Here is a 143,579-nt window from a genome sequence, read left to right as displayed (position 1 = left end):
GAGGAGGAGGAGACCGCAACGAACTCATCATCACCTGGACGGTCAGTGTGTGTGTGTGTGTGTGTGTGTGTGTGTGTGTGTGTGTGTGTGTGTGTGTGTGTGTGTGTGTGTGTGTGTGTGTGTGTGTGTGTGTGTGTGTGTGTGTGTGTGTGGGGGGGGGGGAGAGAGAGAGTTTTGTCATTGTGAAAATTGACATAAAATTTTGTTTGAATCTGATCCCAGCCCATGGCCAGAGAGTACCAGAACGGAGATGGCTTCGGCTACATCCTGGCATTCCGGAAGCAGAACTCGCCGACGTGGGTGGTGGAGCGTGTTTCCAACGTGGAGTCGTCTCGCTACGTTTATTCCAACCAGAGCCTGTCTCCCTACTGCCTCTTTGAGGTGAAGATCAAAGCCTACAACCGTAAAGGAGAGGGTCCCTTCAGCCAGATCGCTGTGGTGCACTCTGCAGAAGAGGGTGAGCAACCCAAACTCTAACTCTAACCCTAACCTCAACCCTAGCCTTAACCCTTCAGTCAGATCATCCTGGTGCACTCTGCAGAGGAGGCTGAGTCAGAACAGGCCTGGGGCATGCAGGAAGGATTAGGAGCATTATGCTGGATTGCCACAAGAGGGCGAACAAAAACACAAAAAAGCAGATGTTTACCAACCACATTATGTCAATTCATTGTGTTTATCGTACTTATGTGTGTTAGATATGATCCAACTCCCCAACCCTTATTTTACCCATGACCCTCCATGCAGAGCCCACGGTGGCGCCCTCGAGGATCAATGCCACGGCTCTGACAGCGTTCGAGATGCAGGTATCGTGGGACCCCATCCAACATCTCAGCACCAACGGTATCCTGCAAGGATACGAGGTCAGGACCTGCACAACACCAGCATATAACACATATGTGACAAGCTATTCTATGGGCCCTGGTCAAAAGTAGTTCACTATGAATGGAATAGGATGACATTTGGGACCCATCTCTGGACTTTTGCTCAAAACCAGTCAGTACCAGCTATGGTGCCATCAGTCCCCTGACGCCAGTGAGAGACCGTCCTGGAGTTGACCTCACCTCATCTTATCTTCTCAGCCTTGATCTGTTACCCCCACACTAATAAAGATGGTACTAATTTATTAGCTGGGCTGTGTGTGGTTGGGATCAGCATGTTCAGTCTGTCGAACAGGCAGATTAGGTCTGATGGTTGGTTACCATGATGGCCCTGTGGGGAAACAATGGCAGAGTCATTAATATTATCACGGTTCAACAGGTGTCACACTTTCATCTTACATATGTTTATTGGACATATTTGAAAGGAAACATAGTTTAAGAGAAGAAAAAATACAGAATACACAGTGCCTTCAGGTGAAGCATGAAACAACAAAGGGCTTAGATGTAAGGCTCACCAGAAAATATGCTCATATTTATAGTACCACACAGTATATTGTGAGGAAGAGTACAGGTATCTAACATTCCTAATGATTTGACAAAGTTTGTGGGGTTTTTTCAGTAGAAGAAACAATTCCAGTATTAGGCATCTCTTTCCTTTAAGAGATGTACCCACGGTCACATAACAAATTGTTTGACAATGCTGTGTATGTGTGTGTTTACAGATCCGGTACTGGCGTCAGCATGAGCGGGAGGCGTCTGCAGACCGTGTGCGTACAGCTGGGCTTGAGACCACGGCTCGCGTGGTGGGACTGAGACCCAGCACCCGGTACCATGTTACCGTAATGGCCTACAACAGCGCTGGCACTGGACCAGCCTCACCCAGAACCACTGTCACTACCAGGAGACCACGTATGTAGGATACCTAACATGTGCACACACACACACACACACACACACACACACACACACAGTATTGCCACCATCAAGACACCATTCCGTATATATGACATAACACACACTCAAATATGATTTTAATCTCTGGCCCAAAACCTCCTTCAGGAGCAGATGTGAGCCGTGGGTTGACATTATTGCATTAGTGTAAGTATGAGTTCTCCCCTGTGGGCTGAGATGGATTGTCCCTACCAGCTGAGATCACCCCAGGGGGTCAAACACAATGGGGCCATACTTGCAAACAGAAAAAGTATAAGTTCAAGCATCAGCCAATTTAAATCGCTGACGTAGGGTCACGTGATAAAACACTACATTGTAGCTGTCCAATCAGATAATCTGGCACACGTTAGCCTTATGCTAACTTTACCAAGTGGCACTGACTATTTCCTGTAACAACTTCCTCATCAGCATATCAAATATGTTCAAATATGTTTTCTCCACAAACCAACAGCATTTCAATGAAAGAGGTCAACTTGGCCTCCAGATGGATTTGGTAAACATCCTAAGTCAAGGTTTACTTTTGTTCCACTTGGTCTGTCACAAAGATCAATGTGTAGCATGATGCATCCTTGACTAGGCTACTAGCTACTAAAGTTAGACAACGTTTTTCGTACATAGTAAAAAAAAAAAAAGACGAAGAGCCTTGTGGCCTTGTCAGAAAGCTGTCATTCACCACAATTTATATCCCTGCCAGATGGCATATAGCACTAAGGGTATAACGTGTCATCTCTGGGGCACAGTAATTGTGGGTTTGAGTCCCTGTGAAGTCAAGCTTTTTTGTTGAGAAAATAACTGTTCACTGCTTGTCCTCGATGCTCAATTCAAATAAGGCTTAAATGACGAAGTGGATGATTCTAACAATGCATACAAAACGTTGTACATGTAAGTGTAGCCTACATCAGAAATTAAAGGACGTTTTTGGTCTAACAGTACAGTTATACTATGCTATTATATTCTATGCTTGGCCTATGTAGATTACAAATTCATCATTAAGTGGTCTTGCAAGACATTGATTCAGCTTTGATATAAACTGTATTAAACATGCACCATTCTGAGAAGTGGTGGAGCGTCGCTCCAGCAGCACTAACGTTACACGCCTGCATAGTAGCAGTAGCCTATTTGTAATCTTCATTTCCAAGGTTTTGCCCTGCAATTCCCTGCAACACACTAACACTATGGTGTTTGCAACGCCAGCATGGTGTGTGCAACGCCAGGGTTGTGGGTTCGATTCCCACAGGGGGCCAGTACAAAAAAATGCATGAAATGGTATGAAATGTATGCATTCACTACTGTAAGTCGCTCTGGATAAGAGCGTCTGCTAAATGACTAAAATGTAAAATGTAAATAAATGTCATTCTATATTTTAAAGGAAAAAAAATCTATCTTACCTGGGATTCCAACTTGCCGCACACCGTGAAAAGTACCAGGTGCCAGGATCGCTACACTGTGATCTAAACATCCAGTTTAAATCAGAAGCTTTTTACTAACTTCAAAAGCAGGTTGTGCCGTTTTACTTTTGTCGCCCACAAGTTTAACGTCTCTGATAGGTTGATGAGGAAGTTGTTAAAGGAAATAATCCCTGCCACCTGGTGAACTTAGCATAGGGCTAACGTGTGCCATGTTATCTGATGGGACCAGCTGCAATGCAGCATTCTATCACGTGACAATGCGCCAACAATTTTTATTGGCTGATGCTTAAACTTGAATTGAAACTTTGTCTGAAGTTCGTAAGTATGGCCCCAGTGTTTTTGGGAGGGTGGATATGCACCTGGCTACCAGTATCTACTGGGCTTAAGGGTGTAAAGGGGTTCTTGTGGAGGATTTATAGAGTGAGACGGAGTCATGTCTGTGCTGATCCTGATACAGATCTCCTCTCCTTAAGCTACTGATACTGATACCTTAACCCACTGTCAACATTAGGCAAAAATATGCCTATATTAATATATTTTATATGATATCATGCCTTTTGGTTTGCATTTCGGTTACAGTTTGGATCGTCATGTTTCTGTGTCCGTAAAATGTGTGTGAGACCATTGTATTATCAAGTACATGTATCTAAGTTGAATTCATGTCTTGGTCATCTGACTCCCGGAAGGTGAGACAGGTCAATAAGTTGTTGTCTCTTGTTGTTTTCCTTCGTTTACCTTTACAGCTCCTAATCGTCCCCCTGGCAACGTGTCCTGGAAGACTGATGGCTCATGGGTAACTGTTAGATGGGATCACGTCAAGACCCTAGACAACGAATCAGCCGTACTGGGTTACAAGGTGAGTGGTGTCTGTTTGTAGGAGGGGTGTGTGCAGGTAGGTACGTTATTGTCATATTGTGAATGCACTGTCAAAATATATTAAATCATGTTAAGATGTGTGAAGTGAAAGGGGATATGCGGTCAAAATGAATAAAGTTGTTCGCATAAGCTACTTGTAAACCCTTCTGTAAATAATCAGATATGTAGTGCAATAAATAGGTAATGTAAAAGAATCAAAGAGCATTTGATAAGGCTCAGCCTGGCAATAGAAAAACATTCAAGATATAGCATGTCATCAATAGATAACATGAACCATCCTATACTGGTTTTATAGTGTGATGCTGTGCAGAGAGAAAACAGAAAAGTCATGAAAACATTAGCTTAATAAAACAAATAATAGTTAGCAAAGGGGGAAAGGACACACACAATAACCCAACAAATGTATTTCCTCTGTACAGTTTGTGTGAATAGGTTCCCTCCCTCTATCTTCTCTCAGGTCCTGTACAAGCACGAGGGCCAGTCTGCTCTGAAGGTTCTGGACAAGGGGAAGACGTCTGTGACCCTGCCCCTACCCAAAGACAATGGCTACGTGGTCCTGGAGATACGCTCCTGGGGGGAGGGTGGCGACGGAGCCGCACAAGAGACCATCGTCTCCCGAGACTCAGGTGAGACTTGGACTGACTGGGTGTGTCCCAATAATATCTTTTTTCTCATAAAGTGTACACTCGTTCACTACTTCCCCTAAATCTATAAGCATTGGATTGGTGAAAGGATGGGCTATAGATTGTTTCTACCATATTTCTTATACCACTCATTTCCTTTCATATCAGTGAAGGGAAGTGAACAAGTGCACACTAACATAATTGTTGTAACTTTCAAGGATTTTGTGGAATTTTATCAGATTGCATCTAGGGCCTTTTTGGGTACTTCAGATTATCACAGGTGTCTAATTATCTCTGTCCCTCTGTGGCCTTATCACATGTATAATATGTTAAATAATCAAATAATACCATTGGTGTTTCTACTGAGGGTTTCAGCATGAAATAGCCTGTCTTTTTTTTACTGACTTTTATTTATTTTACGGTGTCAGTTGTGATAAAAGACAAATTGTTGGAAGAGTTGCAGAGGTGCCATTGTTGATTAGATACTTTTTTCATGAATTAGTCTATATTATCTTGAACACTTATGGTCTATCCAATAGAAACTCATGGACAATATGGACACAGATATAAAAAAAAAAAAATCATGTTAAATATGAATACATTTAAAAGTTATACAAGTATAAATTACCAATGTTGCCATAGATTACCTGTTCATGACCAACATTCCAGTAACCTTGGTAAATTACCAGTAGCCCCAGAGCCCCAGAGCTTCTTCAGGCAAGGTTTTGTGCCAAGTTTAAGTTACAACCCCACCTAGGACTAGTCTAACAGCTACACCACTCCTGCTGTGATCAGAACTCACTACAGGAAGATATAAAATAACCAAATCCCATCTCCTGTTCTGCATGAGTCCGCCCCAACAGCTAGTGTAGCCCACGGCTAACAGGATTAGCTAGCTGTCACACACAGAAGGTTACAAGAGCTTAAGTGGTAATTGGAACCACACGGCTATTCACGGCAGCCCAGTCATAATTAGCTGGGAGGATGAGGTCAAACTGTTCTATGAAATCCATGTCAAATCAAAAATCATATTTTATTGGTCACATACACATAGTTAGCAGATGTTAATGCGAGTGTAGTGAAATGCTTGTGCTTCTAGTTCCGACCGTGCAGTAATATCTAACAAGTAATGTAACAATTCCTAACAATTTCACAACTACCTTATACACACAAGTGTAAAGGAATGAATAAGAATATGTACATATAAATATATGGATGAGTGATGGCCGAACGGCATAGGCAAGATGCAGTAGATGGTATAGAGTACAGTATATACATATGAGATGAGTAATGTAGGGTATGTAAACATTATATAAAGTGGCATTGTTTAAAGTGACTAGTGATACATTTATTACATCAAATGTTTAATTATTAAAGTGGCTAGTGTCACGGTTGTCGTCGGAAATGGAGGACCAAAACGCAGCAGGAATGTGGATGCTCATCTTATATTTAATAGGCGAAAGAAGGAAAACCAAACAAACACGTATACAAAATAACAACAATGATGACCGACGAAAAGACAGTCTTGTCAGGCAGAGACAGCTAAACAAGAAACAACCTCCCACAAATCACAAACACAAACACACCCTAATATATAGGACTCTCAATCAAAGGCAACTAGACAACCCCTGCCTTCAATTGAGAGTCCACACCCCAATTAACTACACATAGACACAGACTAACTAGAAAGAACATAGACATAGACTAACATAGAGCAGTGACCACAAAACCCGGAAATAATAAATCAACTACCCTACTACATAAACCATCACCCCGAAACACATAAACAAAATACCCTCTGCCACGTCCTGACCAAACTACAATAACAAATAATCTTATTACTGGTCAGGACGTGACAGCTAGAGATTTGAGTCAGTATGTTGGCAGCAGCCACTCAACGTTAGTGATGGCTGTTTAACAGTCTGATGGCCTTGAGATAGAAGCTGTTTTTCAGTCTCTCGGTCCCTGCTTTGATGCACCTGTACTGACCTCGCCTTCTGGATGATAGCGAGGTGAACAGGCAGTGGCTCGGGTGGTTGTTGTCCTTGTTGATCTTTTTGGCCTTCCTGTTTCTGATAGCCTATCATTTCTCAGGTGGGAATTGGAATATTGGAACTGGGTAGCTTTCTGGAGTCCTGTTGCTGCCTATGAGGTTGCTAGGCTGCTGTGGGAAGTTGAGGTTCGTCAGTGAGTGACAGAGTTTAATGAGAGGTAGAGAGGGTTAATGGGGGTTTACCTCACTGGATTCTGTATTAGTGCCTGTCTATCACACACATGCAGGAATGCACACATACTGAACACATATGCGCGCACACACACACACACACACACACACACACACACACACACACACACACACACACACACACACACACACACACACACACACACACACACACACACACACACACACATTGCTCTTTGGAGTATGCTTAAGACTGCTTAAGACTAGCTGTGTTCCAGTCCCAATCTCTAGAGCCGGGAGGGCTGTGTGAGCCAGTCAGAGAGACAGTGGTTGTTAGTCAGTGTCTGTCAATTAGCTTTTGCTTACTGAGCTCAGTATTAGAACTGTGACTCCTCCAATAAGCAAAGGAGACAAGAAGGCAACTGTTATGATTATACTGTACCAGAGCATGTCCCCAATTTTCTCTCTGTCTCTGTCTCTGTCTCTGTCTCTCTGTCTCTCTCTCTCTCGCTTTCTATCTCACTCTCTTTCTCAAACAGGAACTGGAATGATGGTGCAGAACCAGGCGGGATCCCCATGGTCCAATCATGCTCCTCTCCTGCTCACCGCCACACTCTCCATCACTCTCATTGGCTTACTGGACCTGTGATCTACAACAATCCCTGGACATTATGTTTCATGGTCTAAGCCAATTGGTCAAATTCACCTATCTGGAGTTTTGTTGGGGTGGGGTTAAGGGATGAATTCAAATAGGTGGGGAGGGATGTGTGGGGTAATATTTTGAAGCAAGGGGGATGGTGGGAGTTGTCAAAATGACTAATGGTTATTTTATTCTTCTTTTTATAAAAAAAATCAAAGAGGGTAATTTTTTTATGTGTGGGTCTGTGGGGTTTCAAGTGGGTCAGACTACCTGATTGTCAGTTACATTGGTGTCGTTAGAACCATGCCTTATGGGGATAAGAGAGGCCTTTGTGCTTCACAGCAATCGGTCACTCTCTCCGTGTCTCCTGGCTTTCCCTACTCTGCTATAGGCTCACTGGCGTATGTCACCCAAATCAGCCTGTGTATGTAGAGCATCATGTGTACATACCATAGAGAATGAAAGAGGACTCTAGTGCCCAAAAGCACGTTTTAGCATGCGCTGCGCAATTGAGGACTTTCACCATTCTGAAGTTGTCAAATGGGTGGGACATCCTATGGGTTAAGGAAGGATCACATAATTCCATCCAGGTCCTCAGGAGGGATCAGCCAATGAATTATACTTGTGATCAAACATTCCGTAACTGCAGGTGGCAGTAAATCGCCAACCTTCACTTTATACCTGTTTAAACAACACACTACCAGGTGGCAGTATGCACCCTTTCAGTTTTTTTACCAACTCATAGAAGTAGTAGTAGAAGAAAATGTACTACTTCAAAATGGAGATGGTCTCAATGGCGCTGCCCGTGCGCTCACAGACGCCATAATGGGACAGGTACAATGATGAGTCCTCTATAATTATCTATGGTACATACATACAGAACAGTAGATAACATCTCTGGTTCCCTCAGACACTGACCAACTCAAATGTTTGTATCTAGAATAAGATGAAGGGGGATAAAACAGTGATGTCATAAACCTCATGATTTTTGAGAAAGTCTTCTTCAAATGGAACTCACTGTAAATAGAACGCTAACTTAGCCTACTGGTCTTTCTTATGACACAGTCTCTGTTTAAAATGGTCCTTTTTCTCTTTGGATTTTCTGCCTGTGTATTTGTTTGGTTGCTTTATTATTTGTTTGCTATGGCAGCATCAAGATGAATAACTTCAATGGTCCAAATGAATGTTTAACTTTTTTATTGTTTATGTTTAGATGAGAGAACTGAACTTGATAAAGAGCTTCATCAGTTCTTTCAACAGCAAAAAAACGATGAAAGTGTGATCACCAAAGTACAGAGTTATCGTTAGTATTATTATTAATGCCACCATTATTCTATCACCCTCTATCTATTAACTTTTATGTAACATGTCCTGTTGTTCATTAACTGTTAATCATGCAACACACCTGCCATAAATACTGTTTGTCTGAGAAGGGTTCACAGCAAGGATACGACATCTAAGGAACATACCTTATATGCTAGTTAATCATGAAGCCCCTGTGATATTGATTTGGGTGTAAAGCAAAGAGAACTCCCGCAAGCTGTTTAAATGTTCCCGATGTTTCCAGAGTTACAATAGCAACATGTCAACCACTGTCTTTGTCAAGTGTTATGCCACTGTACATTAAAACCGTGGCAGCTTTTGAACAGTGGGTCTTCTCCTATATTTTCCCATCTGATAACTCCTGCACCTAGAAAGTCTGTGGAATGTATGTTCAGTACAATACCTTGAACTATTGATTTTGGGCGTAGCCAAGAAGTCAATGGTAAACTGCTGTATCAACACAGTGTATCTGTTCTCAATATAACTACTGTTAGACACATCTTAACGTGAAACAAGTTGGCAACTACTGTATGTTGTCTGTTGTTGTTTTATTCCATTTCTGTTGGTCTGAACCATCTAAAGGCAGGTTGGCCAGTAGCAGTACATTTGTGCTGCTACATGTTGTTCTATGCAGTAGAACAGTTCTATGTACCTAGAAGCTCTGTGACACTCCAGGGTTTGTTAGTCATCACTCATTGTAATTGTAATTCTATGATTTCAAAACATCTCAGGAGTGTAGGAATCAAACAATACCTTATGGTTTGCAAGGGGTCTTTTTTTGTTATTTGTAAAAGTTTGGGAGTTGAAAACGGTTTGTTGAGCAAGTGATTGGATGATGGACCACTTGTTTTTTCCAGTGCTGTTTGCTAGCTACATCTCACATTTTAGGGCCAAAGCTATATAGAAGTTATTGTTTGTTTGAAACAGACATCGACTGATTGTCAACATTAGAATGAGCGAGATACAAACACACTGGATATGAAACATTTTGATGACAATCTGTTAGTACAGCAACAACGCCACTATACCCAGAGTTCCCAGTTTTGACAGTCATGTTGTTTTCATAATACATTGATGTATTCAACACCTGTCAGTTTTGATGTTGCAGACTCATAGTGTTATTTTGATTCCAGTGTGTGAAGCCACCCAATCCTGTGCCTGACAGTGTTCAGGTCATTTTCTATTGGATCGGGAGTGTTGCGTTTTATAAACTGTTTTGGTATGTTGATCACTGTACCTTAAAATAAAGAGGGCAGCTAAAAAAGAAAAGACGGGAATGTCCATACGTCTTATAGTAATGACTTATTGAGGAAACACAAACTCTCAGTTTGAAGTTGAAGACAATGAATGCATGGTAATACTGTCGTTAAAACTGCAGAACAAGGGCATCAACTTGACTCTCTTTCAACATGCCGGTCAAGCTATAGTCAAACATGTTGTTGATGATATATCTCATTTAGCAGCTTCTGCAGGGTCAAACAGTTACTAAGGCCTGATATGCTGAAAGCCACTGGACCACTCAGCTCTGTACACTGTATCACATCTAGCTGTTCAATAATGTTTAAGATAAACTGATACAGCCACCAACTGGGAAAGCAGCCTGTGTTCCCGTAAGCACAGGACAGAAGTCATGGTAAAGACATAGACTGATTATACAAAACATTAGGAACACCTTCCTAATATTGAGTTTTACCCTCTTTTGCCCTCAGAATATCCTCAAGTCGTTGGGGCATGGACTCTACAAGGTGTTGAAAGCGTTCCACAGGGATGCATGCTGACCCATGTTGATTCCAATGCTTCCCACAGTTGTGTCTAGTTGGCTGGGTACTCTTTAGGTGGTGGACCATTCTTGATACACACGGGAAACTGTTGAGTGTGAAAAGCCCAGCAGTGTTTCAGTTCTTGACACACTCAAACCTGTGCGCCTGGCACCTACTACTATACCCCGTTCAAAGGCACTTAAATCTTTGGTCTTTCCCATTCACCATCTGAATGGCACACATACACAATCCATTGTCTCAAGGCTTAAACATCCTTGTTTAACCTGTCTCCTTCCCCTTCATCTACACTGATGGAAGTGGATTTAACAAGTGACATCAATAAGGGATCATAGCTTTCACATGGATTCACCCGGTCAGTCTGGAAAGAGCAGATATTCCTAATGTTTTGTACACTCAGTGTATTTGTACACTGGATCTCACTTATCATCGGTCTGTAGATACTGTACTGTACTGTACTGTGCTGTACTGCTAGAGTACAGTTGTTAGCACACACTTAGCTCACAACTCAGAGCCTACTGTTTGGTGGGTAGTGTTGTTCCTTCTTCACCCAGCACTGGAATAGGTCTGAGAAGACGCACAAGTACACGTGATCTGCCCTTGCTTATTCTAACCCAATGGGGAAGGTTGCCTCAGCCATGGAATGTTGTTGCCCTTTTGGTTATGTACTTAATGCTAGCTTATTAATTTGTGTATGTGTGTGTGTGTGTGTAAATGTTTTTGTTAACGCAACGCTTTTCTTATTTAAAGTTACCATCAGATATCTCTATAATACTAAGGTGACGTCATGTCCAAAAACTATTCTCGGAATGTTGTGTCAACTTCAGGAAGTCTGATTGGGCGGTTCATCTCACACTTCGTGGTGGAAGCTATGATGGTGCTCGAAGTAGATGTTGCCCATAACCACAGATCTAGGATCAGTTACTCTCCCCCTAATACTAACCTGAAGCATTCGGGGGGTGAAAACACTGTCCCTGTATCAGTGGTTAAAAGGGCAACCTCTCTGCTAGGATGTGTTTGTCTGTCAGCTGGCTGGGCTGAAATGTTGATATGTTATGATACCGTTTGGCCAATCTAAATCTGTGATTGAATGGGAATGTGAAGGGGGGATGTCACTTGTAAATATGACTAAATAAACACCTTGGGGTTGTATTTAAAACGTTTCTGTTCCACTGGGTTTTTTATTTCCTTACCACTGTTGAATTTGCATGGATGATATAGCATGATCAAAGACTGCTTTATTTATCAGTTGTGACATATCAGGATGAACAGCCCCTAAATACTTGTCGTTTTACCTAGTGTGCGTCATTTCATCTATTAGGGAGCGGGGACCTGGGTTGATTGTCTCAAGGGTTGGTTGTCACAGTCCTTATTATTCCCAATATAGAGATTGCTGTGTAATATTAAAATATGTAAATTATTTGAAAGAACTCATCCATCTGGTCAATTCACGTCAGCATGACAGGTTTCACATTTTTATTAGTCGTATGTACAGGATATACACGTGGTATACACCGTCCAATGAAATGCACACACACGTACACGTGTATGCAAAGACATGCATACACAAACACATTTACTCAAAATGTCATATGTTGCTCTCAAGGCATAAAATGCTGAATTTTGTTGGGAATATTTTTTGATCAAAGAAAGGCTTGGCTATTTCTAAGACTCTGTATGCTATAGTTCCTGTTACAAAAGGAATAAGCAACTAGCAAACATTGTGACAACTAACCCCATACTGTGTGACAACCAACCCCAGAATGGAGTGTGTGTTTGATGGCTTTTAGCTCAATGTTGGAATACGATATGAGGATAGATAGGGTCCCTACTGTATGTCAACCCAAGGCCTTGGTATTTCTAATAAGGCTAAAACGAGTCTTGTAAGATATACTGGCGCTGAGAAATACACGAGAGTAAAAAGTGTGAAAGCCAACTCCGGTCTCCCCTAATCAGTCAATCTCCCACTACCCAGAATAGCCGGGGAACTTATCACTTGCACTTTGATACCAATTATTATTAGGGAAAGTGAAAAGTATAAATCAGCAAGAACAAAGCACAGCTAGAAACTCGCCCTCTGTCACTGGTGGAGAAAGGTAATACGATCACATCCATATTCATGTTTTGTATGTAATATGTAATGTTATATTAATGTATGTAACATAGCTTGTAATTTCATATGTAATATCACCGCTATATTGCAACTTACTTATCATGCATGACATGGTGATAACAGGGTGTTTATTAATTAACGTGTGAATAGCATTTGAAAAGATTTATGTTTGTTAACAGTGGATATAAGTGTGTGTATGCTTATATCAGACTCGGTTCAAATACATTATTGAATACACTGCAGGGAGGGTGGAGTTTACCCTTTTGGTTATGGTGGCCAGGGCGTAAATAAAGGTTACATTTAAAACATTTAAAAATGTTTCAAAAACAAACATTTTTGGGGACTTTTTAATTGGTTCCATTATACCAGTCAAGGTACAGTATGTGAAGTGCACTTCAAGTATTTGAAAGTGTTTCTACATTTGACCTAGGTCTGGGTATACATGAAGGTGGTTTTGTTTGATATCCAGCTAATCAAGAACAATAGTTACATGGGTTACTAAATGTTAGAGATTGTGAAATACGAACACTATCCAATACTTTGGGATATCTAATATTTACAAACTTGGTTGATCTGAATTAACAACATAACAACAGAATTGGACTCTGCTTTTAAAAAGTATTCCATGTATGAAATGTTATAATTACATAATTATACGATTTTTGTTATATATTTATATTTAAGAATGTATTTATTAAGTCATTTGTTTGTTTATATGTATTCATTTATTTTAATAATCTATCCTTTCTTTTAGGTACATTGTTTCTAAGGAAAACATACTTACATTTTTACAAGACAATGGCCAGACTTACTGTGCTTGCAGGTACATGCCTATGCCTTCTTCAGTCATTACCATCACTATCATCATCCTCATCCTCCTTTTCATTATCATCATCCTCATCTTATTCTTCAACATGACCCTCTGGCAAACGAGTCCCTAGTGTCTACTCTGTTAACTCAGTAATCTTTCCTCAGGTCTGGGCCTTCTGCTGATGTTGCAGATTGGTAAGCGTTTCCCTCATCATCTTTTTTACATTTCTCAATTGACATGTTTAGACCATAGAGATAAAGATTGTGCTCAATTTAATGATGTGGTTTAGATCTCCTTATCTGAGCCCCAATTACACCTCTGAGGCTCGGTAATCCTACTCAAATTCATACATCCTACATAAGCATTTAAAATTAGGAATCCCATAACGCACAATAATCCAACCCACTATTTTAGAGCACCCCAAAGGGTCAATGTGAAATTCAGCCTTTGGATAGATTTCCTCTTCTACCTTCAGCCGCCTCCACCAAACTGGTGTGTCACATGACCAACTGGTCCCAGTACCGCCCCACCACTGGGAAGTTCACCCCTGAGAACATCGACCCGTTCCTCTGCACCCACGTGATCTACGCCCTGGCCACCATCAACAGCTTCAACCAGGTCGCCCCCATTGAGTGGAATGACGAAACGTTATACAGCAGCCTCAATAACCTGAAGAATGTGTAAGTGACTCTGGGTTGACTTCAGTGAGAGTTGGGCCTTAGTTAATTACTCCATGGTGAACACTAGGTTTGACTCCTCATCTTACCTCTCTGATCTGCAGGAACCCAATGATGAAGACTCTGCTGTCTGTCGGAGGCACAGTCAACGGACTCAGCCCGTAAGTCTCTTATTGGTTCTTCACAGTATTTTATTGCGATTTCACAGCTCTCCAAAAGCATGGTTTGTGATAAGATAAAACTTAACTTTCACATCTTTCCACTAATCCACATTAAACAGATTTGTGTTTTTGTACCCAGCATCTAAAAAAGTTAATTTCAATGGTGCAGGTTTTTATTGTTTCCCAGTCTACTCCTTTTTTATCAGGTTTAATCATTGTGTTTTATCATAGTGTTAAATCATAGTGGTTTAGCATAGTGTTTAATCATAGTGTTTTATCATAGTGTTAAATCATAGTGGTTTATCATAGTGTTTAATCATAGTGTTTTATCATAGTGTTTTCCATTTCCCTACTTCTGCACATCAATAGGCTCAGGACCAGAGTAACGGTTTACATTGTCTCCCTCCACCCCTCCAGATTCATCGGCATGGTGTCCAAGCCTGAGGGCCGCCAGGCCTTCATCAAGTCAGCCATCAGCTACCTGCGCTCCCATGGCTTTGACGGTCTCAACCTGGCCTGGGAGTTCCCCACTCAAAACGGCAGCCCCAGTGGAGACAGGGAGAGGTTCACCGAGCTCGTCAGAGTAAGCTTGCACATAAACTTTTTTACTGACAGTTATAACATGAGTGAGGATTTGCACCTTTATCTTTCAATGTGTTTCTGTCATTTTCTGTGACTTGTTATTGTTGTAGCGCTGTCTATCCAGCTCAGCTTGAAGGGCCGTATAGTTTTGACTATTTTCTGTACCTAATGTCTCTGTATGGCTTAACAGGAGCTGCAGAAGGCCTTTGAGAACGACGCTAAAGACACCAGGCTGACCCAGCTGCTCCTGTCTGCCAACGTGGCTGCTCTTCAGCCCACTATCATCTCCAGTTACGAGGTGGCCCAGATCGCCAGGTACTGTAGACAGCATGGGTCTGGGAGAAACCCACTCAGCTGATGTAAGTCTCTGATATAAATTGAAGTCTCTGTTTTCTCTCTTTCTCTTTTTTATCTCTCTCCCTCTCTCTCTTTTTCAAACAAACACACTTTATATACTTCATTCCCCTGTCTATTCATGTCTCTGCAGCTCTCTGGACTTCATCAACGTGATGACCTATGACTTCCACGGACACTGGGAGAGAGCCACAGGACACAATAGCCCACTGTTCCGCAGCAGCCATGACTCGGGGACACACTACCACTTCAATGTCGTAAGACACACATTCTTTTTTAACATCTACACCACGTTTTTCACCAGGAAACTTGTGAAGAAATTATGTAAATATAGAAAATATTGGTATAGATGTCCTCCATTGTAGCTCCCTTGTCTTAACCACCTGTCCCTGTGTGTTAGGACTCTGCCATCACCTACTGGCTGGACAACGGTGCTCCCGCTGAGAAGCTGCTGATGGGTTTCCCCACCTACGGCCGTACCTACCGTCTCACCACCTCCAACACTGGCCTGGGAGCCCCCACCAATGGCCCGGCTGACGCTGGCCCCTACACCCGTGACGCAGGATACTGGTCCTACTACGAGGTGCGCTAAAACTTTAATAACTATGTTCATGATCATACATCTGATCTATATATATATATTTTTTTTTACTCAAAGCACACAGGCCACGAATCTCAAAACACTATACGTAATTTTGTGTAGTTTGTTTGTTTATCTGTTTGTTTGTCATTATCTAACAGAATGTTTCGCTTCTCCCAGGTCTGCTCCTTCACCTCCGGTGCCACTATCGAATGGGTTGATGAGCAGAAGGTCCCCTACGCCGTCAAAGGCAGTTCCTGGGTGGGCTACGACAGCAAGGAGAGCTACGCTGCCAAGGTACATGTCAGGAACATCTGAGTCAATATCAATCAATCATGCAATCAACTGATTTATCTCTAAAGCCATGTCCATGTTAGCACATCTGTCTGTGTCTTCTTTGCTTCATCAGGTCCAGTGGCTGAAGACCAAGAACCTGGGAGGAGCCTCTGTGTGGACCCTAGACATGGATGACTTCAGTGGTGCTTTCTGTGCTGATGGCCCCTTCCCTCTCGTCAACCACCTCCGCAACTCTCTGGGTAAATGAACTTCCATTCAGTTCAATTGAATTCAATTCAATTGACTTTACAAACCTCTAAGTCAAGTACAGTAAAGGTATACAGTATGTAGGTATATATATATAATCTCAAACTCTCCTGCCTTTCTCCATACCTCCTTCTCTCCCTCTCCCAGGCTTCGCCCCCAAGCCCACCACCACTCGGGCACCCACCACCACCCCTGACCCCATCCTCAGCTTCTGCTCCGGACGCCCAGACGGCCTGTATGTCAACATCTTCGACAACACCACCTACTTCCAGTGTTTCCGTGGCAACACCTACCTGCACAAATGCCAGCCCGGCCTGGTCTATGTTGATGCCTGCAAGTGCTGTAACTGGCCCTGAATTACCGCTAGCTATGTACTGTAGGACCAATTAGTTAGAATGCCATAACAACCTTCAATGACAACATGCTGTTACGGCAATAACCTACCTTAGCAACTTAGTCATGAAAATAAATGTTTTAATTTTGTCCTTTCCTGTTTGCCTGGCTACAATCTTCCTGAATAAAAAAATAATAACATATAATGTGAATGTTTCATTTTGCTTGGTGTTTGACATAGAAACACAGGATTTTCTGAGTTTTTTTCCAATCCTGTATATTAATTATGAAATTAAAAAAAAATAATTAACAACGTTCCACCCATGAGGCCACTAGAAGGCAATCTGGTCGTTTTAAATGTGTTAACATTTGTTTAAATGTAACCTTTATTTAACTAGGCAAGTCGGTTAAGAACAAATTCTTATTTACAATGACGGCCTACACCGGCCAAACCCGGACGACGCTGGGCCAATTTTGCACCGCACTATGGGACTCCCAATCACGGCCGGTTGTGATACAGCCTGGATTCGTTTGACTGCAGGAAAGAGCTACACTGCATATATCAAGAATTTAGTCAACGGTCTCTCTCCTCCCTGCAAATATAACCACATATAAGAATGCGTCTTAATCAATTACATTACTATAGTTTAGCAATAGTTTCCCAAAGTTAGGTTACGTCATCTCACATAAGATTATGCATAACCAAGATTATGCATTTACCAAGTCATTTCTAAGTTAATATCGGGGACTGAAAAATAAAGCAACATTTTATATTTTCATTCCTACAAACCACTCCCATGGTGGTTTATCATGTTTTTTGGTAAACATCCAGGTAGAGCAGTCTATAACCATGGGAGTGGTTTATCATGTTTTCTGGTAAACATCCAGGTAGAGCAGTCTATAACCATGGGAGTGGTTTATCATGTTTTCTGGTAAACATCCAGGTAGAGCAGTCTATAACCATGGGAGTGGTTTATCATGTTTTCTGGTAAACATCCAGGTAGAGCAGTCTATAACCATGGGAGTGGTTTATCATGTTTTCTGGTAAACATCCAGGTAGAGCAGTCCCACCATAGTGTATGGGTTAGATTGGCAACACTTAACCTCAGATAATGGCCATCAGGACAGTAATAAACTCCAGGCTGTTGTCCAAAGTGTTGCATTATAATTAGGCTTAGCTCTGGGCTGAGAATTCTCTGTTGTCTCCACACATATAGCACCATTCCTGTTTACAGGATTCAAGTGGTCTTAGAAACAATTTATGGTAGCTAACTAATGCTTTATGTTACAGACCAGTTTCAACTGGAATATAGAAGGCTGAAGGATTTTTAATTTTTATTGGCAAGTCAGTTAAGAACAAATTCTTATTTACAATAACAGCCTACCCGATGAACAGTGGGTTAACTGCCTTGTTCAGGGACAGAACAACAGATTTTTACCTTGTCAGCTCGGGGATTCAATCCAGCAACCTTTCGGTTACTGGCCCAACGCTCTAACCACTAGGCTACCTGTCGCCCCATTTACAGTGAAAAAAAAACAACATTTTGTCACTTGTTGAAATAATGAAATAGAATAATTATTATTATTACATTTAACCAGGGACCTATATTATTATTACATGTAACCAGGGACCTAATTTTTTCAGTTACTTGTTGGTATAGTCTTGCTTGGTCAATTGAAGTAAATAAACAGCTGTCTCTAGTAATAGCGCCTTCAGAAATAAAATCAAATCACATTTTATTGGTCACATACACATGGTTAGCAGATGTTAATGCAAGTGTAGCGAAATGCTTGTGCTTCTAGTTCTGACAATGCCGTAATATCTAACAAGTAATCTATCAAATTCACAACAACTATCTTATTCACAAATATAAAGGGATGAATAAGAATATGTACATATAAATATATGGATGAGCGATGGCCGTGCGGCATAGGAGAGATACAGTAGATGGTATAGAATACAGTATATACATATGAGATGAGTAATATAATATGTAAACATTATTAAAGTGCTGTTATTTAAAGTGACTAGTGATACCTTTATTAAGTCCATTTATTAAAGTGGCCAGAGATTTGAGTCAGTATGTTGGCAGCAGCCACTCAGTGTTAGTGATGGCTGTTTAACAGTCTGAGGCCTTGAGATAGAAGCTGTTTTTCAGTCTCTCGGTCCCAGCTTTGTTGCACCTGTACCCAGCTTTGTTGCACCCTCGCCTTCTGGATGATAACGGGGTGAACAGGCATTGGCTCGGGTGGTTGTTGTCCTTGATGATCTTTTTGGCCTTCCTGTGACATTGGGTGCTGTAGGTGTCCTGGAGGGCAGGTAGTTTGACCCCGGTGATGCATTGTGCAGACTGCACTACCCTCTGGAGAGCCTTGCGGTTGAGGGCAGTGCAGTTCCGTACCAGGCGGTGATACAGCCCGACAGGATGCTCTCGATTGTGTATCTGTAAAAGTTTGTGAGTGTTTTAGGTGACAAGCCAAATTTATTCAGCCTCCTGAGGTTGAAGAGGCACTGTTGCACCTTCTTCACCATGCTGTCTGTGGGTGGTCCATTTCAGTTTGTCAGTGATGTGTATACGCCGAGGAACTTAAAACTTTCCACCTTCTCCACTACTGTCCCGTCGATGTGGACGAGGGGGACGGGGGACGGGGGGACGGGGGGGACGGGGGGACGGGGGGGACGGGGGCTCGCTCTGCTGTTTCCTGAAGTCCACGATCATCTCCTTTGTTTTGTTGACGTTGAGTGAGAAGTTATTTTCCTGACACCACACTCCGAGGGCCCTCCCTCCTTCCTGTAGGCCGTCTCGTCATTGTTGGTAATCAGTGTCCTCTGCAAACTTGATGATTGAGTGGGAAGCGTGCATGGCCACACAGTCATGGGTGAACAGGGAGTACAGGAGAGGGCTGAGAACGCACCCTTGGGTGGCCCCAGTGTTGAGGATCAGTTGGGTGGAGATGTTGTTTCCTACCTTCACCACCTGGGGGCGGCCTGTCAGAAAGTCCAGGACCCAATTGCACAGGGCGGGGTTGAGACCCACTCAATCTTAATGACGAGTTTGAAGGGACTATGGTATTATATGCTGAGCTGTAGTCAATGAACAGCATTCTTACATAGGTATTCCTCTTGTCCAGATGGGATAGGGCAGTGTGCAGTGTGATGGCGATTGTATCGACAGTGGACCTATTGGGGCGGTCTAGGGCATCATCGGAGTGGGTCTAGGGTATCAGGTAGGATGGAGGTGATATGATCCTTGATTAGTCTCTCAAAGCACTTCATGATGACAGAAGTGAGTGCAACGGCGATAGTCATTTAGTTCAGTTACCTTAGCTTTCTTGGGAACAGGATCAATGGTGGCCATCTTGAAGCATGTGGGGACAGCAGACTGGGATGGGGATTGATTGAATATGTCCGTAAACACACCAGCCAGCTGGTCTGGGCATGCTCTGAGGACACGGCTAAGGATGCCGTCTGGGCCGGCAGCCTTGCGAGGGTTAACAAGTTTAAATGTTTTACTCACGTTGGCCATGGAGAAGGAGAGCCCACAGACTTTGGTAGCGGGCTGTGTCAGTGGCACTGTATTGTCCTCAAAGCGAGCAAAGAAGTTTAATTTACAAAGTGGGAAGAAATTGATTTAATTGTCATTTTTTGTCAACGATCTACACAAAATACACTGTAATGCCAAAGTGGAAGAAAAATGTGAACATTTGTAAAATAATAAATGTAAAAAATAAAACGCTAACATATCTTAATAAGTATTTTGAATCACCTTTGGCAGCGATTACAGCTGTGAGTCTTTCTGGGTAAGTCTCTAAGAGCTTTGCACACCTGGATTGTACAATATTTGCATATTATTCTTTAAAAAATTATTCAATTTTGTCAAGTTTGTCGTTGATCATAGATAGACAGTCATTTTCAAGTCTTTCCATAGATTTTCAAGCTGACTTAAGTCAAAACTGTAACTAGGCCACTCAGGGATATTCAATTATGTCTTGGTAAGCAACTCCAGTGTATATTTGTCCTTGTGTTTTATCCTGCTAAAAGGTGAATTTGTCTCCCAGTGTGTTGAAAAGCAGACTGACCTAGGTTTCCCTCTAGGATTTTGCCTGTGCTTAGTGCTATTCCATTTATTTTATCATTAAAAAACTCCCTAGTCCTTGCCAATGACAAGCACACCCAAACATGAGTGGTACTCAGTGATATGATGTATTTGCCTAAAACATTACAAGTTGTATTTAGGACATAAAGTTCATTTATTTTCCACATTTTTTGCAGTTTTACTTTAGTGTCTTATTGCAAACAGGATGCATGTTTTGGAATATGTTTTACTCTGTACAGGCTTTCTTCTTGTCACGTCCTGACCATAGTAAGATGTTATTTTCTATGGTAGAGTAGGTCAGGGCGTGACAGGGGGTGTTTTTCTATGTTTTCTATTTCTATGTTCATGTTCTAGTTTTGTATTTCTATGTTGGTTTTGTTTGGGATGATCTCCAATTAGAGGCAGCTGGTCTTCGTTGTCTCTAATTGGAGATCATACTTAAGTAGGGTTTTTTTCCAACTGGGTTTGTGGGAGAATGTTTCTGAGTTAGTGTATGTTTCTACTCTGCGTCACGGTTTGTTTTTGTTCGTTAAGTTTATTCTGTATGTATTGCAAAGTTTCACAGTGAAAATAAAAATGTGGAACGACACACACGCTGCACTTTGGTCCGCTTCTCCTTCCTACGACAACCGTGACACTTCTTTTCACTCTGTCAGTTGGGTTAGTATTGTGTAGTCATTACAATGTCATTGATCCATCCTCAGTTTTCTCCTAACACAGCCAATAAACTCTGTAACTGTTTTAAAGTCACTATTGGTCTCATGGTGAAATCCATGGGCGGTTTCCTTCCTCTCCGGCAACTGAGTAAGTAAGGACACATGTGTCTTTGTGGTGACTGGGTATATTGATACACCATCCAAAGTGTAATTAATAACTTTACCATGCTCAAATGGATATTCAATGTCTGCTTTTTTCATTTTTACCAATCTACCGAAAGGTGCCCTTTGTGAGGTATTGGAAAGCCTATTTGGTCTTTGTGGTTGAATCTGTGTTTGGAATTAACGGCTCGACTGCGGGACCTTACAGATAATTGTATGGTGGGGTACCGAGATGGGGTAGCCATTCAACAATCATGTTGAACAGTTTTGAATTTAATTAATTTGTAAAAAATGTGTAAAACATAATTACACTTTGACATTATTGGGCATTTGTGTAGGCCAGTGACTAACATTTTTTTTTATTCAGGCAGTAACAAAGCAAAATGTGGAAAAAGTAAAAGGGTATGATTACTTTCTGAAGGCACTGTAACTACTTACCCACTTGTGCTGTGGTTGGTGTTGACAGTCTGACTTGAATACATTTCAGGGCAATTGGTGTAGCAATCTTTGGTTAATAGTGGTGTGTCATTGAGCTCCCATGCCCTAGTCCTGTTGTGCGCCATCTATAGCTGGGAAGGAGCATCTACTGTTTCTACAAGAAAAGCTGAGTATAATTTTGTTTCAATAACTTGTTGTTGGTATAGTCTTGCTTGGTCAATTGAAGTAAAGTGCCATCTCTCTAATAACCTAGTTAATTACTGCTGTCTGAACTGGTAATTGCTCACCACTTGTGCTGTGGTTGGTGTTGACAGTCTGACTTAAATACATTTCAGAGCAATTGGTGTAGTAATCTCTGGTTATCAGTGCCTGTATTGGAGGGTGAGTGGTTTCACCTCTCCTAGGCAATCAGCAATTAGTGCCAGGAGGTGTGTTCTTCACCACCGCTAGGCAATCAGCAATTAGTGTTAGTACCTCAGTCTCCCATGTTTCTCAGCAGCAGCTGTAAGCGACGGTCGTGTCGCCGAAATGAAGATGTTTTTGTCAAGTTGTTAGAGGAAGGAAAGAGAGGAAGGCTCACACCCCTCTCTCACTTGAGTACCGTACCTATTTATTTTCATTTGATCTCATTTTGCTCTTTCGTAGCTTTGCCAACTATGTGTGTGTTTTCTAGCCTTGTTCTCTCCTCTCCCTGTAGACTTTACAGACGTTCCCCACCCCTTGGCTGCAACCCTTCTAATTTAGTATACTCTGCATGTACAACCCATTCCAGCAGTGTTTGGGACTGCTAATCTGCAGTCAAGAAGGCTGAGTTAATCTCAGCCTATGTTGCCCTTAAATCCCTACACTTTTTGGCCCTGACCAAGACTTAGATTACTTTAGAGAGCACTACTACTCTAGCTGCTTTCTAGTCATCTGACTATGTGTTCTCTCATAGTCCAGGAGCACCTGGTGGTCGCAGTGGTGGCACAGGGCTACTACTTTCTCCTAAATGGATATTTTCTCTTCCCCCCCCCCCTCGCACACATTTGAATTCCTTGCTGTCACTGTCACTCAATGAGCTTGACACCTTGATAAACTCAATTCCTGATGATGACTCACCACTCATCATACTGGGTGACATCAACTTCCCAACGCCTGACTTCGATTAATTTCTTTCCACTCATTTCCTCTTTTGACCACACTCTTTCCCAGTGCCCTCTCACTCACAAGGCAGGCGATGCACTTGACCTAATCTTTACGAGACTGTTCGGTTACTAATCTCACTACAACCCACGTCCTTGTCTCTGACTACTATTTTGTTTCCTTTTCTCTCTCCTCAACCCTAACCACTCAACTCCTACCCATTTGATCATTAATGTCACAATCTTCACTCGCTCTCTCTCTCTCTCCCTCCCTCCCATTACTCTCTTCTATCTATAATTTTTACCTTCTGCTAAATACTGCTTTCTCCAGTCTTCTGATTCTGCCTCTTTGACCATACTCTCCTTCCTTTCCTTTCCTTTCCTTCCGGCTGGCTTGCCCTCCACTCCTGCCCCGTGGCTGGGTGACTCATTGCGAGCCCACAGAATAGGGCTGGAGGAAATGGAGGAAAATGAAACTTTGGGAGGACCTACCATCCTTCTACTCCCTTCTCTATACCTTCCTCTTTATCTGATGCTAAAGCCGCTCTTTAGCACTGTAAATTTCAAGCTTCTGCCTCCAACCCTAGGAAACGTTTTTCCATCTCCTTTGCTGAAGACTTTTTAACCACTTTGAAAAGGTTGACGATATCCGCTCCTCATTCACTCAGCCTATTGAGTCCACTGGTCCCACTCTCACATAACTACTCTACACCTTTAGCTCTTTTGTCCTCTCTCTTTACAGATGAAATCCAGTGACTAGGGATGTCATCCCTGACAACTGGCTGCATTCCCTCTGACCTCAAGATGCCCAAAGTAGTTCCCCTCATCAACAAATCTACACTGGACTACTCTGACGTCGAAAATGACTGACTGCTATCCCTTTTTTTCTTCTTTTTTTTACACTTGAATGTGCTGTCTATGACCAACTCTCTCGTAACCTCTTAGAAAAAAAGAATTGACCCTAACCAGTCAAGCTTTAAGATGATTCACTCATCTGAGACCACATTCCTCTGTGTGAAGAAGACTCTCCTCTCTGCCAAAGCTCACTCTCTCTCCTCTTGTCTCTTTCTCCTAGATCTATCCGGTACCTTCAACACTGTGAACACTATGAACTGCTCCCATTAAGACTGCTGTACATCCAAATTGTAAATATTAAGGCTATACGGTGCATTTTGAAAGTATTCAGACCCCTTGACTTTTTCCACATTTTGTTACATTACAGGTTTAGACATTTTTGCAAATGTATTAAAGATAAAAAATATTTACATAAGTATTCAGACCCTTTACTCAGTACTTTGTTGAAGCACCGTTGGCAGCGATTACAGCCTTGAGTCTTCTTTGATATGACGCTACATGCTTGTCAAACCTGTATTTGGGGAGTTTCTCCATCCTTCTCTTGCAGATCCCCTCAAGCTCTGTCAGGTTGGATGGGGAGCGTCGTGCGCAGAAGACTTGTGGCTGTAATCGCTGCCAAAGGTACTTTTCAGGTCTCTCCAGAGATGTTCGATGAGGTTGAAGTCCGATCTATGGCTGGGCCACTCAAGGACATTCAGAGACTTGTCCCGAAGCCACTTCTGCATTGTCTTGGCTGTGTGCTTAGGGTTGTTGTCCTGTTGGAAGATGAACCTTCGCCCCAGTCTGAGGTCCTGAATGCTCAGGAGCATGATTTCATCAAGGATCTCTCTGTACTTTGCTCTGTTCATCTTTCCCTCGATCCTGACTAGTTTCCCAGTCCCTGCCACTGAAAGACATCCCCACAGCATGATGCTGCCACCACCACACTTCGCCGTAGGGATGGTGCCAGGTTTCCTCCAGATGTGACACTTGGCATTTAGGCCAAAGAGTTCAATCTTGGTTTCATCGGACCAGTCCTTTAGGTGCCTTTTGGCAAACTCCAAGTGGGCTGTCATGTGCCTTTTGTCGAGGAGTGGCTTCCGTCTGGCCACAATACCATAAAGGCCTGATTCGTGGAGTCGTGCAGAGATGGTTGTCCTTCTGGAAGGTTCTTCCATCTCCACAGAGGAATTCAGGGGCTCTGTCCAAGTGACCATCTCCCTGACCAAGGCCCTTCTCCCCTGATTGCTCAGTTTGGCCCGGCGGCCAGCTCTAGGAAGAGTCTTGGTGGTTCCAAAATTCTTCCATTTAAGAATGATGGAGGCCACTGTGTTTTTGGGGACCTTCAATGCTGCAGAAATGATTTGGTACCCTTCACCAGAGCTGTGCCTCGACACAATCCTGTCTCGGAGCTCTATGGACAATTCCTTCAACCTCATGGTTTGGTTTTTGCTCTGACATGCACTGTCAACTGTGGGACCTTTATATAGACAGGTGTGTGCCTTGCCAAATCATGTCCAATCAATTGAATTTATCACAGATGAACTCCAATCAAGTTGTAGAAACATCTCAAGGATGATTAATGGAAACAGGATGCACCTGAGCTACATTTTGAGTCTCAAAGCAAAGGGTCTGAATTCTTATGAATGTAAGGTATTTCCGTTAAAAAAAATTATAAATTTGCTAAAAATTCTAAAACCTATTTTTGCTGTGTTATTATGGGGTATTGTGTGTAGATTAATGAGTAAAACATTTTATTTAATCAATTTTAAAATAATGCTGTAACATAACAAAATGTGGGAAAAGTCAAGTGGTTCGAATGCACTGTATTGGGCTTCTTGCCGTCAATTTGCAGTCTACAAATTATACTGAACTAAAATAGAAATACAACATGTAAAGTGTTGGTCCCATATTTAATGAGCTGAAGTAAAATATCCCAAACCTTTTCCATACACACAAAAAGGTTATTTATCAAAAAAGTTGGCCACAAATTTGTTTACATCCCTGTTAGTATGCATTACTTCTTTGCCAAGATAATCCGCCTACCTGACAGGTGTGGCATATTAAACAGTATGATCATTACACAGGTGCACCTTTGTTCTGGGCACAATAGAAGGCCACTAAAATGTGCAGTTTTGTCACACAACACAATGCCACAAATGTCTCAAGTTTTGAGGGAGCGTGCAATTGGCATGCTGACTGCAGGAATGTCCACCAGAGCTGTTGCCATGGAATTTAATGTTAATTTCTCTACCATAAGCCACATCAAATGTCATTTTAGAGAATTTGGCTGTACGTCCAACCATCCTTACCACCACAGACCACGTGTACACACTCCAGCCCAGGACCTCCCCATCTAGCTTCTTCACCTGTGGGATCGTCTGAGACCAGCCACCCGGACAGCTGATGAAACTGTGGGTTTGCAGAAGTGAAGAATTTCTGCACAAACTGTCAGAAACCGTCTCAGGGAAGCTCATCTATGTGCTTGTCATCCTCACCAGGGTCTTGACCTCATTGCAGTTTGGCGCCGTAACAGACTTCAGTGGGCAAATGCACACCTTCGATAGCCACTGGCATGCTGGAGAAGTGGCTCTTCACAGATAAATCCCGGTTTAAACTGTACCAGGCAGATGGCAGACAGCATGCATGGTGTTGAGCGGTTTGCTGATGTCAACGTTGTGAACAGAGTGCCCCATGGTGGCAGTGGGGTTATGTTATGGGCAGACATAATCTACGGACAACGAACACAATTGCATTTTATCGATGGCAATTTGAATGCAAAGAGATACCATGATACCAGGTTTTCTGATCCACACCCCTACCATTTTGTAACCTCACTAGTGTACGTGGGACGATAGCATCCCACCTGGCCAACATCCAGGGAAATTGCAGAGTGCCAAATTCAAAAACAGAAATACTCATTGTAAAAATTCTGAAAACATACAAGTGTTATACATAGGTTTAAAGATGAACTTCTTGTGAATCCAACCACGGTGTCAGATTTCAAAAAGGCTTTACGGCGAAAGCATACCATGCGATTATTTGAGAACATCACCCAGTAGACAAATCATTCCAAACAGTAACCAGCCAAGTAGAAGAGTTACACAAGTCAGAAATAGAGATACAATTAATCACTTACCTTTGACGATCTTCATATGGTTGCACTCAGACATTCATTTACTCAATAAATGTTTGTTTTGTTCAATAAAGTCTCTCTTTATATCCAAAAACCTCTGTTTTGTTAGCGCGTTTTCTTCAGTAATCCACAGGCTCAAACGTAGTCACAACAGGCAGACAGAAAATCCAAATTGTATCCGTAAAGTTCATAGAAACATGTCTGTTGACATCTGTTGACATCTATTGGAAGGCATAGGAACTGCAATTTGAGTCCTAAATCAATGGATATTGTAATGGCATTGAATAGAGAACTACAAAAATAAAAAATATCGTACTTCCTAGATGGATGTTTCTCAGGTTTTCACCTGCCAAATCAGTTCTGTTATACTCACATACATTATTTTAACAGTTTTGGAAACTTTAGAGTGTTTTCTATCTAAATCTATCAATTATATGCATATCCTCGCTTCTGGGCCTGAGTAGCAGGCAGTTTAATTTGGGCACGCTTTTCATCCAAAATTCCGAATGCTGCCCCCTACCCTAGTGAAGTTTTAAGGTATCTGTTACCAACAGATGCATATCTGTATTCCTAGTCATGTGAAATCTATAGATTAGGGCCTAATGACTTTATTTCAATTGACTGATTTCCTTATATAAACTGTAACTCAGTAAAATCTTTGAAATTGTTGCATGTTGCGTTTATACAGTATTTTTGTTCAGTAAAGATTTTAAGAAAAAATGTGACATGATTGATATGAACTGCCATTGCTGTCACTGAACCCTAAAAGTGAAGGTTTGAAAAAAAGAAACAAATGCATAGCTGCAAGCTGTACTGTATTTCATGAGGACAGTTTAGATAATGCTTTATTACTTACAGATAGACAGTTTATTAAAGGTTGTTGAAGACATTGCACCACTAGTATCTATTACTGTAATCAGTAGACTCAGAAGTACCCAGATAGCAACACGCAGGCAGCAGGAAGGCGGCCCTCCAAAGTGATTGCGCCTGGCGAGATAGCCGAGATGCTCGGTGGCCTCACCGGTGAAGTGCTTGCGATTGGCCGCTTTAGTCACATGGCAGCTGTGCTCCTGCTGCTGACATGCCGTTTTCCTCACACCCCCCAACAGCCCTTTTCCTGACCTGTGACACTACAGCTGCCAGTCAAAGGGCAAGCTGATTGTTTTTCAGTGTCAAATCAGCAGCATGCCTGCTCCCTGGTCCCATTTATTTTCAAATACACTTAACTGACAAAATAATGGAAACATGAGTAAAGGAGGGATACAAAGTATATTGAAAGCAGGTTCTTCCACACAGGTCTGGTTCCTGAGTTATTTAATCAATTACCATCCCATCATGTTCAGGGTCATGTATAAAAATGCTGGGCAGGCAATTATTTTGGCTACCATGGCTATTCCCCCATAGGATGACAATATCCCCATCCACATGGCACGAGTTGTCAGATCTCATCCCAATTGAACATTAATGGGAGATTATGGAGCGGCGCCTGAGACAGCGTTTTTCACCACCATCAACAAAACAACAAATGCTGGAATTTCTTGTAGAAGAATGATGTTGCATCCCTCCAATAGAGTTCCAGACACTTGTAGAATTGAGCCAGCTGTTCTGGCTCGTGGTGGCCAAATGCCCTATTAAGTAGTAATGTGCAGTTTGCGAACAATTCATAATTTTTCAAGCACTCATTTTTCTGACTGCAGAGTCATGATCGAGTGACTTGTTCACTTTAGTCGTTAGTTTGACCTGCTGGGCGCAATGATTTCTACAGCAGGGTTAATACACGCTCCTCTGGCTCAGCTGCTCCGGAGACATCTATCATGTGTGTGCAGAAACAATAGATCATGCATAGAGAAGAAAAATACATGTACATTGTTTGAAGCACATTTTAATAAGTCTCAGTCACAGATAACATCTCCAATAAGCCCCCTATGGTGAATGAGAAGCTTGCAGAATTATGATTTATTCTAGTTTTTAGTTCATCGTTTGCCGGTGGGTCCTGTGTGCTCTGGGCATTACTGAATCAAATTAGTCGAAAGATGCATTCCTCTTACTGAATGAGTTGAAAAGTCAATAAAAGAGTCCAACTTCCCATCACTACTATTAAGACACTTTATTTTGGCAGTTACCTGTATGTATTATATATTTATTGATTTTTAGTTTAGCGGTCCTCTGAGTAGGGGCTACCTACCAGAGATGCAAATCACATCATAAGCGGTTCGTCAAAGGCTTGTAGCGGTCCTCTGAGTAGGGGCTACCTGCCAGAGATGCAAATCAATGTCTTAAGGCCTTTTCGCACTGTACATCAGACTCAGTCATTTGCTATTATCACGTCACACCTTGCGATGTTTATATAATTATAGTTGATAAAAGTATTGCAGAACTGGAAGTTAGGACAGCATGAATATGTGAAAGTTGGTTTGGTGTCTTTAGCTTGAGCGGTTCAAGAGTTACTGTTGGTGAGTTAATTTATGCAAATGTATAAAGTTATAAATGATAAAGATCTTTAAGAATTTGAACTTAGCATAGCGTGATTGTTTTTCAAGTTGGTTTTATAGCTTATTTGGCCAAGGATTAGGACAATTTTAAATAGCTACCATTGTATTACTGTGGTTCTATTTCAAACCCATGTTAATGTATGCAAATTGAAAATGGTTATAATTCAAAAATGTTAAATATTATAAAACATCTGAATGCAGGCTATCTAAGTTGGATAAGACTGAACATCTCAATATTAGTCTTGCATTGATAGCTTAAACTGTGTAAGAGCAGTGGAGAATCCAAATACTTCCCATTAAAGCCTGTGCACCTTTTATTAACATTTAAAATGTTGGGTCAGTCTGTACATTTGGAAGATGTTTAAGCACTAGAGCGAGCAATTATTGATAATAATAATATGAGTAAGAAATCTAGAATTGTGCATGCACACCTAATACAGACTGAAATAGCTTGGTTGGATGAGTGTCCACCCCCCTTGTAATAGCAATCCTAAATTAGCTCAGGTGTAATCCCCTTCAAAATCACACACCAAGTAAATTGGCCTCCGCCTGTGTTAAATTGTAGTGATTCGCATAATTTCAGGATACAATTGTTTAAAAAAAAAGATCCCCCTTTATTTAACCAGGTAGGCTAGTTGAGAACAAGTTCTCATTAACAACTGCAACCTGGAAACAATTCCTGTTGGTTCCCTTTTCTGGGTAGTGAATTGCAAAGCAAACACTCAACCATGAGCTCCAAGGAGCTTGTAAAATAATTCCGGGACAAAGTTGTGGAAAGGTACGCACAGTAGCCTGAGTACCAATCTCTTTAGCTAACATTCCACTCCTTGTCATTGTCAAAGAGACTAGCCTTTCGGCAAGCTCAACGTTCAATATGCAGCTGGATTTACGGCGCAGTTGCTAATTGGTAGTTGGAAACAACATTCATATTTTCCATGTCAACGTTACGGAACATCACAAATGTGGCGCAATATAGAATTTTAAGAACAACTATACAATACCGTCACGACCTGCTGCAGTAATTCCCTTGTGAGAAGAAAGCGTCAATGCAAGATCATGTTGTTCAAAGTGATTAGAGAGGACTCCGTAATGAGAGAGAAATAATGATATGGCAAATATTCGCCCACAAGATTCAATCGAGCTGCGTTTTCTTCAGTTGCATCACATTAATGAGAGGAAAGAAACGCAAAACTGGCACCTGTCATCATTCCTCGCATCATGACTTGCTTACACATTTTTAAAAGACAGGCCACTTTAGGAAACTTTCTGAATGGACATAGAGAGAATTAGTGAACACACACACACACACACAAACACACACACACACACACACACACACACACACACACACACACACACACACACACACACACACACACACACACACACACACACACACACACTCACACACTAAAAGGAACCATCAATCAAAGCCACCAACGCACCTCAGACACACACAAATCATTTCTTCTTTCCTAAAAATGTATTCGGACTCACCTTCAATTCTTGGCTGAGGTCCATCACAAAGTAAGCCTAGACTGCGGTATAGCATAATGTTAAAATAATTTTGCCTATCAAATTAATTGACAAGGAACGTTTAAAGGGTGAGAGAGAGACAGCTATAGTATTACTAGAGAAGTTGGTTACTATGTAATTATTATCCCAGCTTCTGCCTTATTCCAGAAGGAAGATTTCCATGGGATTCGCTTTTTCCAAACTGCCTCCCATAATTCTTTATTTGTTCATTAAATTGAGTCTATGCCGGAAGCCTGGTGGTTTTATTCGGTAGGCGTGAAGGTATTTCAACATCATGTCCACATGATAAAAGGCTACAATGATCACTTGCGCCTGGCTGCCAATATAGGTGTCCCCATAGGTCTAATATGTGATCAAAATCATTCATTTCGAGATCCACGTTAGACATCCCTCCTAATGAAAGGCCCCCCATCCTGCTGATGTGAGCTGCTGGAAAGTGCACTTGATATTTGTTTATGGATGAGAAAGTGAACTTCCCATTTCCAAAAGGAGCTCAGTTGGGAATTGGAAATTCTGTTTTGTGATCTGTTTGTCCATGTCAACAGCCGAGGTTTCATAAAATAGGCCTAGGCACTAAATATTTTGGAATTGCACAATTATTTCAATGGACGCGTTTGGCGATGTTCAGCTTCAATTCATTGGCACAAAACATGCGTCAGACAAAAAACATTTTTGTCTCTGGGTTGCATAGCACAGGTGGTCACCTAAATTCACTGTAGTAGGCTAGGCCTAATATACAGTTGAAGTCAGATGTTTACATACACTTAGGTTGGAGTCAATTAAAACTAGTTTTTCAACCACTCCACAAATGTCTTGTTAACAAACTATAGTTTTGGCAAGTCGGTTAGGACTTGTGCATGACACAAGTAATTTTTCCAACAATTGTTTACAGACAGATTATTTCACTTATAATTCACTGTATCACAATTCCAGTGGGTGAGAAGTTTACAGACACTAAGTTGACTGTGCCTTTAAACAGCATGGAAAATTCCAGAAAATTATGTCATGGCTTTAGAAGCTTCTGATAGGTTAACTAACAACATTTGAGTCAATTGGAGGTGTACCTGTGGATGTATTTCAAGGCCTACCTTCAAACTCAGTGCATCTTTGCTTGACATCATGGGAAAATCAAAAGAAATCAGCCAAGACATCAGAAAGAAAATTGTAGACCTCCACAAGTCTGGTTCATCCTTGGGAGCAATTTCCAAATGCCTGAAGGTACAACGTTCATCTGTACAAACAATAGTACGCAAGTATAAACACCATGGGACCACGCAGCCGTCATACCGCTCAGGAAGGAGACGCGTTCTGTCTTCTAGAGATGAATGTACTTTGGTGAGAAAAGTGAAAAGTGCAAATCAATCCCAGAACAACAGCAAAGGACCTTGTGAAGATGCTGGAGGAAACAGGTACAAAAGTATCTATATCCACAGCAAAAGGAGTCCTATATTGACATAACCTGAAAGGCCGCTCAGCAATGAAGTAGCCACTGCTCCAAAACCGCCATACAAAGCCAGACTATGGTTTGCATCTTCACATGGGGCCATAATGACCATAATGATGGCCATAATGACCATCGTTATGTTTGGAGGAAAAAGGGGGACGCTTGCAAGCCGAAGAACACCAACCCAACCGTGAAGCACGGGGGTGGCAGCATCATGTTGTGGGGGTGCTTTGCTGCAGGAGGGCCTGGTGCACTTCACAAAATAGATGGCATCATGAGGTAGGAAAGTTATGTGGATATATTGAAGCAACATCTCAAGACATCAGTCAGGAAGTTAAAGCTTGGAAGCAAATGGGTCTTCCAAATGGACAATGACCCCAAGCATACTTCCAAAGTTGTGGCAAAATGGCTTGTGGACAACAAAGTCAAGGTGTTGGAGTGGCCATCACAAAGCCCTGACCTCAATCCTATAGAAAATTTGTGGACAGAACTGAAAAAGCGTGTGGAAGCAAGGAGGCCTACAAACCTGACTCAGTTACACCAGCTCTGTCAGGAGGAATGGGCCAAAATTCACCCAACTTATTGTGGGAAGCTTGTGGAAGGCTACCCGAAACATTTTACCCAAGTTAAACTATTTAAAGGCAATGCTACCAAATACTAATTGAGTGTATGTAAACTTCTGACCCACTGGGAATGTGATGAAAGAAACAAAAGCTGAAATAAATCATTCTCTCTACTATTATTCTGACATTTCTCATTCTTAAAATAAAGTGGTGATCCTAAATGACCTAAGACAGGGAATTTTTACTCTAATTAAATGTCAGGAATTGTGAATAACTGAGTTTAGATGTATTTGGCTAAGGTGTATGTAAACATCCGACTTCAACTGTAGGCTAGCATATGAAAGGTGGATTAATAGCCCAGCCTATGAATTAACTTCTAATTTACACATCTCTGTCTTCAATGTTCCCTTCTTGCACAATTCATGCATCTCCGCTGGCATCTCCACTGGCCTCTCTCTCTTCCATCCACTCTTCCACTCTTCCTTCCATATCTCTTGAACCAGCAGCCTCCCGAACAGGCAGGTCAGTATTTGACGTCCGTCCATGTCTGAGGGTGTCGGGAGAGGATGTGGAAACTGGCCACTAGGGGCAACAGTGAGTGCTTTTACCTTCAAGTAGGTTTCGGTTTTGTTGGGTGTTGTGGACAGGGATGGCGGATAGGCGGTAGCATCTGGCTCTGGTTCAAAAGGTTGCATGTTCAAATCAAGTGATAGAAAAGTATCTGCCTCTGGTTCTGAAGATTGCATGTTCGAACCAAGCAATATCATGTATTTGGGGATACATTTTTTTAAAAGCCTATCCCTATCTCAGGGCTAGTATAGTTTAATATTAAAACGAAAACATTTTTAATGTTTCATAATTTTTTTTTATGAGGATGATCCTGCCCTTCCTCCTCTGAGGATCATCCTCATAAAAAAATAAAAATAATTAAACATTAAAAATGTTTTTGTTTTTAGATTAAACTATACTAAATCTTTTCATGTCACCAAAAAATGTATTAAATACAGGATTTTGCAATGGTCTACAGTATTCTCAGCAGCACTTTGTAGGGTAGCACCATGGTGAGTAGTTGACACAAAGAGAAAGACTATAGTTTGACAGTTCTGAACAAATACATTTCTTCAAAATTAAGGAGAAGCAAGAGAGAGCGGGACAGAGAGAGAGAGATATTTGGTTATTTTATTTTTTTAGAAAATGCAGCTACCTAGTTTAGCCTACTAAAACACCCTGCTCAAACAGAGAGGGATGGTATGTTAGCTAGCTGGCTATGGCTATCCAATACTGGAACACTTCCAAGTCAAGGTAAGCTTTTGGTTTTATTCATGTATTGCCAATGGAGCCTGCCGGTGTAATTGCTAAACTGCTTATGCAGCTAGCTAGTTTAGCCTTCTCAAACAGCCAAGGATGCTATGTTAGCTAGCTGACAGTGGTGTAAAGTACCACTTACTACTTATTTTGGGGGTATCTGTACTTTACTTTACTATTTATATTTTTGTCAACTTTTACTTTCACTACATTCCTAAATAAAATAATTATTTTTTACTCCATACATTTTCCCTGACACCGAAAAGTATTCGATACATTTTGAATGCTTAGCAGGATAGGAAAATGGTTTAATTCACACACTTATCAAGAGAACATCCCTGGTCATATTGCCTTTGATCTGGTGGACTCACTAAATGTAAATGCTTAGTTAGTAAATTACGTCGGAGTGTTGGAGTGTGCCACTGGCGATCCATAAAAAAATATCAAAAAAAAATACAGTTTTGTATTTTTATTATATACATTTTTTTTTCACTATAAATTTTGAAAATATTTTTCCCTTAAAAGTGTGCAGTATGGTATGTAGATAAGTAGGAGAAAAATCCTTTAAATTTAAATGCATGAATCTCTGACTTACTGATCATATATTTTTACATGCACACCAATATCCCGTTATTATTCGGGATACTCAAGTATTCTGTTTTTGAGTTGATGCATATAAACATAATTTCCTGTTTATAATAACCCGAAAACCTTGTATCCCGGCTATGAGAAACCTGGATAAGGTGCCTGGGATATACTGATCTTAGAGTTCAAAAAGTAGACTTCCTGCACAGTTCAATCCACCATAATAATTCAATAATCATTTATTTTGCTGATAGTCCGTACTGGACCGTATAGCCTATTGGCTTAGGCTACTTTCACAACAAATGTAGATATTTTTCTGATTACAGTTTTAAACATTTGGCATGGCATATTATAACTTCTGACATATGGAAGGCCATTTGTTTGTCAACTATAGTTAGATACATGCAGATTCTCTTCTTTCATAACATGTTGCCCTTGAACACAAAAAAAGTAGAATAAGGTCTTACATTGATATAATGAATGCATTAGTAAAATAGTTAACATTGGTAAATTTGTCTGTTTCGTTTAGGGACCGGGGAGTAAACGCAATGACTTCAAAACAGTAGAAAGAAGCCTACACGTTTCTGATAAGACTTCAGTTTGCATTGGGTGCATATTTCATGTGGTTGAAATACTGTCTGCTTGCGTAGCAGTGTCAAAGATAACTGTTACACACATATTAAAATGTTCTCAAGAGATGCTTAAAGAAAGTAATCATATTTCTGTTCCAGAGACAAAATGAACATGTGTTATATCATTTTACTGCAACAAATGCATAATTCTACAGTAATTAATATTTTATTAGGCTACATGTGAGAGGTTACAGGACTACAGTCAGTGTCCAGATTTCAGTTACCATTCCATTTAAGCCATATAAACTTAAATTAGGAATATTTTGTTTATTCATGGTTACAGGAATACTTGTAAGAGTATGCGCTACTATCCGGAATACTGTGCACGTGTAAACGTGGCCAATGACACAGCAACATTTGAAAACAAGTTCAAGGCGGTGTACTTTCTATAGGCACTGTGTCTTATCTGTCTTGTTTTGCATTTCTCAGCTGAGTACTGTGCATTACCTGGCATGCGCCTGTCATAAATACATCTCCACCCAGTCCAGACCATTCTGTAGTTATCTTATCTGATTGTATTGCAATCATTTTATCAACCCCCCCTCCCATTTGGCCACATAAACTATATAAAAGGACAGACTAAATTTCTCATCATTGGATCTTTCATCATTGAAATTCCCAAGGTAAGCTTGGAAGGAAACTCTGAGAGCTGACCGTTTATTCTGTCATATATTGACCAATGATTCATTGTGTAATTGAATGAAAAAACCTTTGATGTTAGTTGCTATTTTGTTTTAGTTGCTAGACACTGTTGCTTTTAATGCTATTGCTAAATTAGTTTACTAAACATTCTAAGTATCTAAATGTATTAAGGAGAGTCAGTGAATGAACACATGTAATGCTATAATTTCAATAATGTAGGACATGTTGTTTAGGTCAGTACCATGCACAGTACAGTTGGTCAGGTTTATTTATTTAATGGGGAGATAGATATGGGTAGTTTATTGTTGTGATGTAGTGAGCAGGTAAATGTTTGACACCTTGCATCAGTTCCATGCTGGCATAACCCACTGTAAATACCAACTGTAATCATTAATATCAGATTCAAGATTAATTAATGAATCTCTCTCCTCTCTCTCTCTCTCTCTCTCTCGAATCAAACAGAAGTCAAGATGTCTACACTGACAATCTTAGCAGGTGAAAACATACAACTCATCCACTACGACTCCATAGTTTACATCAAGCACAATCACTGCCCTTTGTTGTCTAATAAAAGGATATGCTTTGACAAATGTTTTTTGGGCTATTTACACAGGCATTTGCTTTGCCTTTCAAAACTGCACTATCACATCAGTGCACATAAAAGTTATTCTCATGAGTTACTCATGTATTGACCTCAGATTTTTCTCTCTCTCTCTCTCTAGGCTTGTGCCTGGTGCTGTGCCAGTTGGGCGCTTCCACCTCAGTGTCCACCACAGCTGCAGCCTCTCCCAAGATGGTGTGCTACTTCACCAATTGGTCTCAGTACAGACCAGACAAAGGGAAGTACAAGCCCGAGAACGTGGACCCCCACCTGTGCACTCACCTGATCTACGCTTTCTCCATCATCAACAGCCGCAATGAGCTGGTCACCTACGAGTGGAACGATGATGTCCTCTACAAGTCTTTCAACGCCTTGAAGACCAAGTAAGTGGCTCGCTTCACAACTTATTAGTGTTGGTGTTGAATGAGGAACTTAGTTTCCCAATTGTCCAGGATATTTCATTGGTGTTGTTATTCATTTCTCTGAACTGGGGCTAGTTTTTAGCAGCCACTTAGATTTTTCTATCTACTTATATCCAAAATTGCTGACTAATCTCAAACCCGCCTTTTTTTGCCGTCTCTCTGCAGGAACCCTCATCTTAAGACTCTGCTGGCTGTCGGAGGATGGAATTTCGGTTCTTCCCAGTAAGTACCTTCCTTAGTCATGCCACAGGGCTATGAAACACACCATACATTTGGCTTAAACAACCATGCTTAGGTTTAGAGTACATCTTCAACTGTGCCTACAGTATCGTAGTGATTGGCGGAAAGGGCGGCAAACCGAAGGGTTGCTAGTTGGAATCCCTGAGCCAATAAGATCCAATATCTCTCGATGTGCCCTTGGGCAAGGCACTTATCTCTAATCGCACCAGGGTTGCTGTTAATAATAGCAGACCCTGGCTGTGACCCCACTCCCTGAGGTTGTTTCAAGAAGAGTTGGGATATGCAAAAAATACATTTCCAATTCACACATACATATTAATACACACGTGTACATGTGTGAAATAGCTGAATTTAGATTGTCTGGATGTATGTTAACTATACTAGGGGACCTGAAATTACACAACGATCATGTTTTACAAGCAAAGTGAAGATAAGATGCTGTTCAAAGTGCTTTTGATGAAGGACAATGCCACACGTTTGTGTTGTCAAGATAACTTTCATCATGACTATCAGTACTATATGACTACTGATATCTGTACTAATTTACTTTTAGCACACTTTAGCAACCATAGTGTATTATATTAATGCATTGTGATAAAACCTTGATCTTCTCTCAGGTGTTCCATCATGGTGTTCTAGTAGTAAACTGAGTTAACCCAGAACGAAAATCTCACCTAGTTCTGTCAGATGCTCGATTTATGTTTACGTAGTTGGTCCATGAGAGATTAGCTAGTAGTATATCTGTGGAAGTGGAACAGTAGTAGGTAGTATTTAGAAACCATATGGTGTATTGTAATACAGCCTTATGATAAAACTTTCTTCCTCACCTCAGGTTTTCCATCATGGTGAGCAATGCTGCCAACCGTAATACATTCATCCAGTCATCCATCAGCTTCCTGAGGACTTATGGCTTTGACGGGCTGGACCTGGACTGGGAGTACCCTGGAGCCCGAGGGAGCCCCCCAGAGGACAAGAAGAGGTTCACTCTGTTGTGCCAGGTCGGTGTGGCACCTCCACTACAGTTATTAGTCAATGGAAACAATGTAGATAATGGTTTGGATTTATTAGTGCTTTTCCAATCATCCAAAGAGCTTTACGAAACTGGGTGCATCCTATTCATATATTTTCCCAAGCTCGTATGGTTTCCCATAATACATCTTTACCGTGTATCTCCAACCCTTTCTGACCCATGATGCTTTGTGTATGTTCCTTTTACAGGAGCTCGTGGCTGCCTACGCAGCTGAGGCCAAGTCCACCAGCAATTCACAGCTCATGCTGACTGCTGCCGTGTCCGCTGGAAAGGGAACCATCGACGCTGGATATGAGATTGCTGAGATCGCCAAGTGAGTCTAGAGGCCATTTTGAATATGAATGTTTCCAGCAGTGTTCCAACAGTTTTTATAGTGAGCTCTGGAGCTTTAGAAACAGCTTCCAGGTGCCATTTCTGATCTCAATAGTTATAGTTTATGTGTCTGCTTGTGTGTGTATCTCCAGGTCTCTAGACTTCATCAACGTGATGACCTATGACTTCCATGGAACTTGGGAGCAATTCACTGGACACAACAGCCCACTCTACCGTGGTGCTCATGACACGGGAGACCTTATCTTCTTCAACACTGTAAGGAAAGATTCCACACAAACTGACAGAATGCTTAGCAGTGTGTATAATGATACTTTTGTAGTGACTAAACCTGTAGAAGGAAGAAAGTAGTAAGTTTAAACCCTTCTCATTCCAACCATCTTCATGAAGGCAAATAGATTTCATACATCATACAGCTTTACCGATGATATTTACTTATCGTGGTATAATTATGACATTTGCTACGATGATAAAGAAACACCATAGTGCCGCTTTACTTTTGAGGGTTATTCTACAACAGGGATGGGACTCAGTCGGCACCCATTATTTATTTATTTTTTGGGGGGGGGGACTCAGTCAGGGTCTTAGAATACAAGAGGTGCAATTTTGATGTTTGGTTGTGCATCAGCAATCCCTTAATTAGCCCATGTCAGCTGCATTTGTTATAGATTGGTAAGTTAGTCTAGCGGCCAGCTATCTAAACTTGTAGTAATCATGGTCGAATTACCGACCGGGGTAATCATCTGTTATCACATTAAACACATTAAACATTTGCCTCCACCTTTTTTGGAAAATGTGTAGAATTGCAGTAAATTAGCTGTAAAACTTCAAATTTTTATCTCCACCCCATGGCAAGATGAGTAGAATTGCAGGAAATGTTTTCTCTTTGTTGTCACGAGGGGGGCCGCTAAAATGTTTTGCTCACAAGGTGGTGGGGTATGGATGTGAGTACGCAGACCCACGAGCCACTGCGGCCCCTAATGATGAGTTCCGTTTTTTTGTGGCCCCATCCCCATCAAAGTTGCCCATCCCTGTTCTACAACAATAAATGCCCTAGCACTGCTGAGGTACTTGCTATATTTCTCACCTCTCTCCCCATCCCCCCCTCCATCTCTCTCTTTCTCTCTCAGGACTACGCCATGAAGTACTGGAGAGATAATGGCACCCCAGTGGAGAAGCTGAACATGGGCTTCGCCTCCTATGGTCGTACCTTCCGCCTGACATCATCTGACACCGGTGTTGGAGCACCAGCTAGTGGCCCCGCCTCCGCTGGGCCCTACACCCGCGAGGCCGGCTTCTGGGCCTACTATGAGGTGAGAGCTGGGGGCCAAAACATTCAAACACTCAGGACCAAAATGTTAAGCAAAGTTATATATTTGTTTTTCATTGTTATTTCAAGAATGCAGTACAAAAGGGTGATTTCATTTGCATGATGATTTCACAAAACAATCTCCCGTTTCATGTGTTTTGTTCAGATCTGCACCTTTGTGAAGGGCACAACAGTTGAGATGATTGCAGACCAGATGGTTCCTTATGCCTACAAGGGCAATGAGTGGGTTGGATTTGACAACAGGCAGAGCTACGAGACCAAGGTCATTTTCAACTCAACATTTACCATAATACTAATTTAGAAAAGAAGACATTCTTGCTCAGTCATTAAAGTGGTAAACAAAATATCTGGTACGATACTTAAGGTTTGTGAAAACTTGGGTGACATAGCCTCTAAATATATACCCTTTCTCTCTCTGTCTTTGTCTCTACCTTTCTCTGTCCTCATTCAATCCCACAGGTCCGCTACATGAAAGACAACAAGTTTGGCGGTGCCTTCGTGTGGGCCCTGGATCTTGATGACTTCGCCAACCAGTTCTGCGCCGAGGGTAACCACCCTCTGCTGGGACATCTGCGCAACCTTCTTGACATTGGTAAGTCTGACGTTTCAGTGAAGGAACAAACTTGATAATCCAAAACTCAACTAAAGTGTAATCTGAAGTGAACCAACTACTGGACCAGATTATCCCACTCTGGAGGGGGTCACTATGATAAATGCAGTCAGATTAAATAATGTCCAGACATTTCATCACTGTTTCATCATCTCAGCTCTGTTCCTCATGGTAAAACCCTCTCTTCTTTTCTCTTTCCTTCCATCCAGAGCTGCCCCCTCTGCCCCCTACCACCACCCCCAAACCTGGCTCAGTCACCACCACACGCCCCACCACCACACGCCCCACCACCCATGCCCCTGGGACCGGCTTCTGCAACGGCAAGCCTGATGGCATCTACGCCAACCCAGAGGACAACAGCTCCTTCTACATGTGCGCTGGTGGCATCACTAACCTCAGCAAATGCGGCAGCGGCACCGTCTTCAATGATAGCTGCAAGTGCTGTGTGTGGCCTTGAGCGTGTTGTGAGGGAGTGAATTTATGATTTGTGATTTTAATTTCAGATCCCCATTAGCTGTTGAAGAAAAAACAGCTATTCTTCCTGGGGTCCATTAATATCGTTAATGCTAAAGCTAACACCAACTTTGTATTTACCAACTTCAAGTGTTACTGTGCTGAAAAAAAGGTTTTGTGGAAGAATGATTTCTGTAGACAATAGTTGAGATGGATTCAGTTGAGTCTTGCACTTAGTTTAGTAGTAGTGGAAATTGGTTGTTTTGAATGTGCATTTTACTTTAGATTAGAAGCATATGAATAAAACATTTTTTTCCTGCTTTATCTTCTTGTATTTTCCCTGTGTTTGACATGGTTTTAAAAACTTTTCATTCTTACCCCTACAACATATATTACCTTGAGGCTACCTTTTTTAACATTGGACCTTTGTGTTGCGATACTTCTACAAACCCAAAGCCATTTAACTATACTGCTCAACACTAAAATAACACATCCTAGATCTGAATGAATGAAAGAATCTTATTAAATACTTTTTTCTTTACATAGTTGAATGTGCTGACAACAAAATCACACAAAAATAATCAATGGAAATCCAATTTATCAACCCATGGAGGTCTGGATTTGGAGTCACACTCAAAATTAAAGTGGAAAACCACACTACAGGCTGATCCAACTTTGATGTAATGTCCTTAAAACAAGTCAAAATGAGGCTCAGTAGTGTGTGGCCTCCACGTGCCTGTATGACCTCCCTACAACGCCTGAGCATGCTCCTGATAAGGTGGCGGATGGTCTCCTGAGGGATCTCCTCCCAGACCTGGACTAAAGCATCCGCCAACTCCTGGACAGTCTGTGGTGCAACGTGGCGTTGGTGGATGGAGCGAGACATGATGTCCCAGATGTGCTCAATTGGATTCAGGTCTGGGGAACGGGCGGGCCAGTCCATAGCATCAATGCCTTCCTCTTGCAGGAACTGCTGACACACTCCAGCCACATGAGGTCTAGCATTGTCTTGCATTAGGAGGAACCCAGGGCCAACCGCACCAGCATATGGTCTCACAAGGGGCCTGAGGATCTCATCTCGGTACCTAATGGCAGTCAGGCTACCTCTGGCGAGCACATGGAGGGCTGTGCGGCCCCCCAAAGAAATGCCACCCCACACCATGACTGACCCACCGCCAAACAGGTCATGCTGGAGGATGTTGCAGGCAGCAGAACGTTCTCCACGGCGTCTCCAGACTCTGTCACGTCTGTCACATGCTCAGTGTGAACCTGCTTTCATCTGTGAAGAGCACAGGGCGCCAGTGGCGAATTTGCCAATCTTGGTGTTCTCTGGCAAATGCCAAACGTCCTGCACGGTGTTGGGCTGTAAGCACAACCCCCACCTGTGGACGTCGGACCCTCATACCAACCTCATGGAGTCTGTTTCTGACCGTTTGAGCAGACACATGCATATTTGTGGCCTGCTGGAGGTCATTTTGCAGGGCTCTGGCAGTGCTCCTCCTTGCACAAAGGCGGAGGTAGCGGTCCTGCTGCTGGGTTGTTGCCCTCCTACGGTCTCCTCCACGTGTCCTGATGTACTGGCCTGTCTCCTGGTAGCGCCTCCATGCTCTGGACACTACGCTGACAGACACAGCAAACCTTCTTGCCACAGCTCGCATTGATGTGCCATCCTGGATGAGCTGCACTACCTGAGCCACTTGTGTGGGTTGTAGACTCCGTCTCATACTACCACTAGAGTGAAAGCACCGCCAGCATTCAAAAGTGACCAAAACATCAGCCAGGAAGCATAGGAACTGAGAAGTGGTCTGTGGTCCCCACCTGCAGAACCACTCCTTTATTGGGGGTGTCTTGCTAATTGCCTATAATTTCCACCTGTTGTCTATTCCATTTGCACAACAGCATGTGACATGTATTGTCAATCAGTGTTGCTTCCTAAGTGGACAGTTTGATTTCACAGAAGTGTGATTGACTTGGAGTTACATTGTGTTGTTTAAGTGTTCCCTTTATTTTTTTGAGCAGTGTATATTTTCTCTATTCTATTTGACTATCCACATATTTTCCCCTTTATTTACTGACTCCTCATCAAATGGCAGGTGAAAATATACCAGTAATACAATAATGTATTATTACTACTGGGGCTTAGTAATACAAAATAAACATATAAAAATCAAAACAACATATAGAATTCACAATACAAGAGTCTATATTGCTACTGGCACAATACAATGTGAAAAGGGAGTGAAAACATGTGGAAAACACATTTAAGTTAAATATAAGGGTGTTTAAATACACATCCACTATCTTTGGGAATGGGGCTGCAAATTAGATATAGTACAAAACAAATGTTGAAATTCCTCATATAACCAAAAGATTCATGAAAAACATCCCACAGAGATTATTTTTAAAACCACTCCTGTCTCTCAAACATACATATACACAGCAATTTAGCACAAAACACAAAAGAAAACCTTAAGAAATAAATAAATGGCAGCGTAATATTCCTCAGTTCACAGAAAATGTTGGACTGACAGACATCATGACATTGTAGTAGGTCAGGTTTCTCTGTATAGGACAGTATAGGAACACCAGCCAGTAGCTAGGTGAGGAGCAGTCGGGCTGACAGCACAGTCCAGTAGCCATAGGCCTGATCTAAGGAAGTGACATGGGGATTACAAGGATCCTGCCACCCAACACAATGCAGGGTTTGCAGTGACGTATATTCATAGATGTCGAGGGAAGGCTTCCCCTCAAAACAATTACCAAGAAAATAAGAAAAAAATATACACAACAATATATCTTTCATCTCTCTGTGTTTCATAATTGTCCTTCAATTCACAAGAGGCTGAATGTATCTCACTGGAAAAAGCATCCGAGTGAGTGAAACAGCACCCCTCTGTCTCTGTATGTGTACGCCATCTATCTGATGATGTCTGGTCAAAAAGAGTATGACAATATTGTCACTCGTAGCATTGAATGCAAGGTAAGCCAGTGACCATTTGGTCTCCCTTGATAAAAAAGTATAAAATAAGAGCCAATCAGCGTTGAGCTAAACTGAGTGAGCTCAACTGTGAATGGGAAGCCAGTTTGGATTTGGCTTCACCTCAGTCCCACCACATCGAGAGCAAAACATAGTTGACAGAAAAAAACTTCAATTGTTGTGTCTCGTTGTGTTGTTGTCCTCCGGTGGCTAACTAGCTAGCTAAAATTGGTTTCACTTAATTTTCCATAATGGCCAATGATTTCAAATGCGATTCTGATCCAACTATAAACTCACACATTGGCCTGAGAGGATGGAAGTTCAATATGGAACTAGATGTAGTAGGCTAATCTTAATGAAAGGAAGTTAGGGTAGCAAGCAAGAATTTTAGCCAGGTAGCCTAGGACACCACAATTTAAAAGCATGTACTGTATGACAGAGTGTTACGTAGACCTCTTGGAGGAGGGAACGCAATACCCTGCTACATGTCAACTCCCCATGGAGTGAAAAAAGTATGTGATCGTAGGTGCGGGGAAAGACGACAAAGGCAAAGAAAAATACAGTTTACAGGTTATTTATTATTCCTAAACACGGCAATGTGGGGAATAGGGGCTGGACGGCAACAAAGCAAAGAAAGTAAAAGTGTTCCCTCTCCTACCTTACCTGCCTTCCCACGTCTTACCTAACCTTTAGCACCACCTGGTGCGCTAACCAAAATACAGGGGGTGGTCCGCCCAGGTCTTACCTAGTGTGCATAGACAGAGTAAATACTACGGGTTATGTATGCCCGCAGGCCTCTTGCCTAAACACTCCCAAGGTGCATTCCCCTTCCCCCCCAGGAACAAATGAAAAATAATAATTCACCAATACTTTAAGTGAACAATTTCAATAACCAAAAACACTAAGTCCTATTGGCATACACATATCTCTGCAGGAGCGGCTACAAAATCATTTCAACAAAACTTTTACTGACCAACAACCAACACAGGACATACAAAGAAGCTCTCTTTCTGACAAAGGAACACTGGCTTTTATCAAGATGGAGAAAGAGCTGGTAATTGAGAGCCAGCTGTTTCCCCTGACGAGAGGGCGAGTCAGAGCTTCAATCAGCGATGGGGCCGACCAATCAGCTGCTTGAGGAATCAGGATTCCATTTCCTGAAATACACACACACATACAAACCCACAACAACACAGAAACTGGGGAACGTAACACAGAGTCATAGACTGTTTCATCAACATGAAAGAGAGGAAAATGGCTTTGGCGTTTCTCTACAAGTAGGGCAAGTCAACATGTTTTTTTCTACTTGCACACACACACACACACACACACACACACACACACACACACACACACACACACACACACACACACACACACACACACACACACACACACACACACACACACACACACACACACACACACACACACAGAGAGAGAAATCAGAAACATGGACAGCCACATCATATTTAGCTCATGTTGATTAGACTAAATTGTTTTTGGTATATTTTGTCACTGTATTAGACTAAGCATAGGTGATTTAATGATGTTGATGATGATGAAGTTGAAATGGTGCTAGAAAAGTGGAGGCAGCTCCTGTCTTCTTTGAAGCTTGCAGTAACTCTCTGTGATTCTAAATAAAGAGTTGTTTAGTAGTCCAAAAAATGTGGAAACATTAACTTGCTTGACCATGCTGTAGGTCATGTAACTGTTTTTTACATGCAATATACTTTGTGGACTTCACCGGACAGAGGTCGCTCTCTGGTACTGTGATGAATCAAAGGTGTGATTGAATTTATTCTGCCACTGTGTATTCTTATTGTCTCTGCCTTAGGCCTATACATCACGGTCACAAGGCATATGAACTAAAGGGGTTATAGAGCAAACAACGCATTTATCACACACAGTATCTTCTGCTTGGATAGTATAGACGGGTTAGCTGAGATCATCACAACAATGATGTGCATGCCTCAATGGAGCAGAAGGTCGTTTGATGATGGGATTCTGGATGGCCAGATAGCTAGCAACAATGACAAGAAACTGCCATGTGGGGAATTGTATGTAGCTCGTTTCAGCTAGTTGTATCTTGTTTTTGATACCATGTAACATCTATGCTAATATGGCAAAAAACTTGCTAGCTAGTTGACCATCAACTGTAATGAAGTATTTGAGAGAAAAAAAGTGCTCATTGGATAAGTGGGTTTGGTGTCTCTAGCTTGAACGCTTCAAGAGTTACTATTGGTGAGTTTTGTCATGCTAATTTATGCCAATGTTCAGTATTCATACCCCTTGATTTTATTCACATTTTGATGTGTTACAGCCTGAATTAATAATGGATTAAATATATTTTTTCTCGCCCATCTACACAATACCCAATAATGACATAATGAAAACATGTTTTTAGAAATGTTTACAAATAAATACGGAAATGTTATTTACCTAAGTATTCACACCCCTGAGTCAATACTTTGTATAAGCACCTTTGGCTGTGATTACAGCTGTGATGCTTTCTGGGTAAGTCTCTAAGAGGTTTCCACACCTGGATTCCACATTTGCCCATTATTCTTTTCAAAATTGTTCAAACTCTGTCAAATTGGTTGTTGATCAATGCTCAACAACCATTTCCAGGTCTTGCCATACATTTTCAAGTAGATTTAAGTAAAAAATGTAACTCATCCACTCAGGAACATTCACTGTCTTCTTGGTAAGCAACTTTAGTGCAGATTTGGCCTTGTGTTTTAGGTTATTGTCCTGCCGAAAGGTGAATTAATCTCCCAGTGTCTGGTGGAAAGCAGACTGAGCCCTTATCCTTTAGGATTTTGCCAGTGCTTAGCTTTAATTTTTATCCTTAAAATCTCAGAAATGCTTAACGATTACAAGCATACCCATAACATGATGTAGCCATTACTATGCTTGAAAATATGGAGAGTGGTACTCAGTCATTTGTTGTATTGGATTTGTCCCAAACATAAAACTTTGTATTCAGGACAAAAATGTAACTGCTTTGCCACATTTTTTGCAGTATTACTTGAGTGCCTTGTTGCAAGTAGGATTCATGTTTTGGCATATATATTCTGTACAGGCTTCCTTCTTTTCATTCTTCCAATTAGATTAGTATTGTGGAGTAACTACAATGTTATTGATCCATCCTCAGTTATCTCCTATCACAGCCATTAAACTCTGTATCTGTTTTAAAGTCACTATTGGCCTCATGGTGAAATCCCTGAGCGGTTTCCTTCCTCTCTGGCAACTGAGTAAGAAAGGACACCTGTATATTTGTAGTGACTGGGTGTATTGATACACCATTCAAAGTGTAATTAATAACTTCACCATGCTCAGAGGGAACATGAGAAAGTTGGTTTGGTGTCTCTAGCTTGAACAGTTCAAGAGTTACTGTTGGTGAGGTATTTTATGCACATGTGTGTAAATGTATTTAGTTATAATTTATACATGTTTTTAAGAATTGGAAGTTAGGATAGACTGGACATGAGAAAGTTGATTTGGTGCCTCTAGCTTGAACGGTTCAGGAGTTACTGTGGGTGAGTTATTTATGTGCATTTGTACATAAATGTATGTACATTTGTTTTGTATTAGTTGATAAAAGTTTTAAAGAATTTTGGATAGCCTGAACACGTGAAAGTTTGTTTGGTGTCTCTACCTTAAACAGTTCAATAGTTACTGTTGTTTGGTTATTTTATGCTAATCTATGCTAATGTTTATAATTGTAGTTGATGAAAGTTTTGAGGAATTTGAAGTTATGAAAGACTGAACATGAGAAAGTTGGTTCGGTGTCTCTAGCCTGAACGGTTCAACAGTTACTGTTGGTGAGTTATTTATGCAAATGTGTGTACATTTGTATAGTTGTAACCTGTTGGTGACCCCTTCCCGTTCTTATCCCGTTAACGGGATTGATTTTGACAACAGCCAGTGGAAAATCAGAGCGCCAAATTTAAAACAGCTAAAATCTCATAATTCCATTTACTCAAACAATCAACTATTTTACACCATTTTAAAGATAAACTTCTCGTTAATCTAACCACATTGTCCGATTTCAAAAAGGCTTTACGGTGAAAGCATAAAATTAGATTATGTTAGGACATAAACTTCACAAGAAACACCACACAGCCATTTTCCAAGCAACTAGATGCATCACAAAAACCCAAAACACAGCTAAATGAACCACTAACCTTTGACGATCTTCATCAGATGACACTCCTAGGACATTATGTTACACAATACATGTATGTTTTGCTCGATAAAGTTCATATTTATATCCAAAAACAGCATTTTACATTGGCGCGTAATGTTGAGAAATGTTTTCCCTCCAAACCACCCGGTGAATGAGCACAATGAGATCTAGTGGAAGCTTTAGGAAGTGCAAAATGAACTCTAAGTCACTTCCGGATGCTGGAGTGAGTAGTCGTGCTGTTCTTCGCTCCGCGGGTAATATTACATTTCCTTACATTACTTACATTACAACGGAACGATTTGATTAGTGTAATGTTTGCTAGTTAGCTACATAGTTGTCTTTGCATCAAGGATAAAGGTGTAGCTAAAGGTGTAGGTGTAGCTTTGAGAAACTAACTTTGAGAAACAAACAAGGTTAGCTAGCCAGCTGTATTCGTTCGTTTGCGCCGTTTTCCAAACGGCGTCAACATCACAACACCACGGGTAATATTACATTTCATTACATTACATTACAACGGAACGATTTGATTAGTGTATTGTTAGCTAGCTACCTAGTTGTCTTTGCTGCCTTTCTATCAAGGATAAAGGTGTAGCTCTGAGAAACTAACAAGGTTAGCTAGCCAGCTGTGTTCGTTCGCAGCGACGCCGTTTTCCAAACAAAGTGAACACCACAGCCACTGCTAGCTAACAAACTTCACCAACTAGCAGTACTGTAGAAACGAAATACATTACAACGGAACGATTTGATTAGTGTAACGTTAGCTAGCTACATAGTTGTCTTTGTATCAAAGATAAAGGTAAACGCAGCCACTGCTAGCTAGCCAACTCGATACGATTTTTGCAACGTAAGCTTTCGAGTTGTGTAGTCCACTTGTGTAGCTAGCAGGACTGACTTTGTGTTAGCTAGCCAACGTTTAATTACTTCTGCGTTATGAAAGGAACTAGACACGGACACAAATGATCCATTTGATAGTTTGTTGTAACCATGTATTGGTGCTAACCGTGTGTTATTGGATGCTAGCATGCTAGTTAGCTACGGCGTCATAAGACACGGTGCACTGGGTGGGTTTCACGGAAGAATACTGTACCAAGTTATCTAGCTGAATAAACTAAGTTTGAGCCTATTCCTGGAAACATTGAACCACTGTAGTTTACATCAATTATAATTTCTAAGTGGAAGTTGGAATAGTTATATTTGAGTGTTTCAATGAATGGTTAGTGAGGGAGGCCCTGCTCTCTCGCTTCCCCAGTTGTTTAGTTAATTTTCATTCCAATCTCCTTTGCATCAGCGTAGCCTCTCCTGTAGCCTGTCAACTATGTGTCTGTCTATCCCTGTTCTCTCCTCTCTGCACAGGCCACACAAACGCTTCACACCGCATGGCCGCTGCCACTCTAACCTGGTGGTCCCAGCGCGCACGAACCGCGTGCAGTTCCAGGTCTCCGGCAGCCTCTGGAACTGCCGGTCTGCGGCCAACAAGGCAGAGTTAATCTCAGCCTATGCTACCCTCCAGTCCCTCGACTTCTTGGCACTGACAGAAACATGGATTACCACAGACAACACTGCTACTCCTACTGCTCTCTCCTCGTCTGACCACGTGTTCTCGCACACCCCGAGAGCATCTGATCAGCGGGGTGGCGGGACTGGAATCCTCATCTCTCCCAAGTGGACATTCTCTCTTTCTCCCCTGACCCATCTGTCTATCTCCTCCTTTGTTGCTGTCTATCCATGCTGTCACAATCACTAGCCCATTCAAGCTTAACATCCTTATCATTTATCGCCCTCCAGGTTCCCTTGGAGAGTTCATCAATGAGCTTGACGCCTTGATAAGTTCCTTTCCTGAGGATGGCTCACCCCTTACAATTCTGGGTGACTAACCTCCCTACGTCTACCTTTGACTCATTTCTCTCTGCCTCCTTCTTTCCACTCCTCTCCTCTTTTGGCCTCACCCTCTCACCGTCCCCCCCTACTCACAAGGCAGGCAATACGCTTGACCTCATCTTTACTAGATGCTGCTCTTCTACCAAGTCTCCGACCACTACCTTGTATCCTTTTCCCTCTCGCTCTCCTCCAACACTACTCACTCTGCCCCTACTCAGATGGTATTGCGTCGTCGCAACCTTCGCTCTCTCTCTCCTGCTACTCTCTCCTCTTCCATCCTATCATCTCTTCCCTCTGCTCAATCCTTCTCCAACCAATCTCCTGATTCTGCCTCCTCAACCCTCCTCTCCTCCCTTTCTGCATCCTTTGACTCTCTATGTCCCCTATCCTCCCGGCCGGCTCGGTCCTCCCCTCCTGCTCCGTGGCTTGACGACTCATTGCGAGCTCACAGAACAGGGCTCCGGGCAGCCGAGCGGAAATGGAGGAAAACTAGCCTCCCTGCGGACCTGGCATCTTTTCACTACCTCCTCTCCACATTTTCTTCCTCTGTTTCTGCTGCTAAAGCCACTTTCTACCATTCTAAATTCCAAGCATCTGCCTCTAACCCTAAGAAGTTCTTTGCCACCTTCTCCTCCCTCCTGAATCCTCCTCCCCCCCGCCCCTCCCTCTCTGCGGACGACTTTGTCAACCATTTTGAAAAGAAGGTTGACGACATCCGATCCTCGTTTGTTAAGTCAAACGACACCACTGGTCCTGCTCACATTGCCCTACCCTATGCTTTGACCTCTTTCTCCCCTGTCTCTCCAAATGAAATCTTGTGACGGCGGGCCGCCCAACAACCTGCCCACTTGACCCTATCCCCTCCTCTCTTCTCCAGACCATTTCCGGAGACCTTCTCCCTTACCTCACCTCGCTCATCAACTAATCCTTGACCGCCGGCTACGTCCCTTCCGTCTTCAAGAGAGCGAGAGTTGCATCCCCTTCTCAAAAAACCTACACTCGATCCCTCCGATGTCAACAACTACAGACCAGTATCCCTTCTTTCTTTCCTCTCCAAAACTCTTGAGCGTGCCGTCCTTGGCCAGCTCTCTTGCTACCTCTCTCAGAATGACCTTCTTGATCCACATCAGTCAGGTTTCAAGACTGCTCATTCAACTGAGACTGCTCTTCTCTGTGTCTCGGAGGCTCTCTGCACTGCTAAAGCTAACTCTCTCTCCTCTGCTCTCATCCTTCTAGACCTATCTGCTGCCTTTGATACTGTGAACCATCAGATCCTCCTCTCCACCCTCTCCAAGTTGGGCATCTCCGGCGTGGCTCACTCTTGGATTGCGTCCTACCTGAGAGGTCGCTCCTACCAGGTGGCATGGCGAGAATCCGTCTCCGCACCACATGCTCTCACCACTGGTGTTCCCCAGGGCTCAGTTCTAGGCCCTCTCCTATTCTCGCTATACACCAAGTCACTTGGCTCTGTCATATCCTCACATGGTCTCTCCTATCATTGCTACGCAGACGACGCACAATTAATCTTCTCCTTTCCCCCTTCTGATAACCAGGTGGCGAATCGCATCTCTGCATGTCTGGCAGACATATCAGTGTGGATGACGGATCACCACCTCAAGCTGAACCTCGGCAAGACGGAGCTGCTCTTCCTCCCAGGGAAGGACTGCCCGTTCCATGATCTCGCCATCACGGTTGACAACTCCATTGTGTCCTCCTCCCAGAGTGCTAAGAGCCTTGGCGTGACCCTGGACAACACCCTGTCGTTCTCTGCTAACATCAAGGCGGTGACCCGATCCTGTAGGTTCATGCTCTACAACATTCGCAGAGTACGACCCTGCCTCACACAGGAAGCGGCGCATGTCCTAATCCAGGCACTTGTCATCTCCCGTCTGGATTACTGCAACTCGCTGTTGGCGGGGCTCCCTGCCTGTGCCATCAAACCCCTACAACTCATCCAGAACGCCGCAGCCCGTCTGGTGTTCAACCTTCCCAAGTTCTCTCACGTCAACCCGCTCCTCCGCACACTCCACTGGCTTCCAGTTGAAGCTCGCATCTGCTACAAGACCAAGGTGCTTGCCTACTGAGCTGTGAGGGGAACGGCACCTCCGTACCTTCAGGCTCTGATCAGTCCCTTCACCCAAAGAAGGGCACTGCGTTCATCCACCTCTGGCCTGCTCGCCTCCCTACCTCTGCGGAAGCACAGTTCCCGCTCAGCCCAGTCAAAACTGTTCGCTGCTCTGGCACCCCAATGGTGGAACAAGCTCCCTCACGACGCCAGGACAGCGGAGTCAATCACCACCTTCCAGAGACACCTGAAACCCCACCTCTTTAAGGAATACCTGGGATAGGATTAAGTAATCTTTCTAACCCCCCCCCATCCCCCCCCAAAAATATATAGATGTACTATTGTAAAGTGGTTGTTCCACTGGATATCATAAGGTGAATGCACCAATTTGTAAGTCGCTCTGGATAAGAGCATCTGCTAAATGACGTAAATGTAAATGTATACAGTCAAGGCAATCACTTGAAAGAACTACAACCTCAGATTTTCCACCTCCTGCTTGACTTTTTCTCAGGTTTTTGCCTGCCATATGAGTTCTGTTATACTCACAGACACCATTCAAACTGTTTTAGAAACATCAGAGTGTTTTCTATCCAAATCTGCTAATAATATGCAAATTCTAGTTTCTGGGACAGAGTAGTAACCTGTTTAAATTGGGTACGTTTTTCATCCGGCCGTGAAAATACTGTCCCCTAGCCCTAAGAGTTAAAAGTAGTAAAGAATTTGAAGTTAGGATAGTCTGAACATGAGGAAGTTGATTTAGTATCTCTAGCTTGAACGGTTCAAGAGTTACTGTTGGTATGTTATTTATGCAAACGTATGTACATTTGTATTGTTATCGTTGATACAAGTTTTTAAGAATTTTAAGTTAGGATTGCCTGAACATGTGAAAGCTGATTTGTTGTCTCTAGTTTGAATGGTTCAAGAGTTGCTGTTGTTTGGTTATTTTATGCAAATTCATGCACATTTATATAATTATAGTTGATAAAAGTTAAGAATTTGAAGTTATGATAGACTGAACATAACCAAGTTGGTTTGGTGTCTCTAGATTGAACGGTTCAAGAGTTACTGTTGGTGATTTATTTTATGCAAATGTGTATAGTTAAAGTTGATAAAGATCTTGAAGAATTTGAAGTTAGGGTAGCTTTATTGTTTTAAAGTTGGTCTTACAGCATAATTGGCAAAGGAGTAGGACAATTTTAACCTGTTATGGCTAGGGGGCAGTATTTTCACGGCTGGATAAAAAACGTACCCGATTTAATCTGATTATTACTCCTGCCCAGAAACTAGAATATGCATATAATTATTAGCTTTGGATAGAAAACACTCCAAAGTTTCTAAAACTGTTTGAATGGTGTCTGTGAGTATAACAGAACTCATTTGGCAGGCCAAAACCTGAGAAGATTCTGTACAGGAAGTACCCTGTCTGACCATTTCTTCCCCTTCTTGATTATCTCTATCCATTACACAGGATCTCTGCTGTTACGTGACACTTCCTACGGCTTCCATGAACGCTCAGAGCCCGGGAAAAAGCTGAATGACGTAATTCAAAGCCCTGGCTGAAACACACGAGCGCTTTTGCTAAGTGGTTTATCAGAGGACAAAGGGCTTAGGCTCGTGCACGGGCCGCCCCCGTCTTTCTGTTTTTCCCTCTATTTACCGAAACGCAGATTCCCGGTCGGAATATTATCGCTTTTTTACGAGATAAATTGCATAAAAATTGATTTTAAACAGCGGTTGACATGCTTCGAAGTACGGTAATGGAATATTTAGAAATGTTTTGTCACGAAATGCGCCATGCGCACGACCCTGATTTACCATTTCGGATAGTGTCTAGAACGCACGAACAAAACGCCGCTATTTGGATATAACGATGGATTATTTTGGACCAAACCAACATTTGTTATTGAAGTAGAAGTCCTGGGAGTGCATTCTGACGAAGAACAGGAAAGGTAATAACATTTTTCTTATAGTAAATCTGATTTTGGTGAAGGCTAAACTTGCCGGGTGTCTAAATAGCTAGCCCGTGATGGCTGGGCTATGTACTTAGAATATTGCAAAATGTGCTTTCACCAAAAAGCTATTTTAAAATCGGACATATCGAGTGCATAGAGGAGTTCTGTATCTATAATTCTTAAAATAATTGTTATGCTTTTTGTGAACGTTTATCGTGAGTAATTTAGTAAATTGTTAGTAAATTCCCCGGAAGTTTGCGGGGGGTATGCTAGTTCTGAACGTCACATGCTAATGTAAAAAGCTGTTTTTTTTTTATATAAATATGAACTTGATTGAACAAAACATGCATGTATTGTATAACATAATGTCCTAGGTGTGTCATCTGATGAAGATCATCAAAGGTTAGTGCTGCATTTAGCTGTCTTCTGGGTTTTTGTGACATTATATGCTAGCTTGAAAAATGGGTGTCTGATTATTTCTGGCTGGGTACTCTGCTGACATAATCTAATGTTTTGCTTTCGCTGTAAAGCCTTTTTGAAATCGGACAGTGTGGTTAGATTAACGAGAGTCTTGTCTTTAAAATGCTGTAAAATAGTCATATGTTTGAAAAATGGAAGTTTTCGGATTTTAGAGGAATTTGTATTTCGCGCCACGCCCATCATTGGATATTGGAGCAGGTGTTCCGCTAGCGGAACATCTAGATGTAAGAGGTTAAATGGTGTAGGAGTAGATACACGCCCAAAAATGTCAAAGTTTTCCCCATGTAAGTCTAAGGCACTTTTATTGCTATTGAAATGCTTTGGGGGCTCATTTAGGGATCTCATTTACATATTGTTGTAGTACAAAACATATAAATAATATAATAATGGTTTTATCAAGCAATCTACTTTGGGGCAGTCTGCACATTTGGAAATTGGTTTCATGTCAATAGTTTGTCATTTAAGCGATAGCGCGAGAAGAATAAATCAAATAATAATATCAGTATGTAAGAAATTGTCACGACACCACCAGATGGTGGCGCCCCTCCTCGGCCGGGCGGAGCTCGATGGTCGTCGTCGCCGGCCTACTAGCTGCCATCGATCCTTTTTTGTTTCACTTTCTGTTGGTTAGGTCTAGGTAGGCACGCACCTGTTTTGGGTTAGTTATTAGTAGGGGGGGTTATTTAGTTTAGCGTAGGATGTCTGTGTTTGTGCGTGATTATGTTTCTTGTCCGTTTTGTGTGCTTGAGGAACGTGTGCTGGTTTTCCTCTGCCTGTGGTTGGTTTCGTTGTGTTCACCACCGCAGAAGTATTTAAGGGCTGCGTCCCTATTTTTTGGCGACCATATCTACTTTCTGGAATAAAGAAGTGTGGTCAAGAATTCTGTCTCCTGCGCCTGACTCTACCTCTCCTGCTTTCTTGAGCCAGCCCGTGACAGAAATCTAGAGTTGAGCACTGCTTTGCATGCACACCTAATACAGACTGAAATAGCTTGGTTGGATAAGTGTCCACCCCCCTTGTAATAGAAATCCTAAATTAGTTTAGGTTTAACCAATCGCCTTGAACAATCACACACCAAGTTAATTGGCCTCCACCTGTGTTAAATTGTAGTGATTCGCATAATTTCAGGATACATTCAGCAGTTCCTGTTGGTTCCCTCTACGGGATATTGAATTGCAGAGCAAACACTCAACAATGAACACAAAGGAGCTTGTAAATGAACTCTGGGACAAAGTTGTGGAAAGGTACAGCACAGTAGCCTGAGTACCAATCTCTTTAGCTAACATTCCACTCCTTGTCATTGTCAAATAGACTAGCCTTTCGGCAAGATCAACATTCAAGCTGGATTTACGGTGCAGTTGCTGATTGGTAACATTCATATTTGCTATGACAACGTTATGGAGCATGGGGTGAGAACATATTTGTCGCAATATAGAATTAGAATTTTAAGAATGACAATAAACAATACTGTCACGACCTGCTGCAGTAATTCCCTTGTGAGAAGGCAGTGTCAATGCAAGATTATGTTGTTCAAAGTGACTAGAGAGGACTCTGTAATGAGAGAGAGAAATAATAATATGGCAAATAGTCGCATACAAGATTCAATCGAGCTGCGTTTTCTTCAGTTGCATCACATTTAATGAGAGAAAAGAAATGCAAAACTAGCACCTGTTGTTATTCATCGCATCATGACTATCTTACACATTTTTACAAGACAGGCCACTTTAGGAAACTTTCTGAATGGACATAGAGAGAATTAGCGAACTCACACACACCTCCTGAGACGGCCCACAGTCCGGAACCTCCTGAGACGGCCCCCAGTCCGGAGCCTCCTGAGACGGCCCCCAGTCCGGAGCCTCCTGAGACGGCCCCCAGTCCGGAGCCTCCTGAGACGGCCCCCAGTCCGGAGCCTCCTGAGACGGCCCCCAGTCCGGAGCCTCCTGAGACGGCCCCCAGTCCGGAGCCTCCTGAGACGGCCCCCAGTCCGGAGCCTCCTGAGACGGCCTCTAGTCCGGAGTCTCCAGCAGCGGTCTGCAGTCCGGAGTCTCCGGGGATGATCCACGGTCCAGGTCCTTCGGTGACGATCCAGGGTCCGGTGACACAAAAGCGGAGGATCAGCGGGCGTAGCGGGGGCTACGCCCCGAACCGGAGCCACCTCCTCTGCTGGAGGATCCACGGGATGAGAAGGTTCTTCGTCCTGCACCAGAGCCGCCACTGACATTAGTCACCCACCCTAACCCTCCCTTTTTTTTGTTTTAGGTTGCGTTCGGAGTCCGCACCTTAAGGGGGGGAGGGGTACTGTCATGTCCTGACCATAGAAAGCTGTTATTTTCTATGGTAGAGTAGGTCAGGGCATGACATGGGGTTTTACTAGTTTAGATTTTCTATGTTATGTTCTGATTTTTGTATTTCTATGTTGTTGTTTTTTGGGATGATCTCCAATTAGAGGCAGCTGGTCATCGTTGTCTCTAATTGGAGATCATACTTAAGTAGATGTTTTTCCCACCTGGGTTTGTGGGAGATTGTTTTTGAGTTAGTGTATGTTGCACCTCTTCGTCACGGTTTGTTGTTTTTGTTCTTTAGTTTATTTGTGTATCTTGCATAGTTTCACAGTTCAATAAAATGCATGAAACGATACACACGCTGCACTTTGGTCCACTCCTTCCGACGAACGACGTGACATTAGCGATTGTTTCAATGCGGCGTGATTCAAAGTTGGCCGAATTTACAAAGCATCCGAATTAAAAATGTCCATTGAGAACGCACAACAACTATACCATTTAGCTAAGCTAAGAATGAAGTGAATAATCAAGTCAATAACCATTGGGTAGTTAGATAGCATAAATAGTTGAAGTCGGAAGTTTACATTCACCTTAGCCAAATGCATTTAAACTCAGTTTCAAAATTGCTGACATTTAATCCTAGTAAAAATTCCCTGTTTTAGGTCAATTAGGATCACCACTTTATTTTAAGAATGTGAAATGTCAGAATAATAGTAGAGACAATGATTTATTTCAGATTTTGTTTCTTTCATCACATTCGCAGTGGGTCAGAAGTTTACATACACTCAATTAGTATTTGGTAGCATTGCCTTTAAATTGTTTAAAACCTCTTAGGGTTCCCTTAAGCTCGAATCCCGCTCGAATCCTGTTACCGGGATAGATTTGACAACATCAGGTGAAATTGCAGCGACAAATTCAAACTACAGAAATATAAATATTTAACATTCACATAAATACAAGTGTAGTACATCAAAATAAAGCTTAACTTCTTGTTAATCCAGCCACTGTGTCAGATTTCAAAAAGGCTTTACGGCAAAAGCACACCATGCGATTATCTGAGGACAGCGCCCCGCATACAAAAACATGAAAACCATTTTGCATCCAGGCAGGTGCGACACAAAAGTCAGAAATAGCAATATAATAAATGCCTTACCTTTGAAGATCTTCATCTTTTTGCAATCCCAAATGTCTCCGTGACACAATGAATGGTCGTTTTGTTCAATTAATTCCTTCTTTATATCCCCAAAATGTCCATTCATTTGGCGCGTTTCATTCAGAAATACACTGGTTCCAACTCGCCCAACATGACTACAAAGTATCTAATATGTTACCTGTAAACTTGGTCCAAACATTTCAAACAACGTTTCTAATCCAATCTCAGGTACCCTAAAATGTAAATAATCACTGAAATTTAAGACGGGATAAACTGTTTCCAAAACCGTAGAAAAATAACGAGGAGCGCTCCTGTTCACGTGCACCAAAAGACTTGAGTCTATCTGAGTGACACATAGAAAGAATAGGACTACTTCTTTATTTCTCAAAATAAAAACATCAAACAATTTCTAAAGACTGTTGGTTGACATCTAGTCAATCAATCTGGGCCCTAATATATCAAGTTTCCCATAGAAAATCCTTGGAAAACACAATGACCTCAATTTTTTTCCCCTGGATAGATTGTGCTTGGGGTTTCGCCTGACAAATCAGTTATATTATACTCACAGACATTATTTTAACAGTTTTAGAAACTTTAGTGTTTTCTATCCAATACTACCATGCATATGCATATCCTTCTGGGCCTGTGTAACAGGCAGTTTACTTTGGGCACGCTTTTCATTCGGACGTGAAAATACTGCCCCCTAGCCCAAAGAGGTTTTAATAAATATCACCTGGGAGCATGAGCAGCAGTGTAAGGTGTTTTCCTTTCTGGTTTCCATGAGTTTGCCTACAACTCCAGCACCTGCGGAAAGTACCTGGATGTGCGTATGTTCTTCAGCTTTTGTACCTTTACTAAATTAGCCATGGATGGCGATAGGGATTTTGACTTGTGGTTTTACTTAATTCTCCATAATGGCCAATGGTTTTAAATGTGATTCTGATCCAACATACATTGTGCCCTTGGCCTGAGAGGATGGAAGTTCAATTTGGAGCTAGATGTAGTAGGCTAATGTTAACTTAGTGGCCTGGCGCATTGTTGCCCATGAAAGGAAGTTAGGCTAGCATTCAAGCATTTTAGCCAGGTAGCCTAGGATAGCAAAATATAAAAGCGTGTTTCATCAACATGAAAGAGTGGAAGATGTCATTGGCCTTTCTCTACAAGAAGGGTCAACATGTTATTTTTTTCTACTTGCACAAATGCACACACACACACACACACACACAGACACACACAGAGAGAGATATCAGAAACATAGACCGCCACATCATATTTAGCTCATGTTGATTAGACAAAATTGTTTTTGGTATCTCTTAGTTGTCACTGTATTAGACTAAGCATAGGTGATTTGATGATGTTGATGAAGTTGAAATGGTGCTAGAAAAGTGGTATGAACTTTGAATTCTTATTCACTACATAAGTGATACCTCCTAGCCGTTGAGTTAGCGGCGGCCACTGTAAACATGGGCTAGGAAAGGATGGACAACGGATCCAGTCTAACACACAACGACGATACTACAACATATCCAATTTACCACCAGAGACATTCTTCCGAGGACAGGAAGATCTCTGTTGGGCAACCTGGCCAGCATCTACGACCAACCTACCGCAGCTCAGAGTAAATATTTATTGCATTTTCCTTTTCCAAATGGGCGGTAATTGAGAATGCATAAGATACTGTATTTACGATAGCATAGCTTCTCCCTTTGTTCCTCAGTCTTCCCGCTCTTTCACTCAAACCCAACCCCCTTTCCTTTGTGTAACCAGCCATCATGTCGGCTCCGTCCACCAAAGACGTTTTCTGTATGACAAAATTTGCATTCTGTGTATATGTAATTCTGTGTGATAATTTAGGTATTTAGTAAATAAATAATTAAACCAAAATTTGTATTGCTGATTCAACTTGTTAGCCAAGGTTCAAGAATTTACAACTTTCTGGTGAGACTGAAATAAGGTGACGATTAATATTGACTGCTATTGATGTAAAATATTACTAGGTCTTTAAGAGTTTATTCGGAAGATAACAGCTCTATAAACACTCTTTCGTGGTGCCCCGACTTTCTAGTTAACCTTTTGGGGCTAGGGGGCAGTATTTTCACGCCGGATAAAAAACGTACCCGATTTAAACTGGTTACTACTCTTGTCCAGAAACGAGAATATGCATATAATTAGTAGATTTGGATAGAAAACACTCCAAAGTTTCTAAAACTGTTTGAATGGTGTCAGTGAGTATAACAGAACTCATATGGCAGGCCAAAACCTGAGAAGATTCCATACAGGAAGTGCCCTGTCTGACAATTTGTGGTCCTTCTGTTGCATCTCTATCAAAAATACAGCATCTGTGCTGTAACGTGACACTTTCTAAGACTTCCATTGGCTCTCTAAAGCCGCCAGAAAGTGGAATGGGGTGTCTGCTGTCTCTGGGCAAAGTACAGCAGCAGAGTTTGTAAGTGGTCAGCCTGGGGACAGGCTGAGACTGAGATGCGCGTTCACAAGACTTCTCAATTTTTTTCTTTCAGCCTTTGAATGAATACAACGTTGCCCAGTTGGAATATTATCGCTATTTTACGAGAAAAATAGCATAAAAATTGATTTTAAATAGCGCTTGAAATGTTTCTAAGTACGGTAATGGAATATTTTTAATAGTTTTGTCACGAAATGCGCTCGCGCGTTACCCTTCGGATAGTGACCTGAACGCACAAACAAAACGTAGGTATTTGGATGTAACTATGGATTATTTGTAACCAAAACAACATTTGTTGTTGAAGTAGAAGTCCTGGAGTGCATTCTGATGAAGAACAGCAAAGGTAATCAATCCAATGCATATTCTAGTTTCTGGGCAGGAGTTGTAACCAGATTAAATCGGGTACGTTTTTTTATCCGGCCGTGAAAATACTGCTCCCTATCCCAAAGAAGTTAACTTCTATGGGCTACGTGGGACACTAGCGTCGTCGACACAGCCAGTGAAATATCAGGGTGGCATATTCAAAACAACAAAATGTCATAATTCAACTTTCTCAAACATACAACTATTTTACACCATTTTAAAGATACACTTCTCCTTGATGTAACCACATTGTCCGATTTCAAAAAGGCTTTACAGCGAAAGCAAAACATTAGATTATGTTAGGAGAGTACATAGACAAAAATAATCACACAGCCATTTTCCAAGCAAGGACATGTGTCAATAAAACCCAAAACACAGCTAAATGAAGCACTAACCTTTGATGATCTTCATCAGATGACACTCCTAGGACATTATGTTATAAATAAATAAAAATTATAACATAAACATACTTTTGACATGTAGGTGTAATGGAATGTTTTGCCTTATGTGATAGCTTTCGTGGATTTTGACACTCTTATGTAGGTGTCATAACCAGCCATAAAATAACACAATATATGTGTCATGACATTGTTATGACCATATTATAACAGGTTACAACAAGTTTATAACAGGTTACGACAAGTTATGTCAGCTGTTATGACATATTATGACATGGTTATGACCATGCCATATCGTGTTATGATGCTGGGTGTCAAGTAAAGTGTTACCAAACTGGTACTATGGTGATTTACCCATCAACTATAGAAGACGCAACCCTCTCTTTGGCCCTGTACAGTGCAGGGTGAGACAGTGGTACATGTCTTTTATATAATCAGTACTTTCAGTGACAAATTCAGTGACAAATAAGCAGAAAAGTATGACAAACAATGATGCATACAGATATCATGTAGCTTTTTTGACAAGAATAGAACAGGAAATGATTGGTAGGGATTACAAGTAGTTCAATGACCATAAAGCCCAACTTCAATTAATGTTTTATTAAGTACTAGCTTAAATTCAGTGAAATCTCTTTGGTTTCGAAAACACATCACCCCAAAAAAGTGCTGCATGAATCTCCTCAATCATTACTTTTGACTAGGGCCCAAAGTAGTGTACTACTGTATATAGGGAATAGGGTGCCCCTCGGACTCCCAAGTGGCACAGCTGTCTAAGGCAGCGGTCCCCAACCTTTTTTGCACCATGGACCGGTCTCATATAGACAATATACGACCCGAATATTGATTAGGCCTACAAGTTTAGTATAGCTGCTTTTTCGTAACATTTTAGTTTAAGTAGGTCTAACGTGATGATATTCTAAAAACATAAACTGCATATTTTTCCCTAATGACCATATAATAAAAACATTGCAACTCACCATGTCGCTGAATCAGTGGGAGCCATGAGCTTGTTTCCCGGCAACAAGACGAACCCATCTAGGGGTGATGGGAGACAGTGACACACCAAGGGTGTTCCTTATGTCCAGTCTACTGCGTAATTTCGTTTTTGTTGCCGTCATTGAGGAAACCCCCGCTTTGCAGAGATAGGATGTTGGAAATGGAAGCAATGTTTTCAGTGCTTTTGTGACTATCTCAGGATATTCAGCCTTGATTTTAATCCAGTAGATCGACAGAGATGAAGTTATCTCAAACATACTTATAAGGACACCATCATTTGCAACCTCAAGGAGTTGATCTTCTTCCTGCACGGACATGGACGATTCACCTGGGACATTCAAAAATGGGTCGCGGATCCATTCCTTCGCACTTCGTGGGTCTTTGGCAGTTGGGAAGTAACGCTAAACTCCGTTGACAGTGAAGCTAGGTGATCGTGTACCAGCTGGGAGAAAGATGGCCCAGTCTCAGTCTCTCCCAAAATCCCTACTGATGTTTGGAACATTAGATTATGTTAGGAGAGTACATAGACCAAAATAACCACACAGCCATTTTCCAAGCAAGCATATATGTCAATAAAACCCAAAACACAGCTAAATGAAGCACTAACCTTTGATGATCTTCATCAGATGACACTCCTAGGACATTATGTTATACAATACATGTATGTTTTGTTTGATAAAGTTCATATTTATATCCAAAAACAGCATTTTACATTGGCGCGTGATGTTCAGAAAATGTATTCCCACCAAAACTCCCGGTGAATGTGCACATCAATTTACAAAAATACTCATCATAAACGTTGACAAAATACATAACAATTATTTTAAGAATTATAGATACAGTACTCCTTTATGCAACCGATGTGTCAGATTTGAAAATAGCTTTTCGGCGAAAGCACATTTTTCAATATTCTGAGTACATAGCTCGCCATCAAAGCAAGCTATACAGACACCCGCCAAGTTCGGGGCAACCTAAACTCAGAATTAGTATTAGAAATATTGTATTACCCTTGCTGATTTTCGTCAGAATGCACTCCCAGGACTGCTACTTCCACAAGAAATTTTGTTTTTGTTTGAAATAATTCATAGTTATGTCCAAATACCTCCGTTTTGTTCGTGCGTTCAGGTCACTATCCAAGGGTAATGCGCGAGCGCATTTCGAGACACAAAAAGTCAAAATGTTACATTACCGTACTTAGAAGCATGTCAAACGCTGTTTAAAAAAAAATGTATGGTATTTGCGCTAATATTCCAACCGGACAATAGTGTATTCATTCAAGGAGAAAAATAAAAAAATGGCATGCTCGCGGGAACGGGCATATCCAATCTCTTTGTCCTCAGGCAGACCACTCAGTAACTGAGCTCCTAAACTCTGCCCAGAGACAGGAGAAGGCTCAATCCACTTTCTGAAGGCTTTAGACAGTGCAACGTAACAGCACAGATCTGTAGTTTCGAAAGGGACTAGAAAGAACTACATTTCTCAGATCCCACACTTCCTGGTTGACTTTTTCTCAGGTTTTTGCCTGCCAGACACCATTCAAACAGTTTTAGAAACTTCAGAGTGTTTTCTATCCAAATCTACTAATAATATGCATATTCTCATTTCTGGGCAAGGGTAGTAACCAGTTTAAATCGGGTACGTTTTTTCATCCGGCCATGAAAATACTGCCCCCTATACACATCAGGTTAACCCGGGTAGTGAAACCAGACAGGCATCCAGTCATGGCAGCATCCCCATCCGTGCATACGCCAACAGAGAATGACCAATCCAACTTTCCTGACATGTAATCATCCAAAGACTTCAATAGTTCTGTGGCCGTTGTGTTAGTCAGCAGGGACAGCGCACACAACATATCCTCATGCACATCATCCTGAAATATATATCACACATAAACAAGCAGTATTGCCTTATTGTCGACATCGGTAGATTCGTCAACCTGGAATGCATACCACAGTGACTCGTTAAGCCTCTCTAATAATTGTGCCTCAACGTCCTCCACTATTTCATCAACTCGCCTAGTGGTGGTGGTAGCCCGAAAGAGGAACCTGTGCTATCTTTTTAGCTGCAGCCTCTCCTAAGAGTTCACGGCAAATGTCCGTAGCAGCAGGTAGAATCAACTCCTCGCCAATAGTGAAAGGCTTCTTGGCCTTAGCAATACGGCTAGCCACTAAGTATGACACTCTCAGTGCAGCCACGTTTGTTGATGCGGTGGCTTTCAAGACTTGCTTCTGTCCTTCTTGTTCACGTTTTCTTCACTCAAAGAATTCAACAGGTTTGTCTTTAAGTGCAGGGTGCTTTGATTTGATGCGCCGAAGCAGTTTTGAAGGCTTCATTGCCTTGTTAGATAGCCTATCATCACATACTACACACAGGGGGCTTGGAGCATGCGAGTCACCTGTCGCAATAAAACCATTTTCTAGGTAGGACTCATCATATTTTCTATTGAATGAGGCTTTCTCTTTTTTGCAGTCTTGGCCTCTGTACAAAGTTGGCGGGCAACACAGCTCACGCAGACCGTGATGAATTTGCGGCACGAGCGTTACTCAAGTTCAAAATCTGTAGCGAACGTGCGGCCCGGTGGTTGGGGACCGCTGGTCTAAGGCACTCTGTGCTAGAGGCGTCACTACAGACCCTGGTTCGATTCCAGGCTGTATCACAACCGGCCGTGATTGGGAGTCCCATAGGGCGGCGCATAATTGGCCCAGCGTCGTCTGGGTTAGGGTTTGGCCGGGGTACATAGCCACATGCAGTTTTCTTATGGCTGCTTGATTGGGTCCCACGGTTGTCTGCGTGACAGGTGTCTGAAGTATAATATTATATGTCTTGTCCTACTGACTGTGTTTCTACTGACTGTGTTTCTACTGACTTGTACTACTCCCTGTGTTTCTACTGGCTGTGTTTCTACTGTCTTGTCCTACTGACTGTTTCTACTGACTGTGTTTCTGCTGTCTTGTCCTACTGACTGTTTCTATTGACTGTGTTTCTGCTGTCTGTGTTTCTACTGTCTGTCTTTCTTGTCACGACTTCCTCCGAAGTAGGTCCCTCTCCTTGTTCGGGCGACGTTCGGCGGTCGACGTCACCGGTCTTCTAGCCATCGCCGATCCACCTTTCATTTTCCATTTGTTTTGTCTTGTCTTCCCACACACCTGGTTTCAATCCCATTAATTACATGTTGTGTATTTAACCCTCTGTTCCCCCCATGTCCTTGTCCGGTATTGTTTTTTGTAAATGCTTGTGCACGTTATGCCTGGTGTGCGTCGGGTTTTGTACCCATTCATTGATTGTTCTGTTTTCCGGTGGTTTTTTATTATTAAACTGCGCCGTTGGAAACAGTTTTTGCTCTCCTGCGTCTGACTTCTCTGCCGCTAGAACGCACCCCTTACTCTTCTACTGTCTGTGTTTATATTAAAGTGTCTTGTTCTACTGACTGTGTTGTAAGGCTGGGTGAATCCTGTTGCTCTGCTGTGCTGACGGGCCAGAGAAATGCCAAAACCAGTTGAGGAAGATTACATTGTCTATGTGTGTGTCTGATATTTTAATTGCTCAACAATAAGCACATGTCACACACACACAAAAAGGTGGCTGCAGTCAAAGTGACACACATTTTCAACACCAATCCCTGGGATTTGGGAATAACCAATACTTTCCTGACATTCTTAAGCCAAAACTCCCTGGATCATTTGAACAAGCAGTCCCATGCACAGAAACTGGAATAATGAGCAACATACCAGCTTGAACTAAGGACCTAGTGAGCAAACTAGGAGGACTCACCAATGTACCAAAGGTAGCAGACTTCAGGGCTTTAGCAATATCTATACTGATAGATATAGTCACGTTGGCCTTCAAGACCCTGAACCCCTATTGAGCAATGCAGACATTCTGTGCCATGTGTTTGCAGATGAGGCATTTACTGTGCACGATGTCATCAAGGAAGGCCTGAAGAGACAGATGATGAACATGCATGATGTGGCCAAGATTAAGAGTGACATCAAGCACGGGGAACGCAAACTTAGTTTTGCTCTGACGCAACTGAAGAACTCCATGCTGGTAGATGGTCACAAGAGCACTCCTTCTCTCAAGAGCTGGATCAACAGAGCGGCCTTCCATGTCCAGATGCCTATCCACATGGCTCGAAGCTTCTCTCTGTAACCAGTGCCTGTAATCTGGTTCAGGTTATTAATCAATCTACCAGGGTGTTTACAAACACTACAGGAACAAGATCATCCACATGTATCAATCACTATTTTACTAATGCTGTAGAACTTTGTTCTAAAGCTGTCTCCATACCCATCCAAAAGCTGGGCCTAAAATAGTGTATAACAGATCATACAAAATATGTTGCTGTGACTCTTATGTGGAAGATGTTAAAAACATTTGTTGGTCTGATGTGATTAATAAGGAGCATCCAGACGCTGCACTTGATGAATTTATGAAATTGCTTCTTCCAGTTATTGATAAACATGAACCTTTTTAGAAACTGACTGTTAGAACTGTTAAGGCTCCATGGATTGATGAGGAATTGAAAAACTGTATGGTTGAAAGAGATGGGGCAAAAGGAGTGGCTAATAACTCTGGCTGCACATCTGACTGGCTGACTTACTGCAAATTGAGAAATGATGTGACAAAACTCAACAACAAAAAAGAAGAAGCTGTATTATGAAGTCAAAATCAATGATATAAAGAATGATGGGAAAAAAAACTTTGGAGTACTTTAAATGAATTGATGGCAGAAAGACAAATTCAACTCGAATCAAATGGCTTATTCATCACAAAACCATTTGATGTGGCCAATTATTTGAACAATTACTTTGTTGGCAAAGTGGGCAAACTTAGGCAGGAAATGCCAGCAATGAACAGCGAGCCATCGTATTCATGCATAAAAAAAACTAGTAATAAAAGAAAAGCATTGCAAGTTTGAATTTTGTTAGTGTGGGAGAGGTGGAAAAATTATTGGTAATGATCAATAATAACAAACCTGGTATTAACAACTTAGATGGAAAGCTACTGAGGATGGCAGCTGACTCTACAGCCACTCCTATCTGTCATATCTTTAATCTGAGCCTAGAGGAAAGTATTTGTCCTCAAGCCTGGTAAAGTGGCCTTTACTGGGTCTAACAGACCTATAAGCTTGCTGCCAGCTCTTAGCAAACTGTTGGAAAGAATTGTGTTTGACCAAATGCAATGCTATTTCTCTGTAAACAAATTAACAACAGACTTTCAGCATGCTTATAGAGAAGGGCACTCAACATGTACTGCACTGACACAAATGACTGATGATTGGTTGAAAGAAATTGATAATAAGAAGATTGTGGGAGCTGTACTTATCACGCCTGCTCCCGCTCCCCCTCTCTGGTGCTCGAGAGCATTATTACGCACACCTGTCACCATCGTTACGCACATCAGCGCTTCATTGGACTTACCTGGACTCCATCACTTATTGATTGCCTCCCCTTAATCTGTCTATTCCTCAGTTTCATCCCCGTGTCAGCATTGATGCTGTTTTGTTTCCCCTGTCCAGACGCTGTCCTTGTTATGTTTCTTGTCAGTTATTTATTATATATTCACTCCCTGTACTTGCTTCTCGTCTCCCAGCGTCTGTCCTCACAGTACTGTTCGATTTCAGTGCAGCCTTTGATATTATTGACATTAAAAACGTATGATATTAAAAACGTATGTTTTGTGGCTTTTCAACCTCTGCCATATCGTGGATTCAGAGAATTATATCTAATAGAACTCCAAGGGTTTTCTTTAATGGAAGCTTCTCTAATGTCAAACATGTAAAGTGTGGTGTACAGCAGGGAAGCTCTCTAGGTCCTCTACTCTTTTCAATTTTTACCAATGACCTGACACTGGCATTAAACAAAGCATGTCTGTCCATGTATGCTGATGAGTCAACCACATACACATCAGCAACCACAGCTAATGAAGTCACTGAAACCCTTAACAAAGAGTTGCAGTCTGTTTTGGAATGGGTGGCCAGTAATAAACTGGTCCTGAACATCTCTAAAGCTAAGAGCATTGTATTTGGTAAAAATCGTTCCCTAAGTTCTAGACCTCAGCTGAACCTGGTAATGAATGGTGTGGCTGTTGAACACGTTGAGGAAACTAAATGACTTGCCGTTACCTTAGATAGTAAACTGTCATGGTCAAAACATATAGATTCAATGGTTGTAAAGATGGGGAGTCTGTCGGTTAAAAAAGAGATGCTCAGCTTTTTTGACACCACGTTCCGAAAAGCAAGTCCTGCAGGTTCTAGTGTTGTCTTATCATGATTATTGTCCAGTCATGTGGTCTAGTGCTGCAAGGAAAGACTGACATTAGTTAAGCTGCAGCTGGCCCAGAACAGAGCGGCACGTCTTGCTCTTTATTGTAATTAGAGGGCTGATATAAATACGTACTATTCATACGAGTCTCTCTTGGCTAAGAGTTGAGTAGAGACTGATTGCGTCACTTCTTATTTTTATAAGAAAATCCCAAATTGTTTGCACACAGCTCTGACACACACACTTACCCCACCAGACTACACTGCCACCAGGTTTCTTTTCACAGTTCCCAAATCCAGAACAAATTCAAGAAAGCATACAGTATGATATAGAGCCATTATTGCATGGAACTCCATTCCATCTCATATTGCAAAAATAAACATCAAACCTGGTTAAAAAAAAACAGATAAAGCAACACCTCATGGCACAACACCTCTCCCCTATTGGACCTAGATAGTTTCTGTGTAGGTATAGATACAGTGAGGGAAAAAGTATTTGATCCCCTGCTGATTTTGTATGTTTGCCCACTGACAAAGGAATGATCAGTCAACAATTTTAATGGTAGGTTTATTTGAACGGTGAGAGACAGAATAACAACAACAAAAAATCCAGAAAAACGCATGTCAAAAATGTTATAAAATGATTTGCATTTTAATGAGGGAAATAAGTATTTGAATGTTGTCCCATTCCTCTTCAATGACTGTGGGAAGTTTCTGGATATTGGCAGGAACTGGAACACACTGTTGTACATGTTGATCCAGAGCATCCCAAACATGCTCAATGAGTGACATGACTGGTGAGGATGCAGGCCATGGAAGAGCTGGGACATTTTCAGCTTCCATGAATTGTGTACCGATCCTTGCAACATGTGGATGTGCATTAACAAGCTGAAACATTAGGTTATGAATGGGACTACATTGAGCCTCAGGATCTCGTCACGGTTTCTCTGTGCATTCAAATTGCCATCAATAAAATGCAATTGCGTTGGTTGTCCGTAGCTTGTACCTGCCCATACCATAATCCCACCGCCACCATGGTGCACTCTGTTCACAACGTTGACATCAGCAAACCGATCGCCCACATGATGCCATACATGCTGTCTGCCATCTGCCAGGTACAGTTGAAACAGGGTTTCATCCGTGAAGAGCACACTTCTCCAGTGTGCCAGTGGCCATCAAAGGTGAGCGTTTGTCCACTGAAGACGGTTACAATGACGAGCACACAGATGAGCTTCCCTGAGATGGTTTCTGACAGTTTTTGCAGAAATTCTTCACTTCTGCAAACCCACAGTATCATCAGCTGTCCGGGTGGCAGGTCTCAGATGATCAAACAGGTGAAGAAGCCGGATGTGGAGGCCATGGGCTGGCATGGTTATATGTGTTCTGCGGTTGTGAGGCCAGTTGAACGTATTGCCAAATTCTCTAAAATGACGTTGGAGGCAGCTTATGGTAGAGAAATTAACATACAATTATCTGGCAACATCTCTGGTGGACATTCCTGCAGACTGCATGCCAATTGCACACTCCCTCAAAACTTGAGACATCTGTGGCATGGTGTTATGTGACAAAACAGATGGATGGATTATCTTGGCAAAGGAGAAATGCTCACTAACAGGGATGTAAACAAATTTGTGCACACAATTTGAGAGAAATAACCTTTTTGTGCATATGGAACATTACTGGGATATTTTATTTCAGCTCATGAAACCAACACCTTACATGTTGCGTATTTTTGTTCAGTGTAAACCTTAAACTATTGTGTCAAATACATGCCTAAACACAGTCCAGGCCCTATCATGTACAGTCCGATGGAAGACATTGGTAAATATTTTTGGAGTGGATCTTTATCAACTTATCCATTTGATTCAAACCCTTGGCCTCATCCACAAGTAATACTAAAGGCATTGGTTGATGATGTTTTAAAATATCCTCAAATTATACAGGTGTGAGAGCATTTCAGGGAGTTCAGGGAAAATCTGTCTGAACTCATCAGTCAGAGAGAATACTTCATACTGTCTTAGAGACTCTAGATCCAAGGCCAGCGATCTACTGTAGCAGTAGCAATATCATTGGTTAGATTATGCATTATATTGTAATGGTATAATTAAGCAATAAAACATGATGGGTTGTGGTATATGGCCTCTATGCCACGGCTAAGGGCTGTTCTTATGCGCAACGCGGAGTGCCTGGATACAGCCTTTACCCGTGGTATATTGGCCATATATCACAAACCCCAGAGGTGCCTTATTGCTATTATAAACTGGTTACCAACGGAATTAGAGCAGTAAAAATAAATGGTTTCGTCATACCCATGGTATACGGTCTGATATACCACGGCTGTCAGACAATCAACATTCAGAGCTTGAACCACCCAGTTTATAATGCATAATGTTAGAAATTATGTTGCACACAGTTATAATTATAGTATGGTAGTAACTATAACATCTTATCAAAACCTACACTAACTATAACATCCATTCAAAACCTACACTCGATCCCTCCGATGTCAACAACTACAGACCAGTATCCCTTCTTTCTTTTCTCTCCAAAACTCTTGAACGTGCCGTCCTTGGCCAGCTCTCCTGCTATCTCTCTCAGAATGACCTTCTTGATCCTAATCAGTCAGGTTTCAAGACTGGGCATTCAACTGAGACTGCTCTTCTCTGTGTCACGGAGGCTCTCCGCACTGCTAAAGCTAACTCTCTCTCCTCTGCTCTCATCCTTCTAGACCTATCTGCTGCCTTTGATACTGTGAACCATCAGATCCTCCTCTCCACCCTCTCCGAGTTGGGCATCTCCGGCGCGGCCCACGCTTGGATTGCGTCCTACCTGACAGGTCGCTCCTACCAGGTGGTGTGGCGAGAATCTGTCTCCGCACCATGCGCTCTCACCACTGGTGTCCCCCAGGGCTCTGTTCTACGCCCTCTCCTATTCTCGCTATACACCAAGTCACTTGGCTCTGTCATATCCTCACATGGTCTCTCCTATCATTGCTATGCAGACGACACACAATTAATCTTCTCCTTTCCCACTTCTAATAACCAGGCGGCGAATCGCATCTCTGCATGTCTGTCAGACGTATCAGTGTGGATGACGGATCACCACCTCAAGCTGAACCTCGGCAAGACGGAGCTGCTCTTCCTCCCGGGGAAGGACTGCCCGTTCCATGATCTCGCCATCACGGTTGACAACTCCCTTGTGTCCTCCTCCCAGAGTGCTAAGAACCTTGGCGTGATCCTGGACAACACCCTGTCGTTCTCCACTAACATCAAGGCGGTGACCCGATCCTGTAGGTTCATGCTCTACAACATTCGCAGAGTACGACCCTGCCTCACACAGGAAGCGGCGCAGGTCCTAATCCAGGCACTTGTCATCTCCCGTCTAGATTACTGCAACTCGCTGTTGGCTGGGCTCCCTGCCTGTGCCATTAAACCCCTACAACTCATCCAGAACGCCGCAGCCCGTCTGGTGTTCAACCTTCCCAAGTTCTCTCACGTCACCCCGCTCCTCCGCTCTCTCCACTGGCTTCCAGTTGAAGCTCGCATCCGCTACAAGACCATGGTGATTGCCTACGGAGCTGTGAAGGGAACTGCACCTCCATACCTTCAGGCTCTGATCAGGCCCTACACCCAAACAAGGGCACTGCGTTCATCCACCTCTGGCCTGCTGGCCCCCCTACCTCTGAGGAAGCACAGTTCCCACTCAGCCCACCCAGTCAAAACTGTTCGCTGCTCTGGCACCCCAATGGTGGAACAAGCTCCCTCACGACGCCAGGACAGCGGAGTCAATCACCACCTTCCGGAGACACCTGAAACCCCACCTCTTTATGGAATACCTAGGATAGGATAAAGTAATCCTTCTAACCCCCCCCCCCCCCTTAAAAGATTTAGATGCACTATTGTAAAGTGGTTGTTCCACTGGATATCATAAGGTGAATGCACCAATTTGTAAGTCGCTCTGGATAAGAGCGTCTGCTAAATGACTTAAATGTAAATGTAAATGTATCAATCTTGTTGTCATCAAACAATCTATGGCCATTATTCTGCAGTAGTCTCATAACATCTTTTTTTTTCAATATAATGCGTACTGTAGCTATAATTATATTTTGTTGATATTATAATTATATTTTACTGTATCATTTATGATAATTTATGTTTATCCCTTTGTCTGAATATTTTTGTGAAAAATAAATACAGACTTTCATTACTGTAAAAATCGTTATTGATAGGATCATTGACTGGGTTAGAATTTTTTTCATTTTTGTATGTACATTTATCTTACATAATACTTTCTGATAAAATAGCAACATGACTGTGACGATCGTCGTCGAAAGGAGTAGACCAAAGCGCAGCGTGGTAAGTGCTCATGATATTTCTTTATTTAACTCAGAACACTAAAACAAAACAATAAACAACGGAAAATTATCGTCACATTCTGCAGGCTAACTGAGCTGTACAAAAACAGGATCCCACAACTGAAAGTGGGAAAAGGGCTGCCTAAGTATGATTCCCAATCAGAGACAACGATAGACAGCTGCCTCTGATTGGAAACCATACTAGGCCAATAAAGAAAAAGACAACATAGAAATATAACACATAGACTGCCCACCCCACACCCTGACCTAACAAAATAGAGAAATAAAACGTCTCTCTCAGGTCAGGGCGTGACAATGACATTACTCTACCTCCATGTGTTCTGGAGCATGTCTATTTTACAGTTAATTGTTTTCATGTTTGACCTAATCTCTTATAACATCCTGACTCTGAGTCTACTCCACTCTGCTGTTCTCTGTTGCGTTCAGCAGGATGCAACATTTTGAAACATTTGTTTTAAATCATTTGGTGTGGACATGTTCAGTCATTATGGTCGGGCCATTGAAACCAACCTGGTCTCAAAACATTTAGTATTATTCTGTATGTAAATCTGGGCACTCAATTTAGTATGATATGTAAAGTTTTGTGTGGTATGTGTTAATTTGTGGATGTCCATCACATCAATTCAAATGATATGTTACGACTTTGCAAAACTTACTATATGTTACGAATTCTCAAAACATATGGTATACATGTCACGATTGTGTATAGGAATGGACCAAAGCGCAGCGTGGGTATCGTCCAACACATTTAAATTTTAATGTGAAACTATGCAAGACAGACAAACTATAAACAAAAACAACAAACCGTGACAAAGAGGTGCTACATGCATAAACTCAGAATAATCTCCCACAAACACAGGTGGGAAAAACAACTTCCTAAATATGATCCCCAATTAGAGACAACGATGACCAGCTGCCTCTAATTGGGGATCATACCAAAACCCCAACATAGAAAAAAAGAACTAGAACATAACATAGAAAAATAAACTAGATAAACCCCCTAGTCACGTCCTGACCATCTCTACCATAGAAAATAAGACTACTCTATGGTCAGGACGTGACAATACAGTACCAATCAAAAGTTTGGACACACCTACTCATTCAAGAGTTTTTCTTTATTCTTCACTATTATTCTACAATTTAGAAAATTGTAAAAAAAAAAATACTAAAAATTGAATGAGTAGGTGTGTCCAAACTGTTAACAGGTGCTATATGTTATGAATTCTAGCTAGGTGGCTAGATTGGTAGGCAGGCTGACCAGACCTGCCTATATACCTGGCCAGCCGGACCGACCTGGCTTATGTTAGCTAGCTGGCTAATGTTAGCTTGGCTAGGTTTTAGGATTAAGGTTAGGTTTAAAGTTAACCCCTTAAGGTTAGCGTTAGAGGAAGGGTTAGCTAAAAGGGTTAGGAGAAGGGTTAACTAACATGCTAAGTAGCTAAAATGTAGTAAGCAGTTGAAAAGTTGCTAATTAGTCAAAATGATCAAACTCACAACCTTTTGTGTTATACGTCCACCCATCCACCCCAAACAACCACCCTGTTTTAGTTTTTGACTTAAGCAACCACCTGTCTTATGTAACCATACCAAAAGTATCATATCACACTAATTTGAGTGTCCCTGATTTACATTTACTATGTTATGTCTAGTCTATGAGACCAGACCAGTTGGAACAGCCTGCTGGAGGATCTGAGGGCCTCAGAGACAGTAAACATTTTTAAGATGTCATCAGTCTCTCATCAGTCTCTCTGGTTTCACTGTTGTTTTAATGCCCTGTTATGATTTTAATATGTTCAGTTTCATTTTACCATTTTAATTTGGTCTAGATCAGGTATTCCCAAACTGGGGTATGCCGTCGGGGGTAGGCCAAATAAAATGTGATTCACATTTTTTTTTTAAATAAAAATCTTCACATTTTCAAACAGTCCATTTATATTTTCCAATGGGGCTATACATTTGGGTGAGGTTTTTTTGTCGCCTGAGTAGCCTCAGTTCACTGACAAAAATAAAATGTAACCATCTAGTGTTCAGCGAAATAACAACACAATGTCAAATACAGGTAGCCTAGTCAAATAATTAACATCCACTCAAATGAACTGTTACTCTCTCGCAGGAATTCCACTAACTGTCCGTATGTAGCCAAACGTAGCTGCTGCTCATGTTGGTATCTGTACTGACAGGCACAAAAACCATGACAGGGAAACATAGTGGATTGGTAACGGGTGACATAGTGGATTGGTAACGAGCGTGCAAGCAGTTGCTCCCGACACCACTTGGGTACATTGCAGCATCCACCGAGAGGCTCTTGCTGCCAAGGGAATGCCTGACAGCTTGAAAGAGATTTTGGACACTACAGTGAAAACGATTAACTTTGTTAAAGCAAGGCCCCTGAACTCTTGTGTATTTTCTGCACTATGCAATGATATGGGCAGTGACCATGTAACACTTTTACAACATACACTGGTTATCAAGGGGCAAAGTACTGACATGTTTTTTGAATTGAGAGACGAGCTTAGTGTTTTCTTTACTGACCATCATTTTCACTTGTCTGACCGCCTGCACGATGACGAGTTTCTCACATGACTGGCCTATCTGGGTGATGTTTTTTCTCATCTGAATGATCTGAATCTAGGAGTCCAGGGACTCTCCGCAACTATATTCAATGTGCGGGACAAAATTGAGGCTATGGATAAGAAGTTGGAGCTCTTCTCTATCTGCATTAACAAGGACAACACACAGGTCTTTCCATCATTGTATGATTTTTTGTGTGCAAATTTACTCAAGCTTACGGACAATGTCAAATGTGATAAGAGCGAAGCACCAAAGTGAGTTGGGTGTGCAATTACGCAGGTACTTTCCCGAAACGGACGACACAAACTACTGGATTCATTATCCCTTTCATGCCCTGTCTCCAGTCCACTTACCAATATCTGAACAAGAGAGCTTCATCGAAATTGGAACAGGCGGTTATGTGAAAATGTTATTTAATCAGAAGCCACTGACAGATTTCTGGATTGGGCTGCACTCAGAGTATCCTGCCTTGGCAAATCGCGCTGTTAAGAAACTGATACCCTTTGCAACCACGTACCTATGTGAGAGTGGATTCTCGGCCCTCACTAGCATGAAAACTAAATACAGGCACAGACTGTGTGTAGAAAATTATTTAAGACTGAGACTCTCTCAAAGTACAACCCAACATTGTAGAGTTATTTGCATCCTTTCAAGCATATCCTTCTCATTAACCTGTGGTGATTTATTCACAATTTTCGATAAACAAATAAGGTTTTATATGTAAGATGGTTAAATAAAGAGCAAAATTATTGATTATTATTATATTATTATTTGTGCCCTGGTCCTATAAGAGCTCTTTGTCACTTCCCACGACCCACGTTGTGACAAAAACTCACACTCAAAATATATATATATATTTTTTTTTCTCAAGTCGGGCACCATTTTAATCTGGATAATCTCCTTTTTCTAATGACATAAAGTTGGGCTGCGTACTCTGCTGTCATCAATCGGTAGACTAGAAATAGACATTCTTCATTAAGCAGACATAAGGAGAAGCCCTGACTGCAGTGTGCAGTTCGGGGCCGAGCTCAATGTGGGCCGAACCCTTCCCGTCTCATTCAAGGCCACCCAAATTGAGGTTCACATCGAAGGTATCAACGTCAACGAAAGCAAATCTTAATCGAACCTAACCTACATGGATACAAATTTAAACCATGGAAGTAAGTGAGACTGTCATTATGCACTTTGTAATATTCATGTTATACCAGTGCAGTGGTATATTTTTATATAACCAACTACCACACCGATGTTAGCATAGCATTAATTAGCACGTGAGCTAGCTAATTAGCAATAGCACCCTTTTGCACGTGAGCTAGCTAATTGCTTAGAATGAGGGAATCTTATTTGGACAAATTTGCCTACTTGAGCAGTAAGCCTAGGTTTACATGTACAGTTGTAATCAATTTTATATTGGATTTTCTATGTTTCTTCAATGTATGCCTTGTTGTGTATGGCTGGCTCTAAATGTGTATCGTTAATGCCGACGGCCATTCCCTAAATTGCACATAGCGAGTCTACACAGCCTACACATAGCATATACAATAATGAAATTAAATGCCTATTGCTTATTTTATGTCTATACTTATTTTCTTTGATGTATAGAAACACGTTAGTGTGTTATTGGAGGGCGAGAGTCCCAAAATGTAAAAATGTGGCAGCAGTCAACTTCATCACTGCCCCTTCTGCACATGTAAGGCTGAACAATATATGGTCAACAACCACATCAAAGGTCATGCTTCAGTGGGGCACAGAGGTACTAATTCTTTCTTTGTTGATTGAATATATTTGACGTTCACATTTTTTGATTTGCCCTATTTTTTTCAGTTACATCAGTGTATTTAATTTAATTGTATAACTTGTTACTTTACTGTTATTCCTCTCTTTCACAAGCTAGGGAGATTTTCATTCTAGATCCCCTCCATGGCACTGGCTGGAGAGATGAAAATCACACCCAACAATTCCGTTTTTTTATTTTTTTTTAATCTATGGCTCTTTTATTTAAAGGAAAATTAACTATGTAAAATGTCTATGTGCTTACATACATGTATGATGCGTAACTTCCCATTCGGTGCATTAAACAGATGGAAACAGAACCATAGATATTTGCTCCACTGATAATGTTCTCTTTGAACCCATTATGACCCCCCCCCCCCCAAAAAAAAAATGTGAGTTCGAGTCAACTGTGTTCAAAACTGTTATGCATGCTCGAGTATAAAAAGCTGTTGAATTGTATTTTTTCTTTACTTTCACATACACTGTGTTCACAGAAACAGTGCTCAGATCTTGTCCCCTAGACCTTGGAGGACTTTTGGTGTGGATGATGTTCAGGTTAGATATTTCTTTAAATGATTCCACTGAACTGTACCATTTGATTGTCATTCCTTTATAGAAAATTGTACCTTGTTCACACCACAGGGCCTACCAAAGCCAGGTTTCTCAAACAACTGTGGGGTGTTTGTTTTGATGGTAAGATGCTGGTTGTTCAGTATATTCTAATTAGTCCTATTTTCTGTTATACCATATGATTATTATTATTATTATTTCTGTGCTGGCAGCATGCAAAGCACACAATTGTTATTGCTCATACTTTTCTTGTTTATTATTCTTGACACTTTTTGGGACCTATTTCATACAGTTTTTACATTGCATACACAATTCATACATCAAACTCCTGCAGTGCTGGATGCTGATGTGACATGCTGTGACTTCTTGGCGGGGGATGTTTTCGACATACTGAAATATATTCCTGGGGGAGGTGGTATTATTATTATTTACCATTATCATTATTATTGTTGTTATCATAACTATCAAACTTAACAACCTACTCTTTCTTAACTTACAGCACGCTCTGTAAATTGCAATGGAAGCAGTGTGATTTCACTGAGGTATGTATAAATTATGAAATTCTCATCACTAGTGGATATAAGGTTTTTTGGGATACCCATCCGATTGTGTGATTTTCTTTCTTTTCAAAGGAAAACATGCAGCAAATTAGACGATGGTGGTGCCTAGTTCTCCTGCAGAACTTTTCCATGCCATAAGTCTTTTCATTTGCATCCTTAAAATCACTTGTTTCACTCTAGCCAGTTTCACTTTCATATTGAATGTATGTCATTCACTCACTAAGGTCTGAAGAAGAGAGGTTGAAAGATGGATAAAGGCGTCGAAAACAAAACACACTACAGCTAGGTGTCATATGATGAGTGGTATGGTCTTAAACCAATGTTTAAAGACTTAACCTCCCCCCTTCTCCAATATATTTCAGGATGATGTAGAAGATGTCCCCCCCAAGAAGACACAGCATGTCACATCAGCATCCAGCTCTGCAGGATCAGGTACTGTATAGGCTATTAGCTAAAGTAAGGTGCATTCTTGTACACACATCCCTAGAGGTTCCCTTACATTACTTAATGACCACCATCTGTTTTCTTTCTAGACGATACTGAAAACAAAATACACAGCGAGCTGTGAACTGGGTATGTAGTCTACTGTGTGTAAAGCTGAAGGCTTGATGCATGGCAAGATATAATAGTTGTGATGACTTGTTGAGTAGTTATAGATATCACTGAAATTAGTAATAGTGGCTTTTGTTTGCATGGTGGTATTGTGAAATTGGGGTGTAATTTGACTTGATCATCCAATGAGGGACTACTCTTAATATGCATTCTTCATTTTTCTTCAAGGAAGCAGATGTTCTTCTAAGGGACACCCTAGAGGCAGCCAGGTGGTGTGAACAGCAGGAGTGAAGCCATTTTTGAGGAGTGGTCAAACATTGTTTTTGTCTGCTGTGTTAATTATTTGTGTTGTTTAGTAAAGATGATGTAGAAGTCAGCCGAGTCTCTGATCTCTTTACTGGAACTGGTATAACTTAATGTACAAAGGACATTCAGCTTGTTAGTATGTCTATATGGCAGTCTGTCTCCATTCTCATGAGGAAAGTAAATAGCATTATAAATCAGGATAGACAGTAACTGTGTATATATATATATATATATATATATATATATATATATATATATATATATATATATATGCTCAATTAAATGATGTTATAACTTTGTAATTATATTAACACAATTTTAACAGTATATGACATACATAACAAGTCTGTTGTTCACTGCAATAATATCAGTAGATTGTCTCAAATATAGCATGAAGCAAAAAGTGTTACAACACATCTGCTGGTACTTTATATAATATTTCTTACGATCTTCAAAAATGAAATACGTTTGTAATTCAATGTGTGTGTTTGTATTCAGTGTGTGACTGTCAAACATCAGCTGGACCAAAAAAAGTGGGCGGGATCAAACGTGGGCGGAGTCAAAAGTTTGACTACGCCTACATTAAACCCAGCCCGAATTGCACACTGCAGTCAGGGGTACTTGGAACAGCACACTGCAGTCAGGAGTACTTGGAACAGCACACTGCAGTCAGGGGAACTTGGAACAGCACACTGCAGTCAGGGGAACTTGGAACAGCACAATGCAGTCAGGGGTACTTGGAACAGCACACTGCAGTCAGGAGTACTTGGAACAGCACACTGCAGTCAGGAGTACTTGGAACAGCACACTGCAGTCAGGGGAACTTGGAACAGCACACTGCAGTCAGGGGAACTTGGAACAGCACAATGCAGTCAGGGGTACTTGGAACAGCACACTGCAGTCAGGAGTACTTGGAACAGCACACTGCAGTCAGGGGTACTTGGAACAGCACACTGCAGTCAGGGGTACTTGGAACAGCACAATGCAGTCAGGGGTACTTGGAACAGCACATTGCAACAACAAAAACGGTGGGCGGAGTCAAACGTTTGACTCCGCCCACATTGAGCCCCGCCCCGAACTGCACACTGCGGTCAGGGGTACTTGGAAATAAGCACACTGCAGTCAGGGGTACTTGGAAATAAGCACACTTGACACTATTGAAGTGCAGATGTTTACTTTCTACACGAGTTGCTATTGTTCCGTTTCCTCCTAAGAACCGATTGTAGTGGTCAAATAAAAAGGTACACATTTTTAGAGCTGCCAACTCTCACGCATTGGCAGTGAAACAAGCATTTGACCCTCTTATCTCACGCATTGAAAATTGTTGGTTTAATTTTTCTAATTAGTCCAGTCAGCACGTTAACTATTCAACCCAAATCGTGTTGAAATTGGAGCATCTGTGCCTGCAATTTAACATCACAAGCGGAATCTCTATCATTGTCCTGTTTTGCCACAGCACTGTGAACCGCGGCACAATGAAGCACGTGATTAGCCTAGTTATATGAGGGATCAAGGAGATTGGATGCATATTTTAAAGAAACGCCCTTTAAGATTAGAGTGGAGCTGAATGGAGAGTGAGACCGTTCTCAGCTGTTTATAAAACGGTAAAAAAAGAGCAGCACGGTAGAGCTGTTTTATGTAAATATTGTCAACAAAATGAGGTTCCTGTTACTCCCGTCCATGAATCGATTGCAGATTGCAGCAATTTGACAGCATGTACTAATGTTGATTTAATCCACACTTACATTAGTACCATTGTTTTGGTGATTGGCATTTACACTCTGACAATGAAAAGGCAGCAGACAGGCCTACAGTATGTTTTAGCAGGGAAGTTTGGAAAGGTGACTTGATTTGTAATTATGAAAATCATTGGTGTTGGGGTAGATTTATGTTATCCTGTCTTCAGGAAATTATATTTTCTATTTACTTTATTTAGTCTGATCAGTGGAACAATTATCATTATTAACAATGGGCTAAAATATAGGGTTGTCAGCAAGAACACTGCTGTTATTCCCCAAACTTATTTTATTATCCCACTTCCCAATTTTGCCAGACTAATAACGTATTTGAAATCTGATATGCCTACTTGTCTTTGAAAATGAATGATATGAGGCTATGTATTTTTGCAGCCATTCATGGACAGTTTTGAATAAGTCATACAAATAAGTATAGGATACTAAATGCTCCACGAATCAAATACCATTTTTGACATTTTAGTATTGTGCACATGCTAGGCAGATATGGTAGAGGGACTCACAACTCATAAAGGCATCATATTTTGTCTATGTAGGCATAAACCACCTGAATATTGGTATTCATTCAATTTTTCTTGAAGGTTGGGTCATTTTGAGAAATACATTTTTATTAAAAGAATAACATCTGCAAACACCCAGTACTTGGGAAACATAGATCAGGGGTGGCCAACCCTCCTGGAGAGCAAGCAGGATTTTCTTCCAGACCTATTTCAAAGAGATAGTTCATCCAAATTACAAAATGCTTGTGTCCTCACCTTGCAAGCAGTCTATGGACAAGGAGACTGCAATCTATTATTTGCTTACCAACTGCCATCAACCATTAATATAAACATTTCCTGTACAGAGCCTTGGTGTAATGGTAAAACTCCCCTGCACATGTTGCATATAACTTTCAACCTGAGAACAGGGATCAATCCTGGCTTCCTACCTTCCAATTATTTCTAACATTTGCCACCTCCCTTCTCTTTTCATTACTGCCTGAATTGAGTGTCAAACCACCAAAAAATGTTTTACTAAATATTAGCATACTTTAAAATTTCATCCCCCCAAAAATCTCAAAGTCGTTGAATTGTGAGTATTCATTTAATGTTCAAAGCATGCTGAATACACCTGACCTGTGGTTGTAGTTGTTTTATTCACTACCCAGGTTATAGGCCTAAACCATGTCAAAATACGTAGAATTGCAGGAAATTAGCTTTAAAACTGTACAATTGTATTGGGGGTTGTGCCAATGGGCAATTAAATTCACATAGCAGGTGGCAAATCTCACTCCAAGTCTTCTTCAAAAATTGACAGCTCTGGAATTTTTTTGGCAATTGAGGGAAAATATAATTCTAAACATCACTCAAATCAGAAGAGGCTCAGTGAATGTTAGTTTCAATTCATTTGTTTTGTCCTTGCGCTAGTGTTCCAGCCCAGCCAGCGTTCTTTTGGCCGTGTTTCAGACTTGCGCAGCCAGGAGGAACCCGACGCTGGTGGACGTGTTTCTCTCTTGTAGTGGAACATATTTTCTCATTTTTAGTATTACTGGTAACTAATTCGCTTTATTCAGTAATGTTTTTGTGATTGCATTTGTATGTAAGGGAAAATCGTTAACTGGAAGTGAGGTGTAAAACGTCTGGACGAGGCTCGCTTACTATAGTAACAGCCAGAGAGCAAGCTAGCTGACGTTAGCAGCCAGGCCAGTTTGGCCAGGCCTCGGAAATGTAACGTTAGTTGCTTGCATCGACGCCCTTTAACCATATTCTAAAGCTAGCTAGCTGTAACATTAAATTACAAACTAACGTTAGATAATAAAGAAAAATGACCACCCAGTTCATCTAACATTAACTAGCTAATAACCAAACGATGACACAGTAACGGTAACCAGCTAGGGCTAACTAACTATTTGCAATACAAAAGCTATTGTTTTCAAGAAAAAAATTCTTAGCTAGTCAGGTAACTTGGCGTTGGCGTATTGTGTCTAGCTAACGGCATCTTAGTTAAGTTATTTTCATGTGGGGCTAGATACAGTTCATACAGTAACGTTAGCTAATTATTTATACATGCTAGTCCTGTTTTAGTAACCTGTGGTATTGTCATTTGGAACATTATTTTAATTTAGTTTAAATCATACATGTTGTGGAGTAAAAATGGTAAACTAAATGTTCCAATGAGTTTTGTTTTTTCAGTAACTAGCACGCACTGAAGATGAAAATCGTATTCGCTCAATAATTCTAGTAGCTAATTCGTCTGTCTACACTGAACAAAAATATAAACAACATGTAAAGTGTTGGTCCCATGGTTCATGAGCTGAAATAAAATATCACAGAAATCAACCATACAAATGTGTTTACGTCCCTGTTAGTGAGCATTGTACCTTTGGCAAGATACGCCACGCCACACCTCAGGTGGATGGACTATCAAGAAGATCATTAAACAGCATGATCATTACACAGGCCACTCTAAAATGTGCAGTTTTGTCACAAAACAAAATGACACAGATGTCAAGTTTTGAGGGAGCGTGCAATTGGCATGCTGACTGCAGGAAAGTTCCCCAGGGCTGTTGCTAGATAATTTTATGTTAATTTCTCTACCATAAGCCAACTCCAACGTTGTTTTAGGGAATTTGGCAGTACGTCCAACTGCCCTCGCAACTGCAGACCACTTGTAACCATACCAGCACGGGACCTCCACATCCGGCTTCTTCACCAACAGGATCGTCTGAGACCAGCCACCCGGACAGCTGATTTCTACACAAACTGTCAGAAACGTTCTCAGGGAAGCTCATCCGCATGCTCGTCGTCCTCACCAGGGTCTTAACCTGACTACAGTTCAGTGTTGTAACCGACTTCAGTAGGCAAATGATCATGTCCACTGGCACGCTGGAGAGGTGTGCTCTTCACGGATGAATCCTGGTTTCACCTGTACCGGGCAGATGGCAGACAGTATGGTGTCGTGTAGGCGAGCGGTTTCCTGACGTCAACGTGAACAGAGTGCCCCGTGGTGGTGGGGTTACGGTATGGGCAGGCATAAGCTACAGACAACGAACAAAATTACATTTTATTGATGGCAATTTGAATGCACAGAGATATCTTGACAAGATCCTGAGGCCCATTGTCGTGCCATTTATCCACCGCCATCACCTTATGTTTCAGAATGATAATGCACGGCCCCATGTCGCAAGGATATGTACACAATTCCTTGAAGCTGAAAATGACCCAGTTCTTTGATGGCCTGCATACTTACAAGACTTGTCACCCGTTGAGCATGTTTGGGATGCTCTGGATTGACGTGTACGACAGCGTGTTCCAGTTCTTGCCAATATCCAGCAACTTCGCACAGCCATTGAAGAGAAGTGGGACAACATTCCACAATCCACAGCCAGACCAACTCCATGCGAAGGTGATTTGTTGCACTGCACGAGGCAAATGGTGGTCACACCAGATATTTACTGTTTTTCTGATCCACGCCGCCATAGCTGTGGAAAGTAGGGGTGCTGAGGGTGCTGCAGCACCATCTGGAAAATCGGAGGATTTTTTTGTTCTTCTACTAGTCCTGTATTAGTGGACGGATATAACTGTCTGTAAGAAAATAAATGTTCTGATTTCCTTATATTAACGGTAACTTGTAAAATAGTTGCATGTTACATTTATTTTTGTTCAGTGTAATTTATTTAGTGTTTTATATTTGTATGTTTTAATCTGGGATGCTGTATTAAGCTGTTTAGCGGCTTACATGATTTGAAATGCCTGTCCCTGATGTTGTGGGGGCCTCTGGACAGATGTCAAATGACGCACAATATGCAGTTTCACATTTATAATTCCAAATTAAATACATTAAATGTGAAGGAATAGGATGATATCCAAACGTATCGAGTAGTATGCGCTGATTTAGCTCCCAATAATGGATTATACAATACTCAGTTGTGTAGTTAGTCCTTTATGATATAATACAGTTTGACCTATGCTCTATCACATGCTATTGTGGATGGTGTTGGCACATCCTTGTTATGTTCTACATTTTCTCTCGTTACACTTGGGTGAGAAACTGCAGTTCTGTTATGACTGTTTGTAAGTCTCTGTCCTGTACTCAAACCAGTTTCTTTTCAGTTTTCCAGGGGAGTGTTTGTTTTATTTAAATCTAGGTTAAGAAGCATCTTCTTGTCCATTCCTTTAGCTCTTTGGATGGGGAATAAGAGTTTATTATAAAGAAAAGTAGATTTACTGAAGATTTCATGCAACAACTAAAAAAGCCACTCATTGTCGCCTGCTGGAATCCCTAGAAGTCCCATCCCACCTATATTTTTTGACATCATCCTTTATGAAGCTGACAAAAAAAAGAAATTCTCTCAAAGCCTCTATACTTTCTCCTGCTAGTCTTTTTGGATGATTTGCTGGGAGTGCAATCCCTCACTTCTCTCACATTATTCCCCCCATTCTTGCACCATCCATCTGTAATGCTTAGCAGTCTGGCTGGAAAGAGTCAGAAGGAAGGTCGTAGGACGACAAGTGTCTCTGGACCTCCCCTTTCCTTCTTATCTCACGGATCGAGTGTTCCTTCAGGACCATGATAGTCACGGAGACACCCTATTAGAAGTGCTTGAGGAAGGGAGGAATCTTCTCAGCCACGCCAGGTGAATTTAGCCGAACAAACCTGAAGCAGAGTCTAATTTCTCTGCAACTTATACTCAGTCACATTCCTTTCGTGGACATATGTCACAATGGACCACAAAGGAATTCTAATTCTTTAGAATTAAACTCTGTAGAGTTATGTTCAGTTCCTCCAGGATTCAGCGATTCTGTTATCACAATCTTTTGCAAAATCACCAATACCCCACATTATGCGAGGGCTTGCAAATATCACTGCACTATTTCTCCATAAGACAGTCAAATCATAGCAATATTATTGCATAAAACTGACCCATTACCGCAGTACAAAGAAGGTTCGCAATTTCAACCAATCACCACACATTTACTGCATATTATGGTTCAATAAAGCCACACGTCAACAAACTTTTTCCCTTGTCAGTGCAGTTGTGACATTTGACAATCATTGCATATTGCTATGCAAAATGTCAGAATTTCCACAGCAAAATCAAGCATTTTTACCTGCAAATATAACAAAAAATCCCTGCAAAATCCTGGAGGGACTGTCTGTTGCCGCCACAGTGAAGCAATCAAATCCACTCTTGCCAGAGAAATGACCATGGCTCCTGTTTCACTGTTGCCAGCCCAGGGAGAGTCCTGTTGGCCCTGAAGAGAACACCCCTGACCCGGAAGTGAATCCAGTCCACCAGCCTGAACATGACTAACCATGGAGATGACTGCTATTTCTTCTACTACTCCAACTGTGCTAAAGTAGGAGTCATAACAAAAACGGCATCGGGCACTGTAGCATTTTTTTTTTTGGGGGGGGGGGGGGGGGGTAAATGACAGTAAATGCAGCTCAGATGTGTAAGTATTGAAATGGTTGTGGTTTGTATTTCCTGGTGCAGGGTGATCGCTGCCCCTTCAGACACTGTGATGCCGCCAAGGGCAGTGAGGTTGTCTGCAGCCTGTGGCAGGAGAGCCGCTGCTTCCGACAGGTCTGCAAGTTCCGCCACATGGAGATTAAGGTAAGGATAGATCTCCTCGCTCTGTGTGTGTGTGTGTTTAGACCATCTTTGCCTGAGGTTTGTCACACAAACAAAAAAAGTATATCAGGAATATCCCCTTGAGGTTTGGGCGGTATCCAGATTTTCATTCCATTTCTGTACCATACCTGGGTATGTGCACATGGGGTGCTATTTAAAAAAAAAACTCACAAAACAGTTTAGGAAACTGGGATCTTGTTCCAGAAGGGGATCGAATGTCTCTGCTGTAACCAAGAAGCTTGATCTTAACTTGCTAGCTAAGTGGCTAGATGTCAACAAACCAAATTTATAGCTGGAGTCCTGAGCTGGATATCATTTTTCACATCTTAGTTATACTTAGCTTAGGTTTTGGAGGGGGCTGCTTCTAACTTTTTTTTTAAAAACAGTATTGAAAAATCATACTGTTGGTATTTATAATACCCCGGTATAAAGTAGGGATGTGACAAATTAACATTTTCTTATCGTTTAAACTGCCATTTTTTTTGTTAAAACACAAAAAAATCCTGAAATTCCAGGTCAATTCACAATGCAGAAAAATTGTCCTATTATGTATGTATGACCTCTAGGGGTCGGGCAATGAAGTTCTATCTACTGCGACCCTTTACAGACAGAACACAGTTATAGTAACAGGTTGATGATAACTTTTCAGACAATTAAAAAAAGAATGTGCCGCATCCGCTGGCTCAAAGATACTGTAACCCGGTGACAAATCGGTCCCATGAGTAGCCTAAGCTAAGATATTCTACATGCAACAGACCGAAGACACATTTGTCATTAGCGAAGAGAAAGAGCAGGCCGGCCAGTGCGAGGGAGAGAGAGGAGGGACAGGCAGAACCGTGCGCATATCTCTTGGAAATCTGCGTCTCGCAATGTCTTAATTTTCTTGCATGCCTCGCAAATGTAGCCAGGTTAAGGATTCCAACTTAATTTAACGTTTAATAACAAAAACTAAAATAATAAAATATTGACTAAAAATACTAGTATGTTGCAAGGCATGCTACTACGTCTTCTGACATGCCCCCTCTCTACCTCTTCCTCTCATACAGAAAAACAGGAAGGAGATGGCGTGTTACTGGGAGAACCAGCCTGCTGGCTGCCAGAAGCCTCACTGTGCGTTCCACCATGAGAAACCACACTTCATAGACGGCCAATACGTACCGCCTAACAAAAGTGAGTAGACTCTGGCCCAGCCACTGTTAACTTGCTGATCTTCATCTCCTCAGCATCGTGACAGAATTTTCACTTGACATGATATTGTGTATCAGCAGATATACACTGAACAAAAATATAAATGCAACATTTCATGAGCTGAAATAAAAGATCCCAGAAATTTTCCATATGCCAAAAAAAGTATTTCTCTCAATTTGTGAACAAATCTGTTACATCCCTGTTAGTGAGCATTTCTCCTTTGCTAAGATATGCCACACCTGTTAGGTGGATGGATTATCAAGAATCTGATTAAAGAGCATTATCATTACACAGGTGCACCTTGTGTTGGACTATAAAAGTCCACAAAAATGTGCAGTTTTGTCACACAACACAATGCCACAGATGTCTCAAGTTTTGAGGGAGCATGCAATTGGCATGCTGACTGCAGGAAAGTCCACCAGAGCTGTTGCCAGAATTGAATGTTCATTTCTCTACCATGAGCCACCTCCAACGTTGTTTCAGAGAATTTGTCAGTACGTCCAACCGGCCTCACAACCGGAGACCACATGTATGACCACGTGTATTATCTCTGTGATGAGATCCTGAGGCCCATTGTGCCAATTGTCCGCCGCCATGACCTCATGTTTCAGCATGATAATGCACGGTCTCATGTCACAAGAATTTGTACCCAATTCCTTGAAGCTTAAAAAGTCCCAGTTCTTCCATGGCCTGCATACTCACAAGACATGTCACCTATTGAGCATGTTTGGAATGCTCTGTATCGACGTGTAAGACAGCGTGTTCCAGTTCCCGCCAATATCCAGAAACTTCGCACAGCCATTGAATAGGAGTGGGACAACATTCCACAGGCCACATTCAACAGCCTCATGAACTCTATGTGAAGGAGATGTGTCACTTTGCATGAGGCAAATGGTGGTCACACCAGATACTTACTGGTTTTCTGATCCACGCTGCCATAGCTGTGGGAGGTAGGGGTGCTGAGGGTGCTGCAGCGCCATCTGAAAAATCAAAAAATAATGTATTATTATTTTTTTTTTTTTTTAAAGGTATGTGTGACCAACAGATGCATATCTGTATTCCCAGTGATGAGAAATACATATATTAGGGCCTAATGAATTTATTTCAATTGACTGATTTCCTTAAATGAACTGTAACTCAGTAAAATCTTTGAAATTGTTGCATGATATATTTTTGTTCTGTGTGTGGTGTGTGTGGTGTGTGTGTGTGTGTGTGTGTGTGTGGGGGGGGGGGGGGGGGGATATGTGTATATATATATATATATACACAGTGTGGGGGGGGGGAAGTATTTGATCCCCTGCTGATTTTGTACATTTGCCAACTGACAAAGAAAGGATCAGTCTATAATTTTAATGGTAGATTTATTTGAACTGTGAGAGACAGAATAACAACAAAAATATCCAGAAAAATGCATGTCAGAAATGTTATAAATTGAAATCCTGCAGCGCCCGCAAGGTCCCCCTGCTCAAGAATACATATACATGCCCGTCTGAAGTTTGCCAATGAACATCTGAATGATTCAGAGGACAACTGGTGAAAGTGTTGTGGTCAGATGAGACCAAAATGGAGCTCTTTGACATCAACTCAACTCGCTGTGTTTGGAGGAGGTGGAATGCTGCCTATGATCCCAAGAACACCATCTCCACCGTCAAACATGGAGGTGGAAACATTATGCTTTGGGGGTGTTTTTCTGCTAAGGGGACAGGACAACTTCACCGCATCAAAGGGACGATGGACGGGGCCGTGTACCGTCAAATCTTGGGTGAGAACCTCCTTCCCTCAGCCAGGGCATTGAAAATGGGTCGCGGATGGGTATTCCAGCATGACAATGACCCAAAACACACGGCCAAGGCAACAAAGGAGTGGCTCAAGAAGAAGCACATTAAGGTCCTGGAGTGGCCTAGCCAGTCTCCAGACCTTAATCCCATAGAAAATTTGTGGAGGGAGCTGAAGGTTCGAGTTGCCAAACGTCAGCCTCGAAACCTTAATGACTTGGAGAAGATCTGCAAAGAGGAGTGGGACAAAATCCCTCCTGAGATGTGTGCAAACCTGGTGGCCAACTACAAGAAACGTCTGACCTCTGTGATTGCCAACAAGGGTTTTGCCACCAAGTACTAAGTCATGTTTTGCGGAGGGGTCAAATACTTATTTCCCTCATTAAAATGCAAATCATTTTATAACATTTTTGACATGCATTTTTCTGGATTTTTTGTTGTTATTATTCTGTCTCCCACTGTTCAAATAAACCTACTATTAAAATTATAGACTGATAATTTCTTTGTAAGTGGGCAAACGTACAAAATCAGCAGGGGAACAAATACTTTCTTCCCCCACTGTGTGTGTGTGATATACACTGCTCAAAAAAATAAAGGGAACACTTAAACAACACAATGTAACTCCAAGTCAATCACACTTCTGTGAAATCAAACTGTCCACTTAGGAAGCAACACTGATTGACAATACATTTCACATGCTGTTGTGCAAATGGAATAGACAACAGGTGGAAATTATAAGCAATTAGCAAGACACCCCCAATAAAGGAGTGGTTCTGCAGGTGGGGACCACAGACCACTTCTTAGTTCCTATGCTTCCTGGCTGATGTTTTGGTCACTTTTGAATGCTGGTCACTTTTGAATTTCACTCTAGTGGTAGCATGAGACGGAGTCTACAACCAACACAAGTGGCTCAGGTAGTGCAGCTCATCCAGGATGGCACATCAATGCGAGCTGTGGCAAGAAGGTTTGCTGTGTCTGTCAGCGTAGTGTCCAGAGCATGGAGGCGCTACCAGGAGACAGGCCAGTACATCAGGAGACGTGGAGGAGGCCATAGGAGGGCAACAACCCAGCAGCAGGACCGCTACCTCCGCCTTTGTGCAAGGAGGAGCAGGAGGAGCACTGCCAGAGCCCTGCAAAATGACCTCCAGCAGGCCACAAAAGTGCATGTGTCTGCTCAAACGGTCATAAAACAGACTCCATGAGGGTGGTATGAGGGCCCGACGTCCACAGGTGGGGGTTGTGCTTACAGCCCAACACCGTGCAGGACGTTTGGCATTTGCCAGAGAACACCAAGATTGGCAAATTCGCCGCTGGCGCCCTGTGCTCTTCACAGATGAAAGCAGGTTCACACTGAGCATGTGACAGACGTGACAGAGTCTGGAGACGCCGTGGAGAACGTTCTGCTGCCTGCAACATCCTCCAGCATGACCAGTTTGGCGGTGGGTCAGTCATGGTGTGGGGTGGCATTTCTTTGGGGGGCCGCACAGCCCTCCATGTGCTCGCCAGAGGTAGCCTGACTGCCATTAGGTACCGAGATGAGATCCTCAGACCCCTTGTGAGACCATATGCTGGTGCGGTTGGCCCTGGGTTCCTCCTAATGCAAGACAATGCTAGACCTCATGTGGCTGGAGTGTGTCAGCAGTTCCTGCAAGAGGAAGGCATTGATGCTATGGACTGGGCCGCCCGTTCCCCAGACCTGAATCCAATTGAGCACATCTGGGACATCATGTCTCGCTCCATCCACCAATGCTACGTTGCACCACAGACTGTCCAGGAGTTGGCGGATGCTTTAGTCCAGGTCTGGGAGGAGATCCCTCAGGAGACCATCTGCCACCTCATCAGGAGCATGCCCAGGCATTGTAGGGAGGTCATACAGGCACGTGGAGGCCACACACACTACTGAGCCTCATTTTGACTTGTTTTAAGGACATTACATCAAAGTTGGATCAGCCTGTAGTGTGGTTTTACACTTTAATTTTGAGTGTGACTCCAAATCCAGACCTCCATGGGTTGATAAATTGGATTTCCATTGATTATTTTTGTGTGATTTTGTTGTCAGTACATTCAACTATGTAAAGAAAAAAGTATTTAATAAGATTATTTCATTCAGGATGTGTTATTTTAGTGTTCCCTTTATTTTTTTTAGCTGTTTGTATGCATGTGTATGTGTGTGTTTATGTATATATATATAAATTCAGGACTGAGATGAATAGCATATTTGGGCTCACTTATGAACAAACCTATTTTTTATCAGAACCAGAGTTTGTCAATAGTTTCTGAACTGGATGGTTTTGTCACTTAGGTTTCGCCCTGAAAGAGGAAGAGGAGCCTCATGAGGATCCTTTGCCTCCTGTCTCTGCCCCGATCCCAGTCAACCCCCAGCTCCGTGGGGTCATTAAGGCGGAGACACAGGAGAACGTTCCCAGCCCGACCCACCCGCCTGTGGTCATCAATCCGGCAGATGATGATGAGGATGAAGATGGTGAGAAACACACTGTTCTTACATCTTAACTAGGACAATTACATTTGTGTAGTGTATTTACGTCAAGTTTATTTCAAGTGCAATTTACAAAGGTCACAACACAGTTAACATAACTAAAAAGTTAGACTAAAATATAGAAAGGCAATATAAACAACAATTAAGGAGCAAATAGTCCATAGGACAAGAAGGAGTAGGGCAGTGGAAAGAAACACAGTGGAAAGATACACAATGCAGAGACAGAATGGAGCTCTTAAAGGGGCAGTAGCGCAGAGACACATGGAGCAGACCGTCAAGGTGATTAAAGTTTTAGGTGTAAATTATATTTGAAGGTGGAGATGGTTAGGAAATACAGTACTTTTGTTTGAGATTAAATTTGTGAACTACCATTTGACTAAGGGAGGTTCCTGTGTGTGTGTGTACCTACGCAGATCAGTTCTCAGAGGGGGAGGACAGCAGGTACGGCTCAGACGGATCCAGAGTGGTCTCTCCCAGGAAGATGGCCGTGGCCTCCAACTCCGGTATGAGGAGGACAAAGAAATAGAACAGATGAACATCCAACGCAATGCCTGTTTTTTAAAGCGTCAATCAGCAGTTGAATCAATAACAAAGCGTATTTTCCCCCCACCGTTTCATTTAAAAGCTGAGTGATGGGGCTGGAGAAATGTAACCACTCTTAAATTCAGATAGAGCTATGGATGTTTTACCCATGGTTTGAGACTATACAGTATTGGTTTACGTTTACTTTTACAAACATTGGCGTAAAACAAGATAATATTTTAGGTTCTGATGGGGTACAACAGTTGAACTAAGGTCATTGGCATTTATGTTATTCTTCAAGAATAACATCAATATAATTGAATGCCTCCGTGACAACAGGGATATATTTCAAAGGTCTTGTATTTGAAAGAACAATCCTCTTAAAGCTTTGCCCATTCAAGGCTGTGTGTGTCTCAAGTGGCCATTACAGAGGGGTAGAGAAAGACCCTCTTTTAAAACCTTGGTCAGGGGACGTCATTGTCTTTGACCCCTTTGACTCTCTGTGATTGGCTAACTATTTTTTGGGGGGACACAGATGACTCGCTCAACTTTGGTGTCAGAACCTTGGAGGAGATCAGACTGAGGAAAGCCCTGAAAGCCAGTATGAGGATAGCTGGTGAGTTCATCCTTCCTCTCTCCTCCCCAATGCATCGACCATTGCCTTTTGTATCGTCGTCAATATTAGAAAACTGTCATTTCAGAAACTATTGACAAACTCTGGTTGTGATAAAAAAAATTGGTTTGTTCATAAGTGAGCACTTATCTTTTCTCCTACTGTTAGTGATATGGTGTGAGTTTTATCAACTGTCCTTGTCTCTCAGGTTATCCAGTTCCTGGCCAGGGCTCAGACCAGAGAAACAACGGCATGAGCAGCGAGAAGGAGAACATGAAATCCTTTATCCGTCCATCTCTCTTCACAGCTAAGGATGGTAAGAATCATTGAACACTGATCTAGCTGAGCCCCCATTGTGTATGCATTGATTAACAAGATGAGATGTTTTCCCAGTTTGAATATTGTTGAAGTGAATCCCACAAGTGCATATGAACACACACTTGCTACATGTCATGTACATGTACATGTAATTTGTAACATATGCATGCTGCCCCCTCAGACACTGTGGTGTTTGGTGAAGAGACTGGGAGACAACTTTGTGGACAGGCTCAGGAAGAGAATAGTCAAAGGAGACTTCTGGAAACTCCAATGTCTTGTATTGTCGTAGTTAAAGAATCACTCGGAGTAATGTTTGCACTCTTTCCTATCTGAGAATCACTAATCATTACATTTGTCATTTAGCAGATGTTCTTACTCAGAGCAACTTACAGTAGTGAGCGTATACATGTACAACGCTGACAGTCCATGTAGCTACACAACTGTACAATCATGAGCTACAAAATCACACTGGGCGTTATTAGTTGTGCTACCACCAACACCTTAAACTTCCATGACCATTAACCTCTGACCTTTTAGAAGTTCCTGCCGAGGGTGACATCCCAATGAACCGCCGTCTGGCCGAGCGCCTCGGAAGGAACATGGAGGAGGATGAAATGGACCTGCCGCCTCGGAAAGGTGAGCGAAGGGAAACTTTAATATATCCACAGTGGATTGAAATACCTCAGACTATATAGGAATACTAGTTCTTAAGTGTATGTAATTGAACTGGTATATTTAGCCTTTGTTCTTGATGTTATATGTTGTGTCGATGGGCTTGAACTAAATATTCCTTAAATACTTGGGTCGTGTTCATTAGGGCACGCAACAAAGAACATGTAAAAAATGTTTGGCAATGGGGGAAAAAAATTGGTTTCTTATGGGTAGTCTGTCCTCCGTGCCTAATTTGGACTGGTTTTCATGTTATTTTCATCTCCAAACCCTTAGCTGTGAAACCTGTCAGGGACAGACTGGGATTACCTGTTGAACCCATTGCTGCATCTGAATCAGGTATTAATTAACTCACCTCTCACAATTAACAAGTATCTCTTGATACTTGTTAATTGGTTCCTCTCTAGGTTTCTTCCTCGGTTCTGGCCTTTCTAGGGAGTTTTTCCTAGCCACCGTGCTTCTACACCTGCATTGCTTGCTGTTTGGTGTTTTAGGCTGGGTTTCTGTACAGCACCTTGTGACATCAGCTGATGTAAGAAGGGCTTCATAAATAAATTTGATTTATGAATTGAAATGTCTCAAAATTGCTTAGTCATTCTATTGATGTGATTTTAATATTTTCATTATTTAGTTACTTCGTATATTCTTCTGTAAAGAGCTTTGGGTAGCTAATACAATATTTAAACGGTTTAGCAGTATCAATCTGAAGTATACAGCTATTCTCCTTTTGTCAATGTTGATAACTAACCTCTCCCTCAGCTGAGAGCAACAGCAAGACTACAGCGTCTGAAGTAATCCGCATCAAAACCCTGGAGGAGATTAGGCATGAAAAGTTAGCCAAGACTCAGGGTCAAGGGGACGACCATCGTCCTTCAGTCCCTGATACCACCGCTTCCAAGGCCTCAAAGAGAAGTGCCGCTGTCAAATCTGCAGCTGGTCTTCATGTGAAGACCTTTTCTGAGATCCTCCACGCCAAGAGGAAGCTGGAGGAAGACCAGGGGCCCAGCCTCAGGAAGACCAAGCTGCTGGCTGTGGAAGCAGCTTTGGGTAACTCCCAGAGACCCCCAGAGCCAGCCATGCCCATGCGGGTGGTCCCTCCTGGGGGAAGAGTTAAGGTGAAGACCCTGGAGGAAATCCGCAGGGAGAAGGCAGCCAGGATGCAGGCCTTGGGACAGGAGGCGTCTAACGGGAAAATCCCAGGCTCTGCCCTGGCCTCCAAAGAGGAAGGTGCCAAGAAGTCCTGCATACTGCGTATCAACAAACCAGCTTCTGGTAAGTATATATATTTTTAGTGATGCACTGATATGCCATTTTTGGACGATACCAATATCCAATATTTTCCTTGCAAAAAAAACTATACCGATAACCAATATTTAAAATGTTTGCGGCCTTTTAAGCATTCTAGTACAGTTAAATAGTTAACACACACAGACGCAGCGGTCTAAGGCACTGCATCTCAGTGCAAGAGGCATCACTACAGTCCCTGGTTCGAATCCAGGCTGTTTCACATCCGGCCATGATTGGGAGTCCCATAGGGCACAATTTGCCCAGCGTCGTCCGGGTTTGGACGGGGTAGGCCGTCATTGTAAATAAGAATTTGTTCTTAACTGACTTGTTAAATAAAGGTTATACACACAGTCACCACACTGACCAAAAAGTTATTTTGTTGGCATTTACGTATATCCCCATTACCAGTAAAACATAATCAAAACCTGTTTCTTTCACTTACTTGCTGTGCTGTTTTGTTGTTCATTTGTTCAGTCATTTCATTCTTGACCAGGATTTCTATGGAAAGCCGTTTGGGTCTTTGCGTGTCAAATAACACAATTTGACATGTCAAATAAGCTTGTTGACCAATCAGGACCTGAATATGACTGCCTGTCAGATAATAATTTAATGCGTTCATAAATGTTTTACGTAGTTATTACACAATGATTACACTATCACTCGTATTTCATATGTCACAACGATTCATTGACATGTATGCTATGATGCTGGTAAGTTGTCTTGCACACCTACAGTGCTGGTCATTAAAAAAAAAGAAGCTAGCTAGCTCATGGACGCAAACAATGTTCTTCCCCAAAAACATAGCAAAACAACTGCTTCAGTAGCTATAGTTAGCTAGCTATCTATATAGCTAGGTGTGATCTAAAATAACCCTAATTTATAAGACAGTTCTTATTTGATTAATGGTGGTCGGACCCATCTATGTGAAGCTAGCCACACTAAGAATTAGCCACAAGAGGACTTTGCAGTTAGCCTTCAATAAAAGTATGTAATTGACAGCGAATTATGCCATAATTGAATAGATCATGCTAAATGAGGTTGGAATGTTATATAAATCAACAAAAGACAATTATTTGTTAATTTGACATCTGTTAATCACACTGGATGTATTGCACTTATTTCATTGTACAGCCTTTCCTATGGGTTGTGGATCAATGACATGGGGTATCAGTCTACTCAGTGACACCCAGAGAACATTAGCGTCATATTTCTTATTGCGGGACTCTGAAACAACTGTGAATTGACCCACATTTATTGTCAACCTGTGTGTATTGAACACTATTCCCGGGGGAAAACAATACTGCGTGGATGTTTTGGAGTCTGATAACTCTGAGGAGGATGTTAGGAAAAAATTGCTTGGGTATTGAGTAGACTGTTAGCCCATTTCATTGATCCCCAATCCTTAGGTAAAGCTGTACAGTGCAATATGAATGTCAATACACACAGTAGGCTGACTGGGGGGGGGTGATTTCAAAAGGTCACAGTCCCACGATAAGAGCTACAACGCTAATATTTGCGTAAACTCTTCACAGTTGTGTTCTGTGGGTGTCACCGAGTAGACTGATACCCCATTTCTTTGTTTCACATTCCAACCTTGTTTAACATTATCTAGTCTAAATATGACATGATTCCACCAATTGTAACCTTCTGCATCACTTTCAAAGAGGTACTTTTATTTTGAAGCCAAACCGCAAATTCCACTATTGTGCCTAAACCTTATTGTGGCTAGCTTCACAACACAACCCAGTCTGGTCCAGCCTCACTAGCCAGATAAAGCTAACTGGCTGCTTATAACTTTAGCTTTGGGAAACAGGGTTAAGTAGCTGGCTAGCTATTTATTTTCATGAACTGAAGTTCAATTTCAATAGGCGAACAACAAGTGGCAACCTAGCTAATACTTACAAGGATTCCTAAATCATTGCTAATAATGAAAATGACTGCAGTTTCTACTGGTCATTGTTTTCAGGCTGGATGTATTGGTGCTAGCTAGGTACCAAGCTAAAGCTAGCTAGCTATCTATCCCAGAAGTTGCGGTCGAACAAATAATGCTTTATTACCAACTTGGTATTGTAAACACATCGTTCGTGGCCGGTGTTTGCTTGTTTGCAGACTTTTTTGTACTGCTTTAAGTGCTACTGATGGTAGTGGTGGCACTTGGCTTGCACGTGCAAATTCAGAACACACAACATTCTATAATAGAACTGTGTTATTGTCAAATAATGTTATTTGACGTGCATCTTTTTTGACACGCAAAGACTCAAACGGCATTCCATAGTATGTCGTGAAGCTAACAGCAGTGACGCTATTACTGTGTAACTCCGGTAGGGCAACATCTGAAAAATAGCGCACTTGGTAGTGTGTACTGGTGCTCGACCAGTTGCGAAAGCCAACATCACCCATAACAGAACAGTTGATTGTCAAGGGCAATGAATTCCATTATCTTGGCGTTAATGGATTTCGCCGTTGAGTTGTCTTGCTGAAATGCTCTTAGTCTTTCAAATGGCTGCTCGACTTGTTGACTGCTCGATCCACACAGCACGCATTGTGGGCTAGGTTAGGAATGCTGCGTAGTGCCAAATTTTACGTGGCGTCATATACCTACGTTATTTTGGTATGCACGTCAGCTTTGACATCGGTTTTGCACATCGCCGTTAACTAGACATCGGGCCGCTACCGGCATCTTTAGCTAATATCGTCCGATTCCGATATGTTCACCGATCTATCGTGCATCCCAAATATTTTTGATTAGTGAATTATTTGTAGATTGATTCAGGAACCCTTTTCCAATTGCTCATAACAACCTCTAGCTGTAGTGTTATATATTATTCTAAGACATTATTTTGTTGTCCTTACAGCTGCCATTACTACCACCCAGAAGACATCCGAGGTGACCAAGAAGGAGAAGCCAGCTGAGCCTGCTGCTGTTGCTACTGAGGTAAGACTTCCATACCTTCTATCATGTGTGTCCTGTCTGAATACCTTAGATCCAAATATGTAGTCCTACTCTGAATCAGAGCGGTTAATAACTGAATATCTCTGTTCCTTTAGGCCACCCCTGCTAACGGTAGCAGCGTGAATGTGAAGACCTTTGAGGAGATCATGCATGAGAAGAGGCTTCGCAGGCAACGGCTGCAGGAGGAGCAGGCCTCGTCCACCAGCCACTCAGAGCAGGCCTCGTCCACCAGCCACTCAGAGCAGGCCTCGTCCACCAGCCACTCAGAGCAGGCCTCGTCCACCAGCCACTCAGAGGGCTTCGCCAAGGCTGAATCTACCCAGAAACAGGCCGGAGGCCCTGCCCCCCAGAGGGAGAAGAGGGTGTGGGTGAGCCCCTCTGCCGCCTCCTCACACCCCACCATCACCCTGGAGGCACCTGCCCAGGCTCCCAAGGCCCCCTCCCCTCTGCTCTGTGCCACCCTATCCCCCCAACAGGGGACTCCACTAAGGCAGGCCGAACCAGACTCCCCCTCCCTCAGCCCCAGGAGCTTCAGCACTGCCCCAGGCAAGAGGGAGAGAGGCTCCCCAGGAGGTTCCAGTCCCCCCAAGCAGGCTGCCTTAGCATCAGCTACCTCCCCTAGGACCTCTGTGGAAGAGGCTCCAGTTGAGAAGGCTGGGCAAGCTACTGAAGCTAAAGGTACGTGCCTGCAGAAAAAAGAAAATCCCCAAAGTTTATGCAAAGATCAACTCAAATATTAGTCTTACCTCCTGTGTGCTGTTTCAGTGAGGCCCAAGCTGAACGTGAGGCCTTCTGTGATAAAGCCGGCTGCCCAGGTAAAGCCAGGCCAGAAAAGGAGAGCAGCAGAAAGATCTGCTGTTGCTGCAGTCAAACCCCTCAACTGCACCTCCACAGCACAGGACGAGCCACCGCAGGAGCTGCCCTGCAAACTGAGAGAGGTAGGTCTCAAACCTCAAGCTCTCTCTGTGACAGGATTTCTTTGATGTTATGGAGATGTACTTTATAAAACCACTGTTATTATATACTGTGTTGATAACCTTGTGTGTTTTCTCCAGGTGTCCTTTCCCTCCTCCAGAATACAGGCCCAAATAAGTCCGATGGTTCCTAGGAGTCCTCCCACTATCCCGGGCCTGGGCCGCAGCTCCAGTCCCCTGAGAGAGGAGTTCCAGGTGGTCCCTGTCAAACAGCACAGCCCAGCCATCCCCACAGCAGCCCCAGATACCTACATAGTCCCACAAAGGTAACACTGGCAAACCGCGCTACGGTTACAACTCTCCTTTATACTGTCATATGGTTAAATCTAAAATAAACCCAAATTTCCATGGCTGAATGAGGTTAAATGAACTCTGCTCGTCTTGCTTTCCTCACCAGTTCTTTGGTGAAGACGCCCACCCAGCCCAAGACTCGGCGGTCCACTGTTAGCTCCTCCGCCATGGACGAATTTGACGAACTGATGATCGAGTTCACAGATGACCGTCTGGAAGACGACTTGGAGCTGGACCCCGGCAAGGGAGAGGACGACTACCTGCTGGAGCTGTCTGAGATGATTGACAGCTAGACTGGCCTACCTGCTAAACCAATCACGACCCCTGGCCGACCCTTGACCTTGGGTAACGCTTATGTTCATGTCACCTGATACCTTATACCCCGTTCACAACCCCTGACCGACCCTTGACCTTGAGTAACGCAAATATTCATGTAACCTGATACCCCATTCATGAGCCCTGACTGAGCCTTGACCTAGAGTAACTCCTACATTCATCACCACCAATAGAATTTCACCACCGGAACTAATCAAAAACCCTCAGTCAACCACCTGAACTAACACCAGTTGAACTTTAACCTACCAGACAAACTTGCAGGGCATCAATGTTACTGAAGATCCCCAACCACCTTCACCATCTCTCAGCCCATTTCATGATAGTAGACTGGTTGCTCGCGCAAACATGTCAGAGGGGACTTATGTTAATTAAAGAAAAAATAAAATGCATTGTATTTTACATTTTTAGATGGTATTGTTTTTACTCTTTACTATTTAATTCATGGTTACCTTTTTGTCCTGGGAAAATGATCCTTTATGTATTTTAATTTCTGTACCTTTTTGATTATTTGACACTAGTAGTGATATACTCGTCTAAGGGTTTTATTTTTTTTTGTCTTTCCTTTTTTTGTCCCGAAAGATAACATGGAAAAAGCTAACATTTTGTTGAATGACATACAAATATATTTTTCAAACATTCTCAGGAATTACCATCTTGCATTTTAAGGACGAGCTTGTGGTCTTAACCTGCCAGGCCTGTCACCCATGGGGCGGCAGGTAGCCTAGTGGTTAGAGCATTGGACTAGTAACCGAAAGGTTGCAAGATCGAATCCTGAGCTGACAAGGTAAAAATCTGTTGTTCTGCCCTTGAACAAGGCAGTTAACCCACTGTTCCTAGGCCGTCATTGAAAATAAGAATTTGTTCTTAACTGACTTGCCTAGTTAAATAAAGGTAAAAAAATAAAAATGTATCATTGTTTGTTGCATACACAGACTGAATCTGTGTATGCTTAGACTGCTTTAAATGGAAGAGCTACAATAACTAACTGTTGGCGGGTGGCTGCGGAATTCCAATCTTTAGCCTGCTCCTGCGTTTGCCTTGAGCTCATGTCTACTGTCAGACTGACGCTCCAAAAATCATGTACAAAGTTTTGTTCACCTAAAGTTCTGAACTGATAAAATGGTAAATGTAAAGTGGTTGTGGGAACTTTGAGTTAGCTATATTTGAGATGAACTAAATGAAAATATGGGTTGAAGTATGAAGTGAATGTTTACCCTCAAGTATTTGGACCTAAAAGTAAGATTTGTTTTTCAGTTTCGTATTACATAAGTTAACTTTGGAATTAGTCCCTTTTTAAATACAACTACCATCTTCCTCTAGCGTCGCCTACCTATTTTTCCCCCCCTTTTTTATTTGTATTGTACATTGATCAACACACCATTTTGGACAATGTTTTAAACCTACCCAATTATTTGACTGAACAATTCAACACAGTTGAATATGAAACATTACACACTGTTTAACATCCAGCCTGCTCTTTGTTCAACCTTTTGTTACAAATAGTGTTTTCTAGTCTTAAAATGTGAAAAAGCAGCTTCTCAGGGACTATGAATCTGCTGTATGACTTTGAACCTATTTGTAATGTTCATACACCATGTCTGAATTCAACTGACGCTTTCCACTTTCCTCTGCTAGCATGTGACAACTGGCCGGAGTACCAGTTGGTCCTGTCCCATGTCAACTGCGATCAGATATCTGCTGATCCGAGTTGGATGATGAGCCTGTTGGTTGTGTATCTGTACCTGCTTGAGCCTGTTCTGATGTAAATGTCTAAAGGGTGTTGTACATAATAAAAAGGCTTTCATGACAAGTTGCTATTCCCCAGTCTCGAGGACTTCTTTATTTTTTTATTTCACCTTTATTTAACCAGGTAGGCCAGTTGAGAACAAGTTCTCATTTACAACTGCGACCTGGCCAAGATAAAGCAAAGCAGTGCAACACAAACCACAACACAGAGTTACACATGGAATAAACAAGCGTACAGTGAATAACACAATAAGAAAATAAAGTCTATATACAGTGTGCAAATGGCGTGAGGATGACTGAAGACATTCAAAAGACATGTCAATCTAAGAAAGTGGTTGTTACAGCTACATTGGAAAGATCTGAGTGCCAGGGTCATTTCAGTTCATTATGTGCCCTAAACTTACCTGGAGCAATCAACTACTGTTGATTTTATAATTCTTGAACTGTGTGTTTTTCAATACAAATTGGTTTCCCCTCCGATACAGTAGACGGCGCTCTAAAGTTTGGTCAGTGCTATCTGAGCAGAAATATCAGACGAATCGTAGCCGAAGATTTTTTATAAATCAAGATAGACCATGGCCTGCGTTTCCAATGGGAACAAATTAATCAAAGTAGCCAGAACAAGCAAGGATATAGGCAGAGCTAGCATGTCCTTGCATGTTTCCGTAAGAGAACGCCTACTCTGAAGTGCGCGTGTGCAATAGCTCAATACGCCCTTGCGCTCCTAAAAAACGATTTTTTAAAAACTATGGCAAAGTCTACAAAGATTAGTCCACCTCTGTTCGTAACAGATTCTAGTTTTGGAAAAATAAAACTATGTAGATCAAATGTTTCATCGATGAGAACATTTGCAGAATGTCGTCCAAAACCCATCTCCCTCCATCTTCTCCCACTGCCGGCCACTGGGTTTCCTCTCATTATCAGATTTGGTAGTAAGTGGAAACGCCAACTGGATGCTTCACATTTATACATCCGGTGAAATATCTGGCTCATTGTTTTATCTGTGTCGTCACATTCGTGAAACTAGATAGCTATAAACAAAGATGGTGGATTGTTAAAAATAATAATACTACCTGAAAGATAAGTAACATCTTTCATTTGTGGTACTACTCGCACAGCAGACAAAATGACAAAATTGGAATTGTTGAATATATTTCTTACGAAGAGATTAACCGCGGCTGCCGAGGAGATATTTGGGGCTGTGAAGGGTACTATAGTTGAGTACCAGACAGAAATCGTTCGCTCCAAGGAGGAGAACAATCGTCTCCGAAAGCTGCTGGATATCGCTGTTCAGCGCGTTCTACTTCAAACAGGTAACTAGCTAAGTAACGCTAGGATATGAACCTACTTTTATTTCTCAAAACGAGGGAATTGTTTTGGTTGTTGCTAGACTCCACAAATATATCTATACAAAATACCAGAATTGTTCTAATGGACTAACGTTACACTAGCCTGAGAATATGAAAAGCCGACCACAGTGCTGCCAACTTTGAAGAAAGCTTGGAGTGAGATTTTGCCTAGACGGGGCCTGTGAAATGTTACTGTTTTAAAGCTAATCTCCTGTAATTCTATGTATTTCGACATGGTTTAGGCCTATGACCAGGGTAAAAAAACAACAACAGGTCAGCTGTATTCAGAATGCTTTAATCAATAAATGAACACTCAAAATTCTACGACATTGTTACTTTTAGGTTTTGGGGGGATGGAATTAAAAGTATGCCTTTTTTTTTAATTCTTTAGGTGGTTTGACACTTTAAAAAAAAAAATTCAGTAATGAAATTAGATGAGGAAACAGTGGGAAGGTCAGTGAGAATGCTCTGCACAGGAAATACTAATATTAATGGTTGATGGCAGTGGGTAACCAAATCATAGATTGCAGTTTTGTCGTAGACTGCTTTCAAGGTAAGGACACACACATTTAGTATTTTGGTGAACTCTTTAAAATAGTGCTGGATGAAAATCCTGCTTGCTCTCCTTGATCTATGTTTCCCAAATGCCTCCTTCACTCATGCTGCCAAACATACCCTCGTAAAACTGACCATCCTACCGATCCTTGACTTCGGCGATATAATTTACAAAATAGCCTCCAACACACTACTCAGCAAATTGGATGCAGTCTATCCGCCATCCGTTTTGCCACCAAAGCCACATATACTACCCACCACTGCAACCTCGCTACATATTCGTCGCCAAACCCACTGGCTCCAGGTCATCTATAAGTCTTTGCTAGGTAAAATCGAAGGTAAAGCTCCACCTTCTCAGCTCACTGGTCACCATAGCAACACCCACCCGTAGCACACACTCCAGCAGGTATATTTCACTGGTCATCCCCAAAGCCAACACAAAAATCACTGAAGTTGGAGACTTATCTCCCTCACTAACTTTAAGCGTCAGCTGTCAGAGTAGCTTACCGATTACTGCAGCTGTACACAGCCCATCTGTAAATAGCCCAACCAACTACCTACCTCATCCCAATATTTGTTTTTGTTTTTCTGCTCTTTTGCACACCATTATTTCTACTTGCACATCCTCATCTGCACATATCACTTCAGTGTAAATTGCTAAATTGTAATTACTTCGCCGCAATTGGCATATTTATTGCCTTACCTCCTTACTTAATTTGTATACAGATTTTTCTATTGTGTTATTGACTGTACGTTTGTTTAGCCCATGTGTTGTTTTTGTTGCACTGCTTTGCTTTATCTTGGCCAGGTTGCAGTTGTAAATGAGAACTTGTTCTCAACTGGCCTACCTGGTTAAATAAAGGTGAAATAAAAAATTAAATAAAATCCTGACCGGTTGCATCACCGCCCGGTATGGCAACTGCTCGGCATCTGACCATAAGGCGCTACAGAGGGTAGTGCGTACGGCCTAGTACATCACTGGGGCCAAGCTTCCTGTCATCCAGGACCTACAGTATCTCACAAAAGTGAGTACACCCTTCACATTTTTGTAAATATTTGAGTATATCTTTTCATGTGACAACACTGAAGAAATGACACTTTGCTACAATGTAAAGTAGTGAGTGTACAGCTTGTATAACAGTGTAAATTTGCTGTCCCCTCAAAATAACTCAACACACAGCCATTAATGTCTAAACCGCTGGTGACAAAAGTGAGTACACCCCTAAGTGAAAATGTCCAAATTGGGCCCAATTAGCCATTTTCCCTCCCCGGTGTCATTTAACTCGTTAGTGTTACAAGGTCTCAGGTGTGAATGGGGAACAGGTGTGTTAAATTTGGTGTCATCGCTCTCACACTCCCTCATACTGACTGGTCACTGGAAGTTCAACATGGCACCTCATGGCAAAGAACTCTGAGGATCTGAAAAAAAGAATTGTTGCTCTACATGAAGATGGCCTGGGCTATAAGAAGATTGCCAAGACCCTGAAACTGAGCTGCAGCACGGTGGCCAAGACCATACAGCGGTTTAACAGGACGGGTTCCACTCAGAACAGGCCTCGCCATGGTCGACCAAAGAAGTTGAGTGCACGTGCTCAGCGTCATATCCAGAGGTTGTCTTTGGGAAATAGACGTATGGGTGCTGCCGGCATTGCTGCAGAGGTTGAAGGGGTGGGGGGTCAGCCTGTCAGTGCTCAGACCATACGCCGCACACTGCATCAAATTGGTCTGCATGACTGTTGTCCCAGAAGGAAGCCTCTTCTAAAGATGATGCACAAGAAAGCCCGCAAACAGTTTGCTGAAGACAAGCAGACTAAGGACATGGATTACTGGAACCTGTGGTCTGATGAGACCAAGATAAACTTATTTGGTTCAGATGGTGTCAAGCGTGTGTGGCGGCAACCAGGTGAGGAGTACAAAGAGAAGTGTGTCTTGCCGACAGTCAAGCATGGTGGTGGGAGTGTCATGGTCTGGGGCTGCATGAGTGCTGCCGGCACTGGGGAGCTACAGTTCATTGAGGGAACTATGAATGCCAACATGTACTGTGACATACTGAAGCAAAGCATGATCCCCTCCCTTCGGAGACTGGACCGCAGGGCAGTATTCCAACATGATAACGACCCCAAACACACCTCCAAGACGACCACTGCCTTGCTAAAGAAGCTGAGGGTAAAGGTGATGGACTGGCCTAGCATGTCTCCAGACCTAAACCCTATTGAGCATCTGTGGGGCATCCTCAAACGGAAGGTGGAGGAGTGCAAGGTCTCTAACATCCACCAGCTCCGTGATGTCGTCATGGAGGAGTGGAAGAGGACTCCAGTGGCAACCTGTGAAGCTCTGGTGAACTCCATGCCCAAGAGGGTTAAGGCAGTGCTGGAAAATGATGGTGGCCACACAATATATTGACACATTGGGCCCAATTTGGATATTTTCACTTAGGGGTGTACTCACTTTTGATGCCAGCGGTTTAGACAATAATGGCTGTGTGTTGAGTTATTTTGAGGGGACAGCAAATTTACACTGTTATACAAGCTGTACACTCACTACTTTACATTGTAGCAAAGTGTCATTTCTTCAGTGTTGTCACATGAAAAGATGTACTCAAATATTTACAAAAATGTGAGGGGTGTACTCACTTTGGTGAGATACTGTATATACACTCCTCAAAAAAATAAAGGGAACACTAAAATAACACATCTTAGATCTGAATGAATGAAATAATCTTATTAAATACTTTTTTCTTTCCATAGTTGAATGTGCTGACAACAAAATCACACAAAAATAATCAATGGAAATCCAATTTATCAACCCATGGAGGTCTGGATTTGGAGTCACACTCAAAATTAAAGTGGAAAACCACACTACAGGCTGATCCAACTTTGATGTAATGTCCTTAAAACAAGTCAAAATGATGCTCAGTAGTGTGTGTGGCCTCCACGTGCCTGTATGACCTCCCTACAATGCCTGGGCATGCTCCTGATGAGGTGGCAGATGGTCTCCTGAGGGATCTCCTCCCAGACCTGGACTAAAGCATCCGCCAACTCCTGGACAGTCTGTGGTGCAACGTGGCATTGGTGGATGGAGCGAGACATGATGTCCCAGATGTGCTCAATTGGATTCAGGTCTGGGGAACGGGCGGGCCAGTCCATAGCATCAATGCCTTCCTCTTGCAGGAACTGCTGACACACTCCAGCCACATGAGGTCTAGCATTGTCTTGCATTAGGAGGAACCCAGGGCTAACCGCACCAGCATATGGTCTCACAAGGGGTCTGAGGATCTCATCTCGGTACCTAATGGCAGTCAGGCTATCTCTGGCGAGCACATGGAGGGCTGTGCGGCCCCCCAAAGAAATGCCACCCCACACCATGACTGACCCACCACCAAACCGGTCATGCTGGAGGATGTTGCAGGCAGCAGAACGTTCTCCACGGCGTCTCCAGACTCTGTCACGTCTGTCACATGAACTCAGTGTGAACCTGCTTTCATCTGTGAAGAGCACAGGGCGCCAGTGGCGAATTTGCCAATCTTGGTGTTCTCTGGCAAATGCCAAACGTCCTGCACGGTGTTGGGCTGTAAGCACAACCCCCACCTGTGGACGTCGGGCCCTCATACCACCCTCATGGAATCTGTTTTATGACCGTTTGAGCAGACACATGCACATTTGTGGCCTGCTGGAGGTCATTTTGCAGGGCTCTGGCAGTGCTGCTCCTCCTTGCACAAAGGCGGAGGTAGCGGTCCTGCTGCTGGGTTGTTGCCCTCCTACGGCCTCTTCCACATCTCTTGATATACTGGCCTGTCTCCTGGTAGCGCCTCCATGCTCTGGACACTACGCTGACAGACACAGCAAACCTTCTTGCCACAGCTCGCATTGATGTGCCATCCTGGATGAGCTGCACTACCTGAGCCACTTGTGTGGGTTGTAGACTCCGTCTCATGCTACCACTAGAGTGAAAGCACCGCCAGCATTCAAAAGTGACCAAAACATCAGCCAGGAAGCATAGGAACTGAGAAGTGGTCTGTGGTCACCACCTGCAGAACCACTCCTTTATTGGGGGTGTCTTGCTAATTGCCTATAATTTCCACCTGTTGTCTATTCCATTTGCACAACAGCATGTGAAATTTATTGTCAATCAGTGTTGCTTCCTAAGTGGACAGTTTGAGTTCACAGAAGTGTGATTGACTTGGAGTTACATTGTGTTGTTTAAGTGTTCCCTTTATTTTTTTGAGCAGTGTACATAGGCAGTGTCAGAGACTCCTGTAAAATTGTCAGTTACTCCAGTCTCCCAGACTGTTTTCTCTGCTACCGCACGGCAAGCGGTACTGGAGCGCCAAGTCTAGGACCAAAAGGCTCCTTAACAGATTCTACCCCCAAGCCATAAGACTGCTGAACAATTAATCAGATGGCCACCGGACTATTACATTGACCCCCCCCCCATTTCTTTTGCACACTGCTGCTACTCACTGTTCATTATCTATGCATAGTCACTTCACCCCTACCTACATGTACAAATTACTTCAACTAACCTGTACCCCCGCACACTGACTCGGTACCGGTACCCCCTGTATATAGCCTCGTTATTGTTATGTTATTGTGTTACTTTTAATTTTTGAACTCTAGTTTATTTGGTAAATATTTTCTTAACTCTTCTTGAACTGCATTGTTGGTTAAGGGCTTGTAAGTAAGCATTTCACAGTAAGGTCTACACTTGTTGTATTTGACGCTTGTGACAAATAGTTTGATAAAAACATTTTTAGACCGCTGCGCCACTTGGGAGGCCATATCTTTTTCAGAGCCAATCTGATTGGTCAAAAGACCAATTAGTGAAAAAAGACCAGTATTGGGCTGACTGTCTAAATGCAGCATTATAGGCTGACCACACCTTCTACATGGATTTCTAAATTTATTTTGCGTGTGCGAGCATCGCAAAATAAATGTAGAAATCCATGTTATTCAATTATTGCACCCACACTGCTCGCACGTGCCAACGAGCGTCTACGTTGCCAAGGGCTAAAATAGAAGTCATTCCTATTTCTGACGTGCTGCAAGTCCTGCCTCTCCCATTTCCTCATTGGTTTATAGAAGCAGGTACCCACATGCCATCTCCTCATTGGTTATACCCACGTGGGTGATTGAAAGATGAAATGTTTTGCTGGTTGTCGTGGTAATACTATGAAAGTGTAGATGCCGATCAGATGAAAAAGCCTGGAAGGAGGAGAGATACTAGAAACGATTCGGTTGACCGTTTTATGTGAGGATTAATTGTCGGAGTAGAGGACCTTGTGCGTTTCAGGTAAAATAACAACTCAATGTTTGTATCCCAGGACAAATTAGCTAGCAACAGCAAGCTAGCTAAAAAGGACAAATTAGCTAGCAAGTGCAAGCTAACTAGCTAAATTGCCATACATGTTTAATGCTTTTTAACCTGTCCCCAAATTAATGTCATTGGTTCAGAGTTTGTTTTGATATTTTAACCTGCGTGTCGTGATCGCCTTTGGTGTAGGGGGGACAAAATACATTTATGCACGATAGTGCACGATGGCGCACGCGTGCAGACGGTTTGGGTTCCGTGTAAGTGTATTGTTTTTGGCCAAATCATCCACTCTTCTACGCCTCCAATAAAATCACTCATTACTGCCACACGCAGGTCGGCTGATCCAGCAGCAGGAAAGGTCATTGATTTTGTCACCGACAACAGTTTGAACGTCATATCAATCTGTTGTTTCACCCATATATTACACGGAATGCAATAATATTTTATGTAAGTAGACAAGGATTCTATATTTCTAGATAGACTGAGTGATTTTACTGGCGGTGCAGAAGAGGTAGATCTGGCACATGGTCAAAAACAATTCTTAGATTCTTTCCAGACAAGCCATTTTTTTTCAGTTGCATTTAACTTTTTATTTAGAACTTTTTTGGAAGTACATACTGGACGTAAAGGCAGTAATGACAATGGTTGCTCTGCCACACTTGTCTTTGGTAAGTACCGAATGTATTTTGACATTTAGGCTTGCAAAGCTGGTGAATAGCAAGTTGAATGGCTGCTTCCTGGGCTTAAAGGAGAATCTCCATATTCAACGTCTCCTGTAAACCCAGATTCTGGTTCACATGCAGGCTACACATAGCACCACAGTACATGTATGACAAGATAGAATTGCCTTCAGCTGACTTTCTTCCTTTCCTTTCCCTCTAGACCACCATGCTATCCATCTCACTGAAGATGCATCTTCCCCTGAGCAGCAGCACTGTGAGCAGGAGTGGAGCCCCGGTCTGGGCCAGGACCCAGAGCCCACACAGGTTAAAGAGGAACAGGAGCTCAGAATCAGCCAGGAGGAAGACCAGCTTCAGGGTCTGGAGTCTGATACCAAAGGAGAGTCCATATTAACTGCTCCCTTTGTTAAAAGTAACTGTGATCAGGACCCAGCTCAGCCTTCACATCTTCTACATACCCAAACTGTGGACATCAGAGGAGACTCTTTAGCCAGAACCATATCTTCTAAGCAGATCAAAATAGAAAATGAAGAAGGCTACAGCACATCAGAACCAACCAGTGACTTACAGACCATCTTCAACGTGAATTCCGACTGTCTTGCAGCTTCGAGTGAAAACGGTGCCCAACCCAATATCAACAATAGAATTCAGAGAGAAGGACTCTCAGGATATAAGGCCCCACATCCACAGGGAACAAGCAGTGCATATGAAAGAGAAAGTATCGGTCTACACATAGATGTTAGAGGCCAGAACACCTCAAAGCTGCCTCAACAGAGATCCCCCTATCAACCCCAGGGCATACAGAGAGTGTATCGTTGCAGAGAGTGCGGGAAATGCTTCAGTTTCTCCTGTCAGTTAGAGGTCCACATGCGATGGCACACCAAGGAAAGACCATTCAGCTGCTCTGTGTGCAGAAAAGGCTTTACAACCATCAGCATGTTGAGGAGGCACCACCGCATTCACACTGGAGAGAAGCCCTTCCGCTGTCACATCTGTGGGAAATGTTTCAATCAGTCGGCTCACCTGAACACTCACTTTAAAATTCACCCAGGGGAGAGACCGCATGGCTGGAAAATGGCTCGGTCAAAACGTTAACAGCAGAGACATTTACGCTCTCTCGAAATTAAGTTCTGAGCACAGAAGGAGAGTGACATGTAAATCTGGGCAGTTTAATTATTGGCCAGGATTTAAAACACTAGAAAAATCAGTGATTGATGTTTGAACAATGCATTACAATACAGTGGGGAATGGGAATAACTTTGAGTAATGAAAATGTTACTGTTTTTCACTGATCCATGTGATTGTGTTGCTGCATGCGTCATCATCTGAAGCCATGCTTGGTTCAGTGCCAGCATGAGGATATGAATACTGCTAGTAGCTATATATATATGTTGACTGATGTTGTTGTTTTTGTAATTACACTACACATTTTACAGGAAGCAGAGGATATCACCTGTTTTAGTAGATGCAGACCAATCAATTAATTTGATCATCCTCATCTATTTCCCCTTAGGACTTGGACATGACTGCTGGGCTGTATGACTATCCTATTAGGGTCTTGACAGTTATCCCTGATGAAATTACTGTGTAAAAATGTAGTGTTCTGTACTGAATGTTAACTGTTTTTAATAAATAATTGGTCAAATGTTTTAAGATCAGGATTATTTTATCTTCTACCATTCAGGCTGCAGTACTGTGTGTGGTGGGGGGGGCACCGTGTGTGGGTAGCACCGTGTGTGTGTGTGTGTGTGTGGGGGGGGGGCACCGTGTGTGTGTGGGGGGGGGCACCGTGTGTGTGTGTGTGGGGGGGGCACCGTGTGTGGGTATCAATGTGTGTGTGGGGGGGTAGCACCGTGGATGGGTAGCTGTGTGTGGGGTGGGTGAGTAGCACTGTGTGTGTGTGTGTGTGTGTGTGGGGGGTGGGTGGGTAGCATTGTGTGTGTGTATGGGATGGGAAGCACCGTGTGTGACTACCAATTTCAACCTAAAGCAGTGCCTCTGAGATACAGTATGTATGTTTAGATATCAGTTAGTATCTTTCAATCTAGTTTAAACTGACACATTTTCCCCACGCAAATCATGATTCCTCCAGTTTGAAACAAGCTCATATACCTTCTAAGTGATCCCATCTGATTGAAGTCTGCTGCATTCATGGCACGGATGCGGTTTCTCCTCTAGGTGAGTCTTCATATGCACGGTCAGGGCTTCACTCAGCGGAGACCTTGTGACATTCATCACAGCGATGTGGTTTCAACCCTCTGACTCGTCATACGTGTGGTCAGGGAAGCTCTTTCCACAAATATGGCAACGATGCAGCTTCTCCTTCGTGTGTGTCCTCATGCATCTGCAAGCTTCCTTTTCGACTGAAATGTTTACCACAATCTTGACACTGAAATGGTTTCTTCCCAGAAACTTGGTGTTTTTACATGAATGATGTTTAAAATCGTTTTCCACACAGGACACTGGCATGAGCCCTCACAATTTGCACTTTCAGGTTAGCCTTATAACAGGTACAAGTGTTTGTGCCCATTTTATATAACTGAATGTGTGACTAACTGCCTGCCTGTACAACATGGAGAGCTCACCCATTCATTGAATGCTGCAGTTCTGTGAGGTTAAACAAGACCTCTGCTCTGAACTTTGACATTGTTTTTGGTTACAGTATTTTAAACAGCAGGTGACTGTTTTCATCCCACTGTTTTCATAACTCAACTTTTTTTCTCCAAATAGTTTTTTTCCTCTATTGTATGCTTACTTGCTTTCTGGTTTTGTTTGACCTCTATAAATATTTTGGGAATTTCTCCCCCTTTTGCTTTGTTGCAATTTCTGTTCAACCCTCCGTAGTTGTTTCTTTTGCATTGTTTCTGCAATCTGCACTTTTCTTTGCTTTGTCATGTGTTGAGACTGAGGACTACTCTGGTTGAAGGTCCCGCTTTGGTCCATAAGAGCATTTGTTGCCCTCCACTGTTCCCTGGCTGTTTCGGACATCAATTCCATTGGAGGTTGATCCTTCTTCCCTTGAGCCCTTCTTTGATAACTAAAAGCAAAACAATAACTGATACCAGATGTAAATCACTCTACACTGACCATACAATTAACTAAAGTTGAAATGTACAATGAAATTCAGAAAATGCTACCATACTCTTCTCTTGGCAAGGTATTCCTCCGTTGCTAGAGGATCAGAATTTATCCGTGACCTGTGACCTGTGACGTGCAGCCCTCTCCTTGCTGGATGAAGGCGTCTTTTTTTTTTTTAAGGCTGAACTTTTTTTTCTTTCTTATTAACTGTATGGACAAGTGTCAATACTTGCAGTTTTCTTATGAACGACACCAATATCCCATTTTAGTTGTTCAAATTCAACCGTGGACAGTTGCCCAATATATTTTCACCCTTTTGATATGCAAAAACTGTACAAATGTATCATTCTTTGTGATACATTTATACAGTGCCAAACAGAAGAGAACATATAGAAATGTGTTGTAATAAGATTGTTTTTTATATATAAAATATTATCCTTGGACACAAAAATAGCAAATTGTCAATTACCCTCATTCATCAATCAATACATTAGATTAAATCAACTAACAGTAGTGACATGAGGAGAATGTCCTACATTGTTAAACTGTTCCTTCAGATATTCTGACTGAATCCTATTTCCCTCACAGAGCACCTCCAGCCTTGGGTCTTGTCTTCATATGCTCTGTTTGATGGAAGCCTTTATGCCAAACACGGCAACACAGTTCTTTACCATATGTGTATCCTCATATGTATGTCAATATCCCTTCCTAGGGAAAGATTTGCCACACCCATTGCAGCTAAAAAACTTCTCCCCTGTGTGAACTAGCTGGTGGATGTTTAGTCTATTCTGAGCTATAAAACTGGTCACACAGTAAGCATGTAGATGGTCAGCATGTGAGCATGTACACTTCCCTCCATGTATTGGACAGTGAAGCTCACATTTTAATATCGGCTCCATACGCCAGCATTTTGTATTTGGGATCAAATGTTCCATATGAGGCGACAGTACAGAATGTCACCTTTATATTTGAGGGCATTTTCATATGTTTTGTCATTTAAAAATGAAAGCATGAAATGTATCAAGTTCCCCAATTTGAATAAGTATTTCACTTCTATTAGTCAAAAGTTATTTTGTCCCAAATATTTATCCCCTGTATGTATTTGCATGTCTTTGACAGTATTCCTCTGTAAGGAAACATTTACTGCACACATGGCAGTTAAACGGTTTCTCCCCAGAGATCTTTTGTTTTCTCAGAGTTGATGTACAACTATCGACACATTCACTGTTTTTATTCTGAGCTGGAGAACAGTCTGAATTTACTGGAGAGGGGCTGTAATTCACTGTTTGGTTCTGATACTCCATAGCCCTCTCCATGTTCTATTTGGATCTCTTCTGTTGTTTTAGTGGGTAGTAAGTCATTCTCCACGGTTTGGGTTTGGTGAATACTTGAGGGCTGGGGTGGGTACTGATCCCAATCACTTTTCACAAAGGGAGAAGTTAATATGAATCTTTGGTATCAGACTCCAGCCTCTGAATCTGCTCTTTCTCCTGACCAATCCCAAACAACTCCTGTTCCTCTTCAACCTGTGTTGGCTCTGGGTCCTCCTGCCCCAGACCTGGGATCCACTCCTGCTCACAGTGCTGCTCCTCAGGGGGAACTTCTGCTTCTGGGACAGTGAGAGTTACTAGCTGCTGGGGATCTGTAGAGATGAAAAAATAAATATCTCGAACTATATTATGATATATAGTTATTTTCATCTGACACTGAAGATCCGACTGCGCACATGCACGTCTGGTCACAATATTGTATGGTTTATCTGAAACGTCTTTATGATATGTGAAGGTAAAAAGTTATGGAAACATCAGTATACGCTACAGACCTGCTTTATATTACTATGTCAGGCTGTGTGATGACATCTAACGTTAGTAACGTTAGCCTTTGTAGACGTTCGATCTCTTTCTTTGATCGGGAGATGTCTTACTCGTACTCCGATATCGTTTTAACCACGGCCCTAAACATTTCAAAAGCTGCTTCTGTTAATTGCTCGGTAACAAACACATTCAGCAGATGTAGTTTAGACATTATGATAGTGTACAAAAAAATGTCCAGAGAAATGCTGTCCTACGGTATGTGGTAGTAAACAGTGCATGCTTCCTTACCGCTCTTTGTTCATTGGTCGCTATTGGTATACCGCCACCTGTCGGACTGGAGTGAGATAAAGCCATAAACAAACCAACCACAAATTTTGGATGGATGCAGCGCTGACTAATCCTAAATGTAATATGACTTAACCTTACTCTTTAATATTCCACATATTTTTGACAGCACTTACGTTTGTAGACATCCATTCATTGACAGCAACATTATCGTAATCAACCCACACAAAAGGGGGCGGTATTGCAATCTCTGCTACTCTTGTGACGTTCATCCGCTTTCCTTTCCCAGTCTATGGTTCACGGTTTACACACACAACATAATACTACTAATCCACGTGAGTTAAACAATAGGAACTGATACACGTTCATTCTACAAAATGTCCAAACTTCATCTGCTGAATGTGTTTCTTACCGAGCGATTGACAGCGGCGGCTGTTGAGATATTTGTGGTCGTGGAAAAAACGGTATCAGAGTACCAGGAAGAAATCTCCCGTTCAAAGGAGGAGATCGATCGTCTACGGATGCTGCTGGATGTCGTTATCCAACCAAAGATACATTTGCATAAAGCAGGTTGGTAGCGACTATCACATCAATCAAGCAGGCAAGCCACATTGCCAATAAACAACCAATAGACAATTGTTTCTTGAAAATAATGTCATGATCGATTGTAATATAATGATTGATTGATTGACTTTCCTTTTCCTTTTAGATCCCCAGCAGCTAATACTCCCTGTCCCTGAAGAGGAGGAGCAGCAGCACTGTGAGCAGGAGTGGTGGTGCACCAGTCTGGGGCAGGAGGACCCAGAGCCCACTCAGATTAAAGAGGAACAGGAGGAGTTTGGGACCAGTCAGGAGGAAGAGCAGCTTCAGGGGCTGGAGTCTGATATCAAAGAGTTCATAAACAATCCTTCCTTTGTGAAAAGTGACTGTGATCAGGACCCACCTCAGCTCTCACATCTTTACCAAACCCAAACGGCGGAGAACAGAGAGAGGGATCATATGAGGACACACACTGGAGAAAAACAATATCAGTGTAGTGAATGTGGCAAATGCTTCAGCCAGAAGATATGCCTGGAAGAACATATGGTGACTCACAAAAGAGAGAAACCACATCAATGTGAAGACTGTGGTAAATTTTTTAGCCTCAAGCATAACTTAACAGTCCATATGAGGATACACACGGGAGAGAAACCATATCAGTGCAAAGAATGTGGCAAATGCTTTGGTTACACCAAATCCCTGGCAAAGCATATGAGGAGTCATACAGGAGAGAGACCATATCAGTGTTGTTATTGTGGCAAATGCTTCACTCAGAAGTTTAGCCTGAAAGAACATATTAGTATTCACACAGGTGAGAAACCATATAAGTGCCCCATGTGTGTAAAATGCTTCAGGGCAGCACGATTTCTAAAACAGCACCAACAGATTCACAGAGAACAACCACGTTGCTGACTTTTTGTGGTTAATGCTTCACTTGTAAGAACTGAGGATGAGGATGAACACAGAGTGAGAAACATGACATTGCTGCTTAGGGCAAAATCTTTCTCTCACTTGTGCAGTAAGACCTTTCGATAGTAAAAAGATGATGTTTCATAACCCATCTGAGCATGGCACAAAAGTGGATAGTATGTTTTGTAGAACTAGTATTTTTAGTTTACACAGTAAGCTTTTAAAGTTTTTCCCAACATATGAGTCCCCCATTTGGATTACACCTTAAAGTCACAGCAAACTAGTACATTGGTGTTATCTATATACATAAAGGATGTTTACATTTTGATGGGAAAGTGCTTCAGATTTGAAGACATGCTACCTTATACCTGTAGTGGCAGGACAAACAAACCCATCAGGTCAATGATCTTGGTTAAATATACGGTGCCTTTGGAAAGTATTCAGACCCCTTGACTTTTTCCACATTTTGTTACGTTACAGCCTTATTCTAAAATTGATTAAGTAAATACAAATCCTTAGCAATCTACACACAATACCCCATAATGATAAAGCGAGAACACGTTTTTTGAAATTTTAGCAAATAAAAAAAAGAATACATTTTTTACATAAGTATTCAGAGCCTTTGCTATGAGACTCAAAATTGAGATTAGTTACATCCTGTTTCCATTGATCATCCTTTAGATGTTTCTACAACTTGATTGGAGTCCACCTGTGGTAAGTTCAATTGATTGGACATGATTTGGAAATACTTTCTATATAAGGTCCCACAGTTGACAGTGCATGTCAGAGCAAAAACCAAGCCATGAGGTCAAAGGAATTGTCCATAGAGCTCCAAAACAGGATTGTGTCGAGGCACCGATCTGGGGAAGGGTACCAAAAAAATTCTGCACCATTAAAGGTCCCCAGAACACAGTGGCCTCCATCGTTATTAAATGGAAGAAGTTTGGAACCACCAAGACTCATCCTAGAGCTGGCCGCCCGCCCAAACTGAGCAATCAGGGGACAAGGGTCTTGTTCAGTGAGGTGACCAAGAACACGATGGTCACTCTGACAGAGATCCAGAGTTCCTCTGTGGAGATAGAACCTTCCAGAAGGACAACCATCTCTGCAGCATTCTATCAATCAGGCCTTTATGGTAGAGTGACCAGACGGAAGCCACTCCTCAGTGAAAGGCACATGACAGCCTGCTTGGAGTTTGCCAAAAGGCACCTAAATACTCAGACCAAGCTTGTTTTTGCTTTGTCATTATGGGGTATTGTGTGTAGATTGATGAGGATAAAAAAAAAAAATGTAAACACATTTTTAGAATAAGGCTGTAGCCAACAAAATGTGAAAAAAGTAAACAGGTCTGAAAACTTTCCAAAGGCATTTTATATTGTGAATGTATTGAGGAATAAACATGCACAACATTGTAGAAGCCCAAAATAGTGTGCCTAACAGAACCATACATTTTTAAGCATATGTAGTTGCCATCTCATTTAGTTTTGAATTATACACAAAGCATATCAGTGACTGTCTTCTAGCTGTACTGAAAGCAGCACATATTTGGTTTCAACAAGGCTCCTTGTTCAAATGTTGGAGTGTCACCTCACCAGCTCTAGTCTGCCATTACCTCTAATGTCTGTGTAGTGGGTTTGACACCACTGCATGGTGTTCTTTCTCATAAACCTGACATTGCCCCAGTCCATGTAATGTCATGCTATGTTGTTGTGAGCATCTTAGAGTGGATTGGTATATCATGCTTCTTGTAAATAAAGCTTTTTATTTTTAATAATTTGATTTCATTTCAGGCTTTGTTAAAGAAGGCCATTTTTTTTCTCTCAAATAAATATAGGTTCTCAACCTTTATTTATTATTATAAATACTATCAGGTACAGATGTATGATATTTCACATTACTGCATAACTTTTGCTGTGTGTTGGATTGGCATATCCCAAAAACATTCCTTATCCCAGATACTTCAACTGGTGACTATCGCGGAGAATAAACATGTTTCTGCATAAATCTGATTTATTGACAGTACAAACAATTGGGTTAGAGTGCTCCTTTTTCTTTATTCTCCCGGATAGTCACCAGTTTAAGTATCCTGAGGTATGGAATGTTTTGGGGATTTTCAAGTCCCTCAGTCGAGCACCGGGTCCCCCCTTTTTCGTTTCAATTGGGCTGAAGCGTGTTTGGGTATACCTTTTTTCTTTAGAGCGGCATCTGTTTTGGGACCAACAGTATCCAGGAGATGGCGGTGTTTTGCGTGTACTTCTCGCATTAATTCATGTCACAATATTATATCATATCAGTTAGAAAACAATGTAAACAAAATCATTGATTGAGTTAATAAAGCAGCATACTCCACACCTCTGGTATTATTGTTTTGGTATTTTTTTTGTTGAGTAAGGCAGCTTCAGAATGCAGCTTTTTTAGCCTCGCTCACTACGTTTACTGCGTTCTGTGGCGAAGGGACAGCCAGATGGTGCGTTCGTAAATTCACTCTGGCTATCTACTCCAATATCAGAGCACTCTCGTCTGAATAACTGATTCATTTACGAAGGTTCAACACCCGTTGAATATGGCCAGTGTCAATAAACGTTGGCAAAAAAAGAGTAATTAAATTGTTGCCAGCAGCACAGATACAGTAATCAACGCTCTGGATAACATAAAAACAGCCTAACCAGCTCTGCTAGGGCGAGTAAAATGGTCCGAGTGAGGTGTTCTCTCATTTGTCTGGAAGTAGTTAGCTAGTTAGCCAACATTTAGCCAGTAAGCTTGGGTGCTTGACTGCCATTGTAAGGTCAGAACGCTCAGAACAACCCTACTCCTCGGCCAGAGCATCCAGTGTGCACTCCGAGAGCTTAATGAGGGCAAGGTGCCTGTCAAATTATAATCAACTACATTTAAGGACGACAGCCCAGGTACCAGCAATTGCACACTTACAGTGCCTTCAGAAAGTATTCAGACCCCTTGACTTTTTACACATTTTGTTACGTTACAGTCATATTTTAAAATTGATCAAATAACAAAGAAATCCTCAGCAGTTGGACATGAGGTGACCGGAGGTGACCGAGAACCCAATGGTCACTCTGACAGAGCTCTAGAGTTCCTCTGGACAACCATCTCCGCAGCACTCCACCAATCAGGTCTTTATGGTAGAGTGGCCAGGCGGAAGCCACTCCTCAGTAAAAGGCACATGACAGCCCGCTTGGAGTTTGCCAAAAGGCACCTAAAGACTCAGACCATGAGAAACAAGATTCTCTGGTCTGATAAAATCAAGATTGAACTCTTTGGCCTGAATGCCAAGCGTCACGTCTGGAGGAAACCTGGCACCATCCCTACGGTGAAGCATGGTGGTGGCAGCATCATGCTGTGGGGATGTTTTTTAGTGGCAGGGACTGGGAGACTAGTCAGGATCGAGGCAAAGATGAACGGAGCAAAGTACAGAGAGATCCTTGATGAAAACCTGTTCCAGAGCGCTCAGGACCTCAGACTGGGGCGAAGATTCACTTTCCAACAGGACTATGACCATAAGCACACAGCCAAGACAACGCAGGAATGGCTTCGGGACAAGTCTCTGAATGTCCTTGAGTGTCCTAGCCAGAGTCCGGACTTGAACCCGATCAAACATCTCTGGAGAGACCTGAAAATAGCTGTGCAGCGATGCTCCCCATCCAACCTGACAGAGCTTGAGAGGATCTGCAGAGAAGAATGGGAGAAACTCCCCAAATACAGGTGTGCCAAGCTTGTAGCGTCATACCCAAGAAGACTCGAGGCTGTAATTGCTGCCAACGGTGCTTCAACAAAGTACTGAGTAAAGGGTATGAATACTTATGTAAATGTGATATTTTTATTTTTTATTTTTAATAAATTAGCAAAAATGTCTAAAAAACAGTTTTTGCTTCATCATTATGGGGTATTGTGTGTGGATTGATGATTTTGTAAATTTTTTTAATACATTTTAGAATAAGGTTGAACCTAACAAAATGTGGAAAAAGTCAAGGGGTCTGAATACTTTCCGAAGGCACTGTACATGTCATTTGTAGTGAAAATCGACAATTTGGTCAAATTCACACTGGTTAATAATACTATCACAGAACCATTATTTCTGGAACTTAGACAACCATCTGAGACTGACATATGTCTGCTTTAATACATACAGAAGCATGAATACACACATTAATAAATATTCCTTTCAGGTAAACTTATCTCATCAAATAAATTACATGTGGTAACAGAAATGTAACATATCATCTGTACTGCAACCTTTACACATTTTCATATAAACATATATATGACTGTGTTATCTGTCTGTGTGAGTTGTGTGTGAGTTGTGCTTGAGTTCTTCCAGCCAGTCCAGTAGAGAGTCCAGCTCTCCTATAGCCTTTACTGCTGCCTGGTAGATCTCCAGCTACAGGATGGAGAGTTGAGGATCGAGAGATGAGGGGTGGTAGAATGGAGAGGTGAGGGGGAGAGGAGGGATAAATGAGGGGAGAGGATGGATAGATGAGGTTGAGAAAAGAGGGGGAGAGGAGGGAGAGATGAGGGTGAGAGGATGGAGAAGAGGCGGAGAGAGGTTAACATTGGATCTTATTGATTCATCTCCTCTCTCTCACTCTCCTCTCTTGGACTGTCTAAGCCTCTTTCACCATACACTCGCCAAACAGTATTTTCTCTATTTCGCTCTCTCTCTATATTTATATGTATATTTATATGTCAGTGTGTGTAGTTACCTTGTCAAACTGGGCCTGTAGGGAGTCCATTTTTCTCCTGGTGTCTTCTCCGCAGTGGCAGTGCTGGAGGACATAAAGAGATGTCATTAGATAACTATAGTAGTAGCTTTTGTTTATGTGTGAGATTTTAGGTGTAAAATGTGTGCTGTTGTGTGTTAATATGTATGTGTGTGTGCATGTGTGCATGCCTGAGTGTGTGCGTGTCTTACACAGTGCCTCAGGTCCTTGTTGATTGTGAGGAAACTATTAGCGAGAGCGCTGGTTGAGCGTCGGTGCAGTGGCTGAGACAAGCCGTGGCTAACAAACACTCTCTCCACATAAAAACGCAGCAATAGACGCAGGAAACAACAGTGCTCCCCCTCCTGAAAGGGAGGACACACTACATGTTACATTTACTGCAGCACGTTGTTAAAGAAATGTTCCAAATTATATCATGCTGCTAGGTTATGAGGGTTTACTGTATTTTTTGTACAGATACATGTATGTGTTTTTTTGCACCAGGAAAAGTCCTCCCGTAATGGACAACACTAGACTGAGTGCCTTTTAAAGAACATTGATATGCAAATTAAGGTAGTGAGAACAATTTACCTGTATGTTACTCATCATGTCTCCCCTCAGCAGTCTCACTCCCATCTGACTGTCTGCTGCTATCTGCACACATTTAACCGACAACAACACAGTCAATACAAAATTCTATTCACTCTAATAAAATATTTATATGTAAAACAGACAGTGTGACAGAGAGTGAGAAGAGAGAGAGTAAAAGAGAGGTAGAGACTGAGAGCCTCAGGGTAGGCTTCTTGTTCTAATACAGTGACATGGAAATGACTGTGTTTGTGTGTGTGTTTGTGTGCTCACCACAGAGCTCCGTATCTCTGTGTAGTGCTTGCGTAGTTCGTGAGTGTGTACGGTGACAGAGCAGGTTCCCAGGTGTGTGCCATGTCCCAAGCCACACCCACTGAGACACGCTAACAGGAAGAGGAGCCTGGGGAGGGTGGGGCTTAACAGCAGCTTCATCTCTATGTCAACCTAGAGACAGACAGAGCATCACTTAGAAAGTAAACTCACACACCTTACGTACTGGTAACACATAGCCTAGAGGTTAGAGCGTAGGGCCAGTAACCAAAATGGTTGCTGGTTTGATTACCTGAGCCGACAAGGTAACAAAATCTGTTGTTGTACTCTTGAGCAAGGCACTTAACCCTAATTTGCTCCAGGGGTGCCGTACTACTATGGCTGAGACTGTACAAAACAACACTTTTCAGGTGTATGTGACTATAAAACCATTTTTTACTGACAGGTGTATGGAGTAAAAAGTATACTTGATAAAAGGAAAAGTCCAACTTTTAGATAGAGCATCACTGACATCACAACATACACATTCATGTTAAGTCTTCTCAGTCTAAGTTAGCTAGAGTTATTAAGTTATTGCTTAGAGTTATTGCTACAGTAACGCTGCTTCAAGCCTCCTGAAATGACTCGGTGGCTACATTTTTATAATTTGTGACATATCCATGTTTATAGCGTATTGTCAGTTCAGTGCAGCATCCAGTAATCAATTTAAAAAGTCTTCCCCGCGTCCAAGTCAAAATCTCCCCCGGCCTCTACGCCATGCGCCCCCCCCCCCCTTCCCCCCCTTCGACCACATGCCCCCAACAAATCCTTAGGTGTGTGGCAGGTGTTCCAACTCACCTGTCTGTGTGTCTGTGTGTGTGTCCTCTATCTCTCTGATGAGCAGTCCTCTGTGTGTGTGTCCTCGATCTATCTGATGAGCAGTCCTCTGTGTGTGTGTCCTCTATCTCTCTGATGAGCAGTCCTCTGTGTGTGTGTCCTCGATCTATCTGATGAGCAGTCCTCTGTGTCCATGTTGGCTCTCATGTCTGGCTCTTATAGGGCAGAGAGGGGAATTTCGCCAGATACTCCACAAGGTGTTCACATGCACAGTCACACAGAAATAGGTAGAAGGAAATACAGCAGCATAGGAAGGAATAACAGCTCATCTCTACATGAGTAATTTTAAGGAAGAGGAAGGAACTGATGACAGTTCTGGGATTTAATATCAAGGCTTGCGTAATATATCCTCGTCAGTTAACGATATATATGGACAGCCTGTCTATGGACAGCCTGTAGCCTAGCGGTTAGAGCGTTGGGCCAGTAACCAAAACATCTCTAGTTTGAATCCCTGAGCCAACAAGGTGAACAATCTGTCGATGTGACCTTGAGCAAGGCACTTAACTCTAATTGCTCCAGGTTTGCCATTGATAATGGCTGACCCTGGATGTGACTCCACTCTCCAAGGGTGTCTCATGGTGAGTTGGGAGATGCAAAAACACACACTTGTACATGTGTGAACTAGGACAAATATAAGCACCCACATTATTACTATATTGCAGGCCTTAACCACTAACAACTGTACGTTTCTGTCAAAATCAAAATCATTTCACTTTGAGAATTCCGTTCCCTGCTATTCCACCCCAATTTCACCTCTGCGTACAGTAACTTTCCATGTTGTTTCCTAAATAGAACACATCCATGAAGCACACAACAATACACTGCCCCAGTGAGGTGCTTCCCTAACTTTCTTTGACCTTCCAAGAAGGCCAAGGGTCTGGGTGTGAGGCTGGAACTCAGGCTGAGGCTTGAGCTGGGGCTGGGGCTAGAAAGCTCTGGCTCCATCTCTGCTGTATTTTCAGAACATTTCCCAGCAGCATCTCTTTCCTCCATGAACTGAAAATGGCATTATTGAATGATTGTCATCTCGTCATCTTGTGACATAAATATGTACGGAATCTCCATCCACCCACAGCAGAGCTCTCTGTATGATGTCACACCCTTCTGCCTGTAGCTCTCGACGTGTTCTCCCACCAGACAGGTGCTTATGGGAAGCCATCACCTGCTCAGCTATGTGGGATGAGAAGAAGTCTATAGGAAGCAGGCTGCAGGTCCAGGAAATCAAAGCACACAGTGGAACCAGAATATACTGCTATAACAGAAAAAAGTACTTCCTCTCTAACTGTAAAGAAGTGACTCAGCGCTCCTCTAGGAAATGTAGGGCAGAACATTTGATGCATGTTTGGTGTAATACATGAGCAAAGAAAAAAGAAAGTTGCGGACTCATCTCTCCTTGCCGGTTTGGCTCAATAGCTATCATCCCCTCATAAATCCACGTTCAAGGAAAACTTAGGGTAACACTACTTAACACATTTATGACACAGTCATAACCATGTCATAGTATGTCATACCAGCTGACATAACGTGTCAAACTCTCATAATATGGTCATAACACTGTCATGACACATATATTTAGACCTGTTGTGACATATATTGCGTTATTTTATGGCTGGTTATGACACCTACACTACCATTCCAAAGTTTGGGGTCACTTAGAAATGTCCTTGTTTTGAAAGAAAAGCTAATTTTTGTCCATTAAAATAACATCAAATTGATCAGAAATACAGTGTAGACATTGTTAATGTTGTAAATGACTATTTTAGCTGGAAGCGGCTGATTTTTTAATGGAATATCTACATAGGCGTACAGAGGCCCATTATCAGCAACCATCACTCCTGTGTTCCAATGGCTTTTTCTTTGAAACTCTGCCTAGAAGGCCAGCATCCCGGAATCGCCTCTTCACTGTTGACGTTGAGACTGGTGTTTTGCGGGTACTATTTAATGAAGCTGCCAGTTGAGGACTTGTGAGGCATCTGTTTCTCAAACTAGACACTCTAATGTACTCGTCCTCTTGCTCAGTTGTGCACCGGGGCCTCCTACTCCCCTTTCTATTCTGGTTATAGCCAGTTTGCGCTGTTCCTTGAAGGGTGTAGTACACAGCGTTGTACAAGATCTTCAGTTTCTTGGCAATTTCTCGCATGGAATAGCTTTCATTTCTCAGAACAAGAATAGACTGACAAGTTTCAGAAGAAAGTACTTTGTTTCTAGTCATTTTGAGCCTGTAATCAAACCCACAAATGTTGATTCTCCAGATCCTCAACTAGTCTAAATAAGGCCAGTTTTATTGCTTCTTTAATCAGGACAACAGCTTTCAGCTGTGATAACATAATTGCAAAAGGGTTTTCTAATGATCAATTAGCCTTTTAAAATGATAAACTTGGATTAACTAACACAACGTGCCATTGGAACATAAGAGGGATGGTTGCTGATAATGGGCCTCTGTACGCCTATGTAGATATTCCATAAGAAATCTGCTGTTTCCAGCTACAATAGTCATTTACAACATTAACAATGTCTACACAGTATTTCTGATCAATTTGATGTTATTTTAATGGCCCAAAAATGTGCTTTTCTTTCAAAAACAAGGACATTTCTAAGTGACCCGAAACTTTTGAACGGTAGTGTACATAAGCTTGTCAAAACCCACAACACGTACCACACAAGGCAAAACATTCCATGACACCATAAACTACTTATCAACAGTATGTTTATGTTATATAACATTTCCTGAAATAGACCATATTAAATTGTAATTGTAATTGTGCACGCATTGATGCCAGACATGCATCTACCCCAGTGCTCTGTCGCTGATGACTGGGATGAATGCAGGAGCAGATTTCAGGAGCAGGACAAGACACCTTCATTTTGACTGATTACTGACATAAGGGCATGTTTTGTCACTCTTATGTAGGTGTCATAACCAGCCATAAAATAATGCAATATATGTCACTACAGGTGTAAATATATGTGTCATGACAATATTATGACCATATTATGACAGGTTATGACAAGTTATATCAGCTGTTATGAAATCTTATGACATGGTTATGACTGTGTCATAACGTGTTATGATGCTGGGTGTCAAGTAAAGTGTTACCAAAATTAGTGTGAAACTTTATTTTTTCATTGCATAGTTTGTCTTCAATTAGTCAGCACATCACCTTGAGGGTGTGCTGTTTTTCTTTCCTTTTCCATTGATGTAATACATGTCCTAACCATAAGAGGTCAGCCTTACTGTGTTTATGGGAGTGAGTTACAGTTCCCTTGAATAAAAGCTGTTTGGCCCCTCAGGGTATTGTAGCCCATTGCAGCTTCGTGAGATTGAAAACTTCTGATTAGAACTCTCTAGGCCAGTTTTGCGGAACCCAGAATAATAAAGACTACTCCTGGACTCTAAAGCACTTTGGTTATACTTTATTTGACAGTCTCACTGTGACATGAACATGAAGGTTTACAACGCTTTCATTCATTTACTCCATTGAACGTGCTTTTTAGTCTAGGAATAGGTTTACCGTAATGTGTCCCTAAAAGAGTCTTCCTCACTAAACCACTTCCTGGCAGCAGACTGATCTCATAGTTCAAGACACAAATAAGGTTGGGCTGTTGGGCTGACGGTATTTAAGCCCTAAGGCCAAGCTATACAGGATTCCTGGAGTGAACGAGACGCTTACAGTTACTGTTGTAAAACGTGTTATTTCCAGGACTCATGCTGGATTAGCTGGTATGTTTTGGCATTTAATAGAAGTATATAGAACTTGGCAAAAGATCATAGCTATGGCACAACAAGAGAGAAGGAAGAAAGCGTCTACGTCAACTGTCGAGTAACAAAGGGTGATCAGTTTATTTTTGCTGGCGTGTCATGAGGAGAAAGGTTAGACCTAAGTCTTGAAGGACGTCATCTAATTCACTCAGTACGTGGATAGGTGTGAGTTTATGCTTATGTGAATAGGTGTGGGTGGAGGTTTACATTTGAAAACTTATGGAAATGATCTTTCTCCTTTCCTTGTGCTGTAGTTTCACCTTTTATACTACTCATCACAAGGATCCAGGTAAGCAGGGATGGCCAAGACAGCTTGTGGAGAAGCTGCCATTTTCTGCAGTCATTTTGACCTGTGAAACTACACCCTTTTCAGCACAATGAATGGTGCGGTATGAATTTAAAATATTTCTTCATATGAGACACATATGCATCCTCAGCAAGGACTCATTCTTCCTTCCTTTGTTTTTCAGGTGTAGACTGAACTTCTCATGACTGCATACATGTGTTCTTCTCTTTTTGGGACCAATTATTTTAGTTTTTGGGGGGTAATAGTTCATATTCACCTGTGAGCTTCCACTTAAAAATAAAAAACATAGAAACATGTTTTACATACATACAAAGTATTGATCATTATGATAAAAAAAAATAATAATAGATGTAGTATGTAAAGGGAAAAAACTAAAAAAGTGAGACTCCACCCCCAACTCCCATCTCATTCCCACAATCCCAAGTCTCCACCCATTTTGCCTGTGCTTAGCTCCATTCCTTTTTTTTTTGCCTGAAAAACTCCCCAGTCCTTAACAATTACAGTGCCTTCGGAAAGTATTCAGACCTCTTGTCACGTTCTGACCAGTAAAGGGGTTATTTGTTATTGTAGTTTGGTCAGGACGTGGCAGGGGGTGTTTGTTTTATGTGGTTCGGGGTTTGTTGGGCTATGTATTATGTAAGAGGGGTGTTTGCTTAGAGTGTTCCGGGGTTTTTGGGCTATGTTCTTGTTAGTTTATTTCTATGTTATTTCTAGTCTTTCTATGTCTATGTTAGTTAATGGGGTTGACCTTCAATTGGAAGCAGCTGCCTCTCGTTGCTTCTAATTGAAGGTCTTATTTAAGAGGGGTGTTTTTGTAATGGGATTTGTGGGTAGTTGTCTCCTTGTTTAGTGTCTGAGCACATGACATGACATGACATGACAGGACAGGACAGGACAGGACAGGACAGGACAGGACAGGACAGGACAGGACAGGACAGGACAGGACAGGACAGGACAGGACAGGACAGGACTGTTAGTGTCGTTTGTTGTGTTTGTATACGTGTTATGTTTGTTTTTTTCCTTCTTTTTACCAATTAAAGAAGATGAGTATACACCTTCCTGCTGCACCTTGGTCTAATCCTTACGACACCCGTTACACCTCTTGACTTTTTCCACATTTTTTTAGGTTAGACTTATTCTAAAATCTATTAAATACAAAAAATTCTACCTAAACACAATACCCCATAATGAGAATGTCACAACTTCCGCCGAAGTCGGCTCCTCTCCTTGTTCAGGTGGCGTTCGGCAGTCGACGTCACCAGCTTTCTAGCCATCGCCGCTCCATTTTTCATTTATCCATTCGTTTTGTCTTGTTCCCTGCACACCTGGTTTTCATTCCCCAATCACACTACATGTATTTATTCCTCTGTTCCCCTCATGTCTTTGTGTGTGATTGTTTCGTGTTGTGTCATTTTTGACGCGCTATTTCTGGTGTGCGTTTATTCTGTGTTTTATATCACGAGGTATGTTTATTTGTTTGTACTTTATTATTGTGACTGTTTGCGCGTTTTTGCACTGTGGCATATTGGATGGAGGTTTTGATGCAGTGGCGTCTGTCTGTTGGTTTCGCCTGCCTAAATAAAGTGTGCGCCTGTTCACAACTCTCTGCTCTGCTGCACCTGACTCCGCTCCCTGCACGCACACCATTGACAGAGAAAGCAAAAACGTTTTTTAGAAATGTTTGCTAATTTATAAACAAAAAACAATGGAAATATCACATTTACATATGTATTCAGACCCTTTACTCAGCACTTTGTTGGAGCACCTTTGGCAGCGATTACAGCCTCAAGTCTTCTTGGGTATGACGCTAAAAGCTTGGCACACCTGTATTTGGGGAGTTTCTCCCATTCTTCTCTGCTGATTCTCCCAAGCTCTGTCAGGTTGGATGGGGAGCATCATTGCACAGCTATTTTCAGGTCTCTCTAGAGATGTTAAATTGGGTTCAAGTCCGGGATCTGTCTGGGCCACTGTAGGACATTCAGAGACTTGTCCCGAAGCCACTCCTGCGTTGTCTTGGCTTGCTTAGGGTCGTTGTCCTGTTGGAAGGTGAACCTTCGCCCCAGCCTGAGGTACTTTGCTCCGTTCATCTTTCCCTCGATCCTGACTAGTCTCCCAGTCCCTGCCGCTGAAAAACATTCAGAAGCATGATGCTGCCACCACCATGCTTCACCATAGGGATGGTGCCAGGTTTCCTCCAGACGTGACACTTGGCATTCAGGCCAAAGAGTTCAATCTTGGTATCATCATACCAGAGTATCTTGTTTCTCAATAACTGAGACAATTTTAGGTCCCGTTTGGCAAACTCCAAGTGGGCAGTCATGTGCCTTTTACTGAGGAGTGGCTTCCGTCTGGCTCCTCTACCATAAAGGCCTGATTTGTGGAGTGGTGCAGAGAGGATCGTCCTTCTGGAAGGTTCTCCCATCTCCATAGAGAATCTCTGGAGCTCTGTCAGAGTGACCATCGGGTTCTTGGTCACCTCCCTGATCAAGGCCCTTCTTCCCGATTGATCAGTTTGGCCGGGCAGCCAGCTCTAGGAACAGCCTTGGTGGCTCCAAACTTCTTCCATTTAAGAACGCGTTTGAATATATTAAGTTCATGCACTTCTAAAAAATGTTTTTTTACTTTGTCCCAGAAGCATTTAACTGCAAGGCACTACCACATCATTTAGGGGACACTGAAGAGCTTGGAGATGGGTCCAATTTCATTGTAAAATGTTTCCTTTGTGATACATAGTCTGTGAACAAATGTAAAATGTATAACTTGATGGCTCGGATTACGGGATGCCAAAGTCCTTATGGAGCAGGTGTGTTTCTTGGAGCGTTGCTACAGTATATCAATACAGTTGTAACATTGGATAGGACAATTTAGGCCTTTCAAATTCCAAGACAGAATTCCTAGTGTTGCCATTGTTTTTCAGAAATGAATGTTATATTAATGATATAATTGTTATCTGTAGTGTTGATAAGCCCATGGATGAGTAACAAAAAGCAGCACCCACAGGGACACTCACCAATTGGTCGTTCCTCACCCAGAAAACCCTTCCAAAACATCTCTTTCTAAAAGACAACAAACTGACTCATTCTCCTGTGTGTATGCACATACATGTGTGTGTCTGTTTATATATTCTGTACATACAGTATGGTTCGACAGACAGACAGGTGGATAAGGAGATAATAATTCACTTCACATGGGCAAATTGTCTGTCTCTAACATGCAGCACAATATGCTCTCTCCCTGCCTCTCTCCCTGGCTCTCTCGCTGCCTCTCTCGCTGCCTCTCTCCCTGGCTCTCTCCCTGGCTCTCTCGCTGGCTCTCTCGCTGGCTCTCTCGCTGGCTCTCTCGCTGGCTCTCTCGCTGGCTCTCTCCCTGGCTCTCTCCCTGGCTCTCTCGCTGGCTCTCTCCCTGGCTCTCTCGCTGGCTCCCTATAACAGCAGCAGTCATATTCTGGGTTTTCCAGACGATATAGCAAGAATGGGTTGCCAGGAACAGGGATGACAGTGATAATAGGTTCATGGTCATGAGGAGGTAGTGGAGGCTGTGCTTTCAGAGGAGGACAGTGAACACACTCAGAAGGATAGGAAGGATGTGGCTAGGAAAGGATACATGATCAGCCCAAGAGCACATTTTATTTATTTTATTTGTATAGAACTGCTTCATACAAAACAAAGGGATACAATTACTTTTATCGAAAGTACCTCCAAAACACAGATACACCAAGGACCTTTTAAACTACATGGTAGTCACGTTTTTAACCTGTTTTTCATTCACCAAATGCCTTACCTGTGTATTGGCCCTTGTAAACCATTATTATGCTTCGTTCCTACCCCAGATGTAGTGTTACAGTACATTCATAATATGCAAAGAGTAATCATACCCTAATTGTAACTACACTATATTTGTAGCATGTCAGTCAATCTACCTTTATTTTTCATCTGCCACTTGTTCCATTATTCTATGGTACTTATACTGCCTTAATATTAGAAACACAACTTACAGACAAAACAACTCCTATCTTACTGGAACTGCATATACATCCATGCACCAAAGACCTAGTTTTATAAATATTTATTTGAACCCTTTAAAATCTTTCAGCTGTGAAATATTCCTGATGTTGTCAAAGCCGTACAGTTAGCATTTTACTCAGGTTATCTGGCACCATTTCACCCATCTAAAATACTAATGTGTATGTGTGTGGTTATGTGTGTGTTGTGTGGTGTGTGGTTGTGTGTGTGTGTGTGTGCGTGTGATGTTGTGCGTTTGCGTGTGACTGCCTATGTTTGTGTGTCTGTGTGTGGCCTTGCGTGCATCAGTGTGTGTTTTTTGCCGTTTGCTGCATGTGTGTGTGTGTGTGTGTGTGTGTGTGTGTGTGTGTGTGTGTGTGTGTGTGTGTGTGTGTGTGTGTGTGTGTGTGTGTGTGTGGTGTGTGTACTAACTCCAGGCCTGACTCTAGATGACAATAGACTTAAGGTGTCTGAAACACATTATGACATCCAGAGGGACAGGAGGGCTCAAGTGGTTCCCATCCAGACGTAGGTACCTGTTGGGTATCAATCAATCAATCAAACAAACAAACTATCAATCAATCAAACAAACTATCAATCAATCAATCAATCAATCAAACAAACTATCAATCAATCAATCAATCAAACAAACTATCAATCAAACAATCAATCAATCAAACAAACTATCAATCAATCAAACAAACTATCAATCAATCAAACAAACTATCAATCAATCAAACAAACTATCAATCAATCAATCAAAGACACAAATCAATAAATCAATCCATCTATCGTACCTATTGTGTCGTGAATATTTATATTACCTGAGTCTGGGCATCAGAGCCTCATCAGTCAGACTTTCAGAGGACAGACTAAATGGACAAAGCTGGGTCCCGTTAATACCTGACACATGAACACACACACACACACACACACACACACACACACACACACACACACACACACACACACACACACACACACACACACACACACACACACACACACACACACACACACACACACACACACATATAAGTTAATCAATGCTGTCGTGGTTATGTTACTAATGGTTGCATCTCCATTGCATGTTACTCATTCTCAATGCTGTTAAAGTTGTGATGTGGTTGTGTCGTGGTCATGTTACAGACCTATTATGGCCTTATGTTAGGCTACTCACTCTCAATGCTGTTGTGGTTGAGGTGCAGTTGCTCCAGCTGGGGGTTGAACAGGGGGACGGAGGTGAGCTGGTTGTGGGCCAGGTGAAGGTCTAGCAGGGTGGAAACGTTGAACACAGCCTTAGGTACTCCCTTATCACTTAGCTGGTTGAAGTTGAGCCTCACAAACGCCAGGTTGGAGAAGCCTTGGAAGTAGTCTCTGGATTGGGAAGACAAGTGGGTTACTGTAAATAGTGGGATGATGCAGTATTTTCCAAGTGCTTAGAGGATAGAGAGTTCAGCACACTGTCATTCTTGTGTGCTTTACTGGATCTCACACCAATGTTTCGGTCAATAGATAATGTGTGTGTGCGTACGTGTGCGTACCTGCATTGTGTGTGCATGCATGTGTGCTTACTTAGGGATGTCCTCGATGTTGTTCCTGTCCAGGAATAGTTGTGTGATGCCGTTGGGGATGTTAGCTGGCATCTTCTTCAGGATGTTGTGGGCCAAGTTCAGCTGAACCAGGTTCTTCATTTCTTTAAAAGTGTTCTTCCCCACGTCACTGTCACTCAACTAAACACAACAGAGAATACACAGGGAGAATTATCATTGAGTGAGCGTGAGAGTGAGTGCATTTGTGTACGCGTGCAAGCATGTGTTTGTGCGAGTCCGTGTGCATACATGCCTGTGTGCATGCGTTTGTATGTGTGTGTGTGTGCATGCATACATGCGTGTGTATGTTTGTGCATTTGTGTGTGTGTATGTACCTTGTTGTGGTGCAGGTCGAGCAGAGCGAGGTGCTCCATCTTGCCAAAGGCTCCAGAGGGGATCTTGGAGATCTGGTTGTGGCTGAGAATGAGCTGCTCCAACCCAGCTGGCAGGTCATCAGGAACCTCCTTCAGCTGGTTCCTCTCCATGTAGAGAAACAACAGACCAGGTACCTTCTCAAACACCTGGGACACAGAGAGACAGAGAGACAGAACGAGAGATAGCGACGTAGACAGAGACAGAGATACATAGAGACAGACAGTGAGAGAGAGAGAGAGAGAGAGAGAGAGAGAGAGAGAGAGAGAGAGAGAGAGAGAGAGACGGACGGACGGACGGACGGACGGACGGACGGAGAGATAGAGAGACAGAGAGAGAGGGAGACAGAGAGACAGAGAGAGAGAGAGAGAGAGACAGAGAGAGAGAGAGAGAGACAGAGAGAGAGAGAGAGAGGGAGAGGGAGAGAGGGAGACAGAGAAAGAGAGAGAGAGTGAGAGGGAGAGAGGGAGAAAGAGAGACAGAGACAAATAGCGAAAGAAAAAAGAAAGATGGAATAATGAAAATAAGCAAATGCATGACTAAATAAATAAACTAAATAAATAAATAGAAAAAAGCTCCCACCTGCTTTTCTACTTTTTTTATGCGATTGTTGGCCATGTTAACCCATCGCAGCTCTGTGGCGTTGTTGAAGGGTTCCGCTGTTACCACAGAGATGTAGTTGTTCTGCAGGTAAAGGTAGTGGACTCTCGACGGGATCACAGGGACCGTACGGAGGTTCCGGTTCTCACAATAGAGGGCGTTGGGGAAGGAGGGGGGGCAGAAACACTCGCGGGGACAGTCAGGGAATATGGAGGGGGGGCCAAGGATGGGAGGGGGGAAGTCTGTGGGCTCCTGGGGTTCCAGTTCATCAGGGTGCAGGCTAGGCTTGAAAGAAGGCCGCTTGGTGGCCTTAGGAGGCTTAGGAGGTTTTTTAGGTCTCGGTCTCTGGGAGAACACTGCCCCCATCAGGAGACAGAGCACCAGGGCAGAGTAGAGTCCCACACCTGCCTTCATTGTCCTGGATGGAGAGAGAAGGGGTGGAGGAAAGAGAGAGAGAGAGAGATTGTATTGAATTGAGAGAGAGTCAGAGAGATGGAGAGAGAGCAAGAGAGAGAGACAAATACAGACAGACAGACAGAGACAAGGCAAGAAGGGCCTTCTATGCCATCAAAAGAAACATACAATTTGACATCCCAATTAGGATCTGGCTTAAAATACTCCACTCAGTTATAGAACCCATTGCCTTCTATGGTGGTGAGCCCTGGGGTCCACTCACCAACCAAGAATTCACAAAATGGGAAAAACACCCAATTGAGACTCCGCATGCAGAATTCTTCAAAAATATCCTCAATGCATAACCCATATAATGCATGCAGATCAGAATTAGGACTATACCCGTTAATTATCCAAATCTAGAAAATAACTGTTAAATTCCACAACCACCTGAAGGAAATCGATTGCCAAACCTTACATCACAAAGCCCTAACCTACAGAGAGATGAACCTAGAGAAGAGTCCCCTCAGCCAGCTGGTTATGTCGCTCTGTTAACAGACATAAAATTAGCCCCAACCAAAGTATGAAAAAACTAAAAGAGAACTACTTGACACATTGGAAAGAATCAACCCAAAAAATTGAGCAAATTGGAATGCTACCTTGCCCTAAACAGAGAGTACACAGTGACAGAATACCTGACCACTGTGAGTGACCCAAAACTAAGAAAAGCCTTCACTATGTACAGACTCAGTGAGACCTGGCTCTCAAGAGAAGACAAGATATGTGACCACTGTCCATAAAGTTAGTGGAAAACCGAGCTGCACTTTCTAACCTCCTGTCAAATGATATGATACACATATTTCCCTCAAATTACACAAACCCACAAAGAATTCGAACACAAATCAATCCCAGCAGCGAAATGTGTGACAATCCCCCCCACGCCCCCTCCCATGCTACTCTCTTGAAACTTTTTGCTTGTGTAGTAATGTTTACTGTTAATGTCTGATTGCTTTTGTCTTTGTGTTGTTTAATTCCCTTTGTTGGTTTTTGTCATTGTTGTTTTGGCAATGTAAACACATGTTTCCCATGGCAATAAAGCCACTTTGAAATGAATTGAATTGACAGAGAGACAGAAACCGAGCAACAGAGAGACAGAGAGGACAGAGACCCAGAGACCCAGAGACAGAGAGACAGAGACAGAGACCCAGAGACAGAGACACAGTGCCAGAGAGACAGAGACCCAGAGACAGAGAGACAGAGAGGACAGAGACCCAGAGACCCAGAGACAGAGAGACAGAGACAGAGACCCAGAGACAGAGACACAGTGACAGAGAGACAGAGACCCAGAGACAGAGACCGAGCGACAGAGAGACAGAGACAAAGCGACAGAGAGATAGAGACAAAGCAACAGAGACAGAGAGATAGAGACAGAGCGACAAAGATAGAGTGACAGACAGAGAGATAGAGACAAGGCGACCGAGAGATAGAGAAAGAGAGACAGAGACCCAGAGATAGAGACAGAGATAGAGAGACAGAGACCCAGAGACAGAGAGACAGAGACAGAGACCGAGTGACAGAGATTGAGCGACAGAGAGATAGAGACAAAGCAACAGAGACAGAGAGACAGAGAGATAGAGACAGAGCGACCAAGAGATAGAGACAGAGACCCAGAGATAGAGACAGAGAGACAGAGACCCAGAGACAGAGACAGAGAGACAGAGAGATAGAGACAGAAAGACAGAGAGACAGAGACCCAGAGACCTAGAGACAGAGACAAAGCGACAGAGACAGAGACCCAGAGACAGAGACCCAGAGACAGAGACAGAGAGACAGAGAGACAGAGACCCAGAGACAGAGAGATAGAGACAGAGAGACAGAGACCCAGAGACAGAGAGACAGAGACAGAGAGACAGAGAGGCAGAGACCCAGAGACAGAGACCCAGAGACAGAGAGACAGAGACCCAGAGACAGAGAGAGAGAGACAGAAAGACAGAGAGACAGAGAGACCGAGACAGAGAGTGGGAGGGAGGAAAAAGAGATTGTGGCAAAAGGGTTATGGGAAATGTGATATTTGGTAAAGAACCAGATATAAGCACCTTTTATATATGCCCCTTTATTTAGTATGACTTTGTTTATAAATGTTTATGATGCAGTTTAAATGGGAGTTATGATTGCGTTGTTAAACCTTAAAAGTGATCACAGTTAAAAGTGGATTACTTGCTAGCAGCCACTACAGTAAATGTTTTCCTCTAGCCTTTTGCAGGGTTTTGGTAATCTGCTTATATAAAGGCTGAGTTGAGAGCAGTGACCTGTGCAGGCAAAGCACACAAACATGGTTCTCATTAATGACTGGGTGAAGCACTAGCTTTTCCTTTACAGCTGTTAAAAATAAGAGAGAGAGAAAGAAAGAAAGAAGTGAAGGGTTAGTTTTAAGAGGGAGCTGAACGATAAAGTCTCCATTGTGTGTTTTGGGGCTCTATTCAATCTGGATCGCTGCAGCATTACAGATTCCCGTGCTAGAAATGTTAAGGTCATTTCAGATTGAGCCGACACGTGCAGCATTTACTGTGAATGCAGTTTACGGTAAAGCGGGAACATTGCCTTTCAATCACACTGTAAAGCTGAACTTCTGAGATGCGAATTGAATAGAGCTCTTGGTCCAGTGTGAGGGGATCCTAACGAGGGGGAACAGAGTGGCTGGAGTTCTGAGACGCCCAGCCCAGCAGGGGACCCTAAGTGGTCTCTTTCTCCATCTCTCTCTCTGTCTGCCTCTCTTTTCTCTTGGTCTCTCTCACTCTCTGGCAATCTTACAACCTAGCATACAGGAGACCACATCAAACCAGCTGTTGGTCATTAGTTAGTAATTGACAGAGTTCCCAAGATACAACAAGTGACTACTCACAAAAATACAAGGTGTTATGGATCAGCATCTTACAACAGTGTGGGATTGACTGTGTTTTTCTGTGCTTTGTTTGTTGTGAGAAAGCCTTCTGACGAGTCTGATAAATAGCTGAGAGTCATTGCAAAACTATTCTCCTAGCCAGAGTTTGTCCAGTCCAGGATAAACAGTTCTGAACTTCCCTTCCTCCCAAACGAATCATGTTCCTGGCAATGCCACTCAGCCCAGAGTGTGATTTCACTTTTCCTCTCTCAGTAGTCCAGAACTCCAACAGCTATAATCAGATGTTACGACTTCAGGACAGAGAACTAGGGCTGTTGGTAGACAACAAGGGAGAGATGACAGAGTTCTGCACATCTATACTACTGTCACAGCTATGTGTCTGTGACTTAGGGTTGTTAGTCATCAATATATATATATATATAAGGATAAGTTCATTTGAGTTACCAGACTTAGAAATCGGTATTAACTGCACCTCAGATTGCAGCCCAAATAAATGCTTCAGAGTTCAAGTAACAGACACATCTCAACATCAACTGTTCAGAGGAGACTGCGTGAATCAGGTCTTCATGGTAGAACTGCTGCAAAGAAACCACTACTAAAGGACAGCAATAAGAAAACGAGACTTGCTTGGGCAAAGAAACACGGACAATGGACATTAGACCGGTGGAAATCTGTCTTTGGTCTGTTGAGTCCAAATTTGAGATTTTTGCTTCCAACCGCCGTGTCTTTGTGAGATGCAGAGTAGGTGAATAGATGACCTCCACATGTGTGGTTCCCAATGTGAAGCACCCTGCCGCAATACGCCATCCAATCTGGTTTGCGCTTAGTAGGACTATCATTTGTTTTTCAAGAGGACATTGACCCGACACACCTCCAGGCTTTGTAAGTGCTATTTGACCAAGAAGTAGAGTGATGGAGTGCTGCATCAGATGGCCTGGCCTCCACAATCACCCGACCTCCACAATCACCCGACCTCAACCAAATTGAGTGTATGTGGGAACTCCTTCAAGACTGTTGGAAAAGCATCCCAGGTGACTACCTCCTGAAGCTGGTTGAGAGAATACCAAGGGTGTGCAAAGCTGTGATCAAGGCAAAGGGTAGCTACTTTGAAGAATCACTTTTTTGGTTACTTGATTCCATATGTGCTATTTCATAGTTTTGATGTCTTCACTATTATTCTACAATGTAGAAAATAGTAAAAATGAAGAAAAATCCTTGAATGAGTAGGTGTGTCCAAACTTTTGACTGGTACTGTATATATATATAAAGTATATAGATAGATAACACCCGTATAGATAAATAACACTCTAATACTCAGGGTTCAGCACATCTGAGTAAGCGTTGCCCACTTGCTCCAAGTTCATCCTGGAACGATGATAAGAATCCTTCAACTTTATTCACTTTTCCATTGTCGATTAAATCTCCCGGAATATCTTTTCTGCTCCACTGGAGAAGAGGGTTGGCAACTCTATTAAGGGGCGCTATAAAGTCTAGGCAGAAATGTGACTGGTAACACGTCAACCTTACTGGTTTACCTTACAGGCTATAGCTCCAGCCCAAGAACGCTTGGCTCTGAAACACCATTTGGAAAATACTGAGACAGACAGAGGAGGGTCTGCAGACATGCAAGGAAAATCATTGGACTGTCTGCACTATTAAGCCTGGTTGAGATGGCAGGCAGATATATAGCCTGGATGTCTAAACTCCTGGGTGACCCACATTCAAAAGGAAATATCGCCAAATGTCAAATAAGAAACTTTGTTTTGGCAGAATGATATAGATATTTTATAGCAAGTGTTAGACAACAGATAATGTTGTATGATCAACAATGATCCGTTTTAACAATGTTTCCCATGCAGCCAAAATGTTGTCAATAATTAATTCAATTGACAGTTTTATTGCTGTGTAAAAACAGAGATCCAATTCAACAGAACCAGTCCAGACCACAGACCATTATGAAGGAATGAACATTCCTGAGATGTTTCTGGAAATTTCAGAAAGCTTCTCCTCTCTTTTCAAAGACATTGATCAACAAAAATCTGTATATAATTGTGACCTACCAATCCTAGCAGACAGACAGACACCTGGACAGTTGTCAAGCCCTATCTGATTTAAAGCTTAGAGCTGTAGAAAGTAGCGTGATATAGCCAAACACAGCAAAGCAATGTTTTCCTAAGTCTGACTGTGAAACATAACTTTACTTTCAGTTCAGTCTTTTTGCCACACAGTACTACCCTTCTATCAACTTGCAACAAGAAAGCAGCATGTTTAGCTGAACTAAATGGAGAGGTGTGTCGCTATTTGTCTGAATGTCGCAGAGCAGCAGCGTTCTAGAATCTGCTTTGTGAGAGAACTTTAGCAGAAGCAACAAACGCTCTAGTGCAAGCTCTCTCTTTGAGAGGAGAGGACAGTACCACTCTCATTCAGCATCTCTATAGAAACACACACTGTCAGGCTCTGTTCACGTCCGCCTCTCTGCCCAGACACGCACACACAAACACACACTCCTCGTCCCACATACACCTCACACACTGTAAGACACACACACTCTCTCCTGGTCTTGCTCTGTTTACATGCTGTTATCGAGCGTGTCACATCTAATAGCATCCCTCCTGGAGAAAAGAAACAACAAATATTGTCTTACCTGCCAATTGTACCTGCCCTCTTTAATCAAGTTGAGAGTTTTCTGTCTCTCTGCTCTCTATCTCTCTTACCCTTCTCTTACCCTTACCCCTCTCTTCCTCTCCCTCCCTCTCTCCTTCTCAGTGGACAAGCCTCCTATTGGGTTGGTTCCCTGGCTATTTTTCCCTCTGAAAGTCATAGTGTTTCCCACTCTCCTCCCCTCCCCTCCCCTCCCCTCCCCTCCCCTCCCCTCCCCTCCCTCCCTCTCTCTGGCCCTCCACAGCAGAGATCAACAATTAATCTCAGTCACACTTTACTACTTGGATAGTCAGGATATTCCATCTGTAGTGGCTCTACAGATGGTCATACTATCCACAAATTATCTGTTGATAAGCAAGGTTAGGTTTAGAATAAGAGTTAGGTTAAAGGTTAAGGTTAGGGTTAGAGCTAGGGTTACTAGATAGTTTGTAGACTATCCAAAATAAAGTGTTAAAATCTACACTGTTGGAGGATGTTTTCTCACCATGCTCTGTGTGTGTGCATGTGTGTGTTTGTTAAGTAGTTTTTAATTTACAGTTGAAGTCGGAAGTTTACAGACACCTTAGCCAAATACATTTTAACTCAGTTTTTCACAATTCCTACATTTAATCCTAGTAAACATTCCCTGTCTTAGGTCAGTTAGGATCACCACTTTAAGAATGTTAAATGTCAGAATAATAGTAGAGAGAATGATATATCTCAGCATTTATTTCATTCATCACATTCCCAGTGGGTCAGAAGTTTACATACACTCAATTAATATTTGGTAGCATTGCCTTTAAATTGTTTAACCTGGGTCAAATGTTTCGGGTAGCCTTCCACAAGCTTCCCACAAATAAGTTGGGTGAATTTTGGCCCATTCCTCCTGACAGAGCTGGTGTAACTGAGTTAGGTTTGTAGGCCTCCTTGCTCGCACACGATTCTTGAGTTCTGCCCACAAATTAACTATAGGATTGAGATCAGGGCTTTGTGATGGCCACTCTAATACCTTGACTTTGTTGTCCTTAAGCCATTTTGCCACAACTTTGGAAGTACCCTTGGGGTCATTGTCCATTTGAAAGACCCATTTGCGACAAAGCTTTAACTTCCTGACTGATGTCTTGAGATGTTGCTTCAATTTATCCACATCATTTTCTTCCTCATGATGCCATCTATTTTGTGAAGTGCACCAGTCCCTCCTGCAGCAAAGCACACCCACAACATGATGCTGCCACCCCCGTGCTTCACGGTTGGGATGGTGTTCTTCGGCTTGCAAACCTCCCCCTTTTTCCTCCAAACATAACAATGGTCATTATGGCCAAACAGTTCTATTTTTGTTTCATCAGACCAGAGGACATTTCTCCAAAAAGTACGATCTTTGTCCCCATGTGCAGTTGCAAACCGTAGTCTGGCTTTTTTATGGCGGTTTTGGAGCAGTGGCTTCTTCCTTGCTGAGCGGCCTTTCAGGTTGTGTCGATATAGGACTCGTTTTACTGTGGATATAGATACTTTTGTACCTGTTTCCTCCAGCATCTTCACAAGGTTCTTTGCTGTTGTTCTGGGATTGATTTGCACTTTTCGCACCAAAGTATGTTCATCTCTAGGAGACAGAACAAGTCTCCTTCCTGAGCGGTATGACGGCTGCGTGGTCCCATGGTGTTTATACTTGCGTACTATTGTTTGTACAGATGAACGTGGTACCTTCAGGCATTTGGAAATTGCTCCAAAGGATGAACCAGACTTGTAGAGGTCTACAATTTTTTTTCTGAGGTCTTGGCTGATTTATTTGGATTTTCCCATGATGTCAAGCAAAGATGCACTGAGTTTGAAGGTAGGCCTTGAAATACATCCACAGGTACACCTCCAGTTGACTCAAATGATGTCAATTAGCCTATCAGAAGCTTCTAAAGCCATGATCCTTTTCTGGAATTTTCCAAGCTGTTTAAAGGCACAGTCAATTTAGTGTAACTTCTGACCCACTGGAATTGTGATACAGTGAATTATAAGTGAAATAATCTGTCTGTAAACAATATCATGCACAAAGTAGATGTCCTAACCGACTTGCCAAAACTATAGTGTGTTAACAAGAACTTAATGGTTGAAAAACAAGTTTTAATGACTCCAACCTAAGTGTATGTAAACTTCTGACTTCAACTGTAAATTACGACCTGGGAAATAGTTACAGGGGAGAGGAGGAGGGATGAATGAGCCAAATGGGAGATTAGGTGACCATGATGCAATATGGTCCAATTCATGCATCTATCAATATAACACAATGTCATCCCTACTGCCTCTGATATTGTGTACTCACTAAACACAAATACCGCATTTGTAAATTATGTCTGAGTGTTGAAGTGTGCCCCTGGCTGTCTGTAAATAAATCAAAGTACAAGAATAGTGCCATCTGGTTTGCTTAATATAAGGAATCTGATGTATTGCATTTACTTGTATTTTGTACTTTTAGTATGACGACTGAATAATTTCTCCACCACTGTACTTTAAGTACATTCAAAACCAGAAACTTTTAGACTTTTACTGAAGTAGTATTTTACTGGGTGGCTTTCACTTTTTCTATTAAGGTATCTTTACTTTTACTCAAGTATGACAATTTAGTACTTTTTACACCATTGTGTGTGTGTGTGTGTGTGTGTGTGTGTGTGTGTGTGTGTGTGTGTGTGTGTGTGTGTGTGTGCGCGCGCGCGTACATCTCTGTGTGTGTGAAGGTGGAGGTTACAGACACGTTAGCAGCACATTCCTGCAGAATGAGCAGCATGCAGCTCAGGGTAACGAGGAGAACACATGTGGAGAACTCTTTCCCTCAGCCCTTTCTCTCCCTCACTCTCTCTTATCCCTCAGGCTCTCCCCCTCACTCACTCACTCACTCACTCACTCACTCACTCACTCACTCACTCACTCACTCACTCACTCACTCACTCACTCACTCACTCACTCACTCACTCACTCACTCACTCACTCACTCACTCACTCACTCACTCCCTCTCTCCTTCTTTCTTTCAACCCTCCATAACACCCAGTGTTACTGCACCCTACACCCATATCTCATCTATAAACCCCAGTGTTACTGCACCCTACACCCATATCTCATCTATAAACCCCTGTGTTACTGCACTCTACACCCATATCTCATCTATGAACCCCAGTGTTACTGCATCCCTACACCCATATCTCATCTATAAACCCCAGTGTTACTGCACCCTACACTCATATCACATCTATAAATCCCAGTGTTACTGCACCCTACACCCATATCTCATCTATAAACCCCAGTGTTACTGCACCCTACACCCATATCTCATCTATAAACCCCAGTGTTACCGCACCCTACACTCATATCTCAACTATAAACCCCAGTGTTACTGCACCCTACACCCATATCTCATCTATAAACCCCAGTGTTACCGCACCCTACACTCATATCTCAACTATAAACCCCAGTGTTACTGCACCCTACACTCATATCTCATCTATAAACCCCAGTGTTACTGCACCCTACACCCATATCTCATATATAAACCCCAGTGTTACCGCACCCTACACTCATATCTCAACTATAAACCCCAGTGTTACTGCACCCTACACTCATATCTCATCTATAAACCCCAGTGTTACTGCACCCTACACCCATATCTCATCTATAAACCCCAGTGTTACTGCATCCCTACACCCATATCTCATCTATAAACCCCAGTGTTACTGCACCCTACACTCATATCTCATCTATAAACCCCAGTGTTACTGCACCCTACACCCATATCTCATCTATAAACCCCAGTGTTACTGCACCCTACACCCATATCTCATCTATAAACCCCAGTGTTACTGCACCCTACACCCATA

The 143,579-nt window shown here is 42.3% G+C and overlaps 8 protein-coding genes and 2 long non-coding RNA genes across 19 annotated transcripts in view; 7 read left to right on the top strand and 3 right to left on the bottom strand.

The window, feature by feature from the left end:
• The window catches only part of cntn2 (contactin 2), an 81,009-nt gene extending 69,187 nt beyond the window's left edge, over window positions 1-11,822 (top strand). For both annotated transcript variants that reach the window (XM_014167764.3, XM_014167765.3), the window contains 7 exons: window positions 1-41; window positions 223-457; window positions 745-860; window positions 1,601-1,787; window positions 3,982-4,094; window positions 4,572-4,740; window positions 7,462-11,822. The exon at window positions 1-41 is cut by the window's left edge and continues 180 nt beyond it. In XM_014167764.3, the coding sequence (XP_014023239.1) occupies window positions 1-41; window positions 223-457; window positions 745-860; window positions 1,601-1,787; window positions 3,982-4,094; window positions 4,572-4,740; window positions 7,462-7,571 (971 nt within the window). In that variant the 3' untranslated portion in view covers window positions 7,572-11,822. The remainder of the gene's footprint in view (window positions 42-222; window positions 458-744; window positions 861-1,600; window positions 1,788-3,981; window positions 4,095-4,571; window positions 4,741-7,461) is intronic.
• An 870-nt stretch (window positions 11,823-12,692) lies between these two features.
• Window positions 12,693-17,023, top strand: chia.1 (chitinase, acidic.1). Its single transcript, XM_014167785.3, has 12 exons — window positions 12,693-12,759; window positions 13,531-13,599; window positions 13,752-13,781; window positions 14,063-14,267; window positions 14,369-14,425; window positions 14,843-15,008; window positions 15,198-15,322; window positions 15,495-15,618; window positions 15,762-15,944; window positions 16,122-16,238; window positions 16,351-16,477; window positions 16,632-17,023. The coding sequence occupies exons 2-12, from the start codon at window positions 13,575-13,577 to the stop codon at window positions 16,838-16,840; spliced, it is 1,368 nt and encodes a 455-aa protein (XP_014023260.1). The 5' UTR covers window positions 12,693-12,759; window positions 13,531-13,574; the 3' UTR covers window positions 16,841-17,023.
• A 19,337-nt stretch (window positions 17,024-36,360) lies between these two features.
• On the top strand, window positions 36,361-41,803 carry LOC106583514 (acidic mammalian chitinase). Its single transcript, XM_014167786.3, has 11 exons — window positions 36,361-36,444; window positions 36,926-36,958; window positions 37,186-37,447; window positions 37,652-37,708; window positions 38,559-38,724; window positions 38,945-39,069; window positions 39,221-39,344; window positions 40,217-40,399; window positions 40,562-40,678; window positions 40,876-41,008; window positions 41,236-41,803. Exons 2-11 carry the CDS (start codon window positions 36,934-36,936, stop codon window positions 41,481-41,483), a joined length of 1,440 nt encoding a protein of 479 aa, XP_014023261.1. The 5' UTR covers window positions 36,361-36,444; window positions 36,926-36,933; the 3' UTR covers window positions 41,484-41,803.
• A 35,052-nt stretch (window positions 41,804-76,855) lies between these two features.
• LOC106583387 (uncharacterized) lies at window positions 76,856-79,728 on the top strand. Of its 2 annotated transcripts, none has more exons than XR_014382254.1 (7): window positions 76,856-77,047; window positions 78,155-78,215; window positions 78,303-78,353; window positions 78,523-78,642; window positions 78,730-79,222; window positions 79,324-79,363; window positions 79,571-79,728. It is a non-coding gene; the product is annotated as an uncharacterized LOC106583387 (long non-coding RNA). The 2 variants fall into 2 exon arrangements; XR_014382253.1 differs by lacking the exon at window positions 76,856-77,047 and adding an exon at window positions 77,439-77,640.
• Window positions 79,729-82,650: 2,922 nt separating this feature from the next.
• LOC106583515 (zinc finger CCCH domain-containing protein 11A) lies at window positions 82,651-102,259 on the top strand. Of its 7 annotated transcripts, XM_014167792.3 has the most exons (17): window positions 82,655-82,932; window positions 85,849-86,017; window positions 86,615-86,741; window positions 86,879-86,998; window positions 88,063-88,186; window positions 92,282-92,461; window positions 92,890-92,979; window positions 93,534-93,614; window positions 93,820-93,927; window positions 94,467-94,565; window positions 94,875-94,937; window positions 95,358-95,870; window positions 98,741-98,820; window positions 98,934-99,516; window positions 99,604-99,776; window positions 99,894-100,078; window positions 100,210-102,259. In XM_014167792.3, exons 3-17 carry the CDS (start codon window positions 86,688-86,690, stop codon window positions 100,394-100,396), a joined length of 2,640 nt encoding a protein of 879 aa, XP_014023267.2. In that variant the 5' UTR covers window positions 82,655-82,932; window positions 85,849-86,017; window positions 86,615-86,687; the 3' UTR covers window positions 100,397-102,259. The 7 variants fall into 7 exon arrangements, with proteins under 7 accessions (XP_082823741.1, XP_014023263.2, XP_014023269.2 ...); XM_082967615.1 differs by lacking the exons at window positions 85,849-86,017; window positions 86,615-86,741 and adding an exon at window positions 84,006-84,786 and having other exon boundaries at window positions 82,651-82,932; XM_014167788.3 differs by lacking the exons at window positions 85,849-86,017; window positions 86,615-86,741 and adding an exon at window positions 84,540-84,786 and having other exon boundaries at window positions 82,651-84,401.
• Window positions 102,260-103,114: 855 nt separating this feature from the next.
• Window positions 103,115-111,732, top strand: LOC106583517 (uncharacterized). The gene is made up of 2 exons (XM_014167795.3): window positions 103,115-103,498; window positions 110,282-111,732. The coding sequence occupies exons 1-2, from the start codon at window positions 103,312-103,314 to the stop codon at window positions 111,172-111,174; spliced, it is 1,080 nt and encodes a 359-aa protein (XP_014023270.1). The 5' UTR covers window positions 103,115-103,311; the 3' UTR covers window positions 111,175-111,732.
• Window positions 111,733-113,557: 1,825 nt separating this feature from the next.
• On the bottom strand, window positions 113,558-115,564 carry LOC106583519 (uncharacterized). 2 transcript variants are annotated; one of them, XR_001323537.3, is made up of 4 exons: window positions 115,433-115,564; window positions 115,260-115,305; window positions 114,980-115,111; window positions 113,558-114,799 (listed from the first exon to the last, which is right to left on the bottom strand). It is a non-coding gene; the product is annotated as an uncharacterized LOC106583519 (long non-coding RNA). The 2 variants fall into 2 exon arrangements; XR_001323538.3 differs by lacking the exons at window positions 115,260-115,305; window positions 115,433-115,564 and having other exon boundaries at window positions 114,980-115,253.
• On the top strand, window positions 115,559-119,056 carry LOC106583518 (uncharacterized). Its single transcript, XM_014167797.3, has 2 exons — window positions 115,559-115,826; window positions 115,966-119,056. Exons 1-2 carry the CDS (start codon window positions 115,634-115,636, stop codon window positions 116,706-116,708), a joined length of 936 nt encoding a protein of 311 aa, XP_014023272.2. The 5' UTR covers window positions 115,559-115,633; the 3' UTR covers window positions 116,709-119,056.
• Window positions 119,057-120,532: 1,476 nt separating this feature from the next.
• Window positions 120,533-122,440, bottom strand: il20 (interleukin 20). Its single transcript, XM_014167510.3, has 5 exons — window positions 122,282-122,440; window positions 122,012-122,074; window positions 121,633-121,785; window positions 121,424-121,486; window positions 120,533-121,101 (listed from the first exon to the last, which is right to left on the bottom strand). Exons 1-5 carry the CDS (start codon window positions 122,438-122,440, stop codon window positions 120,994-120,996), a joined length of 546 nt encoding a protein of 181 aa, XP_014022985.1. The 3' UTR covers window positions 120,533-120,993.
• A 9,200-nt stretch (window positions 122,441-131,640) lies between these two features.
• Window positions 131,641-139,874, bottom strand: LOC106583520 (prolargin). Its single transcript, XM_014167798.3, has 7 exons — window positions 139,726-139,874; window positions 133,769-134,204; window positions 133,150-133,335; window positions 132,798-132,955; window positions 132,403-132,599; window positions 132,047-132,125; window positions 131,641-131,758 (listed from the first exon to the last, which is right to left on the bottom strand). The coding sequence occupies exons 2-7, from the start codon at window positions 134,198-134,200 to the stop codon at window positions 131,668-131,670; spliced, it is 1,143 nt and encodes a 380-aa protein (XP_014023273.3). The 5' UTR covers window positions 134,201-134,204; window positions 139,726-139,874; the 3' UTR covers window positions 131,641-131,667.
• Window positions 139,875-143,579: the final 3,705 nt, after the last annotated feature.

The sequence above is a fragment of the Salmo salar genome, chromosome 22 (assembly GCF_965601325.2).
Source record: "Salmo salar chromosome 22, fSalSal1, whole genome shotgun sequence".
NCBI lineage: Eukaryota > Metazoa > Chordata > Actinopteri > Salmoniformes > Salmonidae > Salmo > Salmo salar.
Note: the sequence above shows the minus strand (reverse complement) of the source record. Positions and strands in the feature narration are given on the sequence as shown.

Excerpts from the sequence above, each read along its gene's own strand:
- chia.1 (XM_014167785.3), top strand. The coding sequence starts at position 13,575 with ATGGCCAGACTTACTGTGCTTGCAG. Across the intron at positions 13,600-13,751 it reads CAGACTTACTGTGCTTGCAG|GTCTGGGCCTTCTGCTGATG; the intron begins GTACATGCCTAT and ends ATCTTTCCTCAG. Across the intron at positions 15,945-16,121 it reads GATACTGGTCCTACTACGAG|GTCTGCTCCTTCACCTCCGG; the intron begins GTGCGCTAAAAC and ends CGCTTCTCCCAG.
- LOC106583514 (XM_014167786.3), top strand. The coding sequence starts at position 36,934 with ATGTCTACACTGACAATCTTAGCAG. Across the intron at positions 37,448-37,651 it reads TTCAACGCCTTGAAGACCAA|GAACCCTCATCTTAAGACTC; the intron begins GTAAGTGGCTCG and ends GTCTCTCTGCAG. Across the intron at positions 40,400-40,561 it reads GCTTCTGGGCCTACTATGAG|ATCTGCACCTTTGTGAAGGG; the intron begins GTGAGAGCTGGG and ends TGTTTTGTTCAG.
- LOC106583515 (XM_082967615.1), top strand. The coding sequence starts at position 84,541 with ATGATAATGCACGGCCCCATGTCGCAAGGATATGTACACAATTCCTTG. Across the intron at positions 93,615-93,819 it reads AGCCAGTATGAGGATAGCTG|GTTATCCAGTTCCTGGCCAG; the intron begins GTGAGTTCATCC and ends CTTGTCTCTCAG. Across the intron at positions 99,517-99,603 it reads GCAAGCTACTGAAGCTAAAG|TGAGGCCCAAGCTGAACGTG; the intron begins GTACGTGCCTGC and ends GTGCTGTTTCAG.
- LOC106583517 (XM_014167795.3), top strand. The coding sequence starts at position 103,312 with ATGACAAAATTGGAATTGTTGAATATATTTCTTACGAAGAGATTAACC. Across the intron at positions 103,499-110,281 it reads GCGCGTTCTACTTCAAACAG|ACCACCATGCTATCCATCTC; the intron begins GTAACTAGCTAA and ends CTTTCCCTCTAG.
- LOC106583518 (XM_014167797.3), top strand. The coding sequence starts at position 115,634 with ATGTCCAAACTTCATCTGCTGAATGTGTTTCTTACCGAGCGATTGACA. Across the intron at positions 115,827-115,965 it reads GATACATTTGCATAAAGCAG|ATCCCCAGCAGCTAATACTC; the intron begins GTTGGTAGCGAC and ends TTTTCCTTTTAG.
- il20 (XM_014167510.3), bottom strand. The coding sequence starts at position 122,440 with ATGAAGCTGCTGTTAAGCCCCACCCTCCCCAGGCTCCTCTTCCTGTTA. Across the intron at positions 121,786-122,011 it reads ACATGATGAGTAACATACAG|GAGGGGGAGCACTGTTGTTT; the intron begins GTAAATTGTTCT and ends CCTCCCTTTCAG. Across the intron at positions 121,102-121,423 it reads TACAGGCCCAGTTTGACAAG|CTGGAGATCTACCAGGCAGC; the intron begins GTAACTACACAC and ends TCCATCCTGTAG.
- LOC106583520 (XM_014167798.3), bottom strand. The coding sequence starts at position 134,200 with ATGAAGGCAGGTGTGGGACTCTACTCTGCCCTGGTGCTCTGTCTCCTG. Across the intron at positions 133,336-133,768 it reads TAAAAAAAGTAGAAAAGCAG|GTGTTTGAGAAGGTACCTGG; the intron begins GTGGGAGCTTTT and ends TCTGTGTCCCAG. Across the intron at positions 131,759-132,046 it reads GCTCTGATGCCCAGACTCAG|GTACCTACGTCTGGATGGGA; the intron begins GTAATATAAATA and ends GATACCCAACAG.